At 49.3% G+C, this 140,617-nt stretch overlaps 3 protein-coding genes across 3 annotated transcripts; 2 read left to right on the top strand and 1 right to left on the bottom strand.

Annotated features, from left to right (window-relative positions):
* Positions 1-1,681: 1,681 nt before the first annotated feature.
* Positions 1,682-9,309, top strand: RABIF (RAB interacting factor). Its single transcript, XM_082612086.1, has 2 exons — positions 1,682-1,861; positions 6,551-9,309. Exons 1-2 carry the CDS (start codon positions 1,736-1,738, stop codon positions 6,794-6,796), a joined length of 372 nt encoding a protein of 123 aa, XP_082468212.1. The 5' UTR covers positions 1,682-1,735; the 3' UTR covers positions 6,797-9,309.
* A 25,862-nt stretch (positions 9,310-35,171) lies between these two features.
* LOC309799329 (alpha-1,3-mannosyl-glycoprotein 4-beta-N-acetylglucosaminyltransferase-like protein MGAT4E) lies at positions 35,172-39,723 on the bottom strand (the record flags this gene model as incomplete). The annotated part of the gene is given in 6 exon segments (XM_082612277.1): positions 35,172-35,711; positions 35,714-35,868; positions 35,871-36,267; positions 37,717-37,850; positions 39,146-39,198; positions 39,713-39,723. Coding segments are annotated over 6 exon segments (1,290 nt in total).
* A 7,829-nt stretch (positions 39,724-47,552) lies between these two features.
* KDM5B (lysine demethylase 5B) lies at positions 47,553-119,531 on the top strand. Its single transcript, XM_082613540.1, has 27 exons — positions 47,553-47,883; positions 71,185-71,262; positions 72,594-72,716; positions 73,365-73,535; positions 85,517-85,651; positions 87,410-87,506; positions 88,842-88,951; positions 90,472-90,630; positions 91,117-91,236; positions 93,287-93,445; positions 94,078-94,259; positions 95,546-95,708; positions 97,740-97,859; positions 98,406-98,600; positions 101,007-101,188; positions 101,302-101,426; positions 102,322-102,472; positions 102,604-102,718; positions 103,136-103,491; positions 105,066-105,204; positions 107,575-107,754; positions 108,654-108,812; positions 112,797-113,282; positions 114,832-114,943; positions 115,622-115,776; positions 117,001-117,321; positions 117,783-119,531. The coding sequence occupies exons 1-27, from the start codon at positions 47,695-47,697 to the stop codon at positions 117,918-117,920; spliced, it is 4,620 nt and encodes a 1,539-aa protein (XP_082469666.1). The 5' UTR covers positions 47,553-47,694; the 3' UTR covers positions 117,921-119,531.
* Positions 119,532-140,617: the final 21,086 nt, after the last annotated feature.

Raw genomic sequence — 140,617 nt, 5'->3', positions numbered from 1 at the left:
GTCTTCTGTGCTTTCCCCTACTCATGGATCTACGCACAGCTACCCCTTATTTGGTGGTTCCTTCTGGTTTTCTAGCTCCCGTAACTGGCAGGCAGCCACTAAGTTATGCAACCTCTGAAAGCTACCTTCATCTTGTGTCACCTGTCACCTCCACCACAATACAGACATCCGATTAGTTTTTAGGTTGTACGTGAGTTTACTTTAATTGTCCCAAATCCATTCCTGTGTTTTTTTTCCCTCTGCTACCACGTAGTTCAGACTTTTATCTTTTGCCCAGACTCAGGGAGCACAGTCTCCTGATACCCTTACCTCTACTCTTCTCTTGCTTTCCAGTCTAGCCCCTCCATTTGGTCATCAGTTATCTTTCTAAAGCACGGACAGGGCCATTACAATACCAAACGTACAACACATTTTCAGTAAATATCCAACAGTTATTTCTGGCCTAAAAGTCCATAGATGCCCACTGTCCATGTTATAAGGTTTGAATTCCTTCGCATGACACTAGACCCCTGGCGATCTGGACTCACGGCACCTTTCTGATCTTGCCTCCTCTACCACCCTCCCTTCCCCCAGGTATCACGTGCTTCATCCACAGTGGTCTTAACCATTCCTAAGTTTGTTCTCACCCTTGTGGATATATTACACCCTTCCTTCTATCTGAAATAATCTTGTTCTCCCGAAAAAATCCTAGTCACCTTTTAATGCCCAATTCAAGTGTCACCTAGGTAAAGCCTTTTCTGACTCCCCGTATGGAATTACTCCTGATCTGTGCTTTGTTCCCTGGATTGTCTTTATCACATGTCCTTGGGTTTGGGTCTGTCTTCCTATTTAAACTGCGTTCTCCAGTACAAAGTGCCTGTCGTCATAGTATCCTCAGGGTGTAGCATATTCCGTTATTGCTCAGCAAATGTTGAATTAATGAAGGACAGAGAGGAAGAAGAAAAACGTGCCGCCGACAGGGGCTGGTGGGTAGATGAGACGTTTCTCAGGCGGCTTGGCTCCCCTTCTATCTGCCTCCCCTGCCATCTCAGGAAGGCCACGCCTGCCGCACTACAACTAGTAAGCTAGACATCTGAAGACGAACCGGAGAGAGTGAGATGCAGTGTAACGACCCAGCAGTGGCTCTAGGGCCATGCCTGGACCCGTGGGCCCTGGAAGGCAGCCTTTCCGACTTTTACCGCCTCACTGCGCTACGACCGACCCATAGGGAAACTGGGACTCGAGACGTTTCTGGAAGCGCGTCAACACCAGGTCTTGCCACGTAGTTAGTGGTCAGTGTGATTAGTACAGAGAGCAGCAACTGAAGCTTCCAGGCGCCTGTCTCCGCCCACAAGGCAGGTGTCCCTGTAGGTCGCGTCCCGTGTGAGCCACTGCGGCTGAGATTTGCTGATGGGGGTCTGACCCCAGGACGTCCCCGTCGTTCACGGGACTAAACGCACACCTGGACTGCCTCAGTTTCACTCAGTGTAAGGGAAGCCCAGCGCCCAGGTGAGCCTGGGCAGAAGCTCTGTCACGTCCCAGAAGGGACCTAGCACAAAACCACGCCGACACCCGGCCGCCTGTGCGGCGGCGAACGGCCGCGCCTGCGCAGTGGCGTCCAGGGCCGGGAAGCGGCGCCTGCGCTGAAGGAGCGCTGCCGGCTCCGCCGCCGCCGCCGAGACCGCGCCTGCGCAGTGCGAAGAGGTCGCCCTGAGACCGCGCCTGCGCGTCGCCGCCAAGGGCCCGGGTGGAGGCCATGGAGCCCGCGGCGCCGCCGAGCGAGCTGGTGTCGGCGGAGGGCCGGAACCGGAAGGCGGTGCTGTGCCAGCGCTGCGGCTCCCGCGTGCTGCAGCCGGGCACGGCGCTCTTCTCCCGCCGGCAGGTGAGGGGACGCGGAGGGAAACGGGGGGAGGGGCGGCGACACCGGGTCCCTTTCGGCTTGGACCCGGACACACGACCGGACACTGGCGCCCCGGGGCCGCGCCTGCCGACCGCGGGTGCCGACGCCGGGCCGCTGTAGACCGACCTTCTAGGGAGCCTGAGCGTTCCTTCCTCAGGCTCAGGTGTCGATGCCCGTCGTCCCGCTGTCACGTTCCGCAGCCTCCTCCCTACTGCGCCGCCACGCCCCGCCCTGGGAGTGGGCGCGGGTCCCGGGGGGGGGGGAGTGGGCGGGGAAACTGGGGGACGGTTCGCACTGGGCGGGTGGGCACGGTGGGGGAGGGACGGGACGTGGGGGCCGTCCTGGGGGCGAGGCCCGAACCCGCAGAGCGCTCGCTCGCTCCCGGGTCTGTGATCTCCGCCGACGTCGTGAATCACTAGGAGTGTCGTTCACACCGCTGCACAGATCCCGTGTCCCACGTCCCGTGTCCCGCGCCCGCTGCCCCGAGACTGCGCGTGAGGGAGGACACAGACATTGGGATTTAAGTAAATGAGGGAGTGAAGTTCTCAGTCCGTGAGCCTAAGGGTTAGAGCAGGCGGAGCGGATCCGCGTGTCGCAGGCGCCATCGGTCACCCGACGTGTTCTTTTTTTTAAGCCCTGTGAACGGTTTCTTTATAAAATGTTCAGACCCCCGACTCGGTCCTTTGTGAAATCTCACCTGCAGTCTGGGGCAGAGGAAATTACAGTCACAGAGGAAAGAAACACCAAAGAGCTTGATAATGTAGGGAAAGGGTGATGAGTTAGAGAAGGGAATAGTTGCTTTGTTACCTTTTGAGGGAGAGGTCAGTTGGGGCAGGAGAGGGGGGTGGAAGATGAGCTTGTGGGAGAGAAAGAATAGAGCATTGTTTGGTTGAGAATGAGAGCATACCGAGACATTATTCTCAAACTAAGCATGCACCTAACATAGGACCCAGCTAGTGTTCTCCGGGCCTTTATCCCTGGCGGGGTGAAAACATGTTCACACAAAACCTGTGCACAAATGTTCACTGCACCTTTATTCCTAAGAGCCGAAACCCAGAAACAGCCCAGCAGGCCTTCTGCTGGTGAATGATGCCACACCATGGGCACCACAACTTGGATGAGAATGAATCTCCAGGGAATTACGCTGAGTGAAGAAAGCTGGTCCCCAAAGATTACTGTTGCATCATTCCATTTCTATGACATTTTTGCATTTTAGAAATGGTCAACAGATTAGTGATGGCCAGGGTTTAGGAAGCGGGGGCGGGTCAGGGGAGTTGGCAAGGGTGGTTATAAAAGGGTGGACGGGTGGTGGTGATGGCTGCACAATAATGGGAATGTACTTAATGGCACCAAAGTGCCCACTTACAAGTAATTTAAATGGTACAGCCTGTGTTACGTATCGTTCATCACAGTGAGACGTCGGGAATCGAACTGGGACGAGCCTCAGGTGTGTTGGGCAGTGTTGTCGTAGTCATTGCTGCAGGACAAAATCACCCCAGACAGTGACTTAAAACATTAACGTTGATTTTGCTCACAAATTTGGGGGTTGGCAGGGCCCAGCTACGGCTCAGAAGTTCTCTCATTCATGGTCTTTCACGGGGCAGCGGTTAGAGGGCTCATCTCAGAAGCTTGCTCACGCCCATGTCTGCCTGTGGACTGAGAGGATTCAGGCACCTGGAACAGGCTGTGACGGGCCGGCCGCTCCTCCCGGTATCCGCCAGGAGGCCTCAGGGTCACCAGGGCTCCCAGAGCAACTGTTCCAAGAGCAACCTGCAGAAGTGGCCCAGCCTTCCCTAACCTAGCCTGTCACTCCCACCTTGGCCTGCCCAGGCTCAAGGGGAGAGGCACGGTCTCCACATCTTGGAAAGGTTGTCAGAGAATTTGTGGACATTTGTGTGGTTTTAAAACCACCACAAGGGACTTCCCTGGTGGCGCAGTGGTTAAGAATCTGTCTGCCAGTGCAGGAGACACGGGTTTGAGCCCTGGTCCTGGAAGATCCCACATGCCGCGGAGCAACTAAGCCCGTGTGCTATAACTACTAAGCCTGCTCTCTAGAGCCCGCGAGCCACAACTACTGAGCCCACACACTGCAACTACTAAAGCCCGTGTGCGTAGAGCCCGTGCTCCACAGCAAGAGAAGCCACTGCAATAAGAAGCCTGCACGCCCCAACGAAGAGTAGCCCCCGCCCACTGCAACTAGAGAAAACCACGCGCGGCAACGAAGACCCAGTGCAGCGATAAACAGATAGATAGATAAATATATATATATATGTCGGGTTCTTTCCCCATGTCAGTATCTTTAAAAAAATAATAATAAAAAATAATAAAACCACCACATGTACTCACTGAAGGGGGAAAAATTACAAAAAAGGTTAACAGAAGGTTACTGTAACAGTTTTTATTCTCATCTATAGTACAGCATGCTTGCCAAGTTCTCTATAATGAGAATGTATTTTTACAAAGAGAAAGGAAATATTTTATTTTTTAACGGGTACTGTTAATAGTTCTTGAAGAAAGCAGAAGAGGTTTCACTGAGACATCAGCAGAATCTCAGCGTCGTGGTGTTCGATGTGTCTCACAGAGCTGTCCGGGATCAGGGGTGCTGGCCGGGGCCTTGGCCGCACAGCTAACCCACCTCGTCAGGGGTCTGGCGACTTTGGCCCCCAGGCAGCCGAGTTGGCCACCTCAAATTAGGTGTTAATTTCTAGATTTCCACCCCAGTAGTCTGTCCAGAAAGCCTCATTGTGTCCCACATGTTACATCCCACAGCGTGACCCTAGCGTTGTCCTCTACTTTGTTGAGGTCTAGGCACAGATACACAGACAAGTGCACATACATGGCTCTGACTTAACAGGATTTCAGTAAAAATGGAAATGTTGAGGAAGAGAGGGAACAGGACCCAGTGTGACTGACCCCTTGAATGGATGGCTAGTAATAGTTCGTGCCCTTTAGTCACTAATCAAGTGGGAGACAGCAGAGGTGGCCTTATGCACTGCGAACGGGGACAATGTGAGGGAGATTCGCGCTCCTTTGCTAGACATGTCCTGAGGGCTAATGCTTATATAGTCTTCGATTTTCTCCCCTCACGTTTCACTCCTCTTGCATTTAGTTAAGATGTGATTTCACACCCACAGTATAGGAGGTAGGCTGGAAATGTACCTAGGGACGTTTAGGCCCACAGAAAATTACTCTTAGGACTGGAATTCAGGTTTTCTGGTTCCTGAATTTTGATTCCTACCTCTCTTTGCCTCTGCCTTTACTCAGGGTAAAACAAAGCATTAGGGACTCATTTAACCATCAGATGAGGCAAAAAGAGTGGCTGGAATGACAATATAACAGGAAGAGGGACTGTCATATTTTGTGATGTCCTCAGATGAAGTCTCAGGTGACACAGCAAAGGGAAATGCACAGATGTGTTTTAATAAGCCGAGTGCTTGGAGGACAGGGAGGGGGAATGTTCTGGATCAGAGCTCCCTCCTCCCTGCCAGGGATGCCCTACCAGCGTCAGCAGGCCTGGAGTTCGGAAGTGCGGGCTCCAGGGTATTTCACACACTGGCAGCTCTTGTGGACTTCCTGACATTCTCATCCCCACCAGAGCATTGACCTGTTTTGGATTGATGTCAGTCTAATTTTTAAAAAACTTTTAAAATTGTTAGCTTTTGTCCTGATTGCCAATGCCGGGCTAGCACACTAAGGCCATCCTATTTTTATTAGAGTTTGGGGGTGCGTTGGTAGTGAATCATGGGGTGGGGAATACTCTGCGCACTGGCGGCAGCCGTAGTGAGGAGCAGGGAAGGAGCTTGGTTGACGTGTACTTCAGTGGGCGGGGCAGCTGAGGCGTCCGGTAATCACGTGGAAGAAGTCAAAGGGGTTGTGTGCGTGCGTGCGTGCGTGCGCATGCTTTCTCCTCGGGAATGGCAGATGCAAGGGTCCTAGAGATAATATTCCAAATTCTAGAACTAGATTTTCCTTTTTAATGTTCCTTTTATGAGATAAACCCCGTATCTTCGTAACAACAGTGATGGAGTAGCGTGAAGCCGGACATCCTGTTTGCTCTTGTCCCAAATATTTGCGCCCTGCTCTGTGTCACTTGCCGTTCCAGGCAGTGGGGATGTGGTAATGAACAGGAAAAGTGAGCTGGTGGAGGGAGCCCCCTGGTAAGTAACAGCCAGTAAACTGATCAGATGATTTCAGAAACGACAAGTAGGAAATGGAGCAGCATAAGGAAACTTTGGGGGTGATGAATATGCTCGTTATCTTGATCGTGGTAAAGCTTTGTTGGTGTGCAGTATACGTGTGCCAGAATGTGTCAGATTGGCCACGTTGGTGTGCGTCAGTTATGCCTCAGCTGAGCCACTTTAAAGAATACACATGCAGTGGGCAGCATGGGAAGCTCGTGCAGTTTGTCCGGTTGGGGGAGACCCTGAGGAGGCCACGAGGGAGCCGAGGGTCCGGGGGCGGGGGCGGGGGCGGGGAGGAGGAGCCCGAGGAGGGGGAGGGGAGGAACAGGCCGGCCCTGAGGACCCAGGGCGTCCCGGTTACCGCGGCAACCAGGCAGCGCCTCTCCCCCTGCTCCTGAGAGGCGGGCGAGGACCGGGGCGCCTGGGCTGGGGGAGCCTCGGGGGCCGGCCGTGCGGAGTGAGCGGGCTCTGCTGTGTTCTCTCCGCGCAGCTCTGCCTCCCGCCCATGCGGAAGAAGCCGGCGCTGGCCGACGGCGGCAGCCCTGAGGGCGACCTTCTGCAGGAGCACTGGCTGGTGGAGGACATGTTCACTTTCGAGAACGTGGGCTTCACCAAGGACGTGGGCAACATCAAGTTCCTGGTCTGCGCGGACTGCGAGATCGGCCCCATCGGCTGGCACTGCCTGGACGACAAGAACAGTTTCTATGTGGCCTTGGAACGGGTTTCCCATGAGTGACTGAGGGGAGGGGACGCAGCTCCACCCCCGCTATAAAAGCTACTCCCCACAAGGACGGCCGAGTCGCCTTCTCTGCGCTAACGTCAGTCACGGGTGTCGGCCCGCCCCGTCCAGCACGCGTCCCCGTGCTTCCTCACAGCCTCAGCGCCGGCCTCCTGCTTAGTTCACAGGCGTTCCCACCTTTGCTCGGCTCCCTTTCCCCCCGGGTTTAGGACACGGGGTGCTTCCACAGATCTCCCCTCCCGGCCTCCTGCTCTCCTGTACCCTGGGCTCTCACCCTCACAGACCAGTTATGCGACCTTTTAGCCATGATGACGCGTGACAGATGGTGCTCATGATGGTGCTGACGGTTGAAACCCGCCTTTTTCTCATTCAGGAAAGCGCACGGACGTCTGTTGTGTGGCTAACTTTATCTACAGTAATTTATTCTTTCTAAAAGTAAAGCATTTCCAAACTGCAGTATTTAAACCACTAATCAGAAACACATTCCTTTGGACATGCCTCTAAGAAAGACCACGTTTAGGGCCCCCCCCCAGGCTGACAGTGACTTTATTGTCCCTTCAAATCTCGATGTAGTTTTTCTTTGTATTCGCTCCGCACTGCTATATATAGCCTGTAAGCCGGAAGTCAGATTTCCAACCCCATCTGTCAGCTACCCCGAGCGAAACTCAGCCCTGGCTGTGTTCCCAAGATCTCCTGGAGTCAGCGGAGAGTGTGGGACGTAGGGGGCGGGCCTTTGCCACATCACACATGACTTCATTGGTTTGTCTGACGTGGACGCATATAACTCTCATCTAACTCTCTCTTTGCTCCTAGGACAGACTTCTTAAGTGGATGGTGTCATCATTACTGTATGCGCTGGGCGTGGTCCTCACAGATTTCTGATTCAGTTGGAATCTCTAGACTAACCCAGAATACAGACTTTCCGTCCAGATGCCTCTCTTTGTAGCTGTGGGGTTTCTCTGACAGTTCGATGTTCAGTACGATTCTCAGTTCTGTCATTTCTCTTCTGAAACGACTCACCATCTCAGAAGGAATCTGTGAAACCAGGTTCCGGGTATCCTCCCATCTTCGGTGCCTTTAAGGCTCAGGAGACCTAGAATGCAAATGAGGGCTAAGTGGAGACCTTACAGACATTCCGTCGAACCTGTTTTCCAGTTGCTTCCTCCCTCCTTCTCCCCAGAACTTGGTCTAAGGGCCCCCCAACTAAAGTGCGGGCCTTGGGCACAGTTTTGCCACCAACCTCCTCCCCTAGAAAGGTGGCTTCCGTTCCCGGCCGTAGCCTCACAAGCTCTGGTAGAAAATGAGAGAACTGTTTTCTAGACAAATGGTCAGATGTCCATGATTATGGCATTTGCAGAAAAACTGTGAGAATATCCACTCAGGTCAGAAGGAACAAAACCACATAGATGCCTCTGGGGACATGTGGCCCCTCGTATCATGAGCCAAAACCTGGGCAAAGCGTTTTTTTAATTAGACTTTTACTTTTCTTTCCTTTTTTAATCACAGAAATAGTACACATTCATTGCAGATAAATACAAAAGTAGGTATATGGGGATATGTGTATATGTATAGCTGATTCACTTTGTTGTAGGGCAGAAACTAACACACCATTATAAAGCAATTCTACTCCAACAAAGATGTTAAAAAAAAAAGTAGGTAGAAAAATGTTTTTAATCATTCATATTTTCACCATGCAGAGACTGCCGACGGTAATGTGGTGTTATGCTCTCAGTGTTTTTCTATATGTACTGTATAAATAAACGTAGGGTTTTTAAAACAAATATGAGATCATGTGGTACTCTCATAACTTGCTTTTTCCATTTAACAAAATACTGACTTCCCACGTAGGTGACGTCCATCTCCGCCGTTGTATTTCTGTACTGTAATTTATTTTACAGTCCACTGTTAGATTGTCTCCAGCCTCTCCTAAACCATGTGATATAAGGTGCAACCTTGTAGCTGAATCTGTCCAGGCTTTTGTACTGTTTCCCCGGCTGCGTCAGCAGTAGCGGGCTTGCAGGGTGTGTGCGTCTTCACGGCTCTGCTGACTGACGCACACACCCCGGAACAGCTGTGCGGCTTTACCCTCCTCCCCAGCAGTTCCTAACACTGGGTATTTATTATCTTAAATGAATATGTTGATACTTTAATAGTAGGAAAAATAGTGTCTCGTTGTATTAATTTGCATTTATTTTATTTCTAATGAAAGTTTTATATATTTACTGGTCATTTGTGTTTCGTTTCTTGAGAATTCCCAGACTTTGTTCCTCCAATAGCCGAAATATCGAGTTGTTATTCTGCCTTTTCAGCTTGATTTGAAAGAAATAAAGGCATTTAAACAGTGACAATTAGATTCTTGCACGTCCTTGGGAAGAATGTATAATTGGAAACAGAGAGGAGGGCTGAAACCTGCGCCTTAGGATTTACCCTGGGGCCTGTCGTGGAATGAAGGTCGTCTCCCTGCCCCCCACACATGGTGGGCTCTGGGGAAAGCCTTGTGAGTCAGGTCGCTGTGTGCGCCGGGGCACCAGGGGGAGCCCACGACCGCGGCTGTGAGTATCGAGGCTGCAGCTGCAGTGGGGGAGCGGTTGATTTTTCCAGGGCCTTCCTGTTTTGACACAATTAAAGGTGGATAGCGGTGTACTGACACTTTACTGCTGTTAGCGCGCTGCATGAGGATCCTCAGAACTCCGCCGTGTGGCTGTGAGGACCTCTGCTCCCAGTACTGGTGGACTGACCATCCCAGTGAGGGCAGCTCGAAAGGCTGGGTACATACTTTAAAAGTCCGGAGGCATCAGGGCGCTAACACGAGTTTGGAGAACTACTGGAACGGGACCACGGAGAAGATGCAGGCCCCGGGCGGTGGGCTTAGTGTGATAGACGCTCTCCTCCTGGCGGCGCTTTCCAGCTTAGAGGAGGCAGTTCGGAGGGTGATGGGTGGTCCTGACGCCCTTGCAGAAGTCAGGGACAGGGCCTGTCACACGGTGTGGACCAGGCGGCCGGCCCTCACTTCGGGTTGGGGCCCTCGGTCCTTTGCCCCCGGAAGCAGGGCAAAGCAGGGTGGGGAGTAGAAAGTTTCTAGGACGGATTGCAGCTCAGCCTCCAAATCTCAGCCTTTGAAATTGGATTAAGGTGATCCCAAGGGGTCGTTGGCCCAGGCCTTTGGCATGAGCAAACAAAAACCCTCTCTAGAGGAAAATGACACCATCCTAAACTTCAAATTCTTTCTGCAAACAATTTTGCTAATACAATATCCTGAATATAATAAAATGTAACCAAGCATATGGTTACATTTGATCCATTCAAGCTGACATCTGATTTATTGAGATTCAGGAGCCTGTGAGTTAAGGATGGTTTTTGCCTACATAAAATTCTCAGTTTTGCCTCTTAGCCCACAAAGCCTAAAATATTTATCTGGTCCTTAAAGAAAAATTTTGCCAACTCATGACTAATTGTAAAGATGTCGCCTTTTCCCCAAACCGATGTATATAAATTTAATAAAATCCCAATCAAAAACCCAACAGGTTTTGTGTGTGTGAAATTCAACAAACTGATTCTAAAAGTTATATGTAAGGGGACTTCCCTGGTGATCGAGTGGCTAAGACTCCAAGCTCCCAATGCAGGGGACCCAGGTTCGATCCCCGGTCAAGGGCACTAGATCCCACATGCATGCCACAACTAAAGATCCCGCACTCAGCAATGGAGATCCCGAGTGCTGCAACTAAGACCTGGCACAGCCAAATAAATAGATAAATATTTTTTTAAATAAAGTAATAAAATAAAATAAAAGTTATATGTAAGTTCAGAGGACTAAGACTAGCCAAGACGGTCATGGAGAAAAACCAGATGGGAGAATTTCTCTTTTGGAGAGACATCACAGTTTGTCACAAGGGTAAAACAAAATCTCTCAGAAACAGCACCGTGCATACGGATACTTGATTTATGACAAAGGTGGGGGTCGTGATCTGGAAGGGCAGGGTCAGGAGGGCTTCTGCAAGGTTGGTAACATTCTAGTTTTTAACTATCTGCATAGTGGTTATGTCATAAATTAAGCTGTACATCTTTTGTGCACTTTTCTGAACACGTTATTTTCATCATAAAAAGGTTTTTTAAAGAAAGTAACTAATGGTCCTATACAGAGCCCACTTTTGTAAGCAATTCAGTCATTTGGAAGCAGAAACCACCTGCACAGCCTTGTCACTGGCTCAAGAATGATGAGCCTGGGCGTGGCCCTGGTGTCTCCCTGGTACCTTGATTGTTCACCAAGAGGATAAGCTTGTTCCCACAAAGTCTCTCCCTCTTCCTTTGCCCCTCCCCTGCCCGGGCTCACCGTGTTTGTCATTTCAGTTACCTGTCACTTCGTTGCTACGTGATGGGGGTGCACGGGGAAGGGGTGTCGACAGGAAAAGGATGCAGACTTGTCAGGATTCTTCCGATGGCTTGAAAACTAGAGTTGACCGTGGGCCTTCCCCTCCAACCTTGGGAGTATTTTAAATTCCTGGAGCTGAGATGAGTAGGGGTGTGTGAGAAGAAATCAAGGGACCTCATCTTACATGGAGTGGGGAGGCCAGAAGGGGGGCCTTTCACGCCCGTGCCTGCGTCACCAGCAGGAAGAGGGAAGATAAGATGTTGCTTTTTTCCCTCTGGTACAAGGGAGGGCATTTTTCACATAGGCAGTTTATCTCCTGCTTAAAACAAAAAGGGAAGGAAAATCCCTCCCTGCCCGGTGGTGGTCCCACTCTGACCACCTGGCAGCCAATGAGAAGCCCTCACAAACTTGGACCCCTGTTCTTCCCCTGTGTCCTGTTCAGAACACATGTCCCCAAGCTCCTCCTCAACCTGGTGAAAGCACGACTCTCTGCGCTCTCCCAGCTTACCTGCGATTCACCACAGCTTGCCTGTCCCAAGGCGAAATTCTCTGCCATTCCTGGATAAACCCATTTTGCTGGTAAAATAACTGCCTCTTTTATTTTTGAGGTTAACAGGAGATATAGAGAAAAGGAGGAGGAAAAGTCAGAAATAAAAATCTAAAATTGGAAATAGTCTAGATAGTAGAAATAAATCCAAATACCTTGTAAAAAGGACTAATTTTAATTGGTGTGATGTAAAGAAGCATAGTGTCAAGGGGGCGGTGTCATTTCCACAAGTAACACTGAGGAAGTCACTGTTTCAAATGTATTTATAATCCCTGGGTCAGAGGGGGCTCTATCTAGTAGGGAGATGGAAGGACTTAAACTGGGTGACTCTGCCAGCGGTGGGATGAATGCCAAAGAGGCAAAGGGAGAGACGATGGTGTTGAGTTCATGGCCAGGCAGCTTCACTCTGATCATTGAAGTGCCCGCCTTCAGCAGGACACCCCGTGCAAATTGTTTTGTTCAAGGCAGTGACAGGCAATAGATTACATCTGAGCTTTGTACACACGAGGTTCCAAAGCACTAACTTGAATGCCCACCCACACATTCTCCCCTTATCCCTTGACCAGAACATCCACTTTAGAGTTGGCAGCCTCAGAAAACCCCACAGTTGAGACCAAAGGACACTTTTCAGAGTTCCAGGTTCAGCTGGGCACCCTGGACTTAAGCCACCTGAGACACTTGAGCATTTAGGTTTTTTGTTTTTTTTAATTAATTAATTTAGTTATTTTTGGCTGCATTGGGTTTTAGTTGCTACACGCGGGCCTTCTCTAGTTGCAGGGAGGAGGGGCTACTCTTCGTTGCGGTGCGCAGGCTTCTCGTTGTGGTGGCTTCTCTTGTTGCGGAGCACGGGCTCTGGGCGTGCAGGCTTCAGTAGTTGTGGCACGTGCGCTCAGTAGTTGTGGCTTGAGGGCTCTAGAGCTCAGGCTCAGTAGTTGTGGCTCACGGGCTTAGTTGCTCCGTGGCACGTGGGATCTTCCCAGGCCAGGGCTCAAACCCACGTCCCCTGCATTGGCAGGCTGATTCTTAACCACTGCGCTACCAGGGAAGCCTGGGCATTTAGTTTTAAAATATTTCAGGATACTTTCAAATGACATGGCTAGTGTCTTGTGGGTAAATAGGTGCAGGAATCCAGGGGCACTGGTGGGTGACCCTAACTTTGTCTTCCTGAGCTCTACCAGCAGGAAGTCATTACCGCTGCAGGTTTTCCAAGGCAAGAATCCAAGCCTCCAAGCCCGACCCACGTACACTGGGTGCAGTCACCTGTCCACAGGAGATGACAGGTGCGTGAGGTCCTTTGGATGGCGTTGCACAATAGTGAGGGTATCATTGCGGGGGCCCCAATCATCTTATAAAACCAGACGACAGCCAGCCTCTCACACTAGAAGATGGACCAGCGAGTTACACTTAGGTATTTAGAAGTAAAACCTCATCTCAGAGGTCCCTCAGCTGACAGCTTGGGGAGAGGGAAAATGTGTGTATGCCCTTCATCATGGAAAACTACGAAACCACTACTGGGGGAAGAAAAACGTACATGTGTGTACTGTCTAAAATGTTTCTCTGATCACATCACTCCTCTGATCAAAACCCCTCAGTGGGGACTTCCCTGGCGATCCAGCGGTTAAGACACCGCGCTTCTAATGCAGAGGGCGAGGATTCGATCCCTGGTCATGCACATGCAGCATGGCCGCAGCCAGAAGAAAAACCCCAAAAACCTCAATGGCGCCCCATCGCCGGTGCAATGATGTGCATACTCTCCAGACTAGCATCCAAGGCCCTTTCCATCTTCAGCCATAAGTCCTCTTTCATCTGCTTCAGGCAGCCTGGACCCCTCGCTCTTTGGGGGACTAAAGTCACCTGAACTGGAGCAGGGGCCCCAGCCAAAGGGCAGGTAGGTTTCGTTTATTTATTTATTTATTTATTTTATTTTTGGCTGCGTTGGGTCTTCGTTGCTGCGCAGGGGCTTCCTCTAGTTGCAGCAAGCAGGGGCTACTCTTCGTTGCGGTGCGTGGTGCGTGGGCTTCTCATTGCGGTGGCTTCTCTTGTTGCCAAGCAGGGCTCTAGGCGCCCGGGCTTCAGTAGTTGTGGCACGCAGGCTCAGTAGTTGTGGTGCACGGGCTTCAGTAGCTGTGGCTCGCGGGCTCTAGAGCGCAGGCTCAGTAGTTCTGGCACAGGGGCTTAGTTGCCCCGCGGCACGTGGGAATCATGACGGACCAGGGCTCAAACCCATGTCCCCTGCATTGGCAGGCGGATTCTTAACCACTGCGCCACCAGGGACGCCCCCAAGGGCAGGTAAGTTTCAGCCACCTGCACCTGCGATGCTCTCCCCACACCCGTCTGCCACCCCTCCCCCAGCCGCATTCTGTCCCGCCTTCGAACCTCCCCGCACCCGGTTCTCATCACAGCATCTCTCGCTCTCCGGTGGTTGCGCACCTCAAGTCTGCACCACCCTCCGGTTACGCACTTTTCCGATAGGTCTGCGGTGTTACCCTAAGTTAAAAACGGAACGAAGGCTCTGCCCAGCGTTTCAAGCTCTCAGCGCGGCACACAGGCCACCGGGGAAGCGGGTCGAGCTGGCCAGAGGGACTAGACGCTCGCGGCTTTCCCTCCCTTGGGCTACAACCTGCCCCGTGACCGGTGGGGCGGGGCTCTTTCATAAGCGGCCGCCCAATAGCGGCGCGAGGGGGCCTCGTGTGGGCGGGCGGCACGAGAGCGCGGGGTAGGGGCGGCCAGGCGGCCGCTGCGGGGAGGCAAACCCCTCTAGGCAGCCGGCGCCGGGGTTGGGGGCGCCGCTGGGGGTAGCGCGTCTGCTTTGAGGTTCTCGGAGTCCGCGGTGCGGGGCTGGGCGCCGTCGGGCGTCCGCAGCGACTGCGGGCTGCGCGGAAAAGCGGGTGGCGTGGGACGCACGCGCCGAGGAGCCCGGGCGCCGCGGCGGGAGTTCGCGGGACCTCTCCGCCCCCGGGTGGCCGGGGCTCCGCGGGCTGTCCAGTTCTGAGCCGGCTCTTCTGCACTCCGGCCCGAGGTCAGAGGCGCCCGAGCTTCGGCCCAGCTGACCAGGGTGTTCCCGGCGGCCCTCTCTCCGCCGTCGGTGCCCGGGACGCGAAGTCCCTCCGTGGAACGAAGAGCCCGGGTGTCTCCCCGGGTCCCGGCGCCTCTCGGGAACCTGTGATCCCACCCCATGCCGAGCCCCTGCCAGGGCCCTGAGGCTCTCCTGAGGGAGCTCCTAACTAAACGGTTGAACGGCTGCGGGTGTAGACGACCCGACCAGCTCCAGGGGGCTGCGCGCAGGACCAGAAGCGGGAGTCCGCCCGGCTCCGGACTCGCTGGAGTGAGGAGAGCCGACGGGGGGGTGAGTCTTCTGCCTCCGCGGTGACCCCCGGGCAGTCCTCATCTGGATTAGCTCTTGTGCACTGCAGGGGACCGCGACAGGTGTCCAGAGTAGGGGCACAGCCCCCCAAAAGAGAACCGTGTGGGCGAGCTTTCAAACCGGCTTCACTCCGGAGCCTCTGCCTCTGTTAGCCCACAGCCCTGAACTCAGCCCGCTGCCCCTCGGGGTGTAGGGGTCACAGGGTGCCGGCGTGGAGACCCCTCTCTGAGGGGCCTGGGGCTAGAAGCACGCAGGGCTCTGAGCCTCCCCAGCCGCTCCGACCCAGCAGACAGGGAGGGGGGCCGGGGGGGCTGCTTGGTGTCGGTTTTCTCTAGTTCCTGCCTCTAGAGACCTCAAGCCCTGAGCGCATGAAGAGAAAATGAGGGCCTTAAAGCAGGGAGGGGGGCCTGGAAAGGGAGTCCAGTCTCTGGGTTTCAGACCAAGTAACGCATTAAGAGGCGTCAGACTCCTGGAGAATCTCAGGACCCCTCCTCTCCCCGCGCCCTGCTCGGATCCCCCCGCCCCTACCTCCACCCGGGGGCGGGGCCAGGCGGGCAGTGCCAGCCCGAGGGCGCCACGACCAGGCACACGGCCTGGGGACCCGAGAGACCCCTCACCACCCTGGCCAGCCCCGCACAAAGCTGCCTCTGTGGACCTGGAGCCTTCTGTCCTGGGTGACTGGGTGCTTGGGGGTCCCCTCCTCCAACCCAGAGTCAGGGGAGCTCTGCTTGGAGGAGAAGCTCTTGGGACTCGGGGGGCCCCTGTCAAGAACAGCACCAAGGCCAAGCTTCTGTGACACTGCGGTCCTGGCAAACAGCTCTGCCTGGAAACTGCCAGATGCTTGAGTCGGGGTCCAGTCCGGAACGGAGACTGCAGAAAGAGCGGATATAAAAGCAGAGCCTGGAAACTCCCTCTCCTACCCTCAGACTCTTGAGCATAGCGTGGCCGAAGGAGAACATTCCCAGTGGCCCCTGCTCGGCCTGAACTGAGGTGGCCCTGGTAGGATGTGTCGCCAGCTCCCCGGGTCCTGGCCGTCTCCCTTCTGCATCTGGATCCTCCTCAGTTTCCTGTTCCTGGAAAACCCTCCCTGTCTTTCTAAAGACATGTTGTAAGTGTTAAGCTGTGGCCTGGGCTTTCTGCATTAGCCTGTGTTCTTATCCCAATCAAAAGTCAAGTGAGATCTCCCTAAACACCCCGATTCCTCACCAAGCAGGATGAGGTGTCTGTGATCTGAGGGACTGCTGGTACGGGACCCCTGAGTCCCCCTCCCTGCTCAGGCAGGAGGCAGGACTGGCTGAGAAGTGGGCCTCAGGTCCCTCATGCCCTGTGGTGGGCTCCACCTGGGGGCTCAGCCACACAGTCCTCGTGCCCCGTGTCCTCGTGGGGGATGGACCTCGCTTTCCCTCTGGATAGAGTAAGAATTGGCATTTACAGGCACCCACCCTGAGCCGCTGGCATCTTGTGAGGAAGATGCAGCCAGCAACTCTGCCCGAGGCCACTGCACACAGGAAAGGAGATGCTCCAGCCTGTGCTGGACCAACTGGACATTGGTGAGTGGACAATGTGCCCTGGGCACCCACAGGAGATCAGCATGTCTGGAGCCTCCTCTCTGGCCCGGGAGGCTGGATACATGTGGAAACAGAGGAACCACAGGATGTGGGCTGTGGCCGGTGCCAGTGGCGTCCACATGCTTCCTCTGGCCTGTCTGTCCACTCGGCTCCCCCTGGGGCTGCTGTGTGTCCCGGGTGTGGATCAGGGACAGAAGCCTGAGCTTCCAGCCTTGCCCTGAGACTGTGGATGCAGGCTGTGCCCGGCTGGCTCCTGGTTTTGCCGTCTGATTGTCTGATCCAAGCCTCCTTTGAACTCTGGTCTGTCTAGCCCAGCAGGTGGGAGGAATTGGCCTTGATGCTCTGCTTGTTCTTAGACTCCTGAGCAGGGCTTTCCAGCTGGGAGGGGCTCCTGCTTACCTTCTAGCCCCTTCTCCAGTTCACCCCATCCCCTGCCCGAGGCCTGGAGAGCCAGGGGTGAGGCCGGCTGGGAGCCAGCAGTTGGCACTGGACCTTTAGAGGCATTGTCCAGACACTGTCTGCTGCTCGGTGACCTGAGGACGTAACACACCCCTAGGCTTAGATCTTTCTTAAAAGGAGAATTTTCTTTTTTTTAGTCAACAACTTGCATAAAACCTGCTTTTTTTTCTTTCTTTCTTTCCTTTTGCTTTTTTTTAAAATTTATTTTTATTGATATACAATAGGCAACATTCTATTAGTTTCAGGTGCACAACATAATGACTTGATACGTGTATATATTGCGAGTAAATGGAGAATTTTTATACTATCACTACTGTGTGTCTGCTGTAGATTGGTGCTTTTCTAGTCCAGGGGACACCAAGGGCGCTTGTTAAACCTGCAGGTTCCTGGGTTCCCGTCTGAGGCGGGGCCTGGGAATCTGCATGCTCAACAAGGTACCCCACCCCCACTCTACCGCAGCAGGGTGGCCAAGCTCTGACGACATGCCCTCTGTCCCCCAGCCCTCATCTCCCCTACCTCACCTCCCCCATCACACACACACACACACACACACACACACACACACACACACGCCATGGCCTTCCACGTCGTATGTCTCCCCAGGACTCCAAGCCCCTGTAGGCATTCTCTTGTCACCTCTGAAGAGTTGAAGCAGCACAGCGTGAGAGGGAGGGATGGGAATTTCTATATCTTTTCTGGTTTGTTCTATAGGTCCATACATTTGTCGTATCACTCACTGCACATATGGTAAAGCCTATGCACTTAAGTGTGAAGTATGCTTCAAAGTCTTTTGACTTTTGAATTACAGAAGTGGACACAGTTGTATTGGGTCGCCCTGTCTGGAGAGGAGGACTGGGCAAGTGATGTGCCATCTGCATCCTTACGGTGTTGCTCCCGCCCTGGATGGACCAGGGCACCGGCTTCAGGGTTACCTGTTTCCTGACAGCTCTGGGGGCGCTGAGGCCCCGAGACCCTGCTGGTGAGAGTGGCTTTCTGCTGACGGGACAAGAGGTCCAAGTTGAAGTTTGCTACTTACCGGCCCCCAAGTGTCTACAGCAGTTGTAGAACCCTTCCAGCTCCATCCTGAGCACCCAGACTCTGCCCTCATGGTAGACAATGAGATCATCCATGATGCCCCAACCTGGACACCGAGTTCCCCATTCCCCACCTACACCAGCCTCAACTGGCTCATCTCTGCCTCCCTGCTTTGAGGATGCCCTGACCTGGACCTCACGGAGCTCCAGGTGCCTCTGGTCACTGACTCACCCGTTGTCTTGGCTGCAAAGGCCTACCAGAGGAGCTCCCAGTGTCCGAGATCTCCAGTGCCTGCTTTGAACCCTCCAGCCACAGGGTCGAGTGCGGCCCCCGCCATGGCAGATCCACAATGGAGACCCGGTGCCCAGGATGGGAGCTGCCGTGGCTATGGTCAAGGGCAGGCACCCGTCCGGCTGGGCTGGTGTCCCACGGCTTTCAAGGCAAGTGGGAATGAAGGGGAGGGATTGGCGGCGGCCTGTGGACCCCCTGAGCGGGGCAGGTCCTGCAGAGCTGGAGGCATGAAAACAAACACACTAGGGATGGGAGAGTCCTGCAAATTCAGCTTCAGAGGCTGTCTTTCACTTAACAGATCCCACTGTGTCTGGAACCCAGGTCTTTGGCCTGTGCCACAGGGTCGAATCTATCCGAAAGTTTGCCTTTGTGAAAGGAAAAGTGTTTTGTGCCTGTTAGCCTGGCAGACAGGCATCCCCGGGCCTGCCAGTCAGGCTGGGGTGAGGGTCTCACCGGTCACATGCCGGGGACACACCCGCTCACTGTGGCTCCCACAGGGGCCGGGGCGGGCAGGGCGGGGCGGCGGGGGCAGTAACAGAAAGGCCTCCATTCAGATAACGGACAACACGGGGTCAGAGGTCTAAGAACACCGTCTCTTCCTTTTTTTTTTTTTTGCTGTACGCGGGCCTCTCACTGTTGTGGCCTCTCCCGTTGCGGAGCACAGGCTCCGGACGCGCAGGCTCAGCGGCCATGGCTCACGGGCCCAGCCACTCCGCGGCATGTGGGATCCTCCCGGACCGGGGCACGAACCCGTGTCCCCTGCATCGGCAGGCGGACTCTCAACCACTGCGCCACCAGGGAAGCCCAAGATGCCCTTTTTAAAAAAAAAATTTTTTATTGAAGTACAGTTGATTCACAAGGTTGTGTTAATTTCTGCTGTACAGAAAAATGATTCAATTATACATACATCCTTTTTCCGATTCTTTTCCCATATAGGTCATTACAGAGTGTTGACTGTAGTTCCCTGTGCTATACAGTAGGACCTTGTTGTTAATCTGTTTTATATACAGTAGTGGGTATCTGTTAATCCCAAACTCCTAATTTATCCCTTCCCCACCTTTCCCCTTTTGTAACCATGAGTTTGTTTTCTATGTCTATGAGTCTGTTTCTGTTTCGCAAATAAGTTCATTTGTGTCGTATTTTAGATTTCACATGTAAGTGACATCATATGGTATTTGCCTTTCTCTCTCTGACTTGCTTCATTTAGTATGATAATCTCTAGGCCCATCCATGTTGCTGCAAATGGCATCATTTCATTCTTTTTTATGGCTGAGTAGTATTCCCTTGTGTATATGTACCACATGAAGTTGCCCTTTTTTAAAAACACTGAATAGGAAATGTATTTATATATTCTGAACAGAGCAATGTTTAAAGTAGGTTAAGTTTAGATCCAATTGGAGATTGTCACAAGGTTTTATATTTTTTTAACTATTAATTTTCTAAACTACAGGAAAGTGGTGAGACTAGCATAATTAATGCCCATATACCCACTACCTGGATTCAATGTCTGAGTCTACTGTGTTTATTTTGCTCTGCTGACCCATTTAAACTCACTTATAGCTATTACATAACACACAAATCTGTTTTTTGTGACTAACGAAACTAATAATACTTCCCCAAATAATACCTAATCAGTATTCAAACTTTCCCAGTCGCCACAAAATTTGAGTCAGTTTTTCAAAGTCAGCATATAATCAAGGACCAAGTGTTGTATTTATTTGTGTCTTAAACTTTTTGACATAAAGCAGCCACCCTTTTTCTGGACTGTGATTTTGAAGGCACTCGTCTCACCGTCTTGAACGCCCCACGTTCTGGAGTTCTGTTCCCTGGTGGTGGGCAGCACGTGGCTCTGTGCCTCCGTTTCTTGCAGGCTGGCAGACCAACCGCAGGTGACCGCCCCTCCCAGTTATAAGAACCCCTGTACAGACAACTTCCAGGGAACACAGACGCAGGCACTCGTGCTACTTGCTGGTTCTTCTTAGCTCGACATGAGCCACCCGCCCCGCGGTGGCGCCGGGGGACAGCGGGGGGGGGGGGCCTGCATGGTCGGCTGAGGCCCCAGTCCCCCCGGTGCCCAGTGTGTGGGTGCCAGGGGGAGGACAGGAGCCCCCTGAGGACCTGGCCGCCTTGGAAGACCGTGAAGAGGGGCACAGGGTGGGGGGATGGCGAGGACGAGAGTGAGGACCCGGATGTTAAGCCGTCTCTCCGCACTTCTGCATCCTCCGTTCCCACGCCCCGGGCGGGCGGAAGTGTGATGCGGGATTCCGCCGGGCAGTGGGCCGTCCCCAACCTTCCAACGCCCTTGCCCTCCTTCCAAGGTAGCGCAGGGTGGCCTCCGCCCGCAGCGGCGCCCGTGGTTCCGGGTGAGCCCCACGGGTGTTAGGACCGGCCTCAGGGAAAGGTGAGCCGCGCCGCCTAGGGGCTCCGGCTGGAGCTGCTGCGGGTGCGCCTGCCCGGGAGCCGAGGGAGCGCGTCTCAGGCCCTGGGCCCAGGAGGTTGTCCCCGCGAGGGCAGTGGAGGCCGAGGTCCTGTGCACTCGCAGGCCGCTCCGCGAGCGTCTTACAACGGCTCCCCCCGACACCTTGTTAAGGCACGGCGTCCAAGAACCAGGATTCCAAAAGACGAGCCCCTGAAATAATTTACAAAGTGCCCATGAGCCTCTTAGGCGAGGAGGTCTATAGCTTTTATTCTCAACGGGGTCCCCAAAGAGAAAGGAACTACTTTTCTAGGGTCTGTGGTCTGAGAGATCAGTGTGGTGTCAGTGCAAGGGCACGGCAGGAACCAAGGGCTGGGCGACGCTCTGCCAGCGCAGCCCGGGGTCCAGGTGGCTTGAGAGGCCCCTTCGGCAAGGGGCGCGGGGGCCCGTGCTCTCGGCCTGGGGCTCCCTGCTCTGATTTTTGGACGCTCACTTCCGGCCTCTAGCTCAGGATGTGTGTCTGCGCCAGTGAGCCCTGGGGCTGCTTAGGAATGTCACTGGAGGCCTTGCCTTGGGTTCAGGGGACGAGATACTAGCGTTAACCTAGGAACTGACCCCAGCGTCTGTGAGCCCTGCCTGATGGACCCCTGAGAGGGGTTGCTGAGAGGATGGCGCCCAGCCCCACCCCGTGACCCCCACAGGGCCGGCACGTGCGCGCCACGGGGGCTGTCAGTCCCAGGCTGTGGCTCTGGCCCCCCAGCATCCTGTGTCCCCACAGGTCTGAGGGCAGAGCTCTGACAGTCCCTGCTCGACAAGGCCCTCAGCCTATTTTACTGGTTTGTCTTAATCTTAAAAAGCCCAGCTCTGGCCCTGGCCTGGGCCTTACCTGCACCCCTTTCTTCCATTTTAGGGAATAGAGTCTCCCTCGCTAGAGGTGTTAACTTTTTTTTAAATTTTATTTATTTTATTTATTTATCTTAGGCTGCGATGGGTCTTCGTTGCTGCGTGCAGGCTTTCTCTTGTTGTGGTGAGCGGGGGCCACTCTTCTTTGCTGTGCAGAGGCTTCTCATTGCGGTGGCTTCTCTTGTTGTGGAGCATGGGCTCTAGGTGCGTGGGCTTCAGTAGTCGTGGCACAGGGCTCAGTAGTTGTGGCGCACGGGCTTAGTTGCTCTGCGACATGTGGGATCTTCCCGGACCAGGGCTCGAACCCGTGTCCCCTGCATTGGCAGGCAGATTCTTAACCACCGCGCCACCAGGGAAGCCCCTAGAGCTGTTAACCTTCTACTTAAGAACCTTTTAACCTCATGGTTCCTCTAGGACTCTGGGGGCTGGGATTGGAGGGGCAGTTAAGGAACAAGAGGAAAGGGGGTTGGTCAGAGAAACCTTCCCCGGGGCCATGTCAAGGATCTGGGTCTATGTTGGGTGGGTCCATCCAGCCTGCTCTGCTGGAATCTTACCTGGACACCAACAGCCGACATTCTCTTTCCTCTCTTCCTTTCTCTGCTTTTTCCGTTGCTGGGCACATGAATTCATACATATCAATATTAGCAGTCCTTCCGTTTGTTCAAAGCACCAAGGAGAGCGACCACCACCCCTCATCACACAGGAGCCCAGGCAACGGGAAGGAGGAAGGCCAGGGAGGGTCGGACACATCACCCTGAGCCGAGCCCCCCCCAGCCCCCGCCGTGGTCCCGTACCAGATAGTGACTCAGTCACTAGTGGGCAGAGCAAGCCGCGTGATTCACCTGGACAAAGTCCCAGCTGCCGTTTCCTTCTCTCGCGGCCCTAAACTGGAATAGATGTGAGTCATGCTCTTTTCCCACCTCCCATCCTTTTTGAATTTTTTAAATAAGCAGGGAGGATCTTTGTTAAATCTGTGCTGGACCCCACCTCCAAGACCCAGCTGGAGCCAAGTCCCTCGGTCCCCAGGGAGAGCCTTGCCCGGGTTCCTTCCAAAGTAGGGAGCCCTTGGTAGGGTGAGGGTGGAAGGAGAAAGCACTGCCTTCGGAGCTGTGGCCTGAACTGGAGATACCTGAAGTCAGTAGGCGCTCTGCCTAATGTGTGAGCGTGAAGTGACCGCTTCCCCAGCGGGGCTGGGATGTTCTCAAAGCTGCTGTTCCTGGGCTGCAGCTGGAGCTGTAGGACTGCGGTCCTGACCACAGCAGAGGTCCGAACCCAGGAGGCTTCCTGCAGGCACCACCACCTCCCCTGACCCGGCCCCCGGGGGAGGTTGGCGGTTCTCCTGCTGATGGTGCAGGGCGGAAGACGACGGGGAATTAGCCCCAATACGGGCGGGAAGGCTACAGCACCTGGCCCATAGCCCAGGCAAAAGAGAAAATTCCTGTGCTCAGAGGCCGTATGGATGGGGCGGGAGGCTGTTCCTCTCTCCGTGGTGCCCGGTTTCAGGCTGGCTCCACACCTGAGCTGTGCCCAGGTGGCTGAGACCAGAGCCTTTAGATCTGACCGCTCTCAGGGGTAAGTTTGTCTTCTGTCGGACGCGTTAACACGTTTCCGCACGCATAAGATGAAAGACAGGCTCCCGGGTCAAACTGTTCCTCTGTGAAGCTTTTAACAGTCTTCCTAGTCTCATGTGTTCCCCGCCTCCTCCCCGGGGACAGCTGCCATGTGAGAACCTGCTGGCTCTGTCCATCCTTAGAGCTCCGGCGAATTGGATGAGAACTGTGTGGATGAGCCTGGAGGGTACGGGGGGCCCCAGCCCGGCCCAGGGGAGGCTTCCGGGAGCCGGGTGCTGAAGGTGGCAGAGGCGGGTGTAGGAAAAGGTGTGGGAAATGCGGGCACACTTATGCTCAGATGATGCTGGGTCGTTTGTAGCTGAAACTCGAGGTGGAGGAAGAGGCAGCTAGAGAAAAGCTTACAGAGCTGGATGACCTCGGCTTTGCATTTCTTTCTCAAATATTTATCGAGCATTTCTACATGCCATGGATTTTTCTAGACGGTATAGGGAACCAGTGGGGAACAAAGGAGTTTAACTTCCTCCTGTATGAAATCTTCAGGTGCCGCACTTGGGAAGAACCTGTCCTCAGGGCAGTGGTTCTCAGCCTGCGGTGAAGCCGCGAGATGTTTTAGGTTGTCCCACTGGGGCACGTGGTAGGTAGACACCAGGGGCGCTGCTCTACACCCTACAAAGCACAGGACAGGTCCCCACCACAAGAATGATCCCTCCCCCAATGTCAATAGTGCTGAGCTGGGAAGACCTAGCCTCACAGGATGGCTTGGTGTTTGCAGGAGGGGAGCTTTCGGGGTGGGCAGGTCTCCACGCACGGGCGGTGAGGGGACAGCGGCAGCTGTAGTGACCAGGGTGGTGAACAGGCTTCCCTCAGAGCAGTGAGGGGGGGGAGGGAGGGCTGGGGTCACGGCACTTGGTGGCCAGATGACATGTCACATGGAGTGGAGCGTGGTTGACTTTGGATTCCTGCCTCGGCCCTCATGCGATGCTGTCCCTGCCATGTGGTTCCATATGGATTTGGAGACGGATTCAGCTCTGGACGTTGTATGACTCCCCTGGGGCTGCCATAACAGAGTCCCACAGGCTGGGAGCCTTCAACCACAGAAGTTAATTTTCTCACTGTTCTGGGGGCTGGATGTCCACCATCAAGGTGTCAGCGGGGTTGGATTCTTCCGAGGCCTTTCTCCTCGCTTCACAGACGGCCGTCTTCCTCCTGCTTCTTCCCTCTGTGCCTACATCCTAGTTCTCTCCTCTGTAAGGACACCAGTCATACGGGGCTCACCCGGTGACCTCAGCTTGTCCTCATCACCTCTTTAAAGGTCCTGTCTCCAAACGGTCACATTCCGAGGTGCTGGGGCCAGGACTTCAGGGGCACAGTTCAGCCCCTAGTAGATCGTTCAGCTCGAGGTGCCCAGGGGCTGCTCTGGAGCCTGAGGTCAGGGCGAGGTCAGCTGTGGGGAGTGTGGAAGGACAGAAGGGACCGTCGGGGTGCAGCTGTCCACAGCGGGAGAGACGCCCAGCCACGAGAGGAGAGCCACAGACGGCTAGAGCACAGGATGTGTCCTGGTGCGGAGTACGAGGCCCAGAGATGCGGTGACAGCTGGGTGCTTGGACAGGTGCATCTGAAGGTGGGAAGTTGACTTCCTGGGAGAAGAATTCATTTTATTTATTCACATGAATGCAAGACACGAGTCAGACAGTCTTCAAGACTTTTGATCTTCTGGGGGCAGGGGAAGAAGCACCTGGAGCGAGACGCCCCCCACCCCGGCACCCTTGGGGACCATAACGTCAGCTCCTCAAGCAGTACACGTGGCCCCACCCCCGAACCCTGGGGCCTCAGCACAGCCACTGCCAAGGGGTCCCTGGCACAGGGGCTGCGACACCTGCCATTGGAGTCTAAGCTTAGGAGTGAAGAAACAAAGTCAGGGGAGGAAGCTCTGTGAACAGGCCACAGTACAATGTGACTGTGAACCTGGGCCGACAGTCCCCGTGGGGTTGACTGAATGGGTTTTCAAGGCTGCATAGGAGTTGACCAGGCCGATTGGAAGGAATGAGGCAGAGGGCACAGCCAAACATCTCAGAACTACACCCAGCTTTCCCTGGAGGAGCAGGGCAGAGTGGTGAAAAAAGGTGAAGACTACGGAGCAGGCCGTTCACGGGAGAGGGACCCCTGCCCAGACAGGAGCCCCCTGGTGAGGAATGAGGGCCCCAGAGGCGGGGCCTAGTTGCAGCGAGCGGGGGCTACTCTTCTTTGCGGTGCGCGGGCTTCTCATTGCGGTGGCTTCTCTTGTTGTGGAGCACAGGCTTCAGTAGTTGTGGCACGCAGCCTCAGTAGTTGTGGCTCGTGGGCTCAGTAGCCATGGCTCGCGGGCTCTAGAGCACAGGCTCAGTAGCTGTGGCGCACAGGGCTTAGTTGCTGTGCGGCATGTGGGATCTTCCCAGACCAGGGCTCGAACCCGTATCCCCTGCATTGGCAGGCGGATTCTTAACCACTACACCACCAGGGTTCCTGTGTGGGTGCATCCCACGAGGTACGTGCCCAGCTCGGAGCCAGGTTAAAGGTCTCGGGGCGAGGTGAGGGGGAGCTCTGGTGCCCGGCTGTGGGCAGAGAGGTGCGGTGACCACCTGAGACCTCAGGAGTGCAGGGGTTAAGGTTCAAGGGGCGGCCATAAAGGTTGGTCCTCCCCGTGTCCCTGACACCTCAGCCCCACCTCACCGTGAGGCCAGCTCATCGCCCAGGGAGATGCAGCTGGTGACCTAAAACCTGCTCAAAAGGACCCGGCAGGACCCAGCCGAGGGGCGTCGTGGGCCCCCCTGGGGCTTCCTCCCCTCTGCAGCCCCGTCCTCGGGAAGAAAGCCCGGGAGTGTGCCGCTGGGGGGAGGAATTCTTTCCTCGGGTCATTCCTTCTCTGTAAACTGAGGGGTGTGGACTCGATCTCCAGCTGAGGACACCCCCGTGTCTCTCTGGACGAGGGTGCAGAACCCAGGCAACGGGGGAGAAGTTGAAGGAGGGCCCGTCTGCGGTTCTTCCCAGCAAGTCCAGGCCACTGCCGGCCTCTCCCGGGAGGGGCGGCTTTCCTGCTGTCGGAAGGGCAGGAGGCGAGTCCCACGCGGGATTTCATGCAGCAGCAACTAGCGGGGAGGCAGCAGACCCTGGCCCGTTTGGCCATCTTCTTCTAGAGAGCAGCTCGGGGGCAAGAGGCCCCATCCCTGGTGGCCGGGCCCCTCGGTGTGGATTTTATTAGCCCTGAGCACAAGTCACATCTACTTGCTGCGTTTAAGGCTCTGCAGAGGTGTGAGGGGCCGCGTGGGAATCCAGCAGTGTTACTCATGCTTGAGAACACGGACTCTGAAGCTGGACTGGCCAGATGTGAGTCCCAGCTTCGCTGCTCAGGAACTGCGTGTGGCCCCGTCCAGTCGCTGGGCCTCAGTTTCCCATCTATAAACTGAGACCGAAACAGTAGGACCCGCGGCCAAGGGCTGTGAGGAGGATTAAGTGCCTAGAACAGCACCTGGGGCACCTCGAGGGTCCCCGGTGTTGGCTGTTGTCAGCGTGGCCGTCAGCAGAAGCCCGCCCCCAGCCCCCGGGACCGATCTGGGCGGTCGCCTTCCATCGATGCTCTGAACGCAATGAGCTTCTGTTCTGATTCCCTTCTTTGTGCCTCCCTGTAGCTCTTCCTTTCGCCCAAAATAAGCGCTCTTGAAGACACTTGCTGTCTGGTTAGTTACCCCGATTTCTGCAGCCCAGGCCTCTCACCCGTCGTGCTCAGTGTCCGGAGCCGCACGACTGGCCCCGAGCGTGGGGCTCATGGCACGAAGTGGCTCCCGACCCCTCCCGCTCACCCTCTCGCTGCCAGACCCGCCGCCGCCCCCGCGCTCCCAGCAGCTTGGAGGTAGGTCAGAGGGGCCATTCATTAGGTACAAGCAGGACTCTGTCCCCATTCCCAGCTACTCCGCCAGCAGTGAGACCCGAGTACTTCATCGGAGTGACGGGCCGGCGCTGGTTCCTGGCAGAAGGGCCTCCGACAGAAGGAATGCGCGTTAGTGACCAGGCTCCGGGCCTGCGGCTTGTGGCACTCGTCTCACGCCTTGTGACAAGCCACCCCAAATCTGGTGCCGGGCAACCACCGCCGCGTATTCACTCAGGACTGTGTGAGCGGGCAGGGCTTGTGGAGGTGGCCCACCGTCCCCTGCCCCCCAGGTAGGGTGGGCGGGGCCACCTCCACTAAGGTGGCTGGACCGAGGCGTGGCCTGGGCTTCCCTCCCTCTGCCAAGCCTCTGGGTCCAGGGCCCCTCCCTCCAGCGGGGGGACACTTTGTTCACGGACGGCCACTTCCAGGTGGTGCACGGAAACCAGGGGGACTCGAAGGATCCACGCCCAAGGCCCAGGTTCACCGGGATGTGTTACACGCCGAACACCACCCCCGCTCCCCGCGGCCAAATCACATGCTGAGGTCCTAACCCTCAGTTCCTCAGGACCTGACGTCACTGGAAGTAGGGTCTCTGCAGATGTAACTGGAGGAGGGTGGACCCCGAATCCGACCTGACTGGTGTCCATATATAAGGGGGAGTTTGGACACAGACACGTACAAAGGAGAAGGTCCGTGAAGATTGGAGTTATGCGCCCACCGTTACCAGATCCTAGGAAAGAGGCCTGACAACCCCTCGACCTTGGAATTCCAGCCCCCAGAACTGTCAATGAGTTTCTGTTGTGTAAGCCACCCGGTTTGTGGCGCTTCGTGACCGTAGCCCAGCAAGCTAATACAGGAGGGGAATGACGTCCACCCTTGATGGGAGGGGTGTCCTCCGCGTCCAGGCTGGGGCCTTGCGGTGGCTGTGTTTGCAGACCCCCGCTGCTGAGGGCTCGCCGGTGGCCGTGGGGAAGCCGTCCCTCCTTTCTCATCTTGGAGAAGGCTTCTTTCTTGATTGTCCAGCTTTAAAACTTTGTGCCTCCCTGAGAGTTCTTTCGCCTGGATCAGAATCTCCTGCAGGGCTTGTCCACACAGACTGCTGGTCCCATCCCCCGACAATTGTCCAACCCAGCAGGTGGGGGCCTGGCACTCTGCCCGTCTACCAGGTTCTCTCAGGAGCACACGGGGAGTGGCCTGGAGGGCCTGGCGTCGGGGTCACCGGAGCTTTACCAACCACCCCAGGGCTTCTGGGGCTCATCTAGTGTAGCGTCCAGGCTCTGGTGTTGAGAGAGCCTGAGCTGGGGGTGACAAGTGCTGCTCCCGGGGCCCCAGACCACGAGGACCCAGCACGATGGGACCAGGTCAGGGCACACTTTTTTAGAAAAACTTTCCTCAGTGACACACACAGCCCAAGCAAGATAGAGCTTTAATAAAACGAAGAGAAAACTGTTCCTGGGAGTTGCCTGGCGGTCCGGTGGTTAGGACTCGGTGCCCTCACTGCCGAGGGCCCAGGTTTGATCCCTGGTCGGGGAACTAAGATCCTGCAAGCCGCGTGGCAAGTGTTCCTGACTCCCCGAGGTTACAGACCTGACTGCCCTGCAAGTCCCTGTGTCCTCCTCCCAATGCTCTGGACCTGCCTCCGGTCCCAGCGTCCCTATGGCCACCAACAGTTACAGGCCAAGAAAGGGCGGGGCTCACTCCTCGAAGCCGAGAAGAGGGTCCCTGCCTCGGACGCAGCCTAGCAGGGGCCCCACGTGGGCGCCGGGCCGCGCCCTTCCCACTGCGTCAGTGCCCTGTGGACCGGGATCAGAGTCACCTGAACCGACCCTGACCTGACAGGGCCAGCGTGCGGGTGGAAAGGAGCCCCGAGGACCCCGACGGACTCTAAGGGAAACGGATTCCATCGTGCTGACATGCTGCCGAGGTGCTGGACGGCCTGACACGTCGGCAGTGATTGCGTCCCTCGAGGTTTCAGCTCTTTGGGGAAGTGGCATTCCTGTTTCTCAGGTGCAGAACTGACTTCCAGCCAGGACAGGCCCTGCTCCTAGGTTGGCAGGGAGGGGAGGGAAAGCCTGGACGTTGGCCGAAGGGGCTTACCTGGTAGTGTGACCCGACGCGGTGTGTCTCTTGAGACTCTGACCCCTCACACGTGCAGCCTCCATTTGCTCCCTCAGCAGCCCTGAATGCCTTCATCCTACAGGTGAGACCACTTGGGATCACAGAGGTCCAGACCCCACCCCATGCTCCTGCCCTGCAAGGGGGCTGCCCCAGTGCCCGAGGAGCAGGGAGCCCTGGCTGCCCTGGCTGTCAGCCCTCTGGGTGATGGTACTGCTTCCGGGGATCCAACCAGATCCTAAAGCAGCCCAACCAGAAAGAGGAGGCGTGCGCCCTGAGGCCTTTTGGTGGGAAGTCTGCCCCTCCCCGCCCACCTGGGGTCAGGCGGGCAACACAGTGGAAACTCCTACCTGCCCAGGCCTGCGGGGGGGGGGGCTCCCGGGGGGAGGGAAGGAGCTCAGACCTGTAGTAGGAGCCCTGGGGTGCGCCAGCAGGGAGCCCCCCAGACACTGCCTGGGAGTGAGTGGAGGCCTGGGGTCCTCCTCCATGGGGGGAGCTCGGGGTAGGGGGAGGGCTGGGGGCTCTACATGCTGAGCCTTGGCACCCAGAGTGAACGGGCAGACAAGCTGATGCACCTGGGGGTCTGGCACCTGCCTCACAGGTTTGATTCCCTTTAACCCTCGTGCCAACGCTGTGTGGCGGGTGGAATCCTCGGTTAGAGTGGGGAGACGGCTCTGAGGGGTTAATGACGTTTTAAGATCTCTCAGCTCGGAAGTGGAGCTGGGACTAAAACCCAGGTTTGGTGACAACAAAGCCTCTGTCCGGGTTTTCCATTGAGGCTGGTTAACCCGTGGGTAGAGCCCAAGGTGTCAGGAGAAGGGGAAGTTTGCACAGGTGCCTGGCACCCCTTGGGTACTCAGTAAAGGTTTGGATGAATGAAAAGCTGGCAGGAAAGGGTTGCCGCTGGGCCCTGGACTGGGGCCGGCGTGGGGGAATGGAGGCAGTGGGCTCTCCCCAGCTCCCTGGTGATGGGTGTCCAGGCCTCCCCAGTCTCACCGGGAAGCCACGTCCTGTCCTGCCGGGCCAGCACTTGGGAGCAGGAACCCAGCTCCCAAGACAGAGGAAATCCATGAGGACGCAAAGCAGAGGATGTGGCAGGCATGCAGGGAGGGAAAGAGGTCAGCGAGGACTGGCCTGAGGGGAGCCTGACAGGCTGCTGAGGGGCCACTCGGAGGGCGCAGGGGGCTGGTGGGAACTTTGATTCCTCCCCACCCGCACCGGAGCCCCACCTAATGACCAAGATCCCCAAGAAGCGGGGAGCTTGCTCTGAAAATGAACAGAAACCTCAATTAAAAGAGAGTCAGGGGCTTCCCTGGTGGCGCAGTGGTTGAGAGTCCGCCTGCCGATGCAGGGGACACGGGTTCATGCCCCAGTCCGGGAGGATCCCACATGCCGCGGAGCGGCTGGGCCCGTGAGCCATGGCCGCTGAGCCTGCACGTCCAGAGCCTGTGCTGCGCAACGGGAGAGGCCACAACAGTGAGAGGCCCGCGTACCGCAAAAAAAAAAAAAAAAAAGAGAGAGAGAGTCAGGAGGCCATCAGGGGATTGCAAAGCCCAGGAGAAGAAGAGAGCCTGAGCGGAGCACCGGTTCTAGGCATGTGGGCTTCAGTAGTTGCAGCACGCGGGCTCAGTAATTGTGGCTCACAATTGTGGCTCAGCCAGCGAGAGGCCTCCAGCCTGCCCGACCTCCCTGCCCCTGTAACAGAGCTCTCTCCCTGGTGTGGGGTCCTGCATGGGGCTCGCCAGAGCGGCAGACCCTCGGGCCCTGGAGACGCGGTGAGGAGGGGAGGCCCTGGTGGGACCTCAGGCCGCTCGCTCGCATGCTTCCTTCCTCTTCCCTGTCTGAGGACACTGCACCTGTTGGCTGTCACCTCCTCTGGGAGGCCTCCCCTGATCCCTCTTCTCTGCCCCTTTTAATTAATTTATTTATTTAGTTATTTTTGGCTGCATTGCGCGTGGGCTCTCTCTAGCTGCGGCGAGCAGGGGCTACTGTTTGTTGCCGTGCGCGAGCTTCTCATTGTCGTGGCTTCTCTTCTTGCAGAGCATGGGCTCTAGGTGCGAGGGCGTCAGTAGTTGTGGCACGTGGGCTCAGTAGTTGTGGCCCACAGGCTTAGTTGCTCCACTGCATGTGGGATCTTCCCGGACCAGGGCTCAAACCTGTGTCCCCTGCACTGGCAGGCAGATTCTTAACCACTGCGCCACCAGGGAAGTCCCTTCTCTGCCCCTTTAATGCAGTATTTCACTTGTCTCTCTCTCTGGACTAGAAGCTTTTCAAGAGTCCACAGGCTTTTACTCTGTCCCTGTGCCCAGGGCCTGACGTGTAGTGGTCAGTCAGGAAAAGTTTGGCCATGAGCCTAAGCGGCAGGCCTAGACTGGGGTGGATGGGAAGGTAGGAGCTTACAGCGGTTGAAGCACTTTGATGGGAGAATGAGCAAGTTTGGGTAAAAGCATTTTAAATAAGTAATTCTAGGGGATTCTGATGCAAGTGGTTCATAGACCAAAGCAGCGTTTGAGGATTTTGAGTTTATGTTGTGTAAGGTAACCATTGCCAGAAACACATACAAGCTAAAGAATTTGGTGTCCGACGTGCTGGGCTGAGGTGACAGTTAAACCCAAGTGGAGAGTGTCGTCATCAGCTGGACACGGGACTCAGAGGCTCAGATTGGAGACCTTAGAGGGTGATGTGGACTTGGATGGTGCCTCAAAGTTCATTCAGGTAAGGCTTTAACCATGATCGAAAGTCATCAAAGAAAGAAGATACAGACAGAGTGAAAGGCCTTGGAACTTTCCCACATTTAGGGATGGCTGAGAGGAGGGAGACCACGACTAGTCAGCGAGGTATGTGGAAAAACAGGTTAGTTTATGATTGATTGGTGAGAAGAAAGCTGAGGGCTGGAAGGGAGAAGGGGAGGGAGTGCCCGTCCCCAGCCAAGACCTCTTGTTATCTTATTAGTTCTCATTGGCTGCCTATCCTGACCCCCTGGCTGCCCCGCCGGGATGCCTGGGGTGACCCCCCAAAGCACGAACAGTCACTTCGCTCTCCTGCTCAGAACTGCTCCATGATTCTCTTTTGCCATCAGGGTATTCTAAACCCTTTCATTTGCTTCTACAGCTTTTAAACAAATAACTGCCTTATTGAGATATAATTCACATACCCTAAAATTCACTCTTCTTGAAGTATACAATTCAGTAGTTTTTAGTATATTCACAGAGTGCAACCATTACCACAATCAATTTTAGAACATTTTCATTGCCCCCATATGAGCCCCATTGGACTTGCTTATTGTGGACATTTCATACAAGTGGAATCATATACTATGTGACCTTTTGTGACTGATTGCTTTCATGTAGTCCAATGTTTTGAAGGTTTGTGCATGTTGTAGCGTGTATCAGTATTCCATTCCTTTTTGTGGCTGAGTAGTATTTCATTTTCATCATCTGATATACTACATTTTGTTTATTCATCCATCAGTTGCTGGACATGTGGATTGTTTCCACATGTTAGTTATTATAATGCTGCTATGATCATTCATGTGTAAGTCTTTGTGTGGATATATGTTTTCATTTTTTCATTCATTTTCATTCCTACAGACCTAGGAGTGGAATTGCTGGATCATATGGTAACTCTATCTAACATTTTGAGGATTGTTCAGTGGTTTTCCAAAGTGGCTGCCCCATTTTACAACCCCACCAGCATGTATGAGGCTCCAATTTCTCCACACCTCACCAACACTTATTTTCCGTTATTTATTTATTTATTTTAAAAATTTATTTTACTTATTTTGGCTGCGTTGGGTCTTTGTTGCTGCGCGCAGGCTTTCTCTAGTTGCGGCGAGCAGGGGCTACTCTTCGTTGCGGTGCACAAGTTTCTCATTGCGGTGGCTTCTCTTGTTGCAGAGCATGGGCTCTAGGCGCACGGGCTTCAGTAGTTGTGGCACGTGGGCTCAGTAGTTGTGGCTCGCAGGCTCAGTAGTTGTGGCGCACGGGCTTAGTTGCCCCACAGCATGTGGGATCTTCCTGGACCAGGGCTTGAACCCGTGTCCCCTGCATTGGCAGGTGGATTCTTAATCACTGTGCCACCTGGGAAGCCCTTATTTTCTGTTTTTTAAATAGCTTTCCTAGTGGGTGTGAAGTGGTATTTCACTGTGGTTTTGATTTGCATTTCCCTAATGACTAATGATGAGTGTCTTTTCACGTGCTTATTGGCCATTTGTGTATCTTCTTTGGAGAAATGTCTATTCAGGTCCTTTGCCCATTTTTAATTGGGTCATTTGTCTTTTTATTATTGTGTGTAAGCTTTCTTTATATACTCTGGACACCAGTCTCTCATCAGACATATGATTGGCAAATATTTTCTTCCATTCTGTGGGTTGTCTTTTCACTTTATTGATAGTGTCCTATGAACCACAAAAGTTTTAAATTTTGATGAAGTCCAATTGATCTATTCTTTGATGACTTGTGCTTTTGGTGTGGTACCTAATAATCTATTGCCTAATCCAAGGTCACAACGATTTACACCTGTGTTTTCTTCTAAGAGTTTTATAGCTTTTAGCTCTTACAGCTAGGTCTGTGATCCATTCTAAGTTCACTTTTAACACAACGTGAGGTAGGAGTCACTCTTCATTCTTCTGCACGTGGGTATTCAGCTGTTCCACCACCACTTGTTGAAAAGACTATTCTTTCCCCCACTGAACTGTCCATGGCCCTTTGTAAGCAGGTCTTTTCTTAGTCCTGTGACCTCATCTTCTGTCCCACCACTACTCCAGCTCGCCCCCCATCGCCAGCCCCACTAAATGATTTTTTTTCCCCAAATGAGCCAGGTTTCTTCTCACCTCTGGCCCACTTCTCTACATGCTGTTTCTTTTACTGGAAAATTTCCCTGACCTTCTTTCCCCATCACCTGGCTATCTTCTCCAATTATCTGGCAGGCCTAGGCTTACATGTCTTCCAAAAAGCCTTTCCTAAGCTCCCAATAAAGTTTTAACACAGGTCTGTACTCCCCAAGGACCCTGTACTTCTTAACCCCAAGAGGAGCTTTTTTTGTCCCTGGTACATAGTGGGGATTCAGTAATTATGTTGAATGGATGAAGCCCAGAAGTCAAGGAAGAAGACTAATTTGTACTGTGTGCTGCTGCAGAGAGTTAAGGAGAATGAGATCTGAAAAAAAAAAAATGCCACTAGGCTTTGACTATTTTTGTCATTACAGATAGGAGTTTCAGCAGCGCTGGGATGCCAAAGCCAGCATGGGGTGAGAAGTGAATGCTGGGATGCGGAAGCCAGCATGGGGTGAGAAGTGAATGCGGAGGAGAAAGTGAAGCTTCAGTTACAAGCTATTTGTGCCCGAGTTCGTTTGTGAGGGAAGAAGGGAACTAGATTGGCGCCACAGAACAGCTTAAAAAGACAGAGTCAGGGGCTTAGTTTTATGGGTATGCGTCCATCTGCTGCATTCCAGAGCCTCAGAGAGTTCGACTTCTGATGAGAGGCCCTTCCTTGGCTTCTTATGACGTAAATTCCAGGGCCTGGCCATGATTTCCCCTCCTGCTACCCCCTCACCCCTGGCCTCTAACTATGTGTGAACACACACACCAACACCCTGTATTTGTGCTGACCTCAGCAGCCCAGGGACAGATTCTGGGAATGACCAAGGCCTTGTCCCAAACTGGGCTAAGCTATATCCAGCCCAGGAAAAGACAGCCTATAAGAGTCGTTTGTTTGGGTAGAAAAAGGAACGAACAGGTCTAACATCTCGGCGGCACCAGAATGACCACGTCTTCCCTCTCTGCCCCTCATTCCCTGGCATCCCCACCCCGCCTCCAGGTCACTCAGATAGGCTAGAATGACATAGCTGCAAGGTTGTAATTTTTCATCGTCTTGTTGTCTTCCTCCTGAGCTGCCCCCACGTCCCTGGCATGTTCCTCCCAGAGGTAGATGTGCCTGATGCTGAGCCCACCCACCTGGTTAGTGCTAGCCACCAGCCTCAGGCAGCTCACCGCGTGCCCCATGCTCTGTGCAACGACCTCCTGATCCCGCCGCCCGTCCAGGAGCTGGCCCAGCAAGGTGAGGCTGGCGCAGCGCCGTGGCGTCCCCTCGGGCTCGTAGCCCGGCTCCGCCTGCCCCCTCTCCAGGGCGTGCCTGCCGTCCACGCTGGTGCCCGTCAGCACCGGCACCCTCCTCAGGTCTGCTGGGTGCTTCAGGATGGCCGTCAGGGGGTTCCCTGCGCTAACACTGTGGGTCCAAAAGAAGGACTCGTCCAGACTGTAGGCCTCCCAGGGGAGATGGACCTCCAAAACCTTCATGTCGGTTAACACGGCTCCTGGTGGGTTGTCAGGGGCGTAGGGGCTCTTTTTCTGCGTGCCCGAGGCCTTCTGGCTGTGTCGTTCGGCGCATGGTAGGGGACCCAGTGGTAGAACAGGAACGGTCTGCAGAGGATCGGGTCCTTCTGGGCCAGGAGGGTGCGGAAGTGACGGAGGAGCCTGGCAAGGGGCTCCTCCCTGTAGAAGAGGAGGAGGAAGTGGGCCAGCACCGGGGGTCCCCGCTGCGGAAGAGCTTGCCCAGGAAGCCCAGGTTGGAGAACTCCAGGAGCGCCCAGCGCTGGGACCCCAGGGTGTCCACTTTCCACTGAATGTGGCTGATGAAGTTGGGGGCGCACAAGGCGTCGTCCTCCAGCGGCAGGAAGTACTCCGAGAGCTTCGCGGCGCAGCTCATGAGGAAGGCGTGGTCCGGTGGGAGTAGGGCTCCTGGTAAGAGGCCCCCGCCCCGACGCCGCCCTCGGGGGGGACAGGCCTCTGGCGGGGTGTGGATCAGCAGCAGCTGCCCCACCGAGATCTGGGGGCCAAAGAGGCTGGAAATGCGGAGGACGGTCTCCCTGAGCCAGGTCAGGCCAGCGCCCGCCAGGTGGGCCAGCACCGTGAGGCGCTTCTGCTGCACCTTCGAGGTGGCGCGGACACGGGGAGCGGCGTGTACGGGAGGCCGCTGCGGTCTGGCCGGGGCGCCTCGAGCAGGTGCCGAGCGTCAGCCACGCCGGGGCGGCCCGCGGCGCGGTCAGCGCGCAGGCAGCCCGGGTGGATGCTCTGCGGCACCGGCTGTCTTTCCGCCCTCGCTGCTGGGCTATTTCCCACCCCAGAGGGCAGGTTCAGGTCCTCGCTCCGCAAAGTGTGGGCCTTAGTCCAGCAACATCGCCCCGTTTGGAAGCTTATTAGACATGCAGAATCTAGTGAAGCAAGAGTCTGCATTTTAACAAGGTCACCAGGTGCCTGAGCTGGGGAGCTGCGTCCCCACGGGCCTCTGAGGCTTCTTTGAGCCGGAATTTTGTGGCACATGGTTTAAGTGCTCAATAAATATTAGCTCTTTTTCCTTTTTAATTTTTGGCTGTGCCACTCGGCTTGTGGGATCTTAGTTCCCCCACCAGGGATCGACTCTGTGCCCTCGGCAGTGTAAGCGCCGAGTCCTAACCGCTGGACCGCCAGGGAATTCCCAATATTAGCTATTTTTATAGTCATTGTCATTCCTTTTGACTTTACCCAGCTCATCTTTCCAAAGCTCTCCTTTAAAGGAGATCGACTAGAAAAGGCCCTTCTCCTGGGAGTCAGGAGCCCAAGACTGTTGTCTCAGCTCTGCCACCGACTACGTGGCCTCCAGCGGGTCCCTGTACCCCTGAGCTCAACACTGGTGAACTGGACACGTGGCCCGAAGGCCCCCTCGCCCCCCAGGGTTCTCTCACGCAGTGATCCCCCCCTCCTGCAGCGGCCGCGTTACCTCTTCCCTCCTTCCCCCTCCACACAGAGGCCTTGGCAGGGAGAGGACTCTCGGCCGGGCCCGCTGCCCCTCGCCTTCCCCCCTTCTTCCCTCTGAGCCCCTCCTTCTCCTGATGCTTCTGGTCCCCTGGGGAGCCCACTCCCCTCCTCGGAACGCACTCTTCTTTCTCTGCTGGGTTTTTTCCAAAGGTGAGATTCTGCCAGTCTTCTAGTGGCTCCAGATCCTTCCTTCTCCTATAACTGCCCTCCTGCGGCCTTGGCAGAGGCACCGCCTGGTCCTCCTTTCATAAAAAGAACAGCGTTTAGCCTCTAGTGGTTTCCCATGAGCCTTTCCAGGGAAAGAGCGGGTCAGTCTCCCCAGAGCAAGCCCAGCGCATTCTCAGGATGTCTGACCACTGGCCAGAGTATCCAGGGCTCAAGCAGTATTTGCTGTCTTCCTTACCTTAACAAATATGGGGGGAAATGCAGCTTCTGTGTGGACCAGTGGGTCTGGCCAGGTCCGCACCCCAGCCCCCTCAGAGCCTCCTGCTCTCCGGTGGGAGGTACAGGGCATTTCCAAGACTCTACCTGTCCACACCCACCACACACCCTTAATCCCCACAGTGAGAGCAACTGTTGCTACCTGGGCTTCGATAGCCATCCTGTTCTGGTCGTCTTCAACTTCCCTGGGGACTTTCAGAGTGAACAAGAGCCACAGGAACCCGCCGCCCACCAAGGTGATGCAGCAGTGCCGGGCGAAACCCTGCATGGCAGCTCCTATAGCAAGAGGGCAGGAGGGCGACAGGATGGCAGGGGGTGCTCCCTGGTCCACGCCTCCACCTCCCGGACTCCTGGGAGGCTGGCCCTCCCGACGGCCCTGTTCCAGCCTTCCTCTCACCACGGTTAACTCACTTCCCAGGCCCACCTGTCTGTCTGACCTGGGAACCTGAGCCTTCTTCCCGGCCTCAAGAGGGGAGGCCACCTGTCCTGGGACGTTTGCTGCCTTCTCTTTTTAGGTTTGTCTGGAGATTCCACTTCCCCAGGGCTCCCCCTGTTCAAATGGTAACAGTCTGCTGGGCCTTCAGTGATGAGGGCCGTTTATCTTAGAAAGATGGCCACCACCCACCCCTACTTTTTAAAACAAAAGTCAAACAATTTATTAAAATAGCTGAACTTGAAGTGTTGCTAAGTGCTAAGCAATTTGGTGCCTTTCTTACTTCTTGTAAAGGGCTTCCTTAATTTATCCCAATCCTTAATCTCATTCACAGACCTTGATTAGAACATGATTCTGGGACTTCCCTGGGGCGCAATGGTTAAGAATCCACCTGCCAATGCAGGGGACACGGGTTCGATCCCTGGTCCGGGAAGATCCCACATGCCGCGGAGCAACTAAGCCGGTGTGCCACAACTACTGAGCCCGCGCTCTAGAGCCCATGCCCTGCAACAAAAAAAGAACACGATTCTGTTAACTCAGAGTAAAAAAAAAAAAAAAAAATCCTTTTGTGAGTGGTGGGCTGCTGGAATTCAGGCTGGCTCAGACTCAAAAGCACTTGTGTGCTTTTTTCCCTGTTAGTGTCTTTTCTCCGGAGAGAATATGTTTTTCTGATTGTTTCTAAATGATCAGAGGAAAGGCTCTGATATACCTTGTCTCCCACTCTTGGTCATCTGTCTGCCTAGTCAGGACACAAAAGGAAAGAAATCGTAGTAATTTCTATGCTCCCAAGGCTATACTATTCTCTAATTTCCCCATTTTCATGGTTCCCTGCCATTTTAGTATTTTGGTAGAGGTAACCATGCTTCCCTCCCTTAACCATTTAGCTTTTTGATAAGAGTTACAGAAACAGTACTTATTTATGGTAGGAAGGCTTAAACTTTCCTTGCCTGGATTCCTTAAGTCAGATAGGTCATTCAGATACAAACCACTACATGTAACAGAAATAGGCTTCTTTTTTCTAGAACATAAATAACGTGGATACATATACTGACTGAATAAAAGGCTCTGCAACTATAGCCGGAGGAATTCACCCTCAAGGGAACAGCCCTGTTCCCTCTGCCCCTCCTGTGCGGTTTACCTGTCACACCAGCGGGAGCACTGCCCTCGCTCAGCCCTGAGTTTGACAGGCTCCTGGGAGACCAGGAGAGAGAGAAAGAGGAGTTGGGGTGCTGAGGACCCGCGCAGCAAACTGGGCCCCTCCCCCCAGCTCTCCAGCCTTGAGCTAAGCTCCTCTGTGACGTTGCTCTGTGTCCTGCCACCTGTCCCATCATCAGGGCTACACCCGGCCAGGACTTACCTGTGGGCGGTGCTTACCTGAGAAGCACAGAACTGCCCCCCAGCACGCCCTCCCTCTACCCCGTCCCTCTTGCCCTCGGGGGTCGGCTCCCGACTCTCGTTCCCTCTCACCTTCTGACTTCGTCACCCCTGCAATTACCCTTTTTCACTTCTGCGACGTTGCCACTTCTCCCACTCTACTGGACCATTCCTGGCACTGTAAAAAGGACATCTGCTATCTTCCGGTGGGTAAAAAAAGCAGAAAGCAAATCCCTCCCCGAATTCGTGTTCTCTCCAAATCCTACCCCATCCCTCTGCAGCCCTCAAGAGCAACAGCCCTGGAAAGCTGTGTTGTCATCATCGGTCTCACTTCGCCGCCATTTCCTCCTGCATCTCACTCAGCCCCTTCCTCCCTGAGACACCCTTCCCATGCAGCGCTCGCCAGCCCGGCCTTCCTTTCCTGGTTCTTTCCCTGGCTTCTCCTCTTCCCAGCCAGTGACTGTCGAGCGTCCCAGGGTTCTGACCCAGTCCCGTGGCTTTAGGTGCTGTGTACATTACAGGCGTGTGCATACACGTGTGTACATACATACACATATAAGGTGTGTGTCTACATACATCCTTTCATATATACGTACGTTTCATATATACGTGCACACGCACACACACACAGACACACACACACATGCACACACTGAGAACTCCTAGGGCTGATCTCACCTCCAGCTTTGGCCTCTGTCCTGAGCTCCAAATTACCTGACTCTTCACCACCTCCTTTTGGATGACAGGTATCTTACTTTTAACAGAGCCAAATAGAATTATAGACTCTTCCTATTTTCCCAAATCTTTTCCTCCCCAAGTTTTCCCCATCTCAGTAAAGAGCACCACCATTTTTTCCAGCTACTCATGGGAAAAATCCTCAAAGCCTCTCTCTCCTTAACACTCCATGTTCAATCTACTCAGTCCTGTTATCTTTTCCTTCAAAATGCATCCGGAATACGACCCTTTCTCTCCATCTCTGCTGCTACAACCCGAGTCCACACCACCATCATCTCCTGCCTGGACCACTGCCACCACCTAACTGGTCCCCCCCTCCACCCTTGTTCTCCTGCAACCTTCCCTCCACGCGGCAAAGAGGTCTTTTACATTGTAGACCAAGTCATATCCCTTCGCGAACTCCAGACCACAGCCTCCTGGGTCCTGCCTGACTGGCCATCTGTCTCTTTGACTCCATCTCCCGTCCCCCCACCCTCCCCGCCCCTCCTCCCCCTTGGGGGAGGGAGCATCCCTTGGACAAACCAAGCTGTTTCTCAACTCAGGCCTTTGCATTTGGTCTTCTTCTTCGAACTTTCCTCCGGAGACTTTCCGAGAACCGACCCCTCCCTATACTCACATCGGAGCTCAGACGTTCTTTCTCCGGCCTCCAGTCATCGTGGCTAAAGTCGCCTCTCGCCACCTCTCCCGTCCTCCCGTTGCGCGACCGCGTATTCTATTTTCCTTAGCATTTCTTTCTACCAGAAGCTATCCTCCTTGTATGTGTCGCTGTCTGTCTCTATTCCCTAGGCTGATGGCCCGGCCTTTGTTTTATTCAATGCCACATCCACAGCACTTCGCACAGTACCTGGCCCAGAGAGCGAGCTCAACAAGTATGCATTAAGTCACTAGTTATCGGGATTATGCGATACGGTGAGTGGTCATCTATCTCTTCCACAAACATGTGCTGGGTGCCAGGGACACAGCAGTGCCAGGAGGACCGGGCAGTACAACAGAGAAGGGCAATACGTGCGCAATGGTTAAGAGCTCAGATTCTCGACTCAGACTCAGACTCGGGCCAGAATGTGCTTCTGCTAAACTTACTGGCCATGTGACCTTGGCCACATGACCCGGTCTCTCTGAACCCCAGTTCCTCATCTAGAAACTAAAGATAACGATGGCTACTCTCCAGTGTTCTTATGAGGATGAGAAGAAATCACCCACAGGAAAATGCCCCGCATACAGCAAGCACTCAATAAATGTCAGCACTTGTGTGCTAACAGTGACTGTTTTTCAGACACGGAGACCAGCACTGCCTTCCTTTCTGTCATATTTGAGACGCCCATCTCCCTTTATTCCTAAATCCCCACCCAAATTTTTACTTTTAGACTCTTACACACTCCTTAAACACTCGCACTCCTCTGAGGGCTTTAGAGGGGGCAAACAGTGGAGGAAGAGGGGAAAATACGTATTTTTTAATTGAAGCACAGTGACGTAAAATGAAAATAAATACTAAACAAGCCCTGGCAGGCCCCTCGGCAGCAGCGCAGATCGGGGTGAGCCGTCTGAGATGCTGTGCTTGTTGCCATGGTGTGTCCCAGGTGTGGGCTCCAGACTTTGCTGGAAGTCAGAGCTCTCCTTCCAGCCTAGAAGCATGAACGTGAGCCCCGGCAGGGAGGTGGGGAGATGGGCAGGAGCTCACCTCTATCCCTCCGGCATCTCTCTCTGGTGCTCCCACTGGTGCTCTCTTGGTAACCATTGTTCTCCCCGAAGGTCAGCAAACTCATCACCCCACCAGGCTCTCCAGGGAGGTGGCTCCACCCAGAACACACTCGGACCACAAGCACGTCTGGTTGGCCCACACACTGTTTTTTAGAAATTTGAAGATTGAACATCTAAAAATTAGGAGAGATTGTATAAATAATTAGACTTCTGGCTTCTCTTGAAAAATTGCAACTTGCTGCCACCCTGGCCTGAGCAGTGATGGCCCCGGTAGCCAGACGTGCATTCTCTTCTTCAGAGTCCACCTGGCTGGTTTCTCTCATTTATTTCTGTCCCCTGAAGGCATTTGAGTCTTTGGCCTCTGCTCTAAGTCAGGTCTTGGGAGACTCGAAGACTATGCTACGTCCTGGTCTTATTAAACTGGGAACCTGAAAAGATGGGGCACAAAGTGACCCCTTGAGTTGAAGGGCTGTGGGCAGAGAGGTAGGAGGGAAATGAATAGAAGATTGCAGCCAAGTGAATAATAAACAGTACAAAGCAGACCGAAGAGATTAAGCAATAGGGATTGATCTTGTATGTGACGTGGACAGCGTTCTGGAGGATGTAGGGAAGACATGGCAAGGAGCAATGGCCAAACCTTGAGGTGAGGTGGGTGTGAAGAAACCACTGCAGCTACATCTTCTTGAAAGCTAGCAAACAACAGGAAAAACTAACCTCCAAGCAGCATTTTTTTCCAACTGAGGGTCAGAATCCATAACAGGTTACAAAACCAACCTCATGAGTCTCAACCGGCACGTGCATCACTGTATAAGGGCAAGTATTGTTTTGTGAAACCGTTAGAATGTAAGCGAAGGTACTACAGATAACAGTCCAGAAAGTGTGAAACCAGCGTGGCTTAGAGGGGAGAGAATGGACACATGTTGGCAGCTGCAGGGCCAGCTGGTGGTCAGCTTTGGGATGGGGTTTCCATGTCCTCTTTCCTCAGCTTGGTGTTTAGGGAAGATCACAGGCTCCAGTGTTCCCACTCCAGTCCTAGCTCTGTTGTCACCTGTGTGTTTGCCTAATAAACTCTTCTGAGTCTCCGTTTCTCCATTTAAGAAATGGTGACAGTACCCCCCATCTACTTCACAGGGTTGGTACGTCCAATAGACTATGAATTACGCCGCTGGTGTGGTCTTATTCTTGCTCGCACAGGATCTCTAGGTGCTCAAATAGCATCCCCTCCTGCCAGGGGAGAGAAGAAAGGGACTCGGCATTAGGATTTTGTGTCAGACCCTGTGCCGGACAACATGTGACAGGATTTGGTTGAACACTAGATTTCAAATGAGCACGGTGGATTTGGGAGTGCTCTGGGAAGTTCAGATATAATTAGTGTAGAAGTCCTTTTATTCCTGTTGCAAGACTTTCATCCCGGATGCAGAGAATTTCAAACATTCCAACCATCCAAGGTCCTAGAGCATGCTGAGAGGGGTCCTCAGTCCAGAGACCTTCCTTAGGGGTGACGGTGGCGGCTGCAGTGTGAACAGGGAACTTGAGTTCTCTCTGCCTCTCAGCTTTTCCCAGCAGATTCCAGAACCTCCAAAGTGGCCCAACCTGAATGGGAGGAAACACCCCGAAGGGAGTGTGGCTAACGCTGCTGCCCCGCCCCAGCCCTATGGGCAGGGCTGGCGGCACCAGGACTGAGGCTCCCTGGGGAGGGACCCACACACCCAGGTAAACCAAAGTCCTGATCCTGGATCCCTTTGGGCTGAGCCAGAGAGAAGGGGTCCCAGGACTGGAGAGGAAGAGCGGATGCGGAGGAGGAAGAGGTATTACCAGGTGCCTCCCCAGGCCCAGCCTCCCAGGGACAGAAGCCCAGGGATGAGACCCCTGTCTCCGTGGGAGTTGATCTGCAAGGGCAGCCCCCGTAGCTGCGGCTGGGGCAGAACCGGGAGCACAGAAGTCCCACCAAAGAGACGTCCAGCAGAGCAGGAAGGGTTGCTGGTTCCAGGGAAATAATCAGGGCAGGGGAGCTGGGGAATGTCAGGGGCGCATCCCAGTGCGTGGGCTCCCCCCATACACACACTGATCTGTTGTGAGACCTCTTCCTGCTTCCCCTGGGCAACCAGATTCTCCTCCTTGTCCGGCCCAAAACTCCATCCTCGGCCAGACAGAGCCACAGACACTAAAGGCTATTTCCCTTCCCCTTCAACAAACGTGTGGAGCTCCTACCACGTGCCTGGTCCCGGGCTGGAGACCGTGACTCCCTCCCTCCAGCGGTTTACAATCCGGTGGAGACCCTTGCCTGTGTAGGGCAAGAGGGCAGGGACGGCAGTGGAAAAAGACAAATACCTGGTTAAAGGAACAGGAATAAAGAGACGTCGTGGGAGTGCACAAAATAAATAAAGCAAAACAAGGAGGCCACCAAGGCGGCAGCTCATCCTGAGATCTCAAGGTCTGTGGGTCTGTCTCCACAGGGGACATCTGACACCAAGCATTCCAGGGCCCCCGAAGGGGTGGGAGAGGACGACAGTGGACTAGAGGGAGGGGCCGAGCTGGATCGTGAGGAGGCCAAGGAAAGGCCTGTGCGTCGGTGAAATTAGGGGAAAGGAGAGGAGAGAGGAGGTCCAGCAGCGTTGGGGAGGGACGGGCGCTGTGGAAGGGACGCCGCGCAGAGGCAGGGGGCCAGGCGGAAGGCAGACGCACGCCCACCCCGCGCGCCAGGAAAGCGGTCGGAGGCGGCGGCGGCCTCGGGGCGGGAGCTGCCCTCCACGTGCGCTACGTGCCGCGCGGGCCGCCCCCTTCGCGGCCGCCGGGGAGCCGGCTTCCCCGCTCCCGGAGCCCAGTCCGGAGGTGGGCGCGGGACCAGGTCGCCCCCCGGTTTGCGAGTCTGCGGCGCCCGGAAGGAACGCGGGGGCACCCCATCACCGGGCGGCCGGCCCGGGGTGCAGGATGCAGAGCCTGCCCGACCCCACCCGGGGTCGGGCAGGCTGTTCGGGAAGCCTGGGGGCTGAGCGGGCAGGAGGAGGATAGACACCCCAGGGACGTGTGCGAGGCTCCGGGGCCGCACACAGGCGGCGGCTGGAGACGGAGCCCGGCGGGGCGGGGTGTCGTCCCGGGTGAGGAGGGGTTCCTGGAGACGTGGCACCCGGACAGGGCTCGGTTACGCTCCGGCCGCCGGGACTGCCACCCACCGGCCCCGGTCCCGGCCGCGACGCCGGCCCGCCCCTGCCTCGCTGCCAGCTGCACCGAGACACGGACCTCCGGCCGAGAGCACAGCCCAGCCACTGGGGAGCCCGGCGGCCGCGGAGCAGACAATGAGGCGCGTGTCCCGCCCCCGAGCGCCGCGCCGGCCGGCCAATCAGCGCCCACGCCGGCCGGCCAATCAGCGCCCGCGGCCGGGCTCTTTAAAAAAAGAAGGACCGGCGCGGCGCCGCTGTCAGCTGGCTGGATCCCTCCGCGCATGTAAACACACGTTATAAAGGGCTGGGAGCGCCTCCGTGTCCCCGCGGGAGGAGCGGCCGCGGACCGAGCACTCCTTCCCGGAGCATCACTATGGTCCCCTGGCCGCCCGGCGGCCGACCCTCTCTCAGCGTCACGACGCGTCCGCGGGGAGCCGACAGCTGCTGCGCCGTCTGGAGCCACGAAATCCCGTGGCTGGGGTCGCTACCGGAAGTTCGGGACGCGAGGCGGGGAGGGGCGGGGGCGGCCTGGGGGCAGCGGGGGACTGGAGAGTTTTCCGTGGGTTCGCTGTCCTGCATCTCGGTTGTAATCCGTACGTGTCTAGAGTTTTCCTCAAAGTTACGCCTACCTGGCTTGGCGGATGCCAATGCTAAGTGTGAAAATAGTCTTGACGTCGCTCCTAGGAAAGAGCACATGACAGGAAATCAAGTCTAGCGAGACCCTCTAAAGCACAGACCGCACACGGCAAAGAGCAACAACGAGGATTTTTTCTCCCCAACATTTTACTGTGAAACAATTTGAAAGATTCAGCAAAGTTGTTAGAATTTTTTGCAGCCGACTCCTATCTCCCGCACCTAGATTCTAACTTGCTGTCTCATATCCTTCTTACACCGATGACTTTTTCTCTACTAGGATGCCAGCTGCCCTTGGCCTCGGTCTCCATTGTCGTGGCTTAGCTAGGTCCCAAAGCCCTAGACAGATAAGGCCTGCCTTCTCCAAGGACCTTTCGGTTTACTTAAGAGTTTACTGAAGAGTAGCTTTCTCCCCTCGCCGGCCTTTTAGCTGAAGAATCCTCAAGGATGAGACTTCTTTACTCCAGGTGAATCTAAAAGCAGGGCTAGGACTCTGTTGACACCTACCTACAAAGGAGGCCCTGGCAAACAGTCCTTCCGTGGGTTTGGCTGCTTTCTGGATAAAAGAGATCTTTTTTAACGTTGAAGTCCTACTTTCTGAGCTCTCTCCCCTTTTCTGGGGCAGGACATTACCTGACCCCCCCCCACCACGTGTCAAAATTGTTCTTACCTCTTGAAGTGACTGAACCTCTCTGTGCCTTCAGGATCTGCTCTGCAAAATGGGGGTAATAGCAGTACCTCCCAAGCGGGATGGGAGTGAAGCTTCAAGGAGCGAATATACCACTACACGCAAGGCATATACAAGGATGCCTATGCACAGTAAGCATCAGATGAAGAAGGGCTCTCATTCAGGCTAACCACTCCCAGATCTACATCTCCACTGCTGATTTATACGCTGAGCCTGTTGGGTATCTCTAACTGTACCGGACACCTCAGACTCAACAGGGCCAGAAGTGGACCCACGAGCTCCCTCCCCAGACTGACTTCTTGTTCCCCAGCGATGCCAGCGGCCGCACCCACTCAGGCACGGACCCACACCCCTGAATCGCGCCTCCCCAATTTGCCACTTTTATGCCCTCCATTTGCATCCCTCCCTCCTAATGAATAGCACCACTGCCTTAATTTAGGCCCCATCATTCCTCATCTGGACTATTTCAAGGCTCCCGCTCTTCTCACATCCAGCTTCGCCGTGTATTGCTCGGGGACCACACTTGCCTGCAACACCCTACCTTCCAATAAGTGGAGTCTCCACCACTTGTTAGCCTAGGAATTTGGGCAAATTTCTTGATCAACCTATGTATGCCTCGCTGTCCTTATTTGTAAAATGGAAACGAGTATCTGTCTCGTAGGGTTGCTGTGTATATTAAAGATTAATCGTGAAAGCACGTGGCACAGGGCCTAGGAGATGAAGTAATCAGAGTGTTAGCTTATTATCCTCCTAACTGTTGTTTTCTCACCTACAGGCTGTTGTCACGTTCAAGCTCTTCCCTCTACCTGGAAAAGCCTCCTCCGTCCCCGAAACCCTGCACCCCTCGGGGTCTGACCAGGTGTCCTTGCACTTCCACCACGGCGCTTCCCACGGGGCGGGACGGGACGGAGCGTCCACCCGTGGGCCCGGCTTCTCCCCCAGACCCGTAACTTCCCGAGGGAGGGAAGGGGCTCTGGCACGTAGTCAGTGGTCAGTGGGTCCCGGCTGGGCTGGGCCGTGAGGACGAGCTCCGTCCCCCGGGGGCCGCCCCGCCCGGCCCGGGGGCGGGCGCTCAGCACGGGCTGGGTGGGGGTGGGGTGGGACTCCTTTTCCTCGCCGTGGCGGCGGAGGCGCGCGGCGGAGGCGCACGGCGTGGCTGGCGCGGCGCGGCGTTGTCGGTCGGTGTCGGAGTCGGAGTCGGAGTCGGAGTCGAGTCGAGTCGGAGTCTGAGTCGGAGTCTGAGGAGCCGGAGTCTGAGGAGCCGGATCCGAGGCTGAGGAGGAGGAGGAGGAAGAGAAGAAGGAAGAGGAGGAGGAGAAGAAGAAGGATTAGGAGGAAGGCCAAGAAGCCGGAGGAGGCCGACAACCGTCGCTCAGCCGCGTCCGCGGCGCCGCGAGGATGGAGGCCCCTGGCCCGCGCCCCGCGCCGGCCCTCGGCGGCCCCGGCCCGCTGGGCGAGTTCCTGCCGCCGCCCGAGTGCCCGGTCTTCGAGCCCAGCTGGGAGGAGTTCGCCGACCCTTTCGCCTTCATCCACAAGATTCGGCCCATAGCCGAGCAGACCGGGATCTGCAAGGTGCGGCCGCCGTCGGTGAGTCTCGAGCGGGGCTCGCGGCCGGCCGGCGGGCGGCTGGGCCTCTGCGCGGGGCGCGGCGACAGCGGACGGAGCGCGGCCGGGGTTCGGATCCGGACGGAGAGGCGGCAGCACCGCCGGCACCGGGGTCGCGGCCGTGCGCCGGAGCCCGCGGGGCGGAGGGCGGGCTGGCGCGGAAGCCCCCGAGCGCGGGTGCGGCGGGTGCGGGGCGCCGGGGGTGCGGGGTGCGCGCCCCGCGAGTTGTCGCGAGGAGGAAAGTTTTCAATATGGCGGCGGAGCCCCTGGTCCTTTGTGTGGAGGCGGCGGCGGCCCGGGCGGCTTCACCTGGCGCCCCACCCTCCGGCCCCGGACCCCCCGCCCCGGCCCGGACCCCTGGCGGGCCCCTCGGGCCGGGGACTAGGCGGGGCGACGGCGCCTGACGGGGGCACCGCGGGCCGGGCCGAGCGGACGTGCCGAGGGGGCGTGAGCGTGGGGTTCGGGGGGCGGCCGCCCAGAGGCTCCCCGGCCCCCGCCCCGAGAGCTGCCCGCGGCGGGCGGTGTCAGCCCCGAAGGCGGAGGCCGCCCCGCGTCCCGAGCCGGAGCGGAGGCCCTCGTGCAGCCCCCTGCGCGGGTGGGCGTGAGGGTGGGTGTTCCCGAAACGGTCACCAACGGCTGCAACGTCGACGGAGAAGCCCTGCCGGCCCCTGCCCCTCCCCTTCCCTCCCCCCCCTCCCCTTCCCTCCCCTCCCCTTCCCTCCCCTCCCCCTCCCCTTCCCTCCCCTCCCCCTCCCTCCCCCTCCCCTCCCCCTCCTTCTCCTCCCTCCCCTCCCCCTCCCCTCCCGTCACTTTCCCTCCCCCTCCCCCAGCCCCCGGCCGCAAGCTCCGGACCCCTGGGCTGTGCCCACCTTTCGGACCGGCCGAGGCGGCCTGAGCAGTTGGATGGGCCGGGACCGTTGGCCGGAGGTTTAACTGCTTTTCCGACAGTTTCAGAAGCTTCTCCCCGCTCCGCCCCCGCTCCCTCGGAGGAAGCCCCCCCTCCCGCCCCTTTCTTTCTTAGGCTTGCTCTTTGTAATGACGTTGGAGTTGAGGGGTTCTGTGCGTAACCGCTCAGCTTGGAGAGCTGTGTCGAGGGAGATCCCGACTGAGTCTGTCTGATCCCAAGTTCCCCCTCCTCCCGAATTGAAACGTGGACTCTATATTGGAGTTTATCTTGGACTAGTTTGAAATGGAGATGAAATACCTGTCTCCGGGAATAACTGGTCAGTTAGGATGGGGGAGATGATTGAGAATAGACGCCTTTCTCTCAAGAAGTAGGCAAGGTTGATTGTGGTTGCTTAAGGGAAGTGCGTGTCGGTTGGAGCGCAGAGGCCTGCAGAAGTTGTGCGGTGATTGGGGCCAGGGTTTTAGTTGTGGAAGAATAGGGCATGGACAGGTAGCACCGGAGCTTTGTGTCAGCGTTAGGGACGGGGACTATGAATAGTCCGCTTTTGCATCCATGGGCGTCTATTCTGAAACTAGGCAACTTGAGTAAGTTCTCAGTAGCCCAGATGTGCGCAGTCGGTTGCTGGGAGTGAGTTGTCCTCCATGTTGGTATTGTGGTGCACTAGGGCTGGGGTAAACCCTTTATCTACTTTCTTTTCCTATTCCTTTTGTCGGGCTCTTTTCCTAAAAGGATAGTGTTGCTCTGGTTAGGTTTGGCTACTCATTTCAGCATCTTGGCCAGAATATTAATGGTAAGCTCTGCAAAATGTGTGATCTGACTGCCTTTCCCCATTCTGAATGTCAGACAGACGTGATGGCCACCATTTTGTATTGAGAGTGGTACTTACTACAGCCGAGGAAGGGTATTAAAGAGGCACAAGTAAATAATCCACAGACATAGCCAGGGCTCTGTTTTGGAGACCTCCTTTGTGTGGAGGAGGCTTGCTTCCTCCTTTGTTAAACAAACTCCTGTGCCAATTGGAAAGAGTTTGGGAGTATTTCTAGTTGATATCACCGCAAAAAGGGAAACCTTTCCAGAAGTTGTAGCTCTTGAAGAAGGGTCTTGTTGGAACAAAGGGATCTGAAGAGATGGAGATGTAAACACAGTCTTTGTTTTAGAAACCGTTTTCTTTTAGAAAGCTAACTGTGAACAAGTGGTTTCATATAGTTGAAATAAAGCAACAACAAACCAAGAGATAAGAAATATTTTCCATGGCGATAGCTCTATTAATGCCCATGTTTCTAGATGATTTGTGACCACTAAGTTTTTGGAATACAAGTGACTGTATTAAAATGGGGATTGGGTTTATTGGTATTTTATTTCTCGGAGATAAGGGGAAGAATTACAAAGCATTTCTATTTTCTTTTGTCCTTATCTTTGCATCTTTAATTAATGGTACTTAATGTAGCTTCAATTTATAGCTGCTTCTTAGTGATGGTCCTAAACTGCTTTGCTACTGAAAACTTGAGGTTCACAGAAATTTGTTTGTGAAAATATAGTAAGATAAATATGATAAAATGTAATAAAATCAAGAAGATGTTATTCAGATCCTGAGTTATAAGTTTAAAGAGGGTAGTAAACAAGCCTATTTTCAAATTACATCAAGTATGTAGGATAACTAGGCTTGTTTCCTGGACTTTTTTTTTTTTTTTCCCCAATTTACAATTAATTTGACTTCTGGTTTGTTACCTTTAAAATGCAAATTTTCATTTCCTTCTTGAGGTACTTAGATTTATTTTTAAGGACAAATTATATTTTCCATGTCATTTTGTGGTATTTGGAGATGATTAATTTTAGGGGTGTAACTATTAGGCAGAAAATAGTGGACTGCTCAGTAAATACTTTTCTCAGTCTCTCGAGTTTGATAGGAATATATGTGGTGGCTTCAGTAATTTACTCCGTTGCTCTCAAACATGTAACATTTGGCCATAGATAGGCAGATTCCACAAATTTCTTCTCTGGAGGTGTCCAGACATTAGAGATTTAAGTCAAACCCCAGATGGCACAATAGACACATTTTTCAACTTTAACTTCCTGTGGTCATTAGTTTGATCCCTTAGGCTTCATAGCCAAAGTGTAAAACTTTCAAATGTTCTAATACAGTCAGTGTCTTAATCAGTCAGTGTCTTTGATTGAGCCTGTTGGTTCCGCCCTTAGAGCATGAAGGAACTTAAAGATACTTCTCTTTGTATGGGGGGAGGTGTGAGTGATACAGAGCTCTTTTACTCTCATTCCAGCCCATCATTCTCCCTAATGTTAGGTTTGCTTGACTGTGGCCTAATCCTCTCTGTTGTTTTTCCAGTTTCTTTGGTGTCATGAAATTTTTCTCTAGCTGTGCTTCCTTGCCACCTTAAACCTTTTAATATTTGGGGGAAAAGCGTATCAATAGAAATATCCTTGAGCAAAGGAAGAACTTATCATTGCTTTTTAAAAATAACAGTTTTGTTTAGACATAATGTATCTACCATACAATTCATCAGTTTAAAGTGTGCAATTCAGTAGTTTTTAGTATTTTCATGGAGTGTTACAGCCATCATCACAGTCAGTGTTAGAACATGTTTCTCGCCCGCAAAAGAAACCCTGTACCCAACTGTAACTAGTTTTTAAAGAGAAATTTACAACTGTACCTCTCGAAAGAAGAACTTTTTTTTCTCACTTGGTAGGAGGCTGGATTAAGTCCTACAGTTTTAGTTTGTGTCTGCCTTAACGTAAAAACAAACTTCATTTGTTGTAGTCTTTGAATGGGTGATTAGCCAAATGTGACTTTGCCAGTGGTAGATTGGTCACACTCACAGGCATCCATCTAGCTGTAATTCTTAGTGAACTAATCAACAAGTTAATAATAGACTCTTAGAATGGAATGTGAGTGATATTGCAAATATATGAAACAGCTTAAGGTTTACATCCCCACCCCCACTGGAAAAGTTTCCTTTCCTGTGGTTGTAGGATTTGTTTTTAAACATGCAGTCTAAACCTTTTTTAAAGAGCAGAATGACTAGAGAATTGCCTTTGAAGAGTCTTAATAAATGTTCTGATTTAAAGCTGGGGTGTTGAGTTCATTATTGAGAGACACTGATAAGAAAAATTAGAGAAAATGATCAACCCTCGGTTTCATTCTTTGTCTCTAAGGTCCTTAATTTTTTTTATTTCTCATTGATTGATCAGTAGTAAATTCATTTACTTATTTGTTTAGTTTGAGAGACAATAGCAAAGTCCAGGATGCTCACAATACTTTAATATAGGCAGACAGAAATCTGCCAGTGAGAGAATTTTCTTTTACAAAGGCAAAAATATCATTGTGAACTATTCAATTTAAAAAAAAAACAAAAAGGAATCTGGTTTATATGCTGTAAATGGGAGCTTTTTGCAGGCTTTGGTAACCTCTCGTTGTTTTAATTGGGCTACATTAAAGTTTGGTTGTAGAAAAGGATAGAGGGAGACCTCATGCCCCCAAATGAAAGTGCTGATTAATTAGGTTCCTGGATTTAGGTTCCACGAAGCCTACTTGTGTATCTCTTGGCAAAGGCCTAGATGAGTTTAAAAACCAGTAACCTGGAAAGACCTTGCTTTCCTCATTGTACAGTCCTTGCATTGAGCTGGTGGTGTGATTTTTCCTTTCTAAGAGAATTAGATATTCTTTGGAGATTATGCTAATATACCTGTTTTATGTGTAGAAGATCATTGCAGTCTCAAAAAAATTTTTTTTAATAATGTGGAATAAATGTTCGGAACTGAAGGACTGACTATACTTTCAGAAAGTTCTAAGTTTGGGTCCCTTGAAGAGGAATCATCAGAAGCACAGCAGTGAGTCCCTTTGGGGTGAGTGGGTCCGTGCCATATCACTGGGCCACTCCCATTTACTTTCGATTACTTAAGGTTTGAGAAACTAATAACTGGATTTTAAAATCTGAGTTGTGAGAAACTTGTCTAAGACATGAGAATTGTATGCAGCTTAACAAGGATTTCTTAAGTATTTATCAACTGCTGTGTCCTAGCATGGGATTAAAGAGAAAAATGAGATATTACCTTTGTACACCTAAAACAAATTCTTATAAAAATGCTTTTTCTGTCATTAACTATTAGATGAGTTCAGTGGTGACTTTGCTTTTTCAGTTTCCAAGTTTATGAAGACTAATGGGGAGAAGCCGCCTCTAGGGCAGTGGGACATTTCTGTTTCATAACTGTAAGACGGAAGAATTTGACTGGATGTATTCTTGTCTTTTTAAATTTTTTTTTTAAACATTCAGAATTGTAATTGTAGACCATTCCTCTTAAAGCATCATTGCCATACGCCTTTGGACATGGCCTAGAGTCATCCCATCTGTTCCTCTGTTTTATTTCTTTTAATCATTTAAGTTTTCTTTCTGGACTTAGGACCAGTTACTGTGCTCTGCTAGAGCCTTCATTTCCAGGGTATAAATGACATTTTTTAAATTATGAAAATAATTCAAGCATACACAAAAGTGTAGAGAATATAGTCCCTTTATGTATTTTCCTGGGTGTAGGAGGGCGGAAAGCAGAGCAGCAGTGTTGGAATTGAGAGCAAACTGGTGACCTCAGGTGCAGAGAACAACTTGGCTTAGCTTTTGTCTTACTCAGGGTGAGTGAGATTTGAGCAATTAGGAATGAGCTTTCTAGCCTTTAGTGAGAGATGGCCACTCTTTGCCTAATCAGGATGGGAACTGGATTTCTCAGTCTTTACAGGGCCTTTGTTGCTTTGTGACACGTTTGTTGGAGCCTGTGTGGGAACCTGACCGCTGTCAGGCCAGCTCCTGGATGCAGAGGCGTGGTGGTCGGAGGTGGTGCCCGTCTGTTCCCTTTCCTGCCCTTGGTCCATTTTCCTATCTGACGTCATCTCAGCAGCATAGAGCTGGGAGTCAGGAGTGACCAAGAAGTAGAACGAAGTCCCTTCTGGAAAAGGAGTTTGAAGGAAATGAGAGTCAAAGGGTCTAATGTGTGGCTGGTCAGGATGTCATTAGGTTCACTTTACTGTGAAGATGGTGGTTCCACTTCCAGCCTCGATGATGCAGTTCCTGTTTCAGCAGAATTGCTGACGAACATTTAAGTGACCTCAAATGTTCAAAAGAAGTGATTTAAAAGTCAGGCCATTGAAAAATATTTTCTGTAAATAACCCCTTAACATCTAAGCACTCTCCTCCCCAAAATAATAAATAACTTCATTTTTCAGGAACTAAGTTAAACATCACTAGGCAGAAGGTGACATAATAAACGGCTTTTTTTTTTAAGCTTGTTGATTCCATTTCACTTGGAAATGTTATCTTACAACTGATGTAAATTTTAAGAAATATTTTGCAGGGATAAAAATAAGCTTTATCAAGGGGAGTGTATGTGGATTTTTATTTTTTTCTATTACATAAAAGAAGGAGTGTTTCTAAATTTTTTTAAATGAGTGGGTAGAGTCTTGAATCTAATACCATCACGACCTTGGACAAAGTCATTTTTTTCCAATGTATGCCTTCTTATCTGCTCTAAGGAGATCTGACACTGACTTAGAGCTGTTGTCCAGATTAATTGATGGATTGCAGGGAGCTTAAATTCCAAAGCTTTTACTTGCTCGCTGCTAAGAAGGGTCTGGGGACAGATTTAGAGAGACGAGGGTTAGTGCCAAATACATATCCCTCATTTCTCCTACAGCGAAGGGATTTTTAAAAGTGAAACTTGAAAAGTCAAAAGCCCAACATCAAAACTAGAATATACAAAGTGTAAATTCTTCTGTTGGTTTAGATGAAGCTTTTCTGTACCTGGATGTTTTTTTAAATTAGTTGAAATAAAAAAATTTTTTCAGGTAGAGCTGTTATAAATTATTTCAGAAAATTTGCAGTGTATGTCTGTTATACAGGTAGGAGTTTGGTAAGCTTTGTGTTAAGAAGTGTTTAAAATTATTTAATTTCCCCTAGTGTGGGAGGGCTGTGATGCTGTGGAAGCCCTGCAGATGGAGAGCATTATATTTTGTCTAACATAATTTAAATAGTCCCAATTCTTGCCTGAAGGGTTAGTAGATTGAGTCTTTAATAAGTTGCTTGTAAAGTGAGGAGAAAAGTAGAAGAGGTGTCAGGGAAAAGGTTTATTTTGGTCTTCAGGACAGAGCCCGATTATATTTTATTCTTTTTCTAAGAAGTAGGCAGACTTTTAAATTTTTTTAAATAAAGCTAATTAGAGTTTCTATATGATCATACAAATTTGGATTCACCGTGTTTTTTTGTTCAAATATGTTATGGGATCTCATAACATTGCTTCTTAGGTGGACCCGTATATATTGTATTTCTACTATTGTGGCTTTTTTGTTTTTGTCTTGAATCAAGCAATTCACTCAATACGGTTTTCTACATGTGTTAAAACACTGTCTAGTGGTGTACATACAAAGTTTTAAAATCTTTAAAATGTTGAAAGTGTTTGTTTAGTTGCGAGCACATAGCTAGGCTGAGCTTCTCTTCCCAGGTATGTTCCTTGTGTGGCCCTAGGCAGATTTTTGTGCATTCCTACATTAATTCTTGCCACTTCAGAGCTTGATCAAATTGTAGTGTTAGAGGGCTTCCCTGGTGGCGCAGTGGTTGAGAGTCCGCCTGCCGATGCAGGGGAAGCAGGTTCGTGCCCTGGTCCGGGAAGATCCCACATGCCACGGAGTGGCTGGGCCTGTGAGCCAACACAGCCAAAAAGAAAAAGAAAAAAAAAAAAGACAAATTGTACTGCTAGGGATAAAGAGGGACATTTCATAATGATAGATAGGTTAGGATAAAATGTTATATTCAAACAATGGAGTGCTACTTAGCAATAAAAAGGAACAAACTACTGATACATTCAACAACATGAATGAATCTCAAAAACATTACATTAAGTGATGGACATCTTGCAGAAAAGAGCACACATTGTACCGTTCCATTTATTTGAAGCTCTAGAGCACACAATATTAATATATGATGGAAAAAAAAATTGTCGTGTTAGAGAACTAAGTTTAAACCTGAATGTGTTTTCAGCCGTTGGTTGAAGCTTTTGTTAAGCATGCGTTCCTGTGAGGCATACAGATACCTGAACATGGCTGTCTACTCCACTGCTAACTCCAGGGACAAAGGACAAATCCTGTCAAAACCACATAATTTCAAGGTCTTTAAGGCAGGATCCTCCCAATTTTCTGTGCGGTTGTACCAACTCATCATTTGGTGATATTTAAACCAGATGGGAACATGTCACCCTTGCCAGGCTTTAACTTGGATGGGGAGAGTGAGGATCTCTTAGGATTTGTACTCTGGTGTCTTTTTATTTGTGGGACAGGGGGTGAGGCCATGGAGATGAGCAAGGTCTAGAAAGAATTTTGGGACTATAACCTCCATTTTGTAAAATTCCAGATATTCCAAGCTTTTTCCTCTCCCAGAGAGGCTCTTATCCAATATTTTGGACAAATTGAGAACAGCCACCAGATTTTCCAGCGGAAGGCTGGCTTTGGGGATTTGTGTAGGGTGTGAGTTTGGGGTTTTTAAAGATTGTACTTAATGGCAGCCCATTCTTCTGGGTTCCTTTCTATAAGTACTTTTTTTCCCCACTGCTAACCTTGTGGCTTTTCCTGTCTTCCAAGTGTAAAATACATCCTTGACTTATGTTAATAGATAATTGCTCATCAGATTTTTTTTGAGGGGAACAGGGTTTAAAATTTGATTTAGGATCCAAGGTAATTTATTTTTGGCAGTTGGTATTAGCTAGCTAGGACATGAAAACTTGCAGAGAATAGGGATTTCATGGAAAAATCGTGGAGCAGGAATCCACACATTTGGCTTCTGGTGTGTGTTCCATTATCTTCATGTTATCCTTGAGCTTCCAGCCTTGAGGTTGGATTTTCAAGGTTTTATTCCGTTAACCTGCCTTTTTTTGTTTGTTTTAATAAATTTATTTATTTATTTTTGGCTGCCTTGTGCTGTGCGCGGGCTTTCTCTGGTTGCGGCGAGCGGGGCTACTCTTCACTTACGTGTGCAGACTTCTCATTTTGGTGGCTTCTCTTGTCTAGAGCACGGGCTCTAGGCACGTGGGCTTCAGTAGCTGTGGCATGTGGGCTCAGTAGTTGTGGCTCACAGTCTCTAGAATGCAGGCTCAGTAGTTGTGGCACACAGGCTTAGTTGCTCTGTGGCATGTGGTATCTTCCCAGACCAGGGCTCGAACCTGTGCCCACTGAATTGGCAGGCGGATTCTTAACCACTGCGCCACCAGGGAAGCCCTAACCTGCCTTTTAAAATGAGGATAATTCTGGCCCTGCTTTACATGATGAGGCATAAAGAGGTAAGTAAACATGCTCAAGGTCATGTGACTACTAAGTGGAGGAGCCTGATACGAGCCCACACAGTACTCTTAACCATTACTTATATTGCCTATATCCACATGAAATTGGGATTACATGAGACGGCAGATGGAAAATTATGAACCTTTTTATTCTTTTTTTTTAAATTGAAGTGTAGTTGATTTACAATATTGTGTTAGTTTCAGGCGTACAGCAAAGTAGTTCAGTTATATATATACTTTTTCAGATAATTTTCCATTATAGGTTATTACAAGCTATTGAATATTGCTCCCTGTGTTACGCAGTAAATCCTTGTTGCTTATCTATTCTATGTATAGTAGTTTGTATCTGTTGATACCATACTCCTAATTTATCCCTCCCCGACCCTCCCTTTCCCCCTTGGTACCCCTAAGTTTTTTTTCTACGTCTGTGAGTCTGTTTCTGTGTTATACATAGATTCATTGCTGTTATCTTTTAGATTCCACATATAAGTGATGACATATATTTGTCTTTGATTTACTTCACTCAGTATAATTTCTGGGTCCATCCATGTTGCTGCAAATGACATCATTTCGTTCTTTTTTATGGCTGCATAATAATCCATTGTATGTATGTACCACATGTTTATCCATTCATCTGTTGGTGGACACTTAGGTTGCTTCCATGTCTTGGCTGTTGTTATGAACATTGGGGTGCATGTAGCTTTTCAAAGTGTGGTTTTCTCCAGATACAGGCCCAGGAGTGGGGTTGCTGGATCCTATGGTAACTCTGTTTTTAGTTTTTAAGGAACCTCCATACTGTTCTCCAAGTGGCTGTACCAATTTACATTCCCACCAACAGTGTAGGAGGGTTCCCTTTTCCCTTTTGTTAACTGAGTTCTTGCTGCTAAGGTAGGATTTTTTTTTTCCACCTGTGCTGTGCGGCTTGCAGGATCTTAGTTTGCTGACCAGGGAGTGAACTGAACCCGGGCCCATGGCATTGAAAGCGCCGAGTCCTAACCACTGCACTGCCAGTGAATTCCAAGGACAATTTTATAGATAAGGAAGCTGTGCTGAGAGATGTTAAATGACTTGTCTAAGGTGACACAGCTTTTAAAGGACAAATTAGGGAATTCCAAACTGGCTTTTTACTTCCAAGTTCAGTGTTCTTCTTTCTAATATGTGGTGGCCAGTGGCTCCTTTCATAGATCCCAGAAATTAGCTGGGCTTTTTGGGAAGGAGAGTGTGATCTTCCTTTGCTTCTTTGTGGTTATCCTAACGCACTGAAGGAAAATCAGTACTAGAAAGCTGCCCTTATGTGATACCAAAGTACAGTACCATTTTGTTTTGTCTGTTATAGTTGCCTGTAAAATGTAATTATAAAATTTTAAGTAAACCGTGTGCCCTTATTTTTTAACTTATCAATGTGTATGAGCTTGGCCATTCCATATACTTTTGGTTGGTTGGCTCATTTGTGTGGAAACTCCCGGCTCATCAATTTCAGTGACCACTTAGCGTCAATTGGAAGAATATGGAAGAAGCTCCTCTGGCCATTGGAAAGGTCAGCTAGGTTTGAGAACTACTGGTTTAGGTGATTCCCTGATGAGGTTTAGGCAGCTGTTAATATAGGGAAGTTTCTTACCTGTTGACTTTGAATTAATAGAAATTCTCAGCTCCACTACAAGAAACTAAGGAATCCTTTCGGTCAGTTCTGGTGAATGAAGAAATGGATTGGGTCCTTGGGGTTGGTTATGGGTTCAATTCAGTACATTTATTGATATGTCAGTAAGTGCCAGGAATTGTGTTAAGGTTCTGCAGTTTACAGCTTTGACTTAAAGGAACTCATAGTCTGCTGGTGAGAAAGACCAGTAATTATATAGTAGGATGTGTGCAAGTAATGGAAATTGTATATAGAATGGTTGAAGATATGAGGGTTGGGGGGGTGTGGAGGTGGGTGGAGTATGGGGAGAGGGGGCAGCCTGGGGTTATCTGGGAAGGCATTAGGTTAAGGCAGGTTTAGGGAGGAAATGGGAGTGTAGAATGAGAGTGAGGGTCATGAGAACTCGCAGAAACACCAACATTTAAGGACTAAAGAGACTCTAGTTGGAGGCCGCAGGAACTGTGCTGGGAAGCCAAGGGGAGAAAATAGCTGGTGTGTTGAGCCTGTATCTCAGACTTACATGACTTCTCGGTGACGATTTTCTTAAGTCTCAGCTGTAGACACAGCTGTAAAATCCTCTATTTAAAATCTGGGAAAGTAGGTAATAGAAGAGTTTTTATAGTGTGTCCCGTTGATACCAGGCAGCCATTCAAATGAGGACCAGTTTTATCAGGCTGGAACTTCCTTATATTTTAGGTTAAAGAGGGTCATCTTTTAAATCAAATTGATTATTATTATTTTTGGCCGTGCCGCATGGCTTGCAGGATCCTAGTTCCCCCACCAGGGATCGAACCTGGGCCCTGGCAGTGAAAGCCTGAGTCCTAACCACTGGACCTCCAGGGGATTCCCCAAATTAATTATTAAATGTGGCAATAAATGTGAAAGAAATAAGATAGTGCTCTCTCTAAAACAGTAACACTGAGATACATTATAAATTTATTCTAAGAGTTTTTTGGACATGAGATTGATTTATCTACCATCCTAAATTGGGCTTGCCTGTGTAATAGTACACCCTTTTATCTTTCATACAGGAGATCTAGCCTTGAAGCATGGTCAGAATTAGAGTATACTGAATAGACTATCAGGTTGTCCTTGTGTAAATATTAGATGATCGGCAGTGGGATAAACAGCAGCTTCCTAGCAATTCCAGTACAGGCTCAGGCTTCAGTCTTTTACTTCAGATATGGCTATTAGGGATCATATGTGTTCCAAAATTATTTCGACTTTTATTGCTAGACGTAGAGTTAATACATCTTAATTGCAGCAGGGCTGAAGAGCTGTTAAATATTTGCTTTTAGTGAAATGTATGGCTTACTATTTGTTTCTTCTTTGTTTGTTTGTTTAGTGCAGTTGCAAATGTGTCTTGAGGTGGAACATCAAACAAAACAAAGATTTAGTATCTTCTCTGAGGCTCAGGCTGATGTTCATTGTCAGTACTGTCCCTTTCCCGACTTTGATTTTGAATCTCCAGGGGTGACCACCGGTTTGTCAAGTACTAAAGGTGTAGAGCAGCAAGTGTTTACAGACCTGATGCGGCCTTAAAGTGAGGGTGCGGGATGTTTAACTTTCCCTGCCCTTGGCGCCCAGGTAGGTGTGGGTGTTGCTGAGTGAAGGTGGAGGGGGAAGAGTTCAGCCTCGTTCCTAAACCCCTTCCCCCTTCCCCAACAAATCTTTTTTTTTTTTTTTTGACAAATCACTAAAATTTATTTATTTATTTATTTATTTATTTTTGGCTGCGTTGGGTCTTCGTTGCTGCACGCAGGCTTTCTCTAGTTGTGGCGAGCGGGGGCTACTCTTCGTTGCGGTGTGCGGGCTTCTCGTTGCGGTGGCTTCTCTTGTTGTGGAGCATGGGCTCTAGGCACGCGGCTTTCAGTAGTTGTGGCTCGCAGGCTCTAGAGCGCAGGCTCAGTAGTTGTGGCACACTGGTTTAGTTGCTCCATGGCATGTGGGATCTTCCTGGCCCAGGGCTGGAACCTGTGTCCCCTGCACTGGCAGGTGGATTTTTAACCACTGTGCAACTAGGGAAGCCCCCTCTGTGAATTTAAAAGGATACTTCCATTATAGGCTTGATGAGACTTTAGGGATATGCCAAAAATCTGTATGAATCACTCCAGGTAACTTTGGTAGTTATCTATTAAGGACATTTTGGAAGAGTAAGATGGCCTCCATGTGATCTAGTTATTCCCTCTTACTGTTTATAAACCAGATTGTACTTAGCTTGTTTGTACAGAGGGGCCTGGGAAGAAACTATTTCTTTGAGGTTTGAGAAGCAGTATCAATGGGAGGACTGTTTTATATCAATATTTTCATATGGCTTTAACAATAATAAATTTAAGTCATTTAGAGGTCACATAAATACAGATTATCATTTCCAAGTTTTATTAAAAGTGGTGGGAAAAGAACTTGTTGGGACTAATGCTTTAATAACGAAACACCATGACATGCCTCTATGTATGTATTTATTTATTTTTGGCTGCACTGGGTCATAGTTGCAGCACGTGGGATCTTCCATTGCAGCATGCGGGTTTAATTGCCCCACGGCATGTGGGGTCTTAGTTGCCCAACCAGGGATTGAACCCACATCCTTTGCATTGGAAGACGGATTCTTAACCACTGGACCACCAGGGAAGTCCCGACATGTCTCTTTTTTACTGGTGTATTTTCATTTACTAATAGATGGTCCATAGAAACAATGCTTTGCCTTCCCAAATACTTAATATTCAGCAATTAAAACATTCTTTTAAACAAGAAGTTGTGTAAAACTGAAAACTGGCTCTTACCAAGCCCCATCTATAGGAGTTAAAACTTTAACAAATGTTCTTATTCCTTGGTACTTATTATCTTAATACAACTATCAAAAGTCTGTGTATATTAGCAAATGATTGCATTGGTATTTTCACGTTCTTTTTGGTGGTAGGACTTTAGGGAAGACTGGGTTGCCATATAGCTTTTCTAAAAACGTTGGCATTACACAAACAGGTCAAGAAATCATTGTTAGTGAATGGAGAAAACACTTGAAGGGGCTGCTTTTTCGTTTTGTTTTTTGTTTTTTGCGGTACGTGGGCCTCTCACTGCCGTGGCCTCTCCCGCCGCGGAGCACAGGCTCCGGACGCGCAGGCCCAGCAGCCGTGGCCCACGGGCCCAGCCGCTGTGGGATCCTCCCAGACCGGGACACAAACCCACCTCCCCCGCATCGGCAGGTGGACCCCCAACCACTGCGCCACCAGGGAAGTGAAGGGACTGCTTTTAAAATCTGTGTGGACAGAGTTCTCTGGAGAGCCAGATTGGATGGGGAACCCTGTAGGGGTCTGTTAGTTGTTTCCAAGGTTTGGGCTGAGGACTCTTGGAGAGTTCACAGGACCTTTTCAGCAGGTCCGCAGGAACTTCCTCTTTTCAACTAAATGTTTATCTGTGACCAGCTTTTCTTCATACATTTTAACCAAAACAACATATACAACAACTGATTGACAGCAGAAGATATGAAAATCCAGCTTATTTCTATTAAGCCAGACATTAAAGAGATTTGCAAAATAAAACTCTTCTCACCAATTCATTGCTTATTATTAAATGAATTTTTTAAATGTCTTTTAATTTCTAATGCAGTAAAAATGAATGGATAGAACCCATCTGAAGTAAAACTCTTTGAAGCCGTCAATTTTTAAGAGTTTAAAGGGGACCTAAGGCCAAAAATTGGAGAGTTGCAGTACTAAAAAAGGAACTAACTTCTGCAAAGGCTTGACTCAATAGGAATAAATCTAGGACCTATGCATAAGCAGTTTCTCTTTGTGCTCAACCTTTGAAGAGGATATTATAACACCAGTAGAGGATTTGGTAAAAACTTCCCTTATTCACCTATCTGTTGCTTCTGTGAAGTGAAAATTTCAAAGTGTTTTCAAAAAGGCAAACAATAAATTTTTCCACATAGCCAGCAACAACTAAACTGTCGAAGTGGGCCTTTTTGGTCTCATCTTGTCAAGTTTAAATTTTTCTGTATTAAAGATATGATTGTGTTTCATTTTTTGAGAGCTCTCTATTGGAATCAGAAGAGTTTGGAACACAAAAGATAAAAATTGATCCAAATGATTTTTTTAAGTGACTTTTTTTTGGAACTGTTTTAGATATACAGAAAAATTGAGAAGATAGTTGAGTTCCCATATACTCCTCACCTAGTTTCCCCTTTTCTTACCATTCTGCATTATCAGTATGACACATTTATTATAATCGGTGAACCACTGTTGTTATTAACCCAAGTCCATGAACTTACACAGATGAACTGAGGTTTTACCTAACGTCCTCTTCTGTTCTAGGGTCTCATTCAGGACACCACACTGCGTTTGGTTGTCAGGTCTCTTTAGGCTCTTCTTAGCTGTGGCAGTTTCTCAGATATCTTGGCTTTGATGACCTTGACCGTTTTGAGGAGGACTGACTGGGTATGTGGGCAAATTTTTTTTCTTTTTTTTAAAGGGACATTTATTCTTGCAGTCTTTTCTGTTGGCTGTGGAATGATTTAAACACTAAAGCTGTGGGAGTTTTTGTGTTACACCTAAGTAACCCCCTGTGCTACAATATGAACCTCGCTTGATACAGTTGCCCATATCTAAATAAGGAGCAGGATGTGTTTTTACTAAAACATTGTTCTCTTTGTTTCCAAATTCTTGTCACCAGGTTTTCTTCATTGGCAAATTTTTAGCAGAGCTTTTTTGATTTTATATTTTTTAATCTTTAGCTTTATAGAGACATTTAAAATTAATTTTCCTAATTAGACTTTTTACTTGTTCAGTAACATTTATTGAACATCCATAGCACTGTTCTATGAAGGTAGTTTTCATTTTAAATTCTTCCTTAATAACCATTTTTACACTTCTCTATAGAGGCAGAACACGACATCATTCATAAAAGGCAGTCTCAGGCAGGCACCTGTAATCACTGTGATCATGTTGATTTCTTTTTTCCTGTAACTTCAGTATGTAAAATGTGACCCTGAATGGAGCTGAAATAAGCTTCCTAGAAGGTATAGATATTTTGTTTATAGTGAATAACATTGGAAAGTAAAGGAAATAACCTAAATGTCCAATACTAAGAAAATTTTAAAGTATCAATACAATGAAACGTTAATGTTCCCAGTATAGAAATAAGTAAAAGGCAATATAATTTTTTTTGGTTTGAAATTATGAAGATAAGCATTTTGGAAAAAATACTGGAAGGACGTGTAGCAAAATGTAACAGGTTTTTCTCTGAGATTTTGGCTCATTTTTTCTTCTTTATATGTTTTTTCTGAAATTTCAGCAGTAAGCATTACTTTTGTATTAGGAAAAAAGTATTTTAGACCCATTCTATCGCTTAGTCTTTGTCCCATAAGAAAATATGCAGTCAGGAAGTTTTATGTAGTGGACATACAGGAAGTGGCTTGGTCAATATAAAATACTGATATGGGACCGTATGTAGGCTTGCCCACTAGAGTGTTGTTTTTTGTGTTACAGAAGCTGAATTCCACTGCCACCCTAGCAGCTCCTCTCTTGGCAGATCCATTGTTAACTGCCTTACCCTTGGATTAATAAACCTAAGACAATCTTATAAGAAGCTCTCTCTCTTTTTTCTTTTCTTTTCCTTTTTTTTTTTTTTTTTTGGCCACACCACACGGCATGTGGGATCTTATTTCCCCGACCAGGGATTGAACCTGGGGGTAGAGTCCTAACCACTGGACCGCCAGGGAATTCCCTAGGAAGCTCTTTAAACATGGATATCTGACAGTACATCCTCTGACTTGAAAAAGCAAGATGCATGTATCTCAATGCTGGAAAAAGAGTACAGCAAAAAAATAGATTAATGGACCTTGCATAGTATATATTAATGAATTCTATCTTATACAAATTTATAATGAAGATTAGAGAATCAAAACCACGGTGTTAAACATAACCAGTCAAAAACAAGAACAAGGTTGCAGTAGGCTTCCTGGAAACTACAAAGCTTTGCAACATGAACATTCCCTAATCATTATCATTTTTTTTTAACCATTTACTTTGTAAATGCCAGGCACCTGTCTAAAGGCTTTGCCCCTATTATTTTATTTAAGTCTCCTGGTTTCCTCTTTTTACATGTACCTGAGGCACAGGGAGATGAACCTACTTCACACCCACACAGTAGAGTCAGGATTTGAACCCAGGCAGTGTGACTGAGAGCCTACCCTCTTTAACGTCTGTTCTACTGTACAGGAGGTGGTAAAGGGCATCACTGTGCCTTAAAACTCAGCCCTGAAGAAATGACAGATGAGGATGATACAGGGGAGCCCTTTTTTGTTTTTGCTTTTAATTTTATATAAGCTTATTCTGGCTTTATTGAGTTAAATGTATAAAATAGCAGTGTATACACAGAGGGATTTAATACATGATATATATAATTATCTTTAAAAAGTCAGGGTGCAAGTTAAAACCAAAAGTTCTTTTCTCTCCCAAATATACTGTTACTTCTTTTTTTAAAAATGTTGCTTTCGGGCTTCCCTGGTGGCACAGTGGTTGAGAATCTGCCTGCCAGTGCAGAGGTCACGGGTTCGAGCCCTGGTCTGGGAAGATCCCACATGCTGCGGAGCAACTGGGCCCGTGAGCCACAACTACTGAGCCTGCGCGTCTGGAGCCTGTGCTCTGCAGCAAGAGAGGCCGCGACAGTGAGAGGCCCACGCACCGTGATGAAGAGTGGCCCCCGCTCGCCGCAACTAGAGAAAGCCCACGTGCAGCAACGAAGACCCAACACAGCCAAAAATAAATAAATATATATATTTAATTTAAAAAATGTTGCTTTCTTCTTTTTTTTTAAAGGGAACTTTATTATATATTTATTTATTTTTGGCTACATTGGGTCTTTGTTGCTGTGCGTGGGCGGGCTTTCTGCAGTTGCGGTGAGCGGGGGCTACTCTTCCTTGCGGTGCGCGGGCTTCTCATTGCGGTGGTTTCTCGTTGCGGAGCACGGGCTCTAGGCGCGTGGGCTTCAGTAGTTGTGGCGTGCAGGCTTTGGTAGTTGTGGCGTGCGGGCTCGCAGGCTCTTGAGCACAGGCTCAGTAGTTGTGGCGCACGGGCTTAGTTGCTCCCCGGCATGTGGGATCTTCCCGGACCAGGGCTTGAACCCTTGTCCCCTGCATTGGCAGGCTGATTCTTAACCACTGCGCTACCAGGGAAGCCCTCTTCTTTTTTAAAGGTTATACTCCATTTATAGTTGTTATAAAATAATTTGCTTTATTTAGGGGAACTCTTTAACCTGTGTTGAAATAGCTGTGATGAAAAGTGCTGGTTGGCCACTAGATGCTAACTAGAGTTAGGCTGAAAGGATGGGGCCCTTAAAGGTAAACTTCAGAGGTCAGTTGCTCCTTGAAAGTTGAGGTTGCATTCACTTCTTGTTAGAGGAAAATTACATTTCAGTGGTCAGAACTTAATGTCATGTAATACTTGTTATTTTTGCTTTACAGTAAAACAAACTTTACATTTGTAATTTCAGTTCTTACCATAGTCCTGAAAGTAGCTATTGTTCGTACTTTACAGATGGGAAAGTTGAGATTCCTGAAGTGGTGGTAAGAGAACCGAATCGCAAATTCTGGTCTTCTGACTTTCAGTGCGTTGCTCTTTTTTTTTTTTTTTTTTTTTGGTCCTATACTAATCGCCTGCTTACATTCTGAGGAACAAGTGTCTTATCCATTATTATTATGCTTGGTTAAGTATAAAGAGAAGGGATTGAAAGAAAGTGGGTTGGGGTAGTGAGATAAGAACTTAAAGGTGCGAAATTTTTAAAGGAAAGCCAGACATATTCTCAGGACCTTTGTTTGGTTACAGACCCCTTTGAGACCCTGGTGAAAGCTGTGAGCCTTCCCAGAAAAATCCACATACACTCAGTTCTATTTACAATTTAAATGCCTAGGCTTTAGGGTAGAACAGTGTGGCTCCTTAGTCTAAGAAGGAACTCCTCAAAATAAAGTGTTTTTACCAGTGGTTCACTAAGGACCGGAGATCTTAAACAGGCTTTGAACAAATTGGCAGCTAATTAAAGCTGCCTGGGGCCACGTCTGCCCAGAGGGAAGTAAGCAGCAAGGGAGAAGCAGCATGACCAGCATTTTATTTACCTTGGGAGACTTTGAATGAAGCCTTTTGTGTTACAAAGCTTTCCTGATAGACACCTAGCAGTGTCGTCATGAGTGGCGTGGGACGCCTGAGGGGTTCATAAATAGTAAGTCTGCTCTATAAGTGGGAATTGATGACGATTATGCTGTGCCTTGTACTACCTCTTCCGTTTGTGCAGGTGTCTTAAGGATATCTTACTGACAAACCATTTAATTGATGAGAAAGTAGTCTTTTAAATTGTATTTCATATATGTGTTACGGAAATCTTTATTAAGGTTGATAAATCTTAGGCTCAACAGAAAGCTTTTCTAACGTGCCTTAAAATACTGAGATAAATTCTTTGTTTGGATCGTTCAAAGTTTCACCGAAGTTCTGTGGTAATGCTGATAACATAGAAGCTATAAGAATCTGTATTAACAACACTGAGTTTACCTCTGCTGGCATTGGATTAAAATCCTGTGAGTGCATTTATTCAGTGATGACTGGGTTTGATAGAATATACGCAGTTAGAAAAAATGCTTTGGTTCTTAATTCACGTTGTTATTTGTAAACTAACCAGAATGTACTTTTGACGCTGATTTTTAATTGGTTTTGTCTGCAGGGAATCGGAGAACTAACTTGTAGTGAGCTCTGTAGAGGGTATACTTTCTTGTTTTGCTGATCGTTAGGTCTTACACTGGCGTCAGCCTCTAGAAAGATTAAAACAGTATTCCAGTAAGTTAAGTATGTGGATGCTAACAGTGGATCATGTACAGAGTGAATTTTCCTGGTGTTTCTGAAAAATCTTTAGCATTCGATGAAAGTGATTTTCATACTGGTCAATTTTATAATTTCAAACATTTCTCTCAGTTAAATGTGCGGTAACTTATTTTTGCTTGGTTAGTGCTAGGACTAAGGAAAATGTTTACCTGGTGTTTCTCAGGCCTCTCTGAGGGTTTTTAAGTGTCAATGGTCTACTTAACTGCTTTCCCAAGGAATATATTTTTTAATGCTCAGGAAAATAATTGAGCTTTTAAATAATATACCTGTACTTTTATTTTGAAAGGGTTAAAATAAAACCATTTTAAAGTTTTTAAAGGAAATTAAGATGAATATCAGCAGGGAATTTACATTGAACTCCTTGCAATCTATTATCTTGTTTGTATGGAAATGCTGTTGTTTTCTTTAAAAAATTATTAATTAATTAATTTTTGGCTGCATTGGGTCTTCGTTGCTGAGTGTGGGCTTTCTCTAGTTGCGGTGAGCAGGGGCTACTCTTCGTTGCGTTGCGCGGGCTTCTCACCGCGGTGGCTTCTCTTGTTGTGGAGCATGGGCTCTAGGTGCGCGGGCTTCAGGAGTTGTGGCATGCGGGCTCAGTAGTTGTGGCTCGTGGGCTCTAGCGCGCAGGCTCAGTAGTTGTGGCGCACGGGCTTAGTTGCTCCACAGCACGTGGGATCTTCCTGGACCAGGGCTCGAACGCATGTCCCCTGCGTTGGCAGGTGCATTCTTAACTTGTGCGCCACCAGGGAAACCCTGGAAATGCTATTTTTATGTTAGAAAAAAAATGATTTTATGAACTATTTTATTGGTAGAGGCTGAAAGTTTCGGTTAGATTACATGATATCCCTATTAGATACTTAAGTGTCAAACCAAAAATTATCACGTTTCTAAATGGAGATTTTCATTATTTATTTGACTATTTAATTTGAGGATTATATTCCTGTTTGAAATTTTTCACTTCTTAGAGGCTTTAATATGGTCTCTTTCCTTCTCTGATGGCTTTTTTAAAAAATTAAAAATCTTTTTATTGAACTTAGTTGATTTACAATGTTGTGTACATGGCTTTTTTCCGCATGTAAACGTCATGGCCCAACGAGGCCAGACTCTGCCAAGAATACCTTTGTTCTAATATGACATGTAATCGTTCTATTGGAGTAGAGCGTTACAGCTGACCGAGTCTCAGAACCGAAGGACATGTATCCCGTTTTCTCTGTCATTGCAACCAGAGGAGGAGACAAAATTTGCAGTGATCTGTGTTTAATGAAGGAATGATCTACTGACATGGTTTTAGTTTTAAACGTATTATACCCACTGTGTGAGCTTCCTTAGTGACAGATACATAGTGTTTTTCCCTTTGATGTTTGATTTTTAGGATTTATTTTATTTGAAAAAGGGTTCAGGCTAAAACAAGTATCAATTAAATAACATACATACATACAAAGACACAGCTCACCTTAATTGATAAAACTTTAATATGTACACTTAAGATGAGATTAATTTTTGTATCGTGTTTTGGGAGTAGAAGGCATATTTGATTCATTGGAGGATATCATTATACATTACTCATAAATCTTAATCTGTAAAAATTGCAGGTCATTTGGACAGTAGGTTAATCATTTACTTGTATATTCTGACACATTGTCTTTGATATAGTTTTGGTCTAACCTTCAACCCAAATCAATTCATTTCAGAAAGCCTACAGCTTTTATAAAGTATTAGAGAGCAAAGCTCTGAGCAATATCAAGTCTTCCATTAGCCTGCCACAGAATATTAAGAAGCGATGGGATTTCCTTCTGCTACATTGTATTATGTATAATTAAACACATTGCTCTCTTTATCTTTAGTTATCAAGGTAAACAAAAATCACTAATCTTTTTGACCCAGGGTGGAGTAGGTAGTATTTTTTAAAGTTTATTAGCAGTACAGTGTATCTTTAACTGGCATTTAAACATTAGCCATAGTCTTTGTTGAAGAGGCTGTATGACAGCATTAGACACTTGAAGTCCTGATCTGTCATTGACTTCTTAAACAGTATTGCCGTTTTTTCTTTTTTCTTTTCTTTTTTTCTTCCTATTCTTTTTTGGGGTGGTAGTAAATAGCTTTGTACCAATTTGTAATCTGCTTTTTTCCTTTGAAAAAAATTGTAAAATTTACTTTTTAACATATTTAATCAGGCATTGCTGGTGGGCATTTTTACTTAAGTGTTTGTATCACAAAAACAAAACCTGTTTTACTTTTAAACTAAGAGCAGTGATAAACTCCAGCAGTATAAATTTGAAATAAAAATAATCTCTTTCCCCCTTCCTATTACAACAGTCTTTAAAATTTACATATGTTAACACAAATTTGCATGTTTTAGTTTTTTACTCATCCACTGTTGGCTATCTTTCCATGTTTAGAACATCTAGATATTCTTTATTACCGCTGCAGAGTATTTTATTGTTATTTACAGATGTACCAACATTTGTATTAACTTGTTCTCTTACTCTAAAATAATTTATTATTTAATAGGTATTACTTAATGTATTTAATATATTTCCGACTGCATTTAAAATGGGTAAGGAAGCAAAAGAAAAATCACCTATAATCCTACCAAAGACAAACCACTGTTAACCATTTTGCTCTCTTTCCAGTGTTTTATTTTCCTATTGCACAGCCTGTTTTTCTTTCTTTCATAAAATATATATAAGGAAAAATTTCAGTGTCAATAGAGCTGTACAACAGCATGAACTTTTTTGTCTTAAGAAATTATGTTGAAATATGAAAATACTGAATAATATAAAATATACCATTGTAACCATTTTAAAGGTGCATGCAATTCAGTAACATTAAATACATTCACAATGTTGTACAACCATCACCACTGTCCGTCTCCAGAACCTTTTCATTATTCCAAACTGAAACTCTACCTGTTAACACAGCATAATTTTTATGCCTTTAAACTATTCTCTTATCATGAACATTTAAGTTGTTTCCAGTTTTCTCCACTTACAGACAACAGTCCATACACACTCTCCTTCCTGTCTGTTTTCTCCTGATAGCAGTTCTTCCAAGAACCTGTATCAGTAGATATGTTAAGGGTGATTCTTAAAATTGGTTTTGGATGTCAGTTTTTTTCTTTTCCCCCCACAGAAGAACTTATCCTCAATTTTATAATAAAAGTTAATGTAACTGGGTTACATATATTAAAATACAGTCTGTAGATAATTTGACATTAATATAGCTATTTTGTAGGAGGAGAGATACTTATGGAATAGAGGAGTCAAAGTCTTTTTTTGCCTGAGTTGATGATTTTTCATCGGCAATTGAGGCTCAGTGACGTTGCTGGTTGGAGGGGTGCTAGGCGGGGTGTGTGCAGAATGTATCATTTGGAGAAGGGTCATCATACATATTCTGCTGTTCTGGTGGAAAAAGAGTTAAGAAACTACTGCCCTGTGTTCTGTTGACTCATTAGAGATAACATGCTTTACTTAAACAGGGTTTTAACTTTAAAACCATTTTTTAAATGTCAGAATTATAAATTTTTCTAATGAAAACCTTTGCTTCTCCACTAGGCTTGGCAGCCACCATTTGCATGTGATGTTGACAAACTTCATTTTACCCCACGTATCCAGAGGCTGAATGAATTGGAGGTAATGTCTTAACTACTATGCTGGTTGCCTGTATTCCAGCGGGGGCTTCTTTGAAAGAGGCTGTGTCACAAATCTAGTGGTTTCAGTGAAGCGAAAACATGGCCAGTAACTGATAATAATGGTAAAACAAATGGTGATAAGCCTTTGCAGCTAACCCAGTTTCATTAAAAACACTGATTTTTGTTAGTAATTGCCAGCCTATTAATTAATAAATGCATTTAAATCCTTCTCAATCTAGGTGACAACCAATAGAGTTTAGGTTTTGAAAGGCATGTGCTTTCAGAACCGTTTAATGGAAAAGATTCTCCAGCTCTGATATTCTTCCAAAATACATGTCTTCAGTTAGATTTAATGAGTTAGTTTCCCTAGGAGGAGTGACTGGCACTTCTCTAGAGAAGAGGTAGTATTTCTTCTTTAGTCTGTGGGCGACGTAAGCCCTAAAGCACTGGGTGAAGAAGGCTTGGGTGTTGATAGCATAGAGGTTCATTGTTGATATGAATGCTTTGCTAATCTGATTTTCATATTGAACCATGTTTTGTTTGTCTCTACTAAACGAAACATTCTTAACTTAAATGGCACATATGTCCACTGGAATCCAGTGGGCATTGGCAGTAGTAGCATCTAGTGTATGTATTTTCAAGTATTTCAATGTATTTTCATGTCGAGCTTGAAAGATGGGGAGGTGGGTATTAACTTTGAAGTGCTTGGGAATATCTGAATATTGATCTCAATTTTGGTCTTGTGCAAGATAAAAGTCTTAAAACTGTCTGACTTAATTTCACAATGAGCGGGAAGAAAAATGACAAAGTTTTAAAAAATGACTTGTAGGCAACAGTAATAATCTGTTAAGGGAGTAACATTGAAGAAAGTTTCTGGTTTTCTGTTATCTTTAAGTTATCAGGACTTTAAAGATAAGTGGTTCTGTTGTAAATCTGCTTTTAGATTTGTGTTTGAGCAAATCAGAAAATTTGTACTCGGAGAGAGCAGGACTTTAAAATACCCAAACTGTAAAAGGACGAAAGGGGCATATAGAATCTTACTTATGATACTCATTAAATAAAGCACCTCTCAGATCGCCTATTTATGTTACGGGAGGACTTACTGAGTGTGTAACTACTACTTACCTGGCACATGGTAGGGGCTGAATTAAATTTTTGTTGAGTTAACATATAATTATTTAACCAGTTTTATTCTGTGTATTTTGGGGAAGTTTCCCCTATTGAATTCACAAGTGGTATTGCACTTAATAAGAATGAAAATATCACATGCACAGGTAATAGGAGCTTTATAATAAGCTAGGTAAAAGTAAAACTCAGTTCTTTGTCATTTAGGCTCAAACTCGTGTAAAATTAAATTTCTTGGACCAGATTGCAAAGTACTGGGAATTACAGGGAAGTACTCTGAAAATTCCACATGTGGAGAGGAAGATCTTGGACTTGTTTCAGCTTAATAAGGTAAAAGCCTAATGACCATCTTTCTCATTGAATAATTTTTCTGACAGCATGAATTTGATCTTCTTTGCCTTAAAATAAGAAACTTACTGCTTGAAATATGTAAAATAAAATTCTTCATTTAGTTTTGTGATTAATTGGTCTCTGCTTGTCAGGTCTGAAAGCCTTATCTTGTGAAATATTTTGCTGCCACCTGTTTTTTGGTAATTTTTAAACTCCGTAATAGTCCTCTTAGATATTCCTGTCTGTTTTATTGCAGATAAGACAACAGAGGCTTTCAGTGTCCAAGCTGACCAACTGAAAAGACTGTTACAATTCTATATCTTAAAGTTCATTTCAGTCTAAAGCCTGCATTATTTCCCCCAGACATGCTGCCGTTCTTGCTACTCCTCAGCTTATTAGAACCTTTTCTTTATCAGAGATTTCACTGCTAATTTAATTCTTCCTCATGGAAAATCTTGGCTGCTTTGGGGAACTGAGAAGTAGCTTTTGGAGGGGTACAAAAAGTTTATGGAATATGCTGTTAAAAGCAGTGTTTTAAATTTCTAGTTTAAAATTAATAGTGCATATATATATATTTTATTCGGAAAATGTATTTTTAAAAGATGACCACAGCCAAGAACTAATTTCTTTTGCTGTTTTATTTAATAGTTAGTTGCAGAGGAAGGTGGATTTGCAGTTGTTTGCAAGGAGAGAAAATGGACCAAAATTGCCACCAAGATGGGGTTTGCTCCTGGCAAAGCTGTGGGCTCCCATATCAGAGGGCATTATGAGCGAATTCTCAACCCCTACAACTTATTCCTGTCTGGAGACAGTTTGAGGGTGAGTGGGGCTAGCCTTAACCTGTTTTATTTCACTACTTTTTGGCACATGGTCTTTGGGAGGAATGAAAAGGCCTTGATTATGTGTGGAAAACTTGCTTGGAAGACTTTTGTTTATGGATTTTTCCTCCCATGTTTTTGTTTTGAGAGCAACCATACTAAGAAGGTTGTTTTTGGAATGAATAAGGTTACAGAGGAAATATTCTTTTGTTATCAAAAACTGAAATCTGTATTAACTTGGCAATAGATGTTCCTTTCTTACAGCAGTTGGTTATTACGTACTTGTTACGGCTTATGCTTTTGCATTCACTTACTGTTTAAAGTGTAATCCTGGTTGTCACATGAAAATACAACACGTGAAATAACTTGCCTGCCTGCTCTCTTTTGCCAGCTGAGGTCTCCAAGGAGATTCTCATAGAATGTTGACATTGGTAGAGAGTAGGGGACTCAGTAATGCTGGACAGCTCATGGAGCCCTCTGCTAATAGTTCCTGTGTAACCGTGTTTGTTTCCTTACAAAGGTGGTATTTGCCAAATTACTCAGATAAAAACTTTTGTTCTAATTAAAAGCAAAACAATATTATAAAAACTTCCCACTTATTCTAGGCCCTGGTAGAAAGCAGAATGTCATAATTGTTTACACCCTTTGAGATATTCTACACTAGAACAGTGAGCCCTGTAATTTTAGGAATTGTTACTGTGCTATAGAGAGGGAGGAAGATCACAACATAGTTTCTGAGGGTAAACCTGCTAATCAAAACTCTGTCTTGATACAGACATATTATCTGGAATGCTTAAATCCTATAGGTTTTCGTAGCATTGTGTTTTTCTTTTCTCTCTCCCTTGATTCCAGATGGGCTTTCTTTTTAGCCTGGAAAATGTGACTAATCTAATACTCAGAAAGTTGTTTAAAGAAATGTGCACTGTGTCAATGTTTAGTGAACCCATGGATGAAATTGTTTAAAATGTTGTATATGGAGCCTTTATGTCTCTGTTTTATAGTCAGATCTACATACAGTTGCCCACAATAGATTTTCTCCTTTGAACCTTCTTATCTCGGTGCAGAAGTTAGGTGAATAAAGGGAGAGAGAGAGTCTGCTTTATGGGTTTAGAAACAGCTCATCTGTATACTTAGAGAGGCCCTAAATTTCATAGTTGAAGAGTGGGTAAGCATTTACACAATCATAGTCTGAAGGGAACAGGTATTCAAAGATACCGTTTACAAACATTCCATCTACAACACAGATAAATACCTGTTGAAGGGCCTACGGATACACGTTCCCTGTGGAAGGTATAAAAACAAAGGAAAGTATGATGAAAATAAATCCCTCCTAATCCTCTCATCTGCTTTTTTTTAAGGCTATTTTTATGCACCTATACACAAATTGGAAGTGTATTCTTTACGTATACAGTATTTTTCCTGCATAACATGTCACTGTATATTTTTTAAGATACAGGTTTTTTTTTTAAATTTATTTATTTTTGGCTGCATTGGGTCTTTGTTGCTGCACGCAGGCTTTCTCTAGTTGTGGCGAGCTGGGGCTACTCTTCGTTGCGGTACTCAGGCTTCTCATTGCGGTGGCTTCTCTTTTGCAGAGCACGGGCTCTAGGCATGCATGTGGGCTTCAGTAGTGGCAGCACAAGGGCTCAGTAGTTGTGGCTCATGGGCTCTAGAGGGCAGGCTCAGTAGTTGTGGTGCACGGGCTTAGTTGCTCCACAGCATGTGGGATCTTCCCGGACCATGGCTCGAACCCGTGTCCCCTGCATTGGCAGGTGGATTCTTAACCATTGTGCCACCAGGGAAGCCTGAAGATACAGGTTTTAATGACTCTGTGTCAATTCCATTTTTATACCCAGAACTTGATTTATTTCTCCTGTTGCTGAATTCTTTTTTTTTTTTTTTTTTGGAATTTTGGAATTTTATTTTATTTTTTATACAGCAGGTTCTCATTAGTTATCTATTTTATACATATTAGTAGATATATGTCAATCCTAATCTCCCAGTTCATCCCACCACCATCACCCCATCCCGCCACTTTCCCTCCTTGGTGTCCATACGTTTGTTCTCTACATCTGTGTCTCAATTTCTGCCCTGCAAACCGGTTCATCCGTACCATTTTTCTAGGTTCCACATATATGTGTTAATAAACAATATTTGTTTTTCTCTTTCTGACTCACTTCACTCTGTACGACAGTCTCTAGATCCATCCACGTCTCTACAGATGACCCAATTTCGTTCCTTTTTATGGCTGAGTAATATTCCATTGTATATATGTACCACAACTTCTTTATCCATTCATCTGTCGATGGGCATTAGGTTGCTTCCATGACCTGGCTATTGTAAACAGTGCTGCAGTGAACATTGGGGGTGCGTGTGTCTTTTTGAATTATGGTTTTCTCTGGGTATATGCCCAGTAGTGGGATTGCTGGATCATAATGGTAATTTTATTTTTAGTTTTTTGAGGAACCTCCATACTGTTCTCCATAGTGTCTGTATCAATTTACATTCCAACCAACAGTGCAAGAGGGTTCCCTTTTCTCCACACCCTCTCCAGCATTTGTTGTTTGTAGATTTTCTGATGATGCCTATTCTAACTGGTGTGAGGTGATACCTCATTGTAGTTTTGATTTGCTTTTCTCTAATAATTAGTGATGTTGAGCGGCTTTTCATGTGTCTCTTGGCCATCTGTATATCTTCTTTGGAGAAATGTCTGTTTAGGTCTTCTGCCCATTTTTGGATTGGGTTGTTTGTTTTTTAATATTGAGCTGCATGAGCTGTTTATATATTTTGGAGATTAATCCTTTGTTGATTCATTTGCAAATATTTCTCCCATTCTGAGGGTTGTCTTTTGGTCTTGTTTATGGTTTCCTTTGCTGTGCAAAAGCTTTGAAGTTTCATTAGGTCCCATTTGTTTATTTTTGTTTTTGTTTCCATTACTCTAAGAGGTGGATCACAAAAGATCTTGCTGTGATTTATGTCAAAGAGTGTTCTTCCTCTGTTTTCCTCTAAGAGTTTTATAGTGTCTGGTCTTACATTTAGGTTTCTAATCCATTTTGAGTTTATTTTTGTATATGGTGTTAGGGAGTGTTCTAATTTCATTCTTTTACATGTAGCTGTCCAGTTTTCCCAGCAGCACTTATTGAAGAGACTGTCTTTTCTCCATTATATATCTTTGCTTCCTTTGTCATAGATTAGTTGACCATAGGTGCGTGGGTTTATCTCTGGGCTTTCTGTCTTGTTCCATTGATCTATGTTTCTGTTTTTGTGCCAGTACCATATTGTCTGGATTACTGTAGCTTTGTAGTATAGTCTGAAGTCAGGGAGTCTGATTCCTCCAGCTCCGTTTTTTTTCCTCAAGACTGCTTTGGCTATTCGGGGTCTTTTGTGTCTCCATACAAACTTTAAGATGATTTGTCAATGTTTTGTGCCATTGGTAATTTGATAGGGATTGCATTGAATCTGTAGATTGCTTTGGGTAGTAGAGTCATTTTCACAATATTGATTCTTCCAATCCAGGAACATGGTATATCTCTCCATCTGTTGGTATCATCTTTAATTTCTTTCATCAGTGTCTTATAGTTTTCTGCATACAGATCTTTTGTCTCCCTAGGTAGGTTTATTCCTAGGTATTTTATTCTTTTTGTTGCAGTGGTAAATGGGAGTGTTTCCATAATTTCTCTTTCAGATTTTTCATCATTAGTGTATAGGAATTCCAGAGATTTCTGTGCATTAATTTTGTATCCTGAAACTTTACCAAATTCATTGATTAGCTCTAGTAGTTTTCTGGTGGCATTTTAGGATTCCCTATGTATAGTATCATGTCATCTGCAAACAGTGACAGTTTTACTTCTTCTTTTCCAATTTGTATTCCTTTTATTTCTTTTTCTTCTCTTATTGCCATGGCTAGGACTTCCAAAACTATGTTGAATAATAGTGGTGAGAGTGGACATCCTTGTCTTGTTCCTGATCTTAGAGGAAATGCTTTTATTTTTTCACCATTGAGAATGGTGTGTGCTGTGGGTTTGTCATATATGGCCTTTTTTATGTTGAGGTAGATTCCCTCTATGCCCACTTTCTGGAGACTTTTTATCATAAATGGGTGTTGAATTTTGTTAACAGCTTTTCCTGCATCTATTGAGATGATCATATTTTTATTCTACAATTTGTTAATATGGTGTATCACATTGATTGATTTGCATATATTGAAGAATCCTTGCATCCCTGGGATAAATCCCACTTGATCGTGGTGTATGATCCTTTTAATGTGTTGTTGGATTCTGTTTGCTAGTATTTTGTTGAGGATTTTTGCATCTATATTCATCAGTGATATTGGTCTGTAATTTTCTTTTTTTGTAGTATCTTTGTCTGGTTTTGGTATCAGGGTGATGGTGGCCTCACAGAATGAGTTTGGGAGTGTTCCTTCCCCTGCAATTTTTTGGAAGAGTTTGAGAAGGATGGGTGTTAGCTCTTCTCTAAATGTTTGATAGAATTCACCTGTGAAGCCATCTGGTCCTGGACTTTTGTTTGTTGGAAGATTTTTAATCACAGTTTCAATTTCATTACTTGTGATTGGTCTGTTCATATATTCTGTTTCTTCCTGGTTCAGTCTTGGAAGGTTATACCTTTCTAAGAATTTGTCCATTTCTTCCAGCTTGTCCATTTTATTGGCAAAGAGTTGCTTGTAGTAGTCTCTTAGGATGCTTTGTATTTCTGTGGTGTCTGTTGTAACTTCTCCTTTTTCATTTCTAATTTTATTGATTTGAGTCCTCTTTCTCTTTTTCTTGATGAGTCTGGCTAATGGTTTATCAATTTTGTTTATCTTCTCAAAGAACCAGCTTTTAGCTTTATTGATCTTTGCCATTGTTTTCTTTATTTCTATTTCATTTATTTCTGCTCTGATCTTTATGATTTCTTTTTTTCCGCTAACTTTGGGTTTTGTTTGTTCTTCTTTCTCTAGCTCTTTAGGTGTAAGCTTAGATTGTTTATTTGAGATTTTTCTTGTTTCTTGAGGTAGGCTTGTATTGCTATAAACTTCCCTCTTAGAACTGCTTTTACTGCATCCCATAGGGTTTAGATCCTCATGTTTTCATTGTCATTTGTCTCTAGGTATTTTTTGATGTCCTCTTTGATTTCTTCAGTGATCTCTTGGTTATTTAGTAATGTATTATTTAGCCTCCATGTGTTTGTGTTTTTTACATCTTTCCCCCTGTAATTGATTTTTTTATTTAATAAATTTATTTATTTTATTTATTTAATTCTGGCTGCATTGGGTGTTCGTTGCTGGGCACGGGCTCTCTAGTTGAAGAGAGCTGGGGCTACTCTTCATTGTGGTGCGTGGGCTTCTCCTTGTGGTGGCTTCTCTTGTTGCAGAGCACAGGCTCTAGGCGTGAGCTTCAGTAGTTGTGGCTTGCAGGATCTAGAGTGCAGGCTCAGTAGTTGTGGCGCACGGGATTAGTTGCTCCGCGGCATGTGGGATCTTCCCGGACCAGGGCTTGAACCCATGTCCCCTGCATTGGCAGGCGGATTCTTAACCACTGTGCCACCAGGGAAACCCCCCTCTAATTGATTTCTAATCTCATAGCATTGTGGTCGGAAAACATGCTTGATATGATTTCAATTTTCTTAAATTTACTGAGGCTTCATTTGTGACCCAAGATGTGACCTATCCTGGAGAATGTTCCGTGTGCACCTGAGAAGAAAGTGTAATCCGCTGTTTTTGGATGGAATGTCCTATAAATATCAATTAAATTTATCTGATCTGTTGTGTCAATTAAAGCTTGTGTTTCCTTATTAACTTTCTGTCTGGATGATCTGTCCATTGGTGTAAGTAAGGTGTTAATAGTCCCCCACCATTATTGTGTTACTGTTGATGTCCTCTTTTTTTTAAATTTTTAAAATTAATTTATTAATTTATCTTGGGGTGTGTTGGGTCTTCGTTGCTGTGCGCAGGCAATGAAGTTGTGGTGAGCGGGGGCTGCTCTTCGTTGCAGTGTGTGGGCTTCTCACTGCGGTGGCTTCTCTTGTTGCGGAGCACGGGCTCTAGGTGCGAGGGCTCAGTAGTTGTGGCACGTGGGCTCGGTAGTTGTGGTTCACGGGCTCTAGAGCGCAGGCTCAGTAGTTGCGGCGCACGGGCTTAGTTGCTCCGCGGCATGTGGGATCTTCCGGACCAGGGCTCCAACCCGTGTCCCCTGCATTGGCAGGCGGATTCTTAACCAGTGCGCCACCAGGGAAGTCCCTCCATTTCCTCTTTTATAGCTGTTAGCAGTTGTCTTATGCAATGAGGTGCTCCTATGCTGGGTGCATATATATTTATAATTGTTATATCTTCTTCTTGGATTGATCCCTTGATCATTATGTAGTGTCCCTCCTTGTCTCTTATAACATTCTTTATTTTAAAGTCTATTTTATCTGATATGAGTATTGCTCTTCCACCTTTCTTTTGATTTCCATTTGCATGGAATATCTTTTTCCATCTGCTCACTTTCAGTCTGTATGTGTCCCTAGGTCTGAAGTGGGTCTCTTGTAGACAGCATATATATGGGTCTTGTTTTTGTATCCATTCAGCAAGCCTGTGTTTTTTGGCTGGTTTAAGGTAATTTTTGATATGCATGTTCCTGTTACCATTTTCTTAATTGTTATGTTTTTTTTTTTTTTTTTTTTTTGCTACGTGGGCCTCTCACTGCTGTGGCCTCTCCCGTTGCGGAGCACAGGCTCCGGACGCGCAGGCTCAGCGGCCATGGCTCACGGGCCGCTCCGCGGCATGTGGTATCTTCCCGGATCGGGGCACGAACCCGTGTCCCCTGCATCGGCAGGCGGACTCTCAACCACTGCACCACCAGGGAAGCCCCATGGGTTTGTTTTTGTAGGTCCTTTTCTTCTCTTGCGTTTCCCACTTAGAGAAGTTCCTTTAGCATTTGTTGTAGAGCTGGTTTGGTGGTGCTGAATTCTCTTAACTTTTGCTTGTCTGTAAAACTTTTGATTTCTCCATCAAATCTGAATGAGATCCTTGCTGGGTAAAGTAATCTTGGTTGTATGTTCTTCCCTTTCATCACTTTAAATATATCATGCCACTCCCTTCTGGCTTGTAGAGTTTCTGCTGAGGCATCAGCTGTTAACCTTATGGGAGTTCCCTTGTATGTTATTTGTCGTTTTTTCCTTGTTGCTTTCAATAATTTTTCTTTGCCTTTAATTTTTGTCAGTTTGATTACTATGTGTCTTGGCGTGTTTCTCCTTGGGTTTATCCTGCCTGGGACTCTGCACTTCCTGGACTTGGGTGGCTATTTCCTTTCCCATATCAGGGAATTTTTCGACTATAATCTCTTCAAATGTTTTCTTGGGTCCCTTCTCTCTCTCTTCTCCTTCTGGGACCCCTATAATGCAAATGTTGGTGCGTTTAATGTTGTCCCAGAGGTCTCTTAGGCTGTCTTCATTTCTTTTCATTCTTTTTTCTTTATTCTGTTCCACAGCAGTGAATTCCACCATTCTGTTTTCCAGGTCATTTATCCATTCTTCTTCCTCAGTTATTCTGATATTGATTCCTTCTAGTGTATTTTTCATTTCAGTTATTGTATTGTTCATCTCTGTTTGTTTGTTTTTTAATTCTTCTAGGTGTTTGTTCTTTAATTCTTCTAGGTCTTTGTTAAACATTTCTTTGCATCTTCTTGATCTTTGCCTCCATTCTTTTTCCAAGGTCCTGGATCATCTTCACTATCATTATTCTGAATTCTTTTTTTGGAAGGTGGCCTATCTCCACTTCATTTAATTGTTTTTCTGGGGCTTTATTAATTCCTTCATCTGGTAGAAAGTCCTCTGCCTTTCATTTTGTCCATCCTTCTGTGAATGTCTCCTCTTGCTGAATTCTTTGTGCATAAATTTTTATGCCCATTTCCGATTTTTGAAAATAATCCATAGAGGAAAGGAGAATTAAAATACATATTTTTTTTAAAAGGAATGGAAAACAGCAATGAGACACCACTGCACACCATTAGAATGACCAACATTCAGAACATGACAACACCAAATGCTGGCGAGGATGTGGAGCAAGAGGAACCTTTTTCCATTGCTGGTGGGAATACAAAATGGAACTGCCACTTTGGAAGACAGTTGGGCAATTTCTTAGTAAACTAATAAACATGCTTTTATCATACAATGCAGCAATCACATCCCTTGGTATTTACCCAAAGGAGTTGCAAACTTATATCCACACAGAAACCTGCACGCGGATATTTGTAGCAGGTTTGTTATTCATAATTGCCAAAAGTTGGAAGTAACCAAGATGTCCTTTAGTAGGCGAATGGATAAGCAAATTGTGGTACAGCCAGACGATAGAGGCTAAAAAACAATGAGCTGTCAAGTCATGAGAGGACAAGAAGGAACTTTAAGTGCACTTTTTTTTTAAGGATTTATTTATTATTTATTTGTTTGTTTTATTTATTTTTGGCTGCGTTGGGTCTTAGTTGTGGCATGTGGGATCCTTCATTGTGGTGCATGGGCTTCCCTCTAGTTGTGGTGTGCAGGTTTTTTTCTCTTCTCTAGTTGTGGCGTGTGGGCTCTAGAGCGTGTGGGCTCTGTAGTTTGTAACCCGCAGGCTCTAGTTGAGGTGTGTGAGCTCAGGAGTTGTGTGTGGCGCATGGGCTTAGTTGCCCTGCAGCACGTGGGATCTTGGTTCCCTGACCACTGATCGAGCCCGCTTTCCCTGCATTGTAAGGTGGATTCTTTAGCACTGGAACACCAGGGAAGTCCCAAGTCCATATTTTTATGAAAGTTAAAGAAGCCAGTGTGAAAAGACTGCATCTACTGTATGATTCCAACTCAGTGGTATTCTGGAAAAGAAAATACTATGGAGACAGTAAACAGATCCGTGGTTGCGAGGGGCTGAGGGCAGGAGTGTCAGATGAATAGGCAGAGCACGGAGGATTGTTGCGGCAGTGGACGTGCTCCGGATGGTCCTCCACCTGTGTCCAGGCTCGTAGAATGTGCAGCACCAGGAGTGAACCCTGACGTGTGAACTGTGGACTTCGGGTGATGTGTGAATGTGGGGTCACCAGTTGTAGCAAATGCTCTACTACTCGGGCAGGGGATGTTGATGATGGGAGGGGCTGTGCCTGTGTGGGGACAGCTGTTGTACGCTAAATCTAGGTACCTTCCTCTCAACTAGGCTGTGAACCTAAAACTGCTCTTAAAAAAGAAACCCGTACTAAAGGGGGCGGGGATAGAGTGCACAATGAAGGAACTGTTGCAAAAGGGTAAACTCAAGCCTAAAGTAAGTTTCGGGAAACTTGAGAGAAGTTGAGTGGTGACGTGCTGGATAACGGGACAGAGACCTCAGTCTTGTATCCCTGTGTTTTCTAAATGTCTTAAGGGATTGCTCGGTCCCTGTAGGATGATGTCATTACGGTGTGATGATATAAATCACCTCTAAACCCCGGTTTCTCAAACAAAGGTTTAAGAGTTGGAATGTGATAACATTAAATATAAAACAAACACATCAAGTGTATGTTTGGAATCCTGGTTTGAAACAAAATAATCTCTTCATATATATTCTAAAGAGCTTCTGAGCTTGATTTTATCTTAGTTCTTCAAAGTCCTTATACAGCCAAGCAGGCCATGGATTACAGAACCATTTAGACTAGTGGGAGATGAGAACCACATATATAACATGTGAATTTCTGACCATCCACTTAATAAAATGTCTGTGATTCAGCTCAGTTCATATCTCCACAATCACACATACTTTCGGGTCTCAATAGAAAGTGTACATAATACATAAAGGAGGTTAATTTAGATGGGGGACAGGTTTTATTCCCATCTGCATGTTTTCATTGAACATACTCTAAACGCTCAATTGAGGACTTGTTGTGGAATGGGCAGTGATATTCCATACTGGTTGAGTTGATGTTTCTAGATCAAATCAGTGTGTAGGTTTAATTAGAAGAAGCAGAATATTTAATATTACAGGTTGTGCTCCCAGTGGTAGATTCGTTCTTGTTGAGAGTATCAAGAAATCTACTCTAGTATTTTTTTAACAGTACATACTACTTAAATGTCAGAAGTAGATTGTGTTAGATGGTTGCTCTGTATTTTCTTTTGTCCTTCTCCCCATTCTCTGGATTCTTTCTGCAAATGTCAGGAGGAAGGAGCCAATCATGTTAGTGACACTGCATGGTTGTAATGGTGCTCGCAGAGCCAAGAGTTGTAGAAGGTTATAGTTTTGGTGTATCTTATTACAAGTATGGATGATACAGTAGACCTTCAGTGGTTACATTTTGGAGCCTGCTTTTAAAAATGTTTCCTGTGGCATTTGTAGGACCTCTTATAAAGGAGTGGTATTTACTTGAAATTCATATTAGATTCAGTGGTAATATTTTGTTGTCACTGTGTTTTGTTGTATTGGCATTAAATACTCTTTTTCGGTGAGCTTAGAATCAAACTAAAAAGAAAAATCAAAGCAAGAAGAGATTCTTGTATGATCAGAACCAAAGTTATTGCTGTGGGCTCTCTATTAACCTTTTTCTTGTGAGTTAGACTTTGTAGGAATATATTGAAGAAAAGGAAAGCTTTAATAAGGGGTAATAGTCACATGGTCTGTTTTCTCAATTCAAATGATATCTTTTTTTTTTTTTTTTTTTTTTTTGCAGTACGCGGGCCTCTCACTGTTCTGGACTCTCCCGTTGCGGAGCACAGGCTCTGGTCGCACAGGCTCAGCGGCCATGACTCACGGGCTTAGCCGCTCCGCGGCATGTGGGATCTTCCCGGACTGGGGCACGAACCCGTGTCCCCTGCATCGGCAGGTGGACTCCCAACCACTGCGCCACCAGGGAAGCCCCGAATGATATCTTTTTGATAATAGAAGGTTGCTAATTATGTTTAAACCTATGGGATTGTAAAATTTAGAAAACTTACTGGATTCCATATTTTATTACTGTAAACATTTTTTAAATGAGATTTTCTGATTATGGAAAGCTATTTGGGGAACATACAGGGGGCCTTTCTAGCAGTTTGGGCCTTCACTTAATTTACAGTTGCAAGCAGGGATAATTGTTGTTGGCTCATGGGGACTGCCTTGAGCCTGCTGTGGCCTGTTGTCACCTGATGAGGTGATATCAGCAATTAAATGAATTGAAGCAACACCATTCACCTCCTGAAAAAAAGTGAAGCTGTTACAACTGTATGTGTGTGTATATGGTTGGTAACTGCAGACTTGTCTTTGTGTTTATTTAGATTTTAAACATTGCACACCTGTTATGTATTTCCATAAATCATTGTAAATTATACCCTGCAAAAATCCAGTGAAATTCTCTTAAGATTAAAAAAGGGGGAAGGGGGCTTCCCTGGTGGCGCAGTGGTTGAGAGTCCGCCTGCCGATGCAGGGGACCTGGGTTCGTGCCCCAGTCCGGGAAGATCCCACATGCCGCGGAGCGGCTGGGCCCATGAGCCATGGCCGCTGAGCCTGCGCGTCCGGAGCCTGTGGTCCCCGACAGGAGAGGCCACAGCAGTGAGAGGCCCGCATACCGCACACAAAAAAATAAAAAATAAAAAAAATAAATAAAAAGGGGGAAGGGACTTCCCTGGTGGTGCAGTGGTTAAGAATCCTCCTGCCAATGCAGAGGACACAGGTTCAAGCCCTGCTCTGGGAAAATCCCACATGCTGCAGAGCAACTAAGCCCATGCGCCACAACTACTGAGGCTTCGCTGTAGAGCCCGCGAGCCACAACTACTGAGCCCACGAGCCACAGCTACTGAGCCCACGTGCCACAACTACTGAAGCCCATGCGCCCAGAGCCTATGTTCCTCAACAAGAGAAGCCACCGCAGTGAGAAGCCCGCACACCACAATGAAGAGTAGCCCCCTCTCGCCGCAACTAGAGACAGCCCATGCACAGCAACGAAGACCCAATGCAGCCAAAATTAAAAATGAATAAATTAATTTTTTTTAAAAAGGGGTGGCGGAGAATTTATCAGTACGGTTGTGTTTTATTTCCAGTGTCTGCAGAAGCCAAACCTGACCACAGACACAAAGGACAAGGAATACAAACCCCATGATATTCCCCAGAGGCAGTCTGTGCAGCCCTTGGAAACGTGTCCTCCAGCCCGACGAGCAAAACGCATGAGAGCGGAGGTGAGAGCCTCGTGGGGCTGATGAGACAGGCCTCAAGCCCCAGTGCTGACATGTGTCTGACCCTGGATGTCTCTCATGCACGTGCTCTTCCTAGGTTGAACTGTACTTAACCTCACGGATGGATGCTGTGTATACTCTAGCTTGTACACTTGGGGGAATTGCACTGTCAGAGGGGCAAGGAATTGAAATCTCTCTAGGTTTATGCTGCCTGGACAGTCAGCTGCTGCATGGTTAACTGTCAGAGCCTAGGGAAGAATAGGTGAATAGGCGTTCATTGTGACCCTCGTGAGGTTGGGCAAGGTTTATTGGGAATGAAGGTTAGTAGGAGTGACGTTGGAGATTTTTGCTGAAAAGTACTGTTTTTGAGAGGTTACGAAGAAGGTAGTGAAAGCTATTTTTCTCAGACTTCCTGAAGAGGAGTATGGAATCTGTGGCAAACATTTATGCTAAGCCAGAAAATATTCAATCAGCAAGGGGGGCTGGTGATATATAACACACGGGTAAAATGAGAGTGAAGCACGAGGGAAGATGAGGAGTGAAGGACTTAAGAAGACAAGTTGCTCTTAGATTTTTCTGCTCTGAGAGGTTTCTCCTGGACAGGGAGAAGAGTATTCTCCCAGCTACCTGTTCCCACACAGAGGTGGACACATGAGTATGAAGAGTCAGTGGTTAATATATTAGGGAAGTTTAGAACTGGGAAGCTTCATGGCATTAGTTAGGGTTCTAAATCAGCAGTTGGGTTATTTAATAATTATTGGTGAGGATGAAAAAAATCAGCCATTTTGGTTTTTGAGGAAATGGATAAATAAGAGAATTACTTTTCACTTAGGTAAGTTGGAGGTATGACAAAATTTAGTGACTCTATTTTTTTGAAGTGAGAATCCCTCAGAATAGGAACATATATGGTTATTTGAAGCCCACAAGCAGGCTGCAAGTTTATTCGTCTTAAAGTCAGTTCTTGTTTGAGCACATCTTGATCTTTAAATGTGTAAGACACGCCCAGTGCTGTGGATGCCTAGATCTGTCTTGATGACGCATCATGGTGATGGTATGGCCCTGGAAGAAATCGTGTTAGCAGTAGACATCTTGATTGTGCATGAATGAACACAGGCACAGTTCCACAACGTCACTTGTGTCCCAGAGCAGACAGGGCTTTGCTTATCAATCAGTATGAGCACTTCGTGGACACCAGGTACTGAGACTGGCTCACGCGCTCTCACTGATGAGGGAGCCGTGACTCAGCGGTGTTAGGGGAGCAGTTTGTAGTGACAGTTCACAACAAGAATTAATAGAAACTTGTTGTGGAAGCTGAGTTTTCCTTGAATGCTGTCATAGTTTGGAAGAGCCAGCAAACTCTTCTAGGCTGATGAAATTACGTTATTTATGTAACTGTTGAGGATTTGGCTAAGTTATGTAAGTTGTGAGTAGATGAGAACTGAGGGGCTTCTAGGAGGAAATACACACTGTTCCCAATTTGGGTAGTAACACTTCCCATAAGTCATCCCTGATCCTTTGACTTTTCCCTCAATTTTTGACCTGTTGAAGTGGAGAATACTCCTAACTTCTGAGTTTCCTCATTGATTCCTTAAGTAACAATAATATTAAGGGTGGGATCTCTGCTCTAAGGGAGAGAGTTTTGAATGTCCTATTAATAGAGAGAATTTATAAGATTATAGGCACTTTGTGATTCCAATTGGATTTTAGAAGATTTCTGTCTTTTTAAAGGTAATATTCATGTATATGACAAATTTTTTTAAGGCCATGAGTATTAAAATAGAACCAGAAGAGACAGCAGAAGCCAGAACTCATAACCTGAGACGTCGAATGGGATGTCCAGCTCCAAAGTGTGAAAATGGTAAGAAAGTTCATCCATGAATAGGAAGGAAGAGTGAATAAGTAAAAACAGTCATTCATCTGGTAGTTAAGAAAATATTGGAACAACTTTACATACTAGTCACTGGGTTGTGCCTTGAGAAATAAAATCTTATTATATTAATATCCTTGTTTTCATAATTAGATGACTGGAAGGAGAGAGAAACAAATGAATATATGCATATTAGAAATGTGATTGAATTTCTCAACTGTAACTAGTTGCTATTGGGTTGGCCAAAAAGTTCATTCGGTTAGTGAATATGTTGTTCAATACAGTTCTTGGTGAAAATGAAAAATGTGTCTTATTTTTACTTAAAACCAAGCAAACTTTTTGGCCAACCCAATACTTTGAAATTTGGTTCAATAGCATTAATTGTAAAGAAGTGATTTGTGAGAAGCATAGGTGCCTTTGACTGGATATCTGATAGGTTTGTTTCAGGCGTGGCAGGCAGGCAGGCTTTCTTAATCTGAGTTTTAATTGACAGATGCTTGCCTGGCCACTGCTTGATGTCAGTCACTGAAAGGTAGGTTTGACACTGTCTTGAGAGAAATTCTATATAGGCAGGCACTTAGTAATGAAGAAGTAGTTATTGAAATGGGCTTTTCTTAGTGACTGGTGAGTTAGTGGAAAAGGCAGCGCAACATAACGGAAAGTAGATGGAGTTGTAAAAATACAGATCTGAATCTGAATCCTGGCTCAGCCACTAACTAGTTGTATGACCTTAGAGATACTTCTTGACTTCTTTTAACGTCAGTTTTCTTGTCTTTGAAACAGATTGGTTGCAAAGGATTATGTGATTGACATAATAACAATTGATGGAAAGCATTGAGCGCAATACTTTCTGCACAATAGCTCATTAATTGATAGCTAGTGTTTTAGAAAATTCTCAGTCTTTGAAACCAGGAAGCTAGAGAGGCTAGTAATCTTAGATCATGAAGGGATCATCTGTAACGTGGAGGGGGTGCTGTTGGTGAACGGTCAGTGTCTTACGGTCAAGATCAAGAGGAATTTGCTTTCACCAACATATGTTATGTCTTAGTCTTAAGAAGAGCATATCTTCGGCTCCCATTTTGAAAGCATACAGACCTGAGCAACATCTGGTATCCTATCTTGTGCTTGTATCTTGGAATTTGAATGGTGTGAGAGTTGCACGTCATCATAAAGTAGGCAGCACAGAGCTCCTGAACGTAGTAACTCTGGGTGCTGCTGCGCTGAAGCAATCCCGGGTGCACCTCAGCAGCAGGAGGGATGAGCACGGGGGGAGGGAGCTGATGGGCGCAGAGCAGAGGGAGTGCTGACCTGGACTGCTTCCTACAGAGAAAGACGGGAAAAGCAGCCTCAAGCAAGAACCTGCTGAGAGGAAGGAGTGTATTACAGAGAGCGAGAAGGAGAAACCTAGGAGTCGAGCGAAAAAAACCACCAGTGCTGTGAGTCGACCTCTTTAAACACTTGTACAGCCCAGTTTATACTTAGTGCCTTACCTGGGACTGCTGGCGCAGTGTCTCACAATGAAAAGACCTTTAGAGGTGGTTTGTAGTATCCGTTTATAAACAGGGAAACACGGATGCATCATGAAATCAGTAGTAACAGCTGGGAGCGTTGACAGCCATTTTTCTGGAGGACGTTCAGTTTAGCACTGAATACTGGTGAGCTCGATCCTATGGAGAATTGTCGATAAGTGACTAGCCCACCTCCAAGCGAGCTGAAGGTAGATCAGAAGTCAAGATGGTGTTTTCCAACTTTACAGCAAGGAAGGATAAGGGAAGGAGTGCGCAGGTAGGAGGGAGGCGAGGGCCTAGCAGGGTCAGAGGCCTGGGGAGCTGTTCTCTCAGGTGGAAACAAAAAGCCAAGCTCTCTTCCTCAGCCCCCTTCTGAGCACCTGGGAGCAGCTTGATGACAGTGCTTTTGATCTTGGAATTGGAAGTCATTCCAATTAAATGTTTTGTTCATAAATATCATCTCCCTCTGCCCCAGCACAGAAACAAAGCAGTCAGAAAACTAGCAGAGTCCAGGTTTCTATTTGCTACAACAAAAAAGTCTGCTCCGGCTGCCATAATGAAGTATCACAGATCAAGTGGCTCAAACAAGCAAAGTTTATTTTCCCACGGTTCTGGAGGCTACAAGTCTGAGATCAAGGTGTTTGCAGACTTGGTTTTTTACTGAGGCCTCTGTCCTTGGCTTGTGGATGGTCATGTCCCTGTGTCCTCATGGTTTTCCTCTGTGTGTGTCTGTGTCCTAGTCTCTTCTTAAAAGGACACCAGTCATACTGGATTAGGGCCCACCCATATGACCTTTTTAACGACCTCTTTAAGACCCTGTCTCCAAATACAGTCACATTCTGAGGTACTGGGGGTTAGGACTTCAACATAGGAATTTTGGGGAAACATGGTACAACCCATAGTAGGTAATGACTGTGTAGGTTTATTACTGTGTTTGGGGAAACTTAACTATGATTAATTAGAATGTAAAGTGGTAATTTAATGTGGTTAGTTAACTTCAATTTTGCCATGTTAAAAGGAAACTAAGTTTTGTAAAAACTGTAAAATCTTTTGCCTTTTAACATGGCAAAATTGAACTTTTCCTTCATTAGTTCTGTTTTTGGTTAGGTGGATAATTTATTGCCTAACATGTTATTCTTCTAGAAAACTATCTTTCTATAAGCTACTAAAAGCTGGATATGTAAGTAACAAACTTTAATTAAAACACACAATTGAGAAATCTTGGAGATTACTCTTCAGAGTTGGGAATGCATGAGATGTTATGAAATATCTCGTAACAGAAGGTAAAGCATTTTTATTTAAAATGTCCCTTATAGAGGATGAAACATTTTCACTTGCAGCATGTTGGAGAGACTAGATTATGCCTCAGATCCATTTCATTCCTAGAGTTTCACAGAATCAAACAGCAGCTCACGACCCTGTGTTCTGTGCCCATTTTCATGCTGCAGGTTGACCTGTATGTCTGCCTCTTGTGTGGCAGTGGCAACGATGAGGACCGGCTTCTCTTGTGTGATGGGTGTGACGACAGTTACCACACCTTCTGCCTGATCCCGCCGCTCCATGATGTTCCCAAGGGAGACTGGAGGTGTCCTAAGTGTTTGGCTCAGGTCAGCAGTAATAGCAGAGGTGGCATCAGAAAATTCCCTGAAGAAGGTTTTTTCTTCACCTTCCGGTTTTAGGTTTGGCAGTTGATAGTAAGGAGTCTCATGACAACAACTGGGGTGGGCCTGAATAGGAAAGAGGTCTTGGACGCGAGCTCGCTGCACGGCTGTGCGGCAAGCTGAGAGTCAGGAGAACAGTTTAATAACTACACTCCTAAAATGTGTATTTAAAAAAAGCATTGCATGCCCTTTGCAAAAATGCTTAGGCACTGAAAAGCTTAAAAAATAGATAATTTCATAGTCCGTACTGTTAATACCTCAATGTATATGCATCCAGACAAATGGAAATGGCACAAATGGAATTACACTACATAAGTAATTTTAGTAAACATATATATATGATTTCTCATATATATACGTATATATGTGAACCATAAGTAAATATACATATAAATAAATATCTTTCCTTTTTCTTTCTTTGTGTTTTGACAGGAGTGCAGTAAGCCACAAGAAGCATTTGGTTTTGAACAGGCAGCCAGGGACTATACCCTCCGTACTTTCGGGGAAATGGCAGATGCATTCAAATCTGATTACTTCAACATGCCAGTCCATGTATGTACATACATAACTGCTTCGATTTAGGATTTTAATAACTTTGGGGAAAGGTATATCTGAAGACGTTTGAGTTGGCCCTGATCTCTGATAGTCAGTCATTGTCTTGCATAATGAAACCTTTAATTTGTTCCGTAGTATTAACATTCCACAGTACTTCAAAATGCATTCTAATTTTTCATTTGATTTCTCTAAAGATAGGCCTTTTGAGACAAATCATATAGCGACAGTAACAGAATACCAATGAAAGGAAATCACCAGCAGTCCTTTCAGCTCAACAAATAAAATTCAAAGAAAACTTTGCAAAATTTATTGAATGACTCCTGTGTGCCACTCCATGTGCTGTGCCCTGGGGGCACATTTACCTCTTGTTATGTTGTCATAAGTTAGCACTGCAAACTTTAGGATTTTATATTTATTTATTTATTTGGCTTCGTCGGGTCTTAGTTGCGGTGCACGGGCTCTTTGGAGCACGGGGCTCTCTCTAGTTGTGGCATGCGGGCTTAGTTGCTCTGCAGAATGTGGGATTTTAGTTCCCCGACCAGGGATCGAACCCCCGTCCCCTGCATTGGAAGGCAGATTCTTAACCACTGGACCGCCAGGGAAGTCCCTAAACGTTAGTTTTTTAAATTCTCCTTTATTCCCTTAGAAGCGTAAGCATGCTTCATTCAGCATTTACTATTCCATCAAATGAGTACACCAAAATGAATGGTTTCCTACCATACTTCTGGATATTTAAGCTGTTTTTTCTCACTATCAACAAAGTGCTATAGCAGACATCTCCTTTTGCGGGGGGCGGGGGCTGTGTTGGGTCTTCATTGCTGCGTGTGAGCTTTCTGTAGTTGCGGCGAACAGGCACTATTCTTTGTTACGGTGCACGGGCTTCGCATTGTGGTGGCTTCTCTTGTTGAGGAGCATGGGCTCTAGGCTTCAGTAGTTGAGGCATGTGGGCCCTAGGGCACACGGGCTATAGTAGTTGTGACGCGAGGGCTCTGGAGTGCAGGCTCAGTAGTTGTGGCGCACGGGCTTAGTTGCTCCACAGCATGTGGGATCTTCCCGGACCAGGGATCCGGGAACCGGTCGGGATCTGGTTGTTGAGCCCATCCGTGTCCCTTGCATTGGCAGACGGATTCTTAACCACTGCGCCACCAGGGAAGTCCTGTATGTGTACTTAATTGGATTATTTTCTTAACATTTATCTATTTTTTCCCCATCTAATAGCTGTATCATTTACGGGACCATAGCAGTGTATGAGTGCACCTGCTTCGCCTCGCATCACTAACATTAACTGTTAAGTTACTTAAAATGTTCCCTTATTTAACAGGCTTATACATTCAAGTAATATTCCCTTTGAATTTTCAGATCTTTTTACCCCTCCTGCATTACATATTATTTCCCCATATGTTTGCTTAACCAGTCCTGGTTAAGTCTTGTATTTGTGGTTGGCTTTTTGCACTTTGAGGGACAGGCCTCTGACCTCATATCAGATTAGTACAGATCCTAAGCACTCAGCCTGGCCAGCCCTTTACACTCGGGCCTGCATCCGCTGAGTTGCTGCACCCTGCCTTTTCCTCGTGGCTGCCCACATTACTCTCTGCAAGGTCTAGTGGAAGGAGCGAGAGGGTGGACTCAGGTGATGTGTTTGAACGCATTTCAGAGGATAAAGCATCGTTCAAATACAGCTAACTACTGTTACTAAACAGAAGTCAACCAGGTTGTATATTAGAGTTCTCAAAACAGAAAAACATCTCCAGTTCTTAAATCTTAGCACAGCTTTCCTTGACTCCTTTTACAGTAGTGGCCAGGTTGTTGATAGAGGAACATGAATTCTTAGTCAGCTCTTGGTTATAAAATTCCTTTTAGAGAGTGATGTTCATGTCTGAGTTGTCGGGGTCCCGTTGAGGAACATTTGGGACGTTATGCACACAGTTTTTCCTCAGGCTGCTATCCTGTGACTCCTGTCACTTAGCCTGTCTAGTCAGACTGGTCACGGGCCGTTTGTGAGTGTCTGAGGAGAGTCACTCTCTTTACTTCCTTGTTTCGTATACAGATGGTTCCCACAGAACTGGTTGAGAAAGAATTTTGGCGACTGGTGAGCACTATTGAAGAGGATGTTACCGTGGAATACGGAGCTGATATTGCCTCGAAGGAGTTCGGCAGTGGCTTCCCGGTCCGAGACGGGAAAGTGAAGCTCTCGCCTGAGGAGGAGGTAGGCGTGGCTGTGAGCATGTGGACCCGCGGGGGCGCCGGGGGGACGGGCGGGGGGCGCCTTTAGAGCGAGCCCACCGTTGATCCAGAGGTCGTCAGGCTGGGCTAGTAGCAGCTGTGCCGCAACACGCATGTCACTTGGAACTTGAGATAGTCATGGAATTGGTCGGTTGGCTTGAAGTAATTTAGGGTACTGTCAGCAAATCCTTAAGTACCAGATGTTTAATGATTTCAAGAATAGTGGAAAGAACCCATAGAAGAATTCTAGTCCCAACTAGATGATACGGGAGAATCACTTACCTCCCTTTGACTTCAGATTCTGTAACTTTGGTTTCTCGTTCTGAAGAAAATCTGAGGGATTGGAACCAGATGCACACACATAATATAGACACACACACACCGGTCCATTTACGTAAAGCAGAGAGCTGGGCAGAAGTAATCTATGGGCATCCAGGAGGTAAGCATAGCGGGCCCCCCGCCATTCTTTTTATTTATTTTGAAGGAGACCTTTCAGCCAGCTTTTTGAAACCAGCAGAGTTCCAAAATGTTAGCATGATAGAGAATTTAAGTATTAAAGTATAAACCTTTATTTATACTTTATTTATAATGTCAAGATATTCTCCTTATTTTTAGGAATATCTTGACAGTGGCTGGAATTTGAACAACATGCCAGTGATGGAGCAGTCTGTCCTCGCTCACATCACCGCTGACATATGCGGCATGAAGCTTCCTTGGTTGTACGTGGGAATGTGCTTTTCTTCCTTCTGTTGGCATATTGAAGACCACTGGAGCTATTCTATTAACTACCTGCACTGGTAAGGGGTTCCAGAGAACCTACAGATGGTATGCACGCCGAGTTGGAAAACTTAGCCGCCTCTTAGTTGTGACACATCTCTTAACTGAGTCTGAAGAATGATGAGGTTTTTTTTCCCGTAGGTTTTTTTTTTTTTTTTATACTACTATTGGACAGGTATCCTAACAATTTAAGACAGAGGTTCTTAAGAATCCGTAGGAAATCCATGAAACCCTGCACTTGCACATGAGTTTTCAAGTATAATAGGCTTCTGGGGAGAAGATAGACAGCTTTTCGCTAATTGTCAAAGAAGTCTTTACTCGCAGAAAGGTTAGAAAGCACCGAGTTGCTTTTACTGTGGAAACCCCTTTCCGTTCTGTGGGCCCAGCGGCCCAGATAGCCCTTTGGGCGAGCAGTGGGGCGTGGGGCGTGTGGGTCCTCCAAGACCTCGGGACTGACCGCTCCTGACGGCCTGCTGAGTTCTAGCATCACTGTGCACGGTAGGTAGAGTGCGCCCCATCCGCACGTGCGCGCGCGCGCGTGTGTGTGTGTGTGTGGTTGGCTGGGGCGGATATTTGGGCTCTTTAACTTTTATTTCACATCTGTTTCCTTCCCCTCCATTTCCCTTGCTTTCTGAGTACAAATATATTTGAAGATCTGTAACTCACTTAAATTCCCACACAAGGGATTTGAGGATGTACCACAAGAAAGAGGGAGCTGGCCTTTTACGTGCAGAATGTCAGTCCTGCTTCCCCAGGCAATTGCTCCCAGCTGTGAAATGATGTTTACCATACCTCACAGGGATGTTACAGATTAATTGGTTGACAGTTAAACGTGCTTTGAAGAGGAGCTCTTTAGAAATGCTAATCGCCTTACTTAGAGTTTGGTTTAACTCGCTGTCAGGGCGGAGAGTTGCCATCCCTTGCTAGTTGCTGTAGGAAATTGTGGTGACCACATACCCTGTAGCTAACATAATACTTTATATTCTTAGAAATGCTAGATATCTACATTTTCTGAAGGGTCAAGGGTCAGGTAAAATGGGAGGGAAAAGAGGGACCTCAGATGGGAAGTCTCATGTTTAAACTTTATCCTTGAAGAGGGAAAATGCATTACATGTGTTCCGATCATATTTCTGGTGATATTTCTTCAGTCTGAACATTGCCTTACAAAGCAGGATCTAAAAAATAGGAACTGGTTAACCATCTTGTTTGCATTGGTGTTTGCTGGTTGATTTTGTGTATGAGTTGAAGAAGCTACTGAAATTTCATGTAAATTTTGAGATTGATCTGCTTTTACAATCTATTTTAGGGGTGAGCCAAAGACCTGGTATGGAGTCCCAGGGTACGCCGCCGAGCAGCTGGAGACCGTGATGAAAAGGCTGGCCCCGGAGCTCTTCATCTCTCAGCCCGACCTGCTCCACCAGCTCGTCACCATCATGAACCCCAATACCCTGATGACTCACGAAGTGCCTGTATGTTGTGGGTCAATCCTCCTGCCACCTAGGCTGAACTCCCCACTTCTCTTTTTCCCTGTTGCTCACGTTTTTATGAAGCTGATGTGGTTGTGTAGAAACAGCTGTTTGGTGTCATTTAGTACAATATTGCATTAAGCCAGTGGGACGGGATCCTCAGACACCATAAAAAGCTGATTTGTTGCAGCTGATGACTAGATTGCTGAGCAGCCTTACTTTGCAGTAGTAACTGTGAGGCTGTGTCTTCCTTTCCTTTCTGGTGTTCAGTTCAGAGTACATTCACAGGTTGTACACCATCCCCATTCCTGCTTTCTAAACTATAACTTTTGTTTATAACTTCAGTCCTTCAACTCAGCAAAACAAAAACCGTACAAAATAAGTGTTGCTAGTATAAATTAGTTTACTCTGAAAATGGCTAGGTTCTGTTATTGATATAATTAGATCTAAACTCTTGTGTCAGAATCCTTCATACTCCATCCCTACTTTAGAAAATATCTCATTGACTTTACATGGTGACACGCTTGGTGGATCTTGCATTCTCCCCGCTGCCCCTAGGAAGCTTAAGAGAAAACTTATTTCAGCGTCTTGGCTTGGATTGCGGGCTTCCCACTCTAGACTGAAAGTCGCCATTGGTGCGTTGTCCTCTGAGGTGTTTCTACGAAGTGGCACTTACTTTTGCTTAGTGGCTTCCTTTCGGAGGAAACTCTGAAGGCATTTTGGGAGGCCAGATTGAGATGTATGAAGTTGAAGAATCCATCTTGGTTAGCTCAACCAAATGTAAACGATACATTTACCATGTTAAGAGGAATTCTTGACCTTGTGACCTTCATTTTATGCTTTTGGGTTCACAGGCCAGTAAATGGGGGCAGATGGAAAGGAATTTTCTTTGAGGGATCCTAAAATATTCATGGGCCAAAGCTTAGAAAATAAGGACCAATAGTCATCAAAATACCACCATCTCCTCGTTGTTGGCATTTTCCATCTTGACCCCTCCACCCCCGCCCCATGTTGATCCGTCTTTCTGATCTGTTATGAGTTGCTGGCTTTAAAAGAGACCTCTCGCCCTGTTCTTTAATAGTTGAGCAAACCACGTGGGGCTAGACTCTGGACCTAGAGAGGTAGGTGAATGAACTCGTGCATTCGGGGACTCACAGTGTAAGGGAAAGACAGCGTTTACACAGATCACAGAAGAGTGGTATGGTTTGACAGTGGTGTTGACTCGGGGGCCGAGCCACTAACTCTGAAAGGACTGGAAAGGGCTCCTAATGGCGTTTGAACCGAGGCGTGGGGCTCTGAAGGGGAGTGCGTGTGGCAGAGAGTTGAGGAGGAGGCTGTCCCGATGGAGGGCTGTGCTCCTGCGGTGGTTGCCCTCTGCAGACTTGGCCTGTCAGAGCCCGGAAGGGTGTGTTCCAGCACAGGGCGGGGCCTCAGCCCGAGTTGCACGGCTTTGTGGCCTGGGTGCTGCTTGAGAATTGGCATTTCCAACAAGTTCCCAGTTGGTGTTGCTGCTTTTGGTCTGGGAACTACATTTTGGAGAACTGCTGGTGGAGAGATATGTATTGAAAAGACATCTAATATTATTACTATTATGTAGTAGTTCGTTCAGTCTGAGGATTTTATGCCTAGAGCAATATAGGTGTTTTTTGGGTAGAGGGAAAAGGGGAATTGTTGGTGGGAGGTAATTTTGAGGCCCAAATCAAGAAGATCTCTGTGTGGAATGAGATCCTTGAAATAGAGTGGACTTTCTTCAGTTGGTGGTAGGAGATCCTATTTCAGTATGATAATATTTGGAAAGATGTGTCCTGATCCTGGATGTAGCCAGATTTTTGTGGTGTAAGCTGTTTTCTCTTGAGATACTTATCAACGGGGCAGTCTGGGGAACTACTCCATCTTGTGGCAGAAATGAATATCCTTAGGTAATATTCAGCTATACTTTTTTCCCTACCCTTTCTGGAGAATCATCTGATAGCCTATGTCTAGATTGTCTTTCGTGAGGATGTCACTGAAAATCTCCAATTTCTGTCTCCTTAGGTTTACCGAACTAATCAGTGTGCTGGGGAGTTTGTGATCACATTTCCACGAGCCTACCACAGCGGTTTCAATCAAGGTTTTAATTTCGCTGAGGCCGTTAACTTCTGCACTGTCGATTGGGTGTGTAATTATGACCTAGCAAGCCTTTTCACATTTACCGTTTTTCCTGCAGAAATGGTATAGAATGCTTAGAAGCTGTCATGTGTCTAGTTGCTTAAACCAGTTGCTGCTGAAATGGCAGGTCGGCCAGCTGTGTACCTTCCCAGCAGGAGAGGCCCTGGCCCTGCAGCGTCAGCCAAGACCTGGTGAAGAGTCTGCTGAGTGTAGATTAACCACACCAGCGAAGTAGATTAACCACACCAGTTCCACACAGTTGTTTCAGGAAATGTATAAATTCATATTTCCAATTAGATTCTACATTGTTGTAGACATTACTGCATTATTAATATGTTGGGTTTTTAAACCAGTTTTTAATCAATGTACCTAATTTGCCCGATCCTTGAGATGCAAAGATTTTAAAAGGTCCAAGGCTTGTTAGAATCTAGTTTTAGGATTGATATATGACCCAAGATGTGATATTTGGTAATTGATAATAAAGGTCAGGAGTCTTTGGAAACAGGAAGGGGAGAGATGAATGTCACGTGTCCTCCCTGTCTTTTGGCGCAGCTGCCCTTAGGCCGACAGTGCGTGGAGCATTACCGCCTGCTGCACCGCTACTGTGTATTTTCCCACGACGAGATGATTTGCAAGATGGCCTCCAAGGCGGACGTACTAGACGTTGTAGTGGCATCAACTGTTCAGAAAGACATGGCCATTATGATTGAGGACGAGAAGGCTCTAAGGGAAACTGTTCGTAAATTGGTAAGGTTTCTGGAACCCCAACTGCATGTCATTGGGTGTTACTTAGTAGAGTTCTTAAGCACTTTGATACCATTTTAAGGAAGCTTTTCCTTAGTCTCATTTCCTTTAAGACCATTCTAATAGATGTATATGGGCGTCTCATTGTGCTTTTACTTTTCATTTCTCTAATGGCTAATGAATGATATATTGAACATCTTATCCTGTATTTATTTGCTACCTGCATGTGTATCTCTTTGGTGAAGTGTCTGCTCACATGTCTTGCTCTACCCCTTTTTCATGGGGTTGTCGGGAGACTTCTCTTTATTCTAGACACCAGTCCTTTATCAGATAAGTGTTCTGCAAGTATTTTCTTCCAGCTAGTGGCTTGTCTTTTCATTCTCTTAGCAGTGTCTTTCAAAGAGCAGAAGTTTTTCATTTTGATGAAGTTCAGTTTATCAGTGTTTTCTTTTATGGATCTTTTTTGGTATGTCCTTCTTAAGAAATCTTTGCCTAACCAAAGTCACAAAGGTTTTCTCATGTGTAGTCATCTAGATTTTCTAGTTTTAGGTTTTACATTTAAGTCTTTAATCCTCTTAAGTAAGTTTTGTTTATGGCAAGGTGTGGGTTGAGATCATTGTTTTTGCATATGGCTGTCTAACTGTTCCAGCACCATTTCTTGAAAAGACCCCTTTTTCCATTGAATTACCCTGGCACCTTTGTTGAAAATTAATTCACACATGTGTGGAGCTACTTCTGGATTCTGTTCTAGTCTGTTAATCTATGCATTTGTCCTCTTGCTAATACCATATGGTCTTGATTACTGTAACTTTCTAATAAGTTTTGAAATGAGGTAGTGTGAGTCCTCCAACTTTGTTCCTTTTAAAAATTGTTTTGCCTATTTTAGTTCCTTTGCTTTTCCATATAAAGTTTAGAATCAGCTTACTGACTTCTACCAAAAAGCCTGTTGGCATTTTGATTGGAACTGCATTCAACCTATGGATAGTTTGGGGGAGAATTGACATCTTAACAATACTGAGTCTTCCAATCCATGGACATAGTCTATCCCCTCATTTATTTAGGTGTTCTTGATTTCTTTCAGTATTTTGTAGACTGCAGCACACAGGTTTTACACATATTTTCTTGGGTTTATAATAAGGTATTTCTCATTTGTTGGTACTATTAAGAATGGTACTTAAAAATTTTTTTTGATTTCCAATTGTTTATTGCTAGTATTTAAAAATACAGTTGAGGGCTTCCCTGGTGGCGCAGTGGTTGAGAGTCCGCCTGCCGATGCCGGGGACGTGGGTTCGTGCCCCGGTCCAGGAAGATCCCACATGCCGCGGAGCGGCTGGGCCCGTGAGCCATGGCCGCTGAGCCTACGCGTCCAGAGCCTGTGCTCCGCAACGGGAGAGGCCACAACAGTGAGAGGCCCACGTACCGCAAAAAAAAAAAAAAAAAAAAAAGAAACTGCCTGGTTGAAGACCTCATTTATCTTGACAGTATCAGTTGGGAAATTCCTTGTTACGATTACAGTCTCTGTTGCACAGATTGTCGAACCTTTTCGAAGAACTTCCCATATAAGAGGCTAATAGACCACTCAGCGTCTTCACATTGACAATTCCTGCACGATAGTCTTTTTCACCTGCCCCATCTTCTTTCCTTTCATTTATATTTGTTCTTTTTGTGGATTCTCCAGCAACATTGCTCTGAAGCCCTGTATAGCATTTCCTCTGTAGTAGAAAGTATACGCATTTCTTTTGCTCTTATCTAGACCCAAAATATGGACAAGGCCAATCTGGAGTAGAATAAACAGCTAATCTCCGTAGTTTTATGGGCCTGCTAATAACTGTTCTCATGCTCAGATCAAAATGGCCAAACATAAAGACCTACCATGTCCAGAAGGGGTTCTCCCTAGATGGGTGAAATAATTAACTTGCCCACATTTGCTAGGTCCACACACATTTTTAAATTTTTATTTATTTATTTTTGGCTGTGTTGAGTCTTTGTTGCTGTGCGCGGGCTTTTCTCTAGTTGCGGCGAGTGGGGGCTACTCTTTGTTGTGGTGCGCGTACTTCTCATTGCGATGGCTTCTCTTGTTGTGGAGCACGGGCTCTAGGCACGTGGGCTTCAGTAGTTGTGGCTCGCAGGCTCAGTAGTTGTAGCTCCCGGACTTAGTTGCTCCGCGACATGTGGGATCTTCCCGGACCAGGGACGAACCCGTGTCCACCTGCATTGGCAGGCGGATTCTTAACCACTGCGCCAGCAGGGAATTCCTCCCCACATTTTTAATCAACGCACTCTCTACTCTCTATTTTGGTAAGGCTCTTTTTTTTTTTTTTTTTTAAACTCAACTATTACATGTTTGTCTTGGGGGCTGGTGGATTGTATTATCCTTTGGAGATCTCTAAAGTACACACTTTATTCTAGGGAGTAATTGATGCAGAAAGAATGGATTTTGAGCTGTTGCCAGATGATGAGCGTCAGTGTGTAAAATGCAAAACCACATGCTTCATGTCTGCCATCTCCTGTTCTTGTAAACCTGGCCTGCTTGTTTGCCTGCATCATGTAAAGGAATTATGTTCCTGTCCTCCTTATAAATATAAACTGCGGTGAGTAGGAAGAATGATTTTTTTCTATGGAAAACACTAAATCCTTAGTATAAAACATCTGATTTCCTCCAAACCCACATATCTCAGAGCTAAGCCTGCTATTCTGTTTCCAGGTATAGATACACTCTGGATGATCTCTACCCCATGATGAATGCACTGAAGCTTCGAGCAGAATCTTACAACGAATGGGCCTTAAATGTGAACGAAGCTTTGGAGGCAAAGATTAATAAGAAGAAAAGTACGTGGTATATAGAAAGTGTGACTTGGTGATTGGCAAATTGGGACTGGTTGTAACATAGCCAACTTAAAGTTATCAGCAAATGGATTACTTGAAGCAGCCTGACTTAACCCATCTGTCCAGCCAGGTTTGGAGCTTTAGCAGAGGTTTTAAAGCCAAGAGTGAATGAGGCATATGTCCTTACATCAAAGTGAAGTCTTGATATATGAGTTGTGCAGGATCGTGTATTTAACAAACATCATATTGTTACCAAATAACCTTTACACCTCTTTGTCTCAGAAATAAAAGTATTTCACATTTTATATGGACCTTTAGAAAAGGTTTTTGTTTGTTTTGCTTGTTGTTTTTGAACTAGATCTCAGGACAAAGACAGCATATCATCAAATTAAGAGTCTGTGAAATGCTGGTTTATTACTTCTTAGTTCAGTCAAAGTCTCTGTCTCTTGTTATTACATTTGAAAGTCACCGCTTCCCTTCGCATCTTTTCTTTCAAAGTGTTTTTTGTTTTTCGTTTGCTTTCCTTTCTGTCGCTCAGCAGGTGACTCTTCCCTCTCCTATTTAGGGGCGGGTGCAGGTCACTGTCTCTGAGCCCACCAGTTCCCTGCTGGGTGCAGAGTAAAATGCAGGAGGAAAAGGTGGTTCCAGCCACAAGAAGAACTGCGTTTGCTCTGCTTTGACAAGGCAGGGGTTCTTTGTTTCTTAGACATGTCCACAGTGAAGGGCAGTTCTAGGCGCTTTTAAAGCTTCCACTCTCGGCCAAAAAAAAAAAGAGCAAATTTATTAAAGAGGTAAAACATTGCAAATATCCATAGGTAAGAACTGATCAAATCGAACCTCCCCCTCTGTATTTCATACATAATGATCACAGAAAAGGTGATCTCTTCTTTATTCCTAGGCCTTGTCAGCTTTAAGGCTTTGATTGAGGAATCTGAGATGAAGAAATTCCCGGACAACGATCTTTTACGTCACCTCCGCTTAGTGACGCAGGATGCGGAGAAATGTGCCTCTGTCGCCCAGCAGCTGCTTAACGGCAAGAGGCAGACGAGGTGGGCGCTGTGCACGCCCTGGCTTGGGCTCTTCGGCAGCCTGTTGTGGCTGGTTTTACCCATGACATTGGAGTCTGGGGCTGGTGGGGTACCAGCTCTCATGCAGTCTCCTTGGGCCTTTGTCTGTCTAGGTATCGATCTGGTGGAGGGAAATCCCACAATCAGTTGACAGTGAACGAGCTCCGACAGTTCGTGAGCCAGCTGCACGCCCTGCCCTGTGTCCTCAGTCAGACGCCACTGCTGAAGGTACCTGGATGGGGAGGTGGGGCTGCCCGCCTTCCTGTATTTCGTACACGAGCCCAGTTCACATGATCAAGTTGTCTTCCCCTGTGGTTAACTTGTACATTTATTTGCAAATGCTTTTAGTAACCCTTTGAGTGGTACGTGTATATAAAGAGATTGTAACGGGCCTGCAGAGGAGAGAGAAGGTTGGAAATTTTTACCTTTCACAGTGACCACCAGCTACTACAGTTGGTACAAGTCTCTCTTAGAGTCACTTGTGTAACTGTCAGTTGGCTTATGTATTACCTTGTTTACCCGTATTGTTGCTAGAATCAAGTGAAATGGCAGAGGGTCATGTTGAATATGCACCGAAGATTCTGAGTTTTCAAGAAGCCAGTTACTGCAAATATTGTTTTGATGCAACAACCTGTGTTTTTTAAGGATCTCTTGAATCGTGTAGAAGATTTCCAACAGCATAGCCAGAAATTGCTCTCTGAAGAGATGCCCAGTGCCACTGAGCTGCAAGACTTGCTAGACGTCAGCTTTGAATTTGATGTTGAGCTTCCCCAGCTTGCTGAGATGCGTGTTCGGCTGGAGCAGGCCCATTGGCTGGAGGAGGTGCAGCAGGCTTGCCTAGACCCCAGCTCCCTCACCTTAGATGATATGAGACGTCTCATAGACCTGGGGGTGGGTCTGGCCCCGTATTCAGCTGTGGAGAAGGCTATGGCACGGCTTCAAGAACTGCTCACGGTATCAGAGCACTGGGATGACAAAGCCAGGAGTCTCCTCAAGGCCAGGTAAACAAGCACACCCATGCCTCTGCCCGGAGAAGGCTGGCACTGTGTCCATCCGGGAGCGCAGAGCATGGGGAGTAGGACGGGTCGTGGGCACAGTAGCTGAGCTGTGTGTGTGGAAATAGCTGAGATGTTTGGAGCTGCTTTGGAGCTTGGGCAAAAGAATATTAATTTCTTTCCTTGCTTAACCGATTGTGAAACGAATGGTTCAAATGGAAATACCTTTTCTAGAGTTGGTTTAATGAAATTTCCCTGGACCTCGAGGATAACATCTTTGAGAGAAGAAAACATTTACAAATAAGTGGGACTGTTTAAACCCACAGTTAATGAATAAGATTCCAAGAAGTCTTAAAGAGAAACATCTGAGAGTCAGTGTGCACTGTCTTTAAGATGAAGATGGTGCCGTAATTCTCCACATTAATGCTGTAGCTTTGTGACCTTATCTATACTTGAGAGATGGGTTGGACTCAAGCTAACCATCCGAGGGGAGATGATGATTCCCTCCCTAATCTTGCTTTCTGTCTGACAGATCTTTATTATTCCAATTGACAACACAAAGTACAAGAAATACCTAGGTTGCAGACCTTATTTTGTAATCCTAAAATAGTGGTCATTGAGCAGAGAGTATAAAAGTTTTGGGTTCTGTGCTTTTGGTATATTGATATCCTGGAGATTTTTTTTTTTTTTTTGCGGTACGCGGGCCTCTCACTGTTGTGGCCTCTCCCGTTGCGGAGCACAGGCTCCGGATGCGCAGGCCCAGCGGCCATGGCCCACGGGCCCAGCCGCTCCGCGGCATATGGGATCCCCCCAGACCAGGGCACGAACCCGTATCCCCTGCATCGGCAGGCGGACTCTCAACCACTGCGCCACCAGGGAGGCCCTATCCTGGAGATTTTTAATTTTCTTAGTGAAGCTGTATGAGTCTTGATAGCGTATCTAGTTTAACATAGCGTAAATTATCCCTAAGTTATCTTTTGCAAATGGAAGTTTATGGTTATTCCAATGTCAAATCAGAAATAAGTAGAACCTAAATGCTTCACTGAGTTATTTGTGTGAGAAATAAGTAGAACTTAAATGCTTCACTGAGTTATTTGCGTAAGTCTTATGCAACCATTTGAAAATAGATAATTTGATATCTAGTAGTTATTTGCTCTTTGAAGAAAGTTATTTGCTATTCTGAATTTCCTTTGAAGTGATTTTTCTTTTTTGTGGCAAGCGGGGGCTGTTCTTCGTTGCGTTGTACGGGCTTCTCATTGCAGTGGCTTCTTTTGTTGCAAAGCATGGGCTCTAGGCGCACGGGCTTCCGTAGCTGTGGCGTGTAGGCTCAGTAGTTTTGGCTTGTGGGCTCTAGAGCACAGGCTCAGTAGTTGTGGTGCAGGGGCTTTGTTGCTCCGCAGCATGTGGGATCTTCCCAGACCAGGGCTCGAACCCGTGTCCCCTGCACTGGCAGGTGGATTCTTAACCGCTGTGCCACCAGGGAAGTCCCTGAAGTGATTTTCCTATTTTTTCTGGTAAGTAAACCACGAGAAAAGTGAGCCACAGTGTAAAAGCTGAGTAGCGTCATTTTGCTTTTGTAGGCCTCGGCATTCATTGAACAGCCTTGCTACAGTGGTTAAGGAGATCGAGGAGATCCCCGCATACCTGCCCAATGGTGCGGCTCTGAAAGACTCTGTGCAGAGAGCCAGAGACTGGCTTCAGGACGTAGAGGCCCTGCAGGTGGGTTTACAAAATGTCCCGTGTGTGTAAGTGCGTCTATAAAGAGCAGTAATGTAAACACTTGCAAAGGGGGATATGTTGGACCTCACTACACAGGTTCAGTGTTTGGGTTGGCCAGATTACTGATTTCTCTTCAACCTTGTGTAGATGCACTTACCCACCCTGTCTACTGTCCTGACTAGTTGGCTCAGTATTTAAAGCTTAGATAATTTAACCAACCTCTTCTAGGAGCTTGGGACCCTCCCATAACAGACTTAATTACTTGGTTGGGGTTGAAGAAAAAGAGCTAAAAATGAAGTTGTGGGAGAAACACAGTTTCTAACGTCTGACAAGTACGGCTGTCTCTTGCTGGCTTGCCAACTACTTGGAGTTTACATAATGAAGAGTAGCAGATTCAGTGAGTCTTGATATGTGATTACATGGCCAAACTAGGCCCTTAGTTTCACCAAGTAGTGACTTAAATGTGCTCCATACCTACAAAAGCAGTGAGATGAGCACGTTCTAAAGTAACTGTCCAAAGTAATCAGCACTGAGTATCTGTGCCCCTGTGCTAGATGTTATACTTGCTAAGACTTACCTATAAGTTAACATAGAAAATTAAATTCACTTGTAACATTATTAAGGTATAGACAGAATATATTCTGTGTTTTTCCCAATTTTCAGTTGGATAACTTCATTTGAAAAGTGGTTGGTGGGAGTGTCTTCCTTTTTCTCTCTAACGATCATAAATCAGTGGGTCTTACGGGCCTATTGAGAAAAAAGATCTTTGAATTATTTAATGGGATAGGTTTTTAAATTTTTAATTTATATTGTTCTTGAGGCTTAAGTTCTGTTTTGTTGAAGCCATCAGATTCTAGGAATAAAATACCATCTGGTCTTCTGAATATCTATGTAATTTTAAGTGGTGCTAATTAACCAATTGCTAATGAGAAATGCCAAACAGGACAGTTTTAGCCACGTGTTTTCAACAAAACATCTGGACATCTGTTCTTGTTAATAGGGAAGAGAAGATACATTGTTTGATAAATATTACTTAATTAAGGGGCGACCCCAGCCCGCCAAGAAAAAACCAAGGAAAGTGTTTGCTGTGTACATAAACTTCCCCAGTGAGGGTTTTTTGTTTTTTTTTTGCGGCACGCGGACCTCTCACTGCTGTGGCCTCTCCCGTTGCGGAGCACAGTCTCCGGACGCGCAGGCTCAGCGGCCATGGCTCACGGGCCCAGCCGCTCCGCGGCATGTGGGATCCTCCCGGACCGGGGCACGACCGGGGCACGAACCCGTGTCTCCTGCATCGGCAGGCGGACTCTCAACCACTGCGCCACCAGGGAAGCCCCCCAGTGCGGTTTTTGATGCAGGCTCTTGTCTGTGATTGCTGGAACTGTAGTGGTTACGGTCACTGTCCCCCCTTGCACTCACGGTTGCTGGCAGCCAGAAGGTGAGGTCGTGACGATGAGGAGCGGTGAGCATGTGAAATCAGAAGCAAGGACACACGTCTGGGTGGGTTTGCTCCCTTCAACGCTGTAACGTATGTACCACTTAGTACTGCGTTTGCAACAGTGTCCAGAGGACGAAAAGCAGGTTTTGCTCCACTCCTCAAATAATAGCCTGGCCTTTCCTTGCGTCATATATTGAAGGACTAGTAGAGAGGTGTGAGCGACAACAAGGAACCTCTTCGTGTTCAGTGGATTATTTATTTTAAAATGTCACCCAGTATTCTGCTGTTCACTTAGGGAGTGCTCCATCTGTTTCTAAATGGAGTACCATAGGCAGAGCATATAATTTGTGAGACACCTTTTTTACGCATCCAGCAGAATTCCTATGCCCTTATAGTTTCAATCCTGTGAGAATAAATAGAAGACCCTCAGATGATTCTTAATGCATAATAAAGTTGGAGAGCCGGTGGGCTTTCACAACTCATTTTTGGTTTCCTGAATAATCTACACTGAGTTACTATAATTCATCATTGGTGAGTGAATTGGAGTAAAATATTTGTTTTGTTGCTTTTATTTCTCTTGAATCAGTATGGAAATCCTTTGAGTTATTACAAATTTACATTTCTGCTGAATTTTTTTCAAACCATCCATAGGGACAAAAATGACAAGTGAATTGACAAGGGCATAAACAGTCTGAACAAAGGGACCACAGTATATGCCAGGTCCAAAGTTGTATCCATGGTCCCGGCACAAAGTAGGTTCTTAGTTGTCGAGTGGAAGAACCCACGCTGCTCCACCTCCACCACCATCGGCCAGCTGGCGGGTTTTGTCAGCACCCGTCCATGAATTTAATATGTTGAAATCATGGGGTAGGCCCGGTCCGAATGGTACTTTTCCCACTTACATAGAAGTATTTTTGTTCCCCTTGATTTATTAGGCTGGAGGACGTGTGCCAGTGTTAGACACACTGATAGAACTTGTTACACGAGGCCGATCTATCCCGGTGCATCTGAATTCTTTACCGAGACTGGAGTCACTAGTAGCTGAGGTTCACGTTTGGAAAGAATGTGCTGCTAATACATTCCTGACTGAGAATTCGTCCTATTCTCTCTTGGAGGTAAGTTTGCACTTAGCCCACCTACAAGACCTTGGGTCCCCTAGCCTGGCAAAACATGTAGTCCCTCACACACGGAGGTGGCATCACTGACTGATCTATGCTCTAGCAGTTATTTTTCTCAGTGGAGCCAGGGAGATTCTTCTAAGTTTCTACTGAAAGTTTCAATTGAAACTTAGAAGAATCTTGAAATGTTTTCTGCATATGTTTAGGGTTAGCATTCACTGTCTAAGGAAGAAATTTTCCTCTTTGAAGTTCCTCAGTTTGTTGAAATTGGACGTTTAACCTTGGCCATGCTTCACCACTTGCTTTTAACAAGCTCAATAAAAGATCTCATCCACCTCTCAAAGGGCTATAGTTGCATTTCCTGTGTTTTTTTGTAAGCTGATGCTGGTCGCACATTATGACTGGAATCGTTCTACATCACATTTTTTTTTTTTTTTTTTTTTTTTTGCTGTACGCGGGCCTCTCACTTTTGTGGCCTCTCCCGTTGCGGAGCAGAGGTTCCGGACGCACAGGCTCAGCGGCCATGGCTCACGGGCCCAGCCGCTCCGCGGCATATGGGATCCTCCCAGACCGGGGCACGAACCCGTATCCCCTGCATCGGCAGGCGGACTCTCAACCACTGCGCCACCAGGGAGGCCCCATCACATTTTTTTACTTACTGTTTGATTGAATCTGGAATCAAAGTCTGTCTTTTTGTGAGATTTCCTTCTTTCTTTCCTCCCTCTCTTCCTTTCTTCCTTCCTTTGTAGAAGAGAGTTTCTGGCTTCAGGGAGGCATGTTACACAGAAAATACTAAGAAACTCACATCCTTCCCACTCCTTAGGCTTTTATTTGGGGACTTCCTAATGCTTCATCTGAAATCCATTTTACCAGCGGTTGTGCTCTGTCCACATTAGGTGCTATGTCCTCGATGTGATATTGGCCTTTTGGGATTGAAGAGGAAGCAGAGAAAGTTAAAGGAGCCCTTGCCAAGTGGCAAGAAGAGAAGCCCCAGAGTAGAGAGTCTGAGTGACCTGGAGAGAGCTCTGACTGAAAGCAGAGAGACTGCTTCAGCTGTACGTACTGGGGTTTTTCCTCCTCTTTTCTCCATAGGGGAGGATAATTTCTAACTCTTCTCTTACTGACTGGTCATATTGGGAAGGCAAGTAGAAGAATAACTTTAAAAGTACTCTGTTTTACCAAAATGACTTTAGGAGAATTGTTACTTGTAAAAGTTTTGAATGGAAGGTGCATGGAGGTGCAAAGGATTCAGGGAAGACCTCCCAGGTTCAGAAACAATCTTGCCAGTGCCTGAGGCTTGGTCCAGGGATGCAGACTCAGGACACCCAGGCTAACGGATATGGGAACTGCAATGCCAACTTACTAGTTTACAACAAGAAATACACTTAAAAGGGTACTGGATACTTTTGAGTCTGACCTGCATTTAGCATAAGCTCTGTTGATTCAAAGATTGTATCATCTTCAGGAAGATGAAGCAGTATCTAGCTAATGTTTAGTGAGCAGAGTATCAGAACAGAAGAAGATAGCTGTGTGATCTGGATGCTTTTTGAAAATTTAAAAAAAAAATTTTTTTTTTAATTGAGCTATAGTTGACCTGTAATGTTTATATTAGTTTCAGTTGTATAGTACAATGGTTCAGTATATGTATATATTGCAGAATGAGCACTATACATCTAGTTAATATCCATCACTACACATAGTTACAGTTTTTTTTTCTTGTGATGGGAACTTTTAAGATCTACTCTCTTGGCAACTTTCAAATATGTAACATAGTATTAATGACTATAGTCATACCATGCTGTACATCACATCCTCAGGACTTATTTTGACCTTTTGATCCTCTTCACCCATCTCCCCCACCAGTTGCCTTTGGCAACTGCCAGTCTGTTCTCTGTATCTGTGGGGTGGTTTTTGTTTTGTTTTGTTTTTGTAGATTCCACATATAAGTGAGATCATGCAGTACTTGTCTTTCTCTGACTTACTTCACTTAGCATGATGGTCTCAAAGTTCATCCATGTTCTTGCAAATGGCAGGATTTTCTTATTTTCTAATGGCTGATAATATTCCATTTTATATGCATACCACATTTTCTTTATCCATTCATCCATCAGTGGACATGTAGGTTGTTTCCATATCTTGGTTATTGTGAATAATGCTGCACTGGACATGGGGGTACAGATAATCTTTTCAAGTTAGTGTTTTCATTGCCTTTAGATGTATACCCAGAAGTGGAATTGCTGGGTCATATGGTAGTTCTATTATTAGTTTTTAAGGACCGTCCATACTGTTTTCCACAGTGGCTGCGCCAGTTTACATTCCCACCAATAGTGCACGAGGGTTCCCTTGTTTCCACATCCTGCCTAACAGTTGTCATTTCTTGTCTTTTTAACTTTTTTTTTTTTTTTTTTTTTCCGTACACGGGCCTCTCACTGTTGTGGCCTCTCCCGTTGCGGAGCACAGGCTAGGGACGCGCAGGCTCAGCGGCCATGGCTCACGGGCCCAGCCGCTCCGCGGCATATGGGATCCTCCCAGACCGGGGCACGAACCCGTATCCCCTGCATCGGCAGGCGGACTCTCAACCACTGCGCCACCAGGGAGGCCCCTCTTGTCTTTTTGATGACAGTCATTTTAACAGGTGTGAGGTGATCATCTCAATGCAGTTTTTCTTTTTTTTTTTGCGGTACACGGGCCTCTCACCGCGGCGGCCTCCCCCGTTGCAGAGCACAGGCTCTGGACGCGCAGGCTCAGCGGCCATGGCCCACGGGCCCAGCCGCTCTGCGGCATGTGGGATCCTCCCGGACCGGGGCACGAACCCGCGTCCCCCTCATCGGCAGGCGGACTCTCAACCACTGCGCCACCAGGGAAGCCCTCAATGCGGTTTTGATTTGCACTTCCCTGATGATTAGTTATGTTGAGCATCTTACCACGTACCTGTTGTCCATCTGTGTATCTGCTTTGGAAAAATGTCTACTGGATCCTCTGCCCATTTTAATTGGATTTTTGGTTTTGGTAGTGGTGATGATGTTTTGTTTGTTTGTTTGTGCTATTGAGTTGTATGAGTCCTTCATTGATTTGGGGTATTAACCCCTATCAAATTATAATTTGCCAATATTTTCCACCATTCTGTAAGTTGTCTTTTCATTTTGTTGATGATCTCCTTCCCTGTGCAGAAGCTTTTTGGTTTGATGAAGTCAAACTTTTAGGATGGTTTTGAAGGCACAAAGCATTGTCCATTCCAGAGCAGGAACATACCTGCTACTGGGCCTGGGCTCGTCCTTGGTCCAGGCACCTTCCTTCTGGTCCGATCCTTCGTAGCTGCCTGATCTCTCTTGTGATTGACATGGGATTTCCCTGATGTGTTTGTGTATTTTGACACAGACTTTCTTTGGCATGTTTGTCCCTTACTTCAGGCTCTAATCAGATGCGGCTGCCTGAGCATAATTCTGGTGTTTTCAAGGTGCTACTTTCCACTGTTATGTGGTTCGTTTTTGTAAAGACACTGTCTGTCTTGAGCTTTGCTTGTCTAGTCTTGCTGATCTAGTCTGTGAACCTCTGTACATTACCTATTGATCACTTTGTGATCACATAACCCGTATATGCTGCCTGTACATTGTTTTTAGCTAGAGAAATAAGTAGGTTTCTTAAATAGACCAAAGGTTTGTTAGGTGGTTTACTTCTGGATCTGTTTCTTCCCTAATCCATCATTCATACATTTTCTTCTCTCATCCAGAAGAGTCGATCTGGCCTTAGGACTCAGTTTCCTCTTCTAGTCAATCGGGATGGATTTGGTGGTGGCTGGATCCGATCATCGAGAATGGTTTAACTATGACAAATTAACGTTTTAAGGACTTATTTATAGGAATAGACTTGGGAAAAGAATGGTTCCTGCAGCCTGTAGTTTTTATTTCTAAAGGGGAAGGCTCAGTTTTAAAGGCCTGTGTTTACCCCCTGTTGCTCTGTATTTCTCCCTCAGTGAAGTATTAGGATTTTGGTGGTCCAGCCTTCCACTGTGGAAGATGGATGTGTTATGTTCGAGGGGGTAGTGACTAACTCTGACATAGCTAGTGATTTGAATTGGTCACCCTTAGGCAGCTTTTACTTCATGGTGGGAGGTGAATAAATCTGTAATGCCTGGACTGGTTTATGTAGTGGGCGCCTGGTCTGTTCACGTAGAAGTCCCTTGTATGGACAGCTTGTACATACTGGTCAGAAACATGTTCAGTGTCACTTCAGCTTTTTGTTGTGAAGCTGATTATGTTTGTGTTTTCAAGTCGCTTATACAGATTAACTGAACTCAGAACTTTGCTGAGACATGGCTCTCAGTTTTAATAGAGAGAAAAGACTTTATAATGAGTATACTTGCCACTTTCTGCAGAAAAGCAGCTTGCTTTTGTCTCTGCCCTAATGATCTTACAGCGTGTGAGAGTGTGTGTGTGTATCTGAGAAAGGGAAGTCTGGTGAAGTGGTTCTGTTTGATTCTTTCGTGAGGGACCCAGCTTCACTACGCACAGTTCCAGTGTCCAGCACACATATAAGGCCTAATGTTAAAGGCAGTAAGAGACACAGGTTACTACAGCTGTTTAACAGACTTTCTCATCTAAAGTGCCTTTCTGGAAGAACTCAAAAGCTAGTGGAACTGAAAACAAATGGAAAACCTCAGAAATTAATACACCTAGACTGTGAAAAGCCTGTATCCTTCAAGAGAGGTACATTTTCTAAGAGAGAAATGTGTGAGGAAGTTGGACTTCGAAGAATGGTGTGTGTTAGGCAGCTGCTCACACTGAGGGTTTGCTGGGTGCCAGTCAGAGCGTCTGTCACACAGCCCATGTCATCGTCATAGCGGCCCTGTGAGGTGGGCACTGCTACTGACTCTACTTCATACGTGTGGAAATTTAGCCACAGTGGATGTTGTTGCCCACCTGACTTAGTGAGGCAGGCAGTCTACTCTGGAGCCCGGTGTTCTTAGCCACCAGGACCCTAGTTTTAGGAGAAGGCTGAGTTCTCTGTGACATTGTCCCTGATTGTTATCTCCTTTCTAGATGGCAACGCTTGGGGAAGCCCGCTTACGAGAAATGGAAGCCTTGCAGTCTCTCAGACAAGCCAATGAGGGAAAATTGCTGTCGCCAGTCCAGGATGTGGAGATGAGGGTCTGCCTGTGTCAGAAGGCCCCAGCTGCCCCCATGATCCAGTGTGAACTCTGCAGGGATGCTTTCCACACCGGCTGTGTGGCGGTACCCAGTATTGCGCAGGGCCCCCGGATCTGGCTGTGTCCCCATTGTCGGAGGTCAGAGAAACCTCCATTAGAGAAAATTCTGCCCCTGCTGGCCTCCCTCCAGCGTATCCGAGTTCGCCTTCCCGAGGGAGATGCGCTGCGGTACATGATTGAAAGAACCGTGAACTGGCAGCACAGAGCCCGACAGCTGCTCTCGTCAGGTAACCTCCAGTCCATGCAGGAGCGAGCGGGCTCAGGACTGTTATGTGGCAGATGGCAGGCCTCCGCAGGACAGGCGCCAGAGACGAGCACGGTGAGCCGGAACTCCCCTTCGCTGGTTATCGGACTCAGCTCTGGTGGTGCCGCCGGTACCGGCACCCGCTTTACCTTCGAGGGTTGCGTGCACCTGCCACGTTGCCTCAGTTCCCTCTGCTCCCGATAGCCGGGCACGCTTCCTGTGGAGCAGATTTCACCTCTTCATATGCGCATGTGATTTTTCCATTGATGTGTGTGAACCAGGTGTATTTTTAATATACATGTGGGGTTTTTTTTGTGTTTTTTTTGCGGTACGCGGGCCTCTCACTGCTGTGGCCTCTCCCGTTGCGGAGCACAGGCTCCGGACGCGCAGGCTCAGCGGCCATGGCTCACGGGCCCAGCCGCTCCGCGGCATGTGGGACCCTCCCAGACCGGGGCACGAACCCGCGTCCCCCGCATCGGCAGGCGGACTCCCAACCACTGCGCCACCAGGGAAGCCCAATATACATGTGTTTTAAAATTCTTTGCTTGGCTGTTTTTTCCCTGCTTCCTCTCGTGTAAGTCACCGAGGAGAAAGGGGAAGTGCCTCCTCCTGTCTCTTGTTGCCTTTTGAGGAAGAAGAGGTTTTGAGGTATCTTGAGTGTTAGTAAGTTGCTTCAGAGCAGAGGTGGTGGGTTTCATACCATCTGTGATCTTTCTTCCAAAGCCAGATTCCCCTGAGCGTCACTGGGACGGCCGGGCTTCTGTCTTCTTCCGTGGGAGATGAGGAGTGCAGCCAGGCAGGCAGTACTCAGGCCTCTCATAATGTTAACCTGGTGACTTCCAAGTCTGGCAGATTCTCTTGCAGATACTACGCGTCCCTTGTGCTGCACCAGCAGAGACGTGTGAAGTGTAGGAGTTGAAGGTCATACAGATTAGAGACGAGGACAGAAGATTGGTCTCTGTTGTCTTTGTTTTCTTGTCTTTTTAATTTCTCCCCAGGCTTCCGAAATACAGTGCCTGGCACTTAGCAAACGATGTGTTACATTTTTGTCTCGTAGTTGAGTTGTGGGTATTTGGGTAGCCTACACTGGAGACATTTGTGTTCCTTACACAGGACGTACTAGGAGTTCACCTATGGTAATAAAAGGGAAAGACACAGCTGTTATTTACTTACTAATTTGTGGTCAAAGGACTGTTTCTCCCAGCTCCTCTGATAAGCTCTGGTGAAGGTAGGGACGTGGATGTGAATACTGTCTGGCAGTTCCTCAGTTGGTTTACCCAGAGGGGGTGCATGGCTGTGTCAGTCGGGTTAGAATCTTCAGAAGGCGGATTACCTGGAGATTAAAAGGCCGTGCGATCTGTTTCCACACAGAGAAAGTGACTGATTTCCCAGTGGTGCTCTTGACCTCTGCAGTCAGTCCAGGTACACCCAGGAAGGCCACAGGCTTGCTGGATATGAGTTGGTTCGGCCAGCTCTGAGTTGCCAGGAGACTCCTTTCCGTTTGGGAAAATCAAGTCTTTCTCTTTGCTGGTGGCTGCCTGGTGACCCAAGCTGCTTCCCTTGGGCTGGTGGGAGGGGTGGAGCCCTGGAGAAGCCTCACTGTGTGATGTTCTCCTTCCGCCAGCTCTCTCAGCCTCCTGGCTCCACGTCCTTCTCCGTACCTGGTGACTGGGACAGCAGAACCTCATATGTACACTCTCCCTTCTCTACTGGACGGAGCTGTATCCCCCTCCATGGTCTGTATTTATTACTGTCATCACCATTATCATTGTTATGATCTTGAGGGCTGAAGAGTAAAAAGTGATCGTGCGGTAGGTTTTTGTTGCACATAAACCAGGAACCATTAAAAAGGATTTTATCCTCATACGTAGGATATGGATTACTATGTGTTTGCAAGGTAGGAGAAGAACCGTAGTTAAAGGCTCATAAATGCAAAAGAGACAGAAAGGAAGTCTTTATATCCATTGTTTTCAGGGATGAAAGGGTTCACGCCATGCCAACTGATAATTAAACCCCAGGCATCGTGGTCATCAGATGCTAAGTCATGGGTTCCCTTGTTGCTTCATTACTTAGGAGACTTGAGGGGGCTCTAGAGACCCAGCCTCCTTCCTCCTGTCCTTCCTTGAAGGCGACTCTCCCCCATGAGTTCTGCCTGGAACCCCGGGCCCGCTCAGAGTGCCCAGGCCCTGGCTCTTCTGTGCTTCTGTGAAAGCCGAGGTATCTCCCTCCTGCATTAGCAGGAGTCCTCCTAGTCATTGATAGACTTACACAGTCCAGTTTGGGCCTGCTACGCTGTGGCTCTGGGCCTGTGGAGTGAACCTCACTTGAAGGGAAAGGGTGGTAATGGGAGCGGTGGTCTTCCCTCACTCTTGTCTCAGGTGGGTGTCACCGTGATCTGGTCTGGTCTCCGACAGGTCTAAGCCCAGAAGTGAGTGAGCTGTTGATGGAGGCCCAGCTGCTCCAGGTGTCCCTTCCTGAAATTCAGGAGCTCTACCAGACGCTACTGGCAAAGCCCAGCCCTGCACAGCAAGCTGACCGCAGCTCTCCAGTGAGACCCAGCAGTGAGAAGGTGGGCGTCGGGGTCTGGGCGGCAGCGTGCTTCAGAGTGTCATCATCCATCAATAGCTCGGGGACGAGATGCTGTCTTTGGTCGAGGAAAGGATGCAGACCACCTACCCCACAGCCCTGTTCCAACGGCTGTCACTGAGCACTTTGGGCTCACAACCTGGATTTTGATGCTGGTTTTTAAGCCACTGTGTGAAATTGTTTTTTCTTTTTAGCAAGGTGTGCTTCTCATCATTTCCATGTGATAATAGCTAGAAGCAGGATTATTTTTCTTCAGTAAGAGAATTACTGTAGAGATGAAAATGTAATTATAGCTGGAAAGGCCTTTGGGATAAAGCCTTCATTCTTGGAGTCAACATGTAACAAATGCTTTAACTCTTCTAAACCAAACCCAACAGCCGGTGTGAGGACCAGGTGACTAGACCAAGGGTACCCTTTTTTTGTTTGTTTGTTTGTTTTTTGGGTATTTTTTGGCCACACCGCACGGCATACGGGATCTTTAGTTCTCCGACTAGGGATTGAACCCATGCCCCCTGCAGTGGAAGCAAGGAGTCTTAACCACTGGACCGCCAGGGAAGTCCCAAGGGTGCCCATTTTGAGTGCTGACTTACTGGAAGGGGATAACTAATAGTGTCCTGTTTCTTAGCAGCGTAAGATGCTGCTGCTGCTTCCTGTGAGTGAACTTACTGACCTGTAACCTTTAAGGCCCCTGAGAATGTAGTCAGATAGGGAGGCATCTCACTGAAAACAGCATGCGGGCAGACGCTGGCATTTAGGAGTTGTTTTTCATGATGACGCCAAATAGTGTAGCACTGTTATCAGCTATGTTCAGTTAATGCACCTCCTCCTGTAAGGGGTGGAGATGTGCAGAAAGACGCAAGGTATTGCCTTGGTTCCTTAGCTGTCTGTGGGTTATGAACGCCTAGACAGAAACGCTCTGGACGTCAGGCACTTCCTCGTGGGTTTGGCCAGAAGAATGTGGCATCTCCCATCTCCCAGAGCTGGTTGGCTGATTTGAAACGAATTGTGTCTGTGACATTTCTGTTTTCCAGTGTTGCTTTGGTAGACTAAACAGTGAAGTTAGGTGGTCCTGTAGGATGTGAAGGGGGGTGGGGTGGGGTGCAGCACATGTCGGTGTCGATGGGGAGCACCTGCTTCTCGTGCAGCCGGTTCTTAGCATCGCTGGTTTTGGCGAGAGGCTAAATGGAGTTTGCCGTCTTCCACCCAGAGTGACGGCTGCCGTGGGAAGCGAGACGGAGTCAGCGGCCTCGAGAGCAAAGTAAAGAGACGCCTGGAAAGAGAAGGTCTCTCCAGTGAGCGGTGGGATCGAGTCGCCAAATTGCGGACCCCTAAAAAGAAGAGGATCAAACTGAGCCACCGCAAGGACACGAACAGTTTCAAGTTAGAGCGGGCGCGTGGCTATGAGCTGGTCCCTTCTGCCGACACTCAGTCCCTGCCCTCAGACACGTCCTGCTCGGAGCAGGAGGACTCTGGGGACGAGGACGCCGTCTGCCCGGCCGTGAGCTGCCTGCAGCCAGAAGGAGACGAGGTCAGTGAGGTTTGGGCCATGGAGGACGTGCGTTCCCTTAACTCAGAAACCCTGTAAGCTACAGCTCACCTGGCCGGGTCTCTCTCCTGCTTACCTGCCTTGAGCCGATCTGAGTGGATTGCTCACCCTCCCCCACTGGTACCTCTGCTCTCACATCGTTCCTGGGTCTTCTCCCTTTTCTTGAAGAAACTCTTCCTCCTCCCTTTTTCCTTTTCCTGCTCCTCCAGCTTTCACCGCCCGGCGCTAAGAAGGTGGGAGGGATGCTGCTACCACGCCCTTTGCTTCCGTGTCACAGGGCTGCGCTGTCTTAGCCCCAGAGCAGTCACCACTTGAAGACTGGCTTTGACTCGGTCGCTTGGGCTGCTGTGCCCGAGGTCCCAGTGCTGGGGCAGTGGCCTGCCCGGTGTCGGTCAGGCCTGTTCTTCCCCTGAAAACCCCGTCTCCCTGCTCTCTGTAACCAGGTGGACTGGGTCCAGTGTGATGGCAGCTGCAATCGGTGGTTCCATCAGGTCTGTGTTGGTGTCTCTCCCGAGACGGCCGAGGAGGAGGACTACGTGTGCGCGTGCTGTGCGGCGACGGACGCGCCAGGCCGGAGATAAAACAAACAGACCCTAACTGTAATTCAGGACTCGGCCAGAGGACTCCTCCAGTGTCGCAGCAAAGCTGCAGGACTGGCATGCAAACCAGCCTGTGAACGGTGCTATTTCTATTCCTTACGGGATCATTTTTCCAGAACTCTTTGAAAAAAAGAAAAAAACGACTAAAAAAAATTTTTGACACTTTTTGTATTTTTTTCCTTAAGAGCTGTTTGTGATTGTTGAGGTTTGAAATGCTGACTGGTTTTTGCAGGGGTTCCCACCAATGTGGAAGGATTGGAGCTTGCACCTTTTCATGTACAGCATTAAAGTCTTACCTCTTTCTGGGGTTTACCGGCTTAAGAGTCCAACTCAGTTTCAGTGCCCAGAAGAGCACCAGAAATTCCAGTAAATCCTCATTTGAGGGATTTCTCTCTTGTTTACTCTGTTGCCATATTGGGGAGCTTAAGTTTTTCACTTTTGGGGTTTTTGTTTGTTTCTTTTATCCACTTTTCTTTTTTTCCTGGTAGACTAGGTTTATTTATCTAAGCAATAACTTCCATGTTGGTTTCAGTGGCTGGAATTAAAACAAAACAAACTTCCAAACAGCGTGTGGGTGCTTCAGCATCTGGTTGATGTCAGAACGCAAACGTCTAGTTTCTAGTGTCACTGGTGACCTAGTGACATAGAAAAGAGGCTGCTCTCTAAGTACCTGCCACAGCTGTATTTTGGCTTTCTCCTTGCTCCTTCCCTCCTCGCCTGTTTTTTTGGTAGCTTGTATCAAAAAATGTTGCAGTTTATATTGTGGAATAAATCCTTGGTCCTAATATAACACTACATGCTGGTTATTTAGAGCCATGAGCCTACATCTGCTTCTGCCCCTCCACCTGTGGGCTTTGAAGAGCAGAGGGGTTGCTTGCTTTTGCCTCTGCCCAGCCAGGCTGCAGTAGCGGTGGATGGTAGCCTGCAGACCTTAGGGGATTCTTCTGTATCCTGCTCTGTTCAGTGGGCCATATGCCTCCAGTCCGCACTAACAAAGACCCCCCTTTCCTCCCGTCTTCAAGGAATAGAACCTGTCTTTAAAGCCATGCTATTTTTAAGTAAGCTTTCTCAGAATGTTGGCAAATCATTCCAGTCCTCACATCGGCCCTCCTTGTGGGAATGATATCTTTATTATATTTGAATTGACAGGGAAACTTCGTTTAGGGTTGAGATGTCAGAAGGGGAGACGAAAGGAGAGTGCACCCTCACAGAGAGCTAGGAGGGTGTGGGTCAAGGAAACACTTGTGAACACGCAGGCTCTGCCCTCTCGCTTTCCTTGCTGTCTCTCTCTCTCTCTCTCACTGTTGTTACTGGTCATGGATGGCTCACAGCCTTTCCCTGCCTTTTCTTTTTAAAGGACTCTGTTCTGCAGTGGAGAAGACATTCTGGTGAACAGGCTCTTGCTTGCTGTTTGCTATCCTGTTGCTAATAATACCTGTTTTCCCTCCATTCTATAGCCATAAACCTGAAGATGGGTAGAAACAGTGGGTCTTTAATAAAACAAAAAAAACAGCAGTTTGTGATGTAGCAGAGAGTTAAATGTGTACTGCCCCCTTTTATGCAATTCAGATAATTAAACCTCTTTAAGAATGACTTTGAATCGTCTGCAGTTTTCCCAGAGTTGTCATATTTCTCCTTGTCTGATGGGCTTCTGGGGCCAGTGGAGAAGAACAATCTCAGAGTCCCATCTGGAGTGGCAGGGGTTTTGGCCTTTTTTTTTTTTTTTTTTCATTGACGTGTAGTTGATTCACAACGTTGTGCCAATCTCTGCTGGTTTCTGGCCTTTTTAAGCACCCCGATTCTTAGACTCCCCGACATTGGGGCACGATGCTGACTCTCCCAGTTCCACGGAGAACATAAGCTTAAAGGGGACTTTGCTCCTGGAATAAAGCCTTTGCCTGTAGGGAGCTTCTGCCCATCTGGTGTGCACCTCCCCTGCCCCACAAGCTTTTCTTCTTCACCTGGAGGGTGGTTCGCAGTCCCTGACAGTAGCACCCTTGTGCTGAAGAGTCTCTGCCCCGGGTGGGGGGTGGGGGGCAGGAGTGTGTGTATGTAAACCACCTCCCCCCAGGGGGGGCCATGGTCTGTTACACACATCGGTACTGAAGTTAAAGGCCTGTCACGTGCCAACAGTTATCCTGCTAGTGAATGACGACGGCTCTCCTGGAGCCTCCATCCTACCTGCACGCCAGCACGACGTGGAAACACGGACCCCCGACGGACGCCTTCTGTGAGGGCCCCACCGAGACCCCGGAGTGGGTGTATTATCTACAAACCGTGCTTGTGCGTGTGAGCTGTGAGGCTGGCCTGTACCCTCGTGGATACCCGAGGCAACACGCGCGAGACGGTAACACACGCAAGCTGACGCTGTTCCGTCCCGGGTCTTGCAGCTGCGTGAGGTGTGAGGAAGAAAGAAAGGGCTGAGTGAGATTGGAGCCTAAGCCAGGAGGGCACGTGGGTGAAGAAAGAATCTGGTGCCCCCGCCTCAGCGCCGTGACTACTGTGTTTGTTTTTCCCCCCAAATCAGGCTGTAGGATCTCTCACCGAGCGCAAAGGGCTTGCCTGTGTGTCGCCTCTATCCTGGAAGAAGACTGGGATTTGGACGCACTGTAAAAGGAAGGTCTGCTTCTTTACCGCTTCATTTCAGCGTCCTGGGAGGAGGGGCTCGTTTACCCCTCTCAGAGTGAATCTGAAGCCAGAGACGCCACCTGAGGTGGTGGCAGTTGGTAGAAACCTGCTTTGTTCTGCCTGCACGCTCTAGTAACTAGAGGCAGAGGTGTTTGTGAGACTTGGGGTCTTCGGTGGAAGCATGGGTCCCTGGGCAGGGGTAAGCCTGCGGACAGGGTGGGTGTCTCCCGGAGGGCTGAAGCCCGGCTCCCCTGTGCCTCTGGTTGGGCTCTCCTCACGGGCCCCCGCCGCTCCTTTAGTCTCACCGCCCTCTCGAATGGAGACCCGCTTTCAGCTTGCACCAGGCCTTCGTGCCTGTGGGTGTTTCTCTGGGCTCGGCCCCACCTGGGGTTCCTGCCACGTGACACAGACTGGGGTGGACTGTCGACGCCACGTACCTGGGACAGGAGGCGGAATGGCACAGCAGGGATTTTAGCCATCGTTGCCTGTTGCCCTTCAGTACCTGTGCCCAGTCTGTGCTGTGCGTTGGCCTCTGTTAGAATGGTCCTTCCTCTGTGTAAAGATGCAGAGAACACAGTTCCTTCCTGCTGGACTTCGCCTGTTGGGAAGAAGAGCCCGGTGCCTTTCCTTGAGCACCGGGGCGATGGCTCCCATCTTCTGCCCTCTCCAGCCCAGGACGTGGATCCTTTGAGGCCCTCGACTTCTCTGGGCGGTTCTGTGGGACAGAGAAGCTGCCTGGACAAGACGTCGTATGAAGTCGTACCGTCATAAATCCACTTCCAAAGCATAATGAGCCCATCTGTAAAGTGTACCTTTTACGTCTTCCAAATTTTTGTAAACATTTTCATGTTTCAAGATTGCTTACCTAGGAATACATCTTCCCCTTTTTATCAGTTAGGATGGAACCTTCAGATGGTGACCCAGCTCCCTCTTCTGTTCTGGGCTACTTGTACTAGGATGAAGGGTGGCCGAGCGATGTGCTCTTATTTTCAGGAGGACCCGCTGCGTTGGATGGAGGACTGGGATTGCGAGGTCGTTGGAGCTGCTGCAGGTGAGTGGAGGCCAAAGGACTCTTCTTTCTGTTTCCCTTGAATGGGAACACAGAGAACTTTAAAATGGCCTTTCTCAGGGAGCAAGGTTATTTGCTCTATTGAAAAGAAATGCCCAAGACACCCTCTCCCCGCACAGAGATGTGGGGCTCCTGCAAGCTCCCCTAGCCGGATGTTGGGGTCGGGGGGAGTGTGGGTTCGAAAGCACTGGCTCCTGTCTGCCCGTGATCCTGGTAGGAACACACACAGAAGGAGGCCCCTTCTGCATAGGGCCGGAACAGGTCATTGGACAGTTCATCAAAAAGTCAGTTAACGGATGAAAAATGATATGCTTACCTAAGTTGTATGTCCATCCACTTAAGAAACTAAAATTGAGAAAAATCAGTTTGGAGAGGCAAGGGCTTTTCTTCACAGTAATCACATGCGTTGTCTATGATTTTCAGTTTTGGCTTCCTTTAAAATGGATAAAGAATTTAGACATGGTGAAGGAGTTTGACTTTAGAATTCAAGATACTTATTTTCTCCAATCTTTTGTTAGAGTTTTCACCTGTACCTAATTTAACAGCAACTTTTTAAAGCAACTCAATCTAGTTTTTATAAAAACAACTCTTCACACTCATAGGTTTATGTAATAATCAAAACATAATGGCTACAACAGACTGACTCGTGGGCAACCAGGAACAGGCGAGACCGGAAGAGGGCCGACTTCGGGCCAAGGAAGACCCGAGCAGGGGAGAAGCTGCCGTTGGCCGGACGGGTGTCTACTGTGTTCACAGCTGCCTGGTCCAGCTCTTGCAAGACTTCCTAAGCTCCTAGGAGATAGCTCGGTGTTCTCTGGTCGGGGCCGTCCTGACCTGCCGGCCAGGTGCGGCCCACCGGGGCTTCTGTTCTCAGCGCGGGTGGCGAGCGTCCCTGTCTCACGGGGGTGAGAGCTGAGGGGCGGCGGTCCGAGGAGCGTGGGCTTTGGAACCGGACGAGCCTGGTCTGGCTCTACGCCTGCTCTCAGTGAGGGCCAGCCTGTGGGCTCTCCAAGACCTCAGCCTGCTGCCCGGGGCCGGCGAGTCTGCTGCACCCCTCTGCCCATGCCCCACTGCTTTCTGTTCCTAGACAGCAGGGACTAGAGGGGGCAAGTGTGATGATCTAGGTCACTGCCATCGATGGGTCATCGGTGCCTTTGTGGCCCTGGTTGTGAGGGGCTTTTACGTTACAGGGGTGCCTTGAAATCTAGCCGCCCCCCAAATTCCTCACTAAGTTTCCTTTTCCCCACAGATATTAAGGACAGCGGTGTGTCCGTGATGGTGCTTGCCTTACTGTGTCTGCGTGTCCCCCGTGAGGCCAGGGTCTGTTGGGCATGGCCCTCCCAACCTTGTGCCCAGGACATTGACTAGCTGAGGTGGTTGAGGTCGTAGTGGACGTGGGTGCCCAGCCTGTTTCCTGCTCTCTTCATTCCCACCCCCACCCCCGCCCTCCAAGAAACTTCTCAAGGAGCAAGAGTGAGCGAGTTAGAGGGCACTTCTTGCTGCATTAAGGGCAAGCAGTGCCCAGAAAGCAAAGCAGACGGAGGCAGGAATGAGGCAGCGTGCCTGGGAACGGGGCTCTCGGCTCAGCAAGGCCCTACCGCCGCCCAAGGCTCTGCCCCTGGAGCCCTGCTCACGGGTGCAGGCAGACGTTTCCCTGGTGGGATCAGCCAGGAGAGGAGCAGAGTGGGCCCAGGCAGTCCCTGGCCACCTTAGACGTTACCGAGGCTCCAGTCCTGCCTCGCCTGCCCCCTTCCCCAGCTTCAGCCTTTGGGAAACGGGGAGGGAGGGATTGGGGACAAAGACCCTCGGTGCAGGGATCACCGTTTACGGGACGACCACAGGGAAAGGCTGGGCCGGCAGAGGACTGAGCTGTGCTGACTGGGAGCCTCCCTGCTGGTTCTGGACCCCAGAGCCCCTTCTAGACTGAGCCCCGAGCAAGCATCATGGGGGTGTGGCTTGAGCAGGACTGCGGGGGCACTCATGAGCCAGACCCCAAGCCTGTGTCCTAGAAATAACGCAGCCAGGCCTTCCCACTGTGCTGAGACGGCTGCATAGCACAGCGCTTGACAGCAGCCGGGTGCCGTTCTTAGGGCTTCACCCCCACTCCGGAGCTGACATTCCCCCTTAGGTGTGCAGCCACGGCTGGAATTTTGATGCCAAATTGTGCCCTTAACCCTGAGCTTTAGGATTGGAAATAGGGAGCCAGGTGGGTATTAGTCGAGGGAGGGACGTCCAGGTTCCTGAGGAGATTGTACCGCCGGCCCTGCTTTTCTGTCCTAGTCTGAGCTCATGGCAATCAGTTCTGGCTGCCGACTGCAGTCCCTGAATGCGCTGACACAGTAGGGTGGCCCTCAGGACAAGCCTGCAGGAGTGTCTTGCGGGCGGCAGAGGGCAGCAGAGGGCCGGCGCCGGGCTGCTTTCCTGCCAGATCCCTGAGCCGGGCCTCTGCGGCCCCTACTGGCGCCCTGCCTGGGCCTCTCCATCCTGCCCCTATGCCAGCGCCTGCAACGTGGAGCCCCTTGGAGGTTCCGCTCCGTTTAGGGGAGACTGAGTCGTGGACTTCAGATGGGCAGTCGGGCCTTCTACCGAAGCTGCTGCTGGTCCCAGTTCTGTGCCCTGCGCGAATCTTGTAGTTTCAGGGCTCACAGAACGTGGTCACTGTCCCCGAGGACCTCAAGTCCAGTGCGGGAGGGGCCTGCGTAAATATATCTTCGGGGTTTCTTGCTCTCATGGGCATCACAATTGTGACGGGGTCAAAGAAGAGCTCCCCTAGGGTTATCTCACCACAAACTGGCCATGTGGCCGTGCTGAGGATGAAGGCCTGGCCCACTTGACTCCCTTCCCCACCCCCCACCCCCCGACCCAATTCCCACCTAAGGGAATCAGAGATGTTGACTGCACGTTGCTCTGGGGAAGGGACAGGCCTTGCCTCCAAGTGGGACCCTTGGGTACAAACTCTGCTCATGTGAGTAGAGAAGACACCTTCAAGGACGCCCGGTGTGGCCAGAACAAGATGTATGTGTGGGGCGAACGACAACGAGAAATAATAAAAGCCGACACAACCCTTAATACATGCTGGGCGCGCTCTGGAAGCCTTGCATAAAGTGACTCAATCTCCGCAGCCTCCCAGTGAGGTCAGTGCTCTCGTACCCATTTCACAGATGGGCAACTGGATTTCAGAGAGGTTAAGACTGAAGGCCATCCAGCTGGTATAGAGGAGCCAGGATTCAAACCCAGACAGTCTGATTCAAGAGTCTGAACCCGTACAAACAAGATGGAAGGCCTCTGTGTATCCTTGAGCCTAGCGTTTGGGATGTGTGGCTCCCCAAAGCAGTAAAGAATTCCTAAAAACTCCACAGCAAAGTTTCTGATGCCCTTAAAGGCTGTGGGTTTTCTCCTACCACGAGTAGGGTGAAGCTTACAGAAGCCTTTTAGAGAACTGAGTGACCTTTTTTTTTCTCTCTCTTAAACTTGTTTGGTTAATTCAGTCAAGTTGGAAATGCATTTCAGCTGCCTCGTTAAGGTCTGGGTATCGGCTGCCTCAGGATGCAGGCCTGTGTGATGGCACCCTGCCCTTAGGGGCTCCTGGGGTGGGCAAAGGCACATCACTCGGGATGGAGGCCAGGCATGGCCATTGAGATCCTGGCAACGAGAGCAAGTCAGCGCGAGGAAACAAGGCCTTTAGTGATGGGAGGGCCATGGCTTCCAGGTGACTGGCCTGACTGGCCTGGCCTGAAGCAAGGGCTCTGTGGTGGCAGGTCCTTATCTGGGCAGAAGCCCACAGTCAACACCCAGAGCCCAGATAAAGGACCCATCAGGCCGTGCCGCTTGTGAGCTTACACACGCACGCACACGCACACACACACACACACACACACACACACACGAGAATGACATAACCCCTGGCTCTGATGGAGCCCCTTCTGGGCCGGGTGTTTGGACCCCCTCCATTGATCCTCCCCTCATTCCCATGAAGTGAACTCACTTGTTAAGGACCCAGGCCCGTGGGAGGCAAGCTGAGATTTGAACCCAGGCAGCTGGGCTTCAGAACCCAAACTGGCCGGCACCACACATGCGGCCCCCGGCCCCCTTTGAGAAGCCAGCAGGGGAGGGGACCAGCCTGGGCTTCCAACCACCTGACGTGAGTGGCTTTTCTAAACCACAAACTTGACCAGGTTCCTCCTGTGTGTAGACGCCTTCCTAACGGCCTGGTCTAGAGCCTGACCACCGTGGTCTTGCCCTCGCGTCTCACCTTGCACGATCCCCCAGTCCCAGCACACGTGGCCCCCGGTGGGGCTATTTTCCTGTCCCTAAAGCGTCAGAACAGTAGCTGCCTGTTGAGATCCTGCTCAGGGTTTCTGAAGTCCTTTCTCGGTGGTGACAGCGGTGCCTTGGTAGGTGCTGGAGCCTCCATCCGACAGACTCGGGGGCTGAGCTTCAGAGAGTTAGGAGACGCGCCCCTGGCCTTGCGGCTTCCTGTCTGACCCTCCAGTTCAACTGTCCACCTTGACCTGCTGCTGCCATCTGGCCTGGAGGCACTGGAAAATCACTTGGTCAGTCACTGCGGACCCTTGCCGTCCCCCTGGGGGTCTCTCTCGGGTTCCAGTTGGTGCACGTGGTTTCCACCGTCTTCGCTAAGGAGGCCATGAGCCCTGGGCGGCGTGCAAGTGTTGGCCTCCATGCTGCCAGCCCCTGGCGGGTGCCTGATAAACAACATCCTCAGTGACGGGAGAGCTGTGACTGGGCAAGATGAGGCACACGAATGAGGCTGAGGTTTTGCTCCAGGTTTGCACCCGAGGCCCGGAGAAGGGTGGCTGGTGGCCCTGGGACACCCAAGCCGGCCCTGTGTCCATCGAGGCCTTTCCCCCTGCTGTCCTCTCCTCTGGCTTCCGGTGCTCACCTCGCCGGGCCCCGCCAGGCCGCTCTGAGACGCGACCTCAACGCATAGAGGGTTCATGGACGCGGGCATGGTAAATGGCCAGGGTGAGTTACTCAGAAAGTGTCTCAACTGATTTGCTTTTCACCCCCTCGATGGTCGGTGTCCTGAGAGCCATGGTTGCCCTTGGGAAAGAGGAGTCGTCCCGCCCGCTGTGGTTTCCAGCTCGGAGCACGCACCCTGCACACGCCGGGGGGGGGGGGGGCACGCCCCTCTGTGCAGAGCCCCTCCTGCATTTCTGGATTCACTGGAAGAGGGCCGGGGGGGTCTGGGGAAGGGGCAGCCTAGACCAAGAGAAACTTCTCCTTTCCTGGGGGAGTGAGAACCCGGGCTCAGAGGATTTACCTGGGACACAGGACTGACTGGAGCTTCACCGAGGAAGGAGGAAATACAGTGATGAAGTCCGGTGTTTAAAATTATTACTCCCTTTGACTCTGAGAAAGAAGAGAAATCACATTCACTTTCAGCCAAGTTAGGGGATGGAAGGATGTGAGAAGAGGAAGGCCCATGATGCTCAGTAGGCCCTTCGATCTGATGAGAGTCTGAGATCGTTATCTTTGTGACTTAGTTTCTTCTCTGTGCCAGGCGTGGTCCTGAAAACCTTAAGATGCCCCCGTCTCATGCAGTGTGGAATTAGAGATAAGAAGTCCTCCTCCACCCTCCCCATTCTGTAGTAAAAAGTTTTATTGGACTCACTTTTAAAAATTGTTTTTATTTTGTTCATTGCATGGGGAATAAACAATTATAGTTCACTTAATCAGCTTCCTGGAGGAGTTGGCCTTCACCAGCTGTTTAGAGACCGGTTTTTTGGTTTTGTTATTTTTTTAAATTAAAACGTAAGATATTATGTGGATTGTATGATATTTAACTTTATCCATGTTTCATTTTTTGGCCCCATCTAATGAGTTAATGTCTTTTGTATTAAAAGCATTTTTATGCAATAGCTAAAACTAAGTGGACTTTAGTGTGAAATATGCTGATGTAAGTAAATTCAGAATACATTTAAGCTTGGTATGTCTACGAAATCAGATTACATGAAGGTCGCCAAGACCTGAGTGGCAGGAATTGCACAGAAGCGTTAGAAGCCTTCACTCTCTCACAGGCAGGAAAGCAGGTGTCTCAGTGGAGAGCTTCACCAAGGTCTGCTGAATTGTCAGGAACAATGCAAACTGCTCCAGATAGTGACAGGATGGGGGGGGTGCCGCAGGAGGATGGGAAGGGCAGGGCTGGGAGCGGTTTATGTTGGGAGGGGTGTGAAGAGGAAGCAGGGCCCGGGAGCTGCCCGGGGCCTGCGGTGTTATGGCGGCTCTGGCTCTGTTCTGTCTGCCATAATGGCAACAGCAGAGCTTTGACAGCTTTATGAGGACAAAGACATCAGCAGAACAGAGGGTGGGAGCAATCCAAGTGCCAGCAGACCTGTAAGAGAAGAAGATGGGCAAAAATGGGATTATTTAAGCAGATCAGCGGCCTGCGGACGGAGGGGCAGGGGGTCTGGGTCCCCGGGGAGAGCCATGATGGGGGAGATGCTGCTGTTCCCTCTGTGCCCTGTCTCCGACCTGGGAACAACCAGAAATGAAACAGCAGGAAGCACTTGTTCAGTAGAAAGTGGAGAAGCCGCGTAACCCGGGGCTTATGGGCTCTTTCTCCCTCAGGAACTCTCAAAACTAGGCAGCCTTCCCCCACCTTCATGGGTTCAAATGGTACTGCACGGAGACAGAGGGATTGCCTTGGTGGCCTAGTTGAGCAGCAGTTCAGAGACGGTGGTCTAGGACGACCACAGACCCTTCTTTCAAAGGACAAACAGTTGAAAAGGAAGTATCTAATAACTGGCGGGTGGGTGGTGGACGTCCCTCCCACCCTTTCCTTTTCTAGCCCCTGAGCCCGGGGGAATGGACGCCAGGGGTGCTGAGCTCCCAGTCAGGTTTGTAGCCCACACTGCTGGTCCTGATGAAGTAAAAGAACATGGAGGCCGTGGCCAGGGACACCACATTTTTCATTTAACTACATTGATCATAGCCTTGACTCTAAATAGTCTGGGAGGCAGGCTGGCTCCCTCTGCCCCTAGGTCCCCGGGCTCATTTAACAGATGCGGGGCCAGCAGGCGACACAGGTTTTGAGTGGAGTGGTGGGCGGCAAGGCGGCCCAGTTGGCTTGGCCGGGTTCTGTGCCAGAAGACCGCAGCCCTCTCTCTGGCCTGTGTCCTGCAGATTCACTGTCAATTGGGGAAAGCAGGAAGGAGTGACCCGAGCCCTTTAGGAAAGCAGCAGGTCCTGGGACGCGCTGGCTGAGGTGGGTAGCCTGATGACGCCCTCCCTCGTGGCCGCGGATTCAGACTCCAGTCCCAGCTTCGTCCTCTGCCCCTTGCCTGGTGAGTGGGGGATGACCTCCAGGCCTTGGGCGGGCACAGCTTCAGTTTCATTTAGGATCCCCCAGGCCTTCCATCCCCTCGAGGCAAGCTGGCTGGGATGGCCTCCATGTTCTACCTCGTATTATCGGCCAAGTGATCTGGAAAAGCCCTGCTTCTCTCCCCACCTCCCCCCTCCCCCCTCCACAAAGCTTACCTCCTCTTTGCTTCCTGCCTACTGCGGTATTCCATCCCTCACTCAGTAAGTGTGTACTGAGGACTGACGTCAGGTCAGGCGCATTCTGGTGGGAACCTCTCTGGGCATCCCTGGGAGAGGCAGGTGCTGCGGTCCTGTTGTAAAGTTGACTGGAAGTGAGCTCGTGAATATTCAGATAGTCGCACCGTGCTGCCAGGAGCTCCTGGCGCTGTGTCCCTCCTCCCGCTGCCCCGGAAGGAAGAGCTCCACTTGGCGCTTGCCACCCCTGCCCCTTCTATCCACCACGGACAGTCTGCGGCTCCTTGGCCAAAGTACCATCGGGAGCCGTTTCCTCCCTGCGAACCGCCCTCGTACCCACCTAGAGAGCTGCCCTCAGCACTGAGAGGCCAGCGCGTGTGGAACCCCCTGTCATGTGGTAAATGGTCATCCCCACTCCCTCTAGGTCCTCCTCCTGCCCTCACCCTCCCCACGTTCTCTCACCTGCCCCAGGCACCTTTAACTTCTCCCAAGCATCCTCCCCTTCCTCCCCAACCTTTTAGGCTCAGAAACCCCTCCCTCCAGGTGACAACTGCAGGTAGAGGTGGCCTTACGAGGAGGAGGAGGACGGCGAGGAGAGGGGCTTAGAGATCCCAAATGGCTACGGGGCTCCTGAGGCCAATAATGGAGCCTGGAGCTGCAGTGGGCTGGGGAGGCTGGGGCGAAGGAGCTGGCCCTAGAGAGACAGCCCATCTCGGGCGGGGACTACGAGACCCGGTTCCGGTTCGACTCTCCCTGACCCTGAGCAGCAGCAGTGACCTTGAGCAGGAAGTCGGCGGGGGGGGGGGTGGCGGGCGCTGAGAGCTCAGAGGGACTGCGCGAAGGGGGACCTGGGTCTGCTCAGGGCAGGCCCGCCCCCGCACCTCCTCCAGCCCGCCCCGCTCCTCCTCGTCCTCCGCCCCTCCTCCCGGGCTCCGCCCCCTCCTGTCAGGTCTCCACCTCCTCCCCGGACCCCGCCCCCTCCTCCTGGTCCCCTCTCCCTCCTCCCCTTCCCTTCCCCCTCCTCTGGGACCCCGCCCCCAGCCTCCTCCCCGCACTGCAGCGCGCACCACGGGTCGCGCGCCTCCCTGGCAGAGGCGCAGGCTGCAAGCTCAGCAAGTCTTGCGGCAAAGACACTCGGGCCGAGTTGGGGCCGGGGCGCAGCTGGACTCCGGGCCAGGAGCGGACGCCCCCTCGGCCGTCGTCTGCAGCCCGCCGCCCCTCACTTCGGGGACCCGGGTTTCTCCTGGCTGGCCACCCCGGTGAGTCGTACCCCCGCGCCGTGGGAGGCACCGACCTCCACCTCCGAAGTTTCTGCTACTGAGCCGAGGGGCCTCGGGTGGGGTCTGCTCCCGGCGGTGGGTGGGGTCGGGGAACTTTGAGGCCAAGGGGGCCTGGCGCCCGCCCCGTCCTTTGCGGGGAGTTTGCACGCTTCCAGGTGAAGCTTCGTTTGGGGAGCTGGACCCGAGCGGCGAGGAGTCGGCTGCTCTGCCGGTTTGGGGCGGGAGGAGGGGGCAGATTTCTGCCCTGGGCACCCCGGGGCGAGCTGCAGGGCAAAGGGGCGGCCGACGTCCCCTGAACCCTCGGCCTCTGCGCCCCCCGCCCTTCCCGCGTCTCCGGGACGCCCCCCACTCGCGTCTCGCCCACCCCAGCCGCCTGAGCGGTCTCCAACGGAGGTTCTCTTGCCCCTGCCTCAAGCTTCGGGGACCGCCGGCCCCGCCGTCGTGGGGAGGGGCGGGCAGGGAGGGTCCTAGAGCTCCGGGAGGCGGAGACCCTGGATGGGGAGAAGGTGAGGAGGCAAAGTACGGGGATTATCTGGAAGTGAGGGTCCGGAAGAGCTGGGACAAGGGCCGCGAGGGGGATGGAGGCGCCCCTCACCTCCTCCAAATCTCATGACTCAGCAGACCTAGGACGTCCCGTCCCGCGGCAGCCCTCCGCCCCCGCTGGGCGCCAAGACCCACCCGCCTCCTGGGCTCCTTCATTTACTCTCCCGCTTGGGGTTCCCCCTTCCCCTGACTCTATTCCCTCCCCGTCTCAGGACACCGGGTGGTTATTTTTTAACTAAAAAGATAGGTGATTTATCGTTTCTCCTTCCCCCTTTTCATTCCCACATTCCACAGGTGCCTCCAGGTCACCCCCAGCCCATGGTGTGTGTGTGTGTGTGAGGGGGGCCGCCAAAGCCTCATCTCTCCCCTCTGCAGCATCCTCCGCCCTCCGCTGTTAGGGTAGAGGATTAAGTACTCGCCGCTGCTTTCTCCTGTGGTGGCCGAGAGAAAGCGGCACAAGGACAGAGGAGGCCGTGGCCCAGAAGGGGACACTGCAGTGGGGAGAGAGGACTGCCCAGATTGGAGTGGGGTGGGCACAAGGCCCAGGAAGTCCTTAGGATCCAGGGGTACCCAGAAAGACGGGAGGGTGGGCTACGGTCTGACCTGGAGAGCTGGGGGGCCCCCTCCCCCCACCCCCACCCCTGCTTCGGCCCTGGGGGGAGGCTCCCATGTATAATAGATGGTCCTCGACCCACCCATCCAGCTCCCCGTAACCTGGGCACTTCATCAGAGGGTGTGACCGTAAGAACAGGGCAGCCTTAATCCTCCCAAATCATCTCCCCCTGCTTAGGTCCGACAAGTCCAGTCTCCAGGCTGCTAGAAGCATCTCTGTTACCACCAGAGAAGCCAAAGAGCCGTGCCCAGTGCCCCTGAAACCCAGGCACAGGGGCCGGTGGGAGGGGCAGGGCAGCTCTGATGCAGTGGGACGTGCCTGGCGTCCTGGTGAGCAGCGGCCTGGCAGGCACTGCAAGCTGCAGCCTGTGTCTGGGCTCTGGGGGTGAGTCAGCGCCAGGGGTCCTGGCCAGGCACACTGCAGCCTGGCCCAGAGAACCTGGCCCCAGCCCTTCTCCTCTCCACGCCCCCAGGGAATGACCAGCACTACCTGGGTCCTCACCACCCCCGCTCCTCTCCGCGGGTGAGCCTCCCCTGCCCTGCTGGCTCTTGGACAGATGACCCCGGGGGGCCTGGCTTTTTCTGGGCACCTCTTGGGCTTGAGGCTCGCCCCCTCCCCTCCCTGCCTTGTCCAAGGAGGAGCTGACACAGGGGTAAGCGTTCCACTTGTAGCCTCACGTGGACCTGGCCCTCCGTCCCCAGGAAGTAGAGCCCAGCCTACTGTACTAAGAGTCTGTTTTGTTCAGCAGTCCAGGACTTTTTTCCAGGCAACAGTTTTTAGGTGGGGGAGATTATGCAAATACAATTTTCATTTTTTCAGCTTTGGGACCTGCTACCCACCGATCAGGACCAGGGAAAGAGAAAGGTGTTAGTGTTTGTACACGTTGCCCTTTCTCTACAGAAGAGCTTGCAACTGGCTTCATCTCATAACTGGTGTTAGTTTTATCCCTGGGCAAAGCGCGCCCCGAGTTGCAGACCTGGCAGGGGCAGGGAGACCCTTTCTGGAGCTGGGCAGGGCTCTCCTGACTTTGTACTGCAGCCGGAGGGCATCCTCCCTTTCACCCTCAGGCGGCTTCCAGGCAGATGGCACAGCAGAGACCTGCAGAAGCCTCTTCCCTGCCCTCTCCAAGCCAATCAATATTCCCCAGCCCCAGGCAAGTGTGACCTCTACTGGCCCCTCTTTCTCCCGCTGGGCGCTCAGCTGGGTCCCCTCAGGCAGAGGGCAGCAGGTGTGTGGGCTGGGAGCGGGTGTGGGGACGGTGGGGATGGCGGGGGAGGAGGCTGGGGCTCCTGGGCTGGGACAGTGGGACTCGCCGCCCCCTCCCTGGACACAGCGTCCTCATGGGTGGTCCAAGGCTGTAGATGAGGAGGAACTATTTCACCTGGCGCTGCGGTTGGGTAGTTGGACTTCCCTGATGTAGGTTCTAGCTGAAGCTGGGCTCGTTTTTCTTGAGCCAGACAACACAGGGTCCAGGGTGATGGGGACCCTCTTTCAGAACCGGAATGGCAGCCAGAGGGAATAGTAGCAGGTGCTCACTCAGTACGGGGGCGGTGTGGTTGACGTAGGAAGCAGCGAAGCATAGAGGCTGGGAGCCCTGCAGGCCTGGATTCAAATCTCCTGGCCACTAGTTACAGAATGTGACTTTATTAATTCAACAAGTGCTTGTTGGTGAGCCCTACTATGTGCCAGGCTCTGTCCTAGTCACTGTGGATGCCACGGTGAGCACAGCAGACGGAATCCCTGCCATTTTGGATTTTGCGTTCCTTGGGGCCGAGGCAAGTTACTTAGCTGCTCTGAGTCAGGTTCTGCATCACTCAGCCGTTTGTTTCTGAGAGTCTGCTCTCTGCCCGGGGCTCTGCTAGGCAGTGGAGATTCAGCGGGAACGAAACACACCTGGTTCCTGCCTTCATGGCACTTACGGTCTAGTGAGTAACACAATTAAACAGATAATTACATAGGTAATTAATCACAACTGTGACTGCTGTTAGGTGAGCATACAGGATGCTTGGAGAGCATATAATGGGCTAACCTGACCAGGCCTGGTGAGCTTCATCTATGAAACAGAGGTGATCGGGCTTCCCTGGTGGCACAGTGGTTGGGAGTCTGCCTGCCGATGCAGGGGATGCGGCTTCGTGCCCCGGTCCGGGAGGATCCCACATGCCGCGGAGCGGCTGGGCCCGTGAGCCATGGCTGCTGAGCCTGCGCGTCCGGAGCCTGTGCTGCGCAACGGGAGAGGCCCCAACAGTGAGAGGCCCGCGTACCGCAAAAAAAAAACACACAAAAAACCAGAGGTGATAACACTCACTCCACAGGGTAGTGGGCACTCAGTAACTGGGAACTTAACATAGCCCGCTGGACAGATAAAATTCTAACTTCTCTACGTGAACAATCACTGTACAGACAGCAGGTTGATAGCCGTCATCCACTCAGTCAGAGGAGCTGGGGTCCAGGCCTGCGTTCTCAGTGAGCAGGAAGCCTGCGCTGAGCTACGTGGCTTCCTGGAGGAGTGTCACGACGTGGATGTTTACTTGAGGCCGGGTGGTGACTGGAGCCAGATCGCCTGGGCTCCCTCAGCGCTGCCCCTCACCCCGACTGTGGGCAAGTTACCCAAACTCCCCATCAGTAGAATGGAGATAAAACTCACACGTGTGACACAGGCTCTTGGTGAGGATTAGATGAATTAATTCCAGGAACGTGCTTGGAGCAGCGCACAGCGCCGGGAGCGCCGTGGAAGCGCTTTGATCATTATTGTGTTGCCTCCGAGCACTTAGATGGCTCCTTCTGGGTTCCGCAGCTGGAGTGGGCACTTCCCCCTTGGCTTTTCTTAAAAACTCAAGGGAAGGAGCAGCTATAGCTTCCTTGGGTGCTCTTCCAGCGTTTCTTGCCTCTGACTTTCAGGCAGCTATTTATGCCTCCCCAGCCGTGTCTTATCAAAGCTTAATTTTAGGGAAGGATGTGTCCCAGAATTCTTCATTTTCATCCCTGCAACTGAGAGTTCAGGGTAGTGGCCTGAGTGGTGGGTAAATTTGGATCCTGGCCAGTCATTGTGAGTCTGGACTGCAGGGAGCCCCTGGCCACCAGCCCCTCCCCGAAGGACATCTGAACTTCAGCCAGGGGTCCAAAGTTACACACCAGGAAGGATCCCCAAATGCATGGGACGCAGAGGTGTCCTGAAAGTCCCCTCCCCGGATACTCTCCACCAGAGTTCCCCACCTATCTGGCTGTGGGACCTTCTGACCGAACACCAGTGTCCGGAGGTTGGATGCTAGGTCCCTTCCAGACCTGGCCGCTTAGGGAAGTGGGGTACGAGTTGCTGGGGCCATTATAATGGTTACTGAACCTCAGAGGGTTTGGTGCTAGTGGGCAGCCCCCAGATTGGGGGTCGGGCAAAAGAAGAAGAAGGCGAGCTCGTCTGCTGTTGTGAAGTCAGGACTGGCTCATCTCTGGCTACTTCTCTGGGGCCTTGGAGCTCATCGTTCACCGTGGGCAGAGCCACAGTGGCTGGCGTGGCCGGGGGGGACATGGAGCTGGGTGCCGACCCGCTGCTTCGTCAAGCCCTCCTCTCCCTCAGTGCGTCCCCCGTGATGACGCCTTTGCATCTCTCGTCACTGCGGTCCTCAGAACAGCCATCCCTGTCCCATTTCACTGTGAGGAGGCAAAGGCCTAGAGAAGTTACGTGACTTGTGCAGAATCTCACAGCACCGAGGGGCGTCCTGGGGGCTCTCCTCCCCTCCCTGCCCCTTCCCACCAACTCCGCCTGTGGAGCCCTCGACAAACACGCTCACGGGTCCTCAGGGATGAGGCCATTCATACTCTGAGCACAAGCAACAGACGTTTACCAGATGAGGTGGTGACCCCTTGGCAAAATTGAGTCGGCCTCCTTTGCTGGTGCTGGGTTTTCGTGGGACTCGCCATGGGGCTTGGGCAACCTCAGGAGCGCCTGCCCTGAAGGGGGCGGGGAGAGCCGTGGTGGGTGCGCCAGAGAGACGGTGGGGCCCCGGCCTCAGTAGCCTTGTCTGAGTGGGACGCTGCCTTGGCACCAGAAGCCTCCACAAGGTCTGAATTCTCTAATTACAGGCTTCCTCTGCCTCCCAGCAGCAGCAGGACATAGGCCTGTGTACACGTGTGTGTATACACGTGTGCACGCATACATGTGTGCGCATGCGTGTTGGGGGCTGTGGGGACCGGCTGGATAGAGAGGGGATCCTTGGAAAGCAGAGGGAAAGGGCACCTAGTGGTGTCGGGCTGCTTGCCCTTCACGTGCGGGCTTGAGAAGGCAGGACCCTCGTGGGACTCACAGCCCTGCTCCTGGCCTGGCTGGCGAGGGCAGCTAGAGCCACCCACAGGCTCTGCTTTGCTCCCGTCCTTCCACTCCCAGTGCAGGTGGACTAAGACCTACTCCTAAAAGGTGCCAGCACAGAAGGGAGCAGCCTGGGCGCGCCCCCGCAGGGCAGGGCGTGGCGCCTGGGGGCTGGGCCTCCAGGCGCTCCTGGCCCAGGACAGCTGCCCCCGGAGCCAGGTTTCCTCTGACGGTGGAGCCCTCCGTGCCCTCCGCCAAGAAGCTGGGAAGCCTGAGCCCCATCGCTGGGCAGCCCGGGACCGGGGTAGGACCGTGGCCGGGCAGGGGGAGGCTCGCCTGAGGTCTTCGTGGGGACCAGGCGCCTCTGAGTGGGACGGGGCGTCCTCAGGCCATGGAGCGCCCTAGCAGGGCTTCCCATAATTGGGCTGCTGCCGTGGCCCTGGAATTTAGCATTTAGGGAATATTGCAATGAGACCATAATTCACCCATGCCCTGCACTTAGTACCAAGGGTACTGGCTGTAACTGTGAGCCTGGCGCTAGGGGGACGGGAGCAGAGAGATGAACGGAGGAGTGGGAGGGGCTCTGAGACTGAGGATGGGGGCCTGGGAGGCACTTCACCCTCCCCGCAGCCCAGGAGAGGCAGGGGGACGGAGGCCAAATCACGGAAGCTCACCCCAGGCCTCCTGCATGCCCTTTAGTTCAGGCTGCCCGGCAGGGGCAGGGGGGTGACGGTGGCAGCTGATCGGTGGGGAGGCGGGGGGCAGATGGCTGTGTACCCAGCTTCCTGCTCGGTGTGGAGAAAGAGCAGACTTATCACCGACTGCGGCGGGTGTGCGGGCGAGAGGGGCTGCCTTGCACCTTCATCTCTCAGCCCGTCTTCCCGTTCTTTCTCCTTGTAGCCCCTTCGTCACGCCCACTCCTAGGTTCGGTTTCCTCTGAAGCGCAGATGCTGTGCTGTCGGCACCAGGTGGGGTGGGCACACGCATGTGGCCTGGGGCCCGTGGGGCTGCCTGTCTGTCCCCTCCCGGAGCAGAAGTGACATCCCCAGGTCAGCTTTGGAGTGCAAGGACCCTCCCCGAGGGCGGGAAGGTGTGCGTGGAGTGTCTCCTCCTGACCTCGACTCTGGTCTGAACTGATGCCCCTGTGTCTCGGGCGTGTCCTTCTTTTGGAAAGTGACCGAGGGAGCGACTTTCCTGCTGTTCGCAGGAACGAAGCCTTTTGTGACCTTTGTGACCTCCTGTGTGTGTTTGCACAACAGCCGGCTCACCGTCCTGCATCTCCGTCCTCCTGGGGCTGCCTGGCTCCCCCTTCACCGTCAGCTGTGCTCCCTTGTGCCTGCTGATGTGGCCCCATCTCCGGCCCAGTGATGGGGTCGGAGGTCAGGGGCCAGGCCCTTGGGATCCCTGTACCCACCTGGAGGGAGGGGTGCAGGGAGGGTAAACAAGAACCTGGGGGCCGAATGCTTGGGATCCCAGGAAGGAGGCCTGGGGGCTGACGCCCAGCCCCACCGCCAGGAGCCCTGGAAGGTGGAGGTGTGGCCGGCTCGCTGTGAGCAGGAAGCGCGGGGTTGAGTGACGGGAGGGGACAGGGCTGGCTCTCCCACAGGGAGGACGAGGCAGCCCTTTAACGAGGCTGCCCTGGCTCCAGATCCATCCTAGCACTGCAGGGGGCAGAGGGGAGCGCAGTCAAGAAACTGGATTAGCTTTTTGATGCTGGGACCCGGGTGCTGCTGGTGGGGGGGGACAGGGCCCAGCCCGCGGTTGGCAACCGCCCTGAGGTCTGAGGCTTCCTGGGGAGACCCGGGCCCACCCCCAGCCAAGCAGGGCTCCTGGTGGAGGAGCGGCAGGGGCACCCAGGGGTCACGGACGGTGACAGAAGCCAGGTCCTCCCCCCTGCAGAGGCTGGGAGGTGTCCCCAGGCTTCCCCAGGGGTAGGTGGTGAGCGGGGGTGGAGGGGGGTATGGGAAGGCAGATCCAGCGCCGTGGTCTCCGAGGTGGGAAAGACAGGAAGTCTGCTCCATGGCTTCCGCGGCTCTGGCTCTGAGAGGCTGGGGTCAGATCATCCCAGAAGGGTGAGCGGAGGGCGGGGAGGCCTGGCGGCTGCTGGAAGGGCTGCCTCCGGGCAAGGGGAGGTGTCTGCACAGGCGCACTGGGCCCTGTGGGGCCCCACGTCCTGCTCTTCACGGCCACACCAGGTGAGGGACGGCGCTGGCACGTGGCTGCTTCCAGGCTCAGCCATCCTGGGCCACCCACCATAGTCCAGGAGTGGGCAGAGACCAAGACAGGAAAAGATGGGTTCCGCCACCCCCGGATGAGAAGGGTCCTTGGAGCAGTTTGTCCTTTCCTGGGGAGGGCGGTGGGCGTTCAGACCCTGGACGTGTCCCGTGGGGTCTTCCCGCTGCAGCGGGAGTTCTTTGCTCTCCAGCTCTCCTCCCCTCTGGCGCATCCTCCTTGTACCCAGGAGCTGAAGGTGGGCCCTGGGCTGGCACTAGTGGGCAGAGGTGCTTGGAGGACAGCAGGGGCCTCCCGAGGGCGGGTTGGGACTCCCAAGACTGTCAGTTCTGGGGCCCTGGGCTGTGGCCCTTAATGAACTAGACAGATCCGAGTGGCCCCCCTTCCAGAGAGCATTTCCTTCTTGTCTGGGGTTTGCGGCACCTCCGGGCATGTGGCTCAGGGTAGGAAGGAGCCACGATTTCACACAAACACACAAGGCACACCCGCTATGCACACACGGCTGGCAGCCTGCCTGTGGGCACCGGTTCCTCTCTCTCACATTCTTTGGAAATTGAGGATGAAATTGACCCTGAGGCCTTATGTCCAGGCTGCAGCTCCTTCTGGAGGGCGTCGCTCAGGGGCTGCAGGGGCTTGGTGCAGGGCGGGTGAGATGATGTGTCTGTGTCAGGACCTGGCGCCCTGCCCTGGTGACAGAGATGTGTGGGGAAGGACGAGGGGGGAAGGGCACGTACAGAAGCACGTAGACTCGTTCACTCCTTCCAGCAGCTTGAAGGCTCGCCTGAAGCAGGGGCCTCTCAAACCAGCCCCCGGTGTCAAGCGTCCTTTCTGCGCTTGAGTTCTCCAGGGAAGGAGAGTCACGACGTCGCCTGTCCTCCGTCCTCAGCGTTGGAGCTGGTAGAGGAGCAGGGCCCCCGGCCTCGCAGCCCCTCCCTGTGTGTCCCTGGCCAGGCCCGCGGCCCCTCCAGCCTCCCACTCACTCGTTCATCCCCCTCACGAGCAGGCGCTCTGCTGGAACAGAGCCTACCGGTCCCTGCCCTCGGGGCCCTTACAGTCTGAGCAGGCAGGACAGTAGACACAAGATGGTCACGCAGTTAATGATTGTGATAATTGGTATGAAATAAACAGTGCCCAGTGTCCCAAGGGTTTATGCTGGGGCGCCCACAAGTTGGCAGTGGTGGGGCCCAGCCTGACTCATGGACTGTGGAGGGGCCTTCTCCTGAGCGGGAGGTCCCTCGGGGACTGCCGGTGTGTGGGTGCGCCCGTGCAGCACTGCACCTGTGGGCGGGGCCGTGGGAGGTGCTCTGAGTTGGGGGCAGGGCCTGGGTTGTAGAGGGACTTGCAGTGTGGTCTCTGCCTTCAGCTTGTCAGGTGGCCTCCAGCTGGTCACTTCCCCTCTCTGTAGCTGTCCCTTCCTCTGTAAGGTGAGGAGATTGGCTAGAAACTCAGAGCCCCAGGCAAGCATTCAAGGTTTTCAAAGGCCAAACTACAGTTCTTCCCCTGGAGGCTGGGACAGGAATTCCGGAGCAGGGCTGAGAAGGCTCCCTGGCCCTCCCTCCAGAGAGCAGGGGGATGGAGAACAGCTCGAGAGCCAGGGGTGTCTCAGATGGTGAGTGGGCGTGCAGGTGTGTCCCCAGTGTGGCCGGGGTCAGGGGTGGCGACGGGACAGGAGAAGTGGCCGGCACTGCCCTGAGGGGGGCCTAGAGCAGCGGTTGAGAACTGAAGCACGCGGGGCTTAGGGTAGATATTAGGCTGCACTTTTCTGCTTGTGGCACTGAGACATCTGGCAGGTGATCAAAGGGGCGAAGAGAGGGTGTCGGATAGATGTTCCAGAAAAGCAGAGACAGAGCTTTTCAGAGGGAGTGTGTGTGCAGAGGTGTGGATGGTGCATGGCCTCCCAAGGTCTCCCCCTCGGACAAGTCCATGGATCTCTCCTCCTGGCCTTGCCACTGATGTCAGCACCGCCTGGATGTCTGTGAGGGGGAGATGTTAGGTCCTCTTGGAAATGACTGTTTGAGCATGAACTGTCCCTAGGTCGTGTCTCTTGATGACACATGTGGCTAACTGTGCAGCGGTCACACTCAGTGACGTCGAGCCCAGTTACACCTTTGCTCTCTTGTCCTGCTGTAATAGAAATATGGCTTCTGAGAAGTGTATTAGTTGCTGGTGATGTGATTGCTGGGCGGGGGCTGGGCTTGGGGTTTAAGGGAGGCCGGGGTGTTTCACGTTTCAGACCCAGAAACAAGGGCGGGAGATAGGCTCCTCCAGGGCTTCTCCTCAGGGGACCCTGGGCCAGTGCTGTCCCTGGAAATGGGAGGATCAGGTGCCCTCTCGAGGGGCCTTTGTGTCCTTGGACTTTCTTGTTGTCGTTACCCGTGGCCACAGGTTCTCCGTGTGTATGTGGGTCGGGGGGGTGGTCCGTGCCCCACTTCCAACGAGGGAGACTCTCCACTTCTTTAAAAATGATTCACGATGTCAAAGGCAATAGGATTCACCTAA

This window comes from Mesoplodon mirus (genome assembly GCF_964341445.2).
Source record: "Mesoplodon mirus genome assembly, chromosome: 3".
Classification (NCBI taxonomy): Eukaryota; Metazoa; Chordata; class Mammalia; order Artiodactyla; family Ziphiidae; genus Mesoplodon; species Mesoplodon mirus.
Note: the sequence above shows the minus strand (reverse complement) of the source record. Positions and strands in the feature narration are given on the sequence as shown.

Bases quoted from the DNA above. Each gene is read 5' to 3' on its own strand.
- RABIF (XM_082612086.1), top strand. From the start codon at position 1,736: ATGGAGCCCGCGGCGCCGCCGAGCGAGCTGGTGTCGGCGGAGGGCCGG. The intron at 1,862-6,550 runs GTGAGGGGACGC...CTCTCCGCGCAG, and splicing joins CGCTCTTCTCCCGCCGGCAG to CTCTGCCTCCCGCCCATGCG.
- KDM5B (XM_082613540.1), top strand. From the start codon at position 47,695: ATGGAGGCCCCTGGCCCGCGCCCCGCGCCGGCCCTCGGCGGCCCCGGC. The intron at 88,952-90,471 runs GTGAGTCGACCT...TTCATGCTGCAG, and splicing joins CGAAAAAAACCACCAGTGCT to GTTGACCTGTATGTCTGCCT. The intron at 90,631-91,116 runs GTCAGCAGTAAT...GTGTTTTGACAG, and splicing joins GTCCTAAGTGTTTGGCTCAG to GAGTGCAGTAAGCCACAAGA.